The sequence below is a fragment of the Gavia stellata genome, chromosome 14, assembly GCF_030936135.1.
Source record: "Gavia stellata isolate bGavSte3 chromosome 14, bGavSte3.hap2, whole genome shotgun sequence".
In the NCBI taxonomy this organism is placed as follows: Eukaryota; Metazoa; Chordata; class Aves; order Gaviiformes; family Gaviidae; genus Gavia; species Gavia stellata.
In genome coordinates this window covers 17,135,241-17,279,419 of record NC_082607.1, presented here as the reverse complement: position 1 = coordinate 17,279,419, position 144,179 = coordinate 17,135,241, and the positions used below count along the sequence as shown (strand labels likewise).

General features: G+C 41.6%; 4 protein-coding genes and 1 long non-coding RNA gene across 7 annotated transcripts; 3 read left to right on the top strand and 2 right to left on the bottom strand.

Annotated features, from left to right (window-relative positions):
* Positions 1 to 78,786: 78,786 nt before the first annotated feature.
* Positions 78,787 to 81,053, top strand: C1GALT1C1 (C1GALT1 specific chaperone 1). The gene has a single exon (XM_009811675.2). It carries the CDS (start codon positions 78,787 to 78,789, stop codon positions 79,741 to 79,743), a length of 957 nt encoding a protein of 318 aa, XP_009809977.2. The 3' UTR covers positions 79,744 to 81,053.
* A 1,218-nt stretch (positions 81,054 to 82,271) lies between these two features.
* On the bottom strand, positions 82,272 to 89,955 carry MCTS1 (MCTS1 re-initiation and release factor). Of its 2 annotated transcripts, XM_059824316.1 has the most exons (6): positions 89,897 to 89,955; positions 88,943 to 89,095; positions 88,118 to 88,215; positions 86,906 to 87,039; positions 85,785 to 85,852; positions 82,272 to 82,497 (listed from the first exon to the last, which is right to left on the bottom strand). In XM_059824316.1, exons 1-6 carry the CDS (start codon positions 89,905 to 89,907, stop codon positions 82,416 to 82,418), a joined length of 546 nt encoding a protein of 181 aa, XP_059680299.1. In that variant the 5' UTR covers positions 89,908 to 89,955; the 3' UTR covers positions 82,272 to 82,415. The 2 variants fall into 2 exon arrangements, with proteins under 2 accessions (XP_059680299.1, XP_059680298.1); XM_059824315.1 differs by lacking the exon at positions 89,897 to 89,955 and having other exon boundaries at positions 88,943 to 89,166.
* Positions 89,956 to 90,641: 686 nt separating this feature from the next.
* Positions 90,642 to 93,601, bottom strand: LOC132318135 (uncharacterized). Its single transcript, XR_009484286.1, has 2 exons — positions 93,531 to 93,601; positions 90,642 to 90,970 (listed from the first exon to the last, which is right to left on the bottom strand). It is a non-coding gene; the product is annotated as an uncharacterized LOC132318135 (long non-coding RNA).
* A 737-nt stretch (positions 93,602 to 94,338) lies between these two features.
* Positions 94,339 to 120,295, top strand: CUL4B (cullin 4B). Its single transcript, XM_009817765.2, has 20 exons — positions 94,339 to 95,197; positions 97,928 to 98,043; positions 102,914 to 103,017; positions 103,948 to 104,017; positions 104,517 to 104,590; positions 105,600 to 105,762; positions 105,863 to 105,952; positions 106,232 to 106,314; positions 107,429 to 107,496; positions 108,644 to 108,762; positions 109,643 to 109,835; positions 110,705 to 110,809; positions 111,117 to 111,227; positions 111,988 to 112,073; positions 112,898 to 113,005; positions 113,268 to 113,381; positions 114,339 to 114,444; positions 114,520 to 114,692; positions 115,239 to 115,391; positions 116,609 to 120,295. The coding sequence occupies exons 1-20, from the start codon at positions 94,666 to 94,668 to the stop codon at positions 116,702 to 116,704; spliced, it is 2,664 nt and encodes an 887-aa protein (XP_009816067.1). The 5' UTR covers positions 94,339 to 94,665; the 3' UTR covers positions 116,705 to 120,295.
* A 9,468-nt stretch (positions 120,296 to 129,763) lies between these two features.
* LAMP2 (lysosomal associated membrane protein 2) lies at positions 129,764 to 143,637 on the top strand. 2 transcript variants are annotated; one of them, XM_059824369.1, is made up of 9 exons: positions 129,764 to 129,833; positions 130,955 to 131,073; positions 131,591 to 131,804; positions 132,445 to 132,606; positions 133,376 to 133,593; positions 134,130 to 134,249; positions 134,519 to 134,597; positions 135,409 to 135,576; positions 143,271 to 143,637. In XM_059824369.1, the coding sequence occupies exons 1-9, from the start codon at positions 129,788 to 129,790 to the stop codon at positions 143,411 to 143,413; spliced, it is 1,269 nt and encodes a 422-aa protein (XP_059680352.1). In that variant the 5' UTR covers positions 129,764 to 129,787; the 3' UTR covers positions 143,414 to 143,637. The 2 variants fall into 2 exon arrangements, with proteins under 2 accessions (XP_059680352.1, XP_059680353.1); XM_059824370.1 differs by lacking the exon at positions 143,271 to 143,637 and adding an exon at positions 136,863 to 139,304.
* Positions 143,638 to 144,179: the final 542 nt, after the last annotated feature.

The following is a 144,179-nucleotide window of genomic DNA, read 5'->3' as shown; positions in this document are numbered from 1 at the left end:
CTCACCTGGCTAAGCACAAAGCAATGATAATTCAAGCCAAAAAAAAAAAGGGTGTTTTCACTGGTCACTGCATGAAACTATTTATCTTGAATAAATATGGTGCCAGACTGGCAAAGCATGTCTGCCAGGGAGCCCAGAATCCTTTCAGAAGGTAGTAGATAGGCACTCCAAGATGTTTATACAACACTTCACACTGTCTTGAGGTAAGAGACTCAAAGCCAATACTAATGCTTTTCATATGATGAACAGAAAAAAAAGCAGCAAAGCACAAATTGCTGGAAGGAATACAAACAGTGCCAGGATCACTGGTCACTAGCTTACCTGCTGTTAAGGAAGACATACTCACATGTTTTGTGTGGCACTTTACCTCTCCCCAGGATTTCAAAGCACTTCACTCCCTGGGGCAGCTAGGATGTTGAGATGTTTTACATCAGTGTTTTCAGAGTTTATTTTTTATTTCTTAACTGCTCTTTCACCAAAACCAATATGCTTTTCATCACCCACAGCAGCTCAGCTAGCAAATTCTTCACATAAGTAACCACTGACAGGTATCACTGAGAAGCCAAGGAAGAAAACAAAGGTACGTAGAAAATGGGCTTGAAGTATGAAGCGTTAGACAAATATACTAGTGAAAAAAATCCAACTAAACACTAGTTTGTGGCCTCCACTTTAGACATGGAGGATAAACAGCGTTCAATTAATGCCCTGATACTTCAGCAAATCAAAGATCATCCTCATAAAGACAATATGGCAGGTTTTACACAGACTGTCAGTCCACAGGACAAAGTTCCATTTCTTTTAGACAGAAGTCCACTGCCTTTCAACTTCACAACAAGCACGTCCTTAACTCTGAGTGGTGACACTGTGACTGGAAGTGCTGGAATGAAAGGACTGTACAAGGAATAAAGACACTCAAGCAGAAGTTTGGAAAGATGAGCAGAGCAGCCATGGTGAAAAGTAACAGCAAAGCCTGAGATGAGCTGGGTGTCAGGGCAGTCTCTGATCTCAAGTCCCCCGACACGTACATTCCCCAAGAAATGTCTGCTTTGGAATTGCTCTGCATTGACTGCAAAGACCACATAATCTTCCTCTAAATTACACCAGGTTGGTTTGGAGCTTTATGTGTGTCTCTTTCTGCCTCTCTGCCACAATCACACGTAAACCTGTTTGTTGATGGCAATCCACTTGGGCAGAGGTCTTCAAGGTTACTAAATCCCTCAAATTTCATGAAAGATAGACAAACTGGTAGATGAAAAAAGATGCTATGGCGAATAGAGAGGGGAAGACATCAGTGTGAGCTCAGCCCTTATTAATCATCAAGAAACCTTCATGGGAGAGACTCTGAGTGCCCTAATTGCAGAAAAAGCATCTCTCAAACTTTGCAGTTATTAGACATGAGAAATTCCACCTCTTATTCACATTTTTTATACTACTATGAATCCTCCACAGCTCACTCTTAGTTATAAACTCAGTTAAAGCTCTTCCCATAACCAAAATACTCTCTCTCCAACTCATCCCCACTTTTTGTGAATTCTCTGATGCCTTATAAAGCTCTACCTTACTACTGTAGCTTTAGAATAATTTAGTTAAAAAGCCAATCAACCATGAGGCACAAAGCCGTAGGAAACGAGTTTTCATTAGTTCTGCTAGTCACAAGAGTACTTGTTTATTATTACAGAAGCAGCTGGAATATATTTGCTTTCTGCACAATGTCTCTCAAATTTTACTCAAAACCAAGAACAGCTGGGACATAAGATTACTGACAGTTGCCTGTAACATTATTAAAAAAAAGGATAGCATCACAAGATAAAGCCCCAATCTGTCGAGGAACAGCACACTAGGGTAAGGCAAGAAATCTGCCAAAAAGCAGGCTGTATTTTTTGCAATTTTTACTGGCAATCTAGGAAAAGAAATAAAAACACGTTAATGAAAGCAGGCAGGTGATGAGAGCCGGGGCATGGTGTCAACAACAGAAAAATCCAGAGGAATCTAACAGCAGAGCAAGGAAAATGCTGTGAGAAGGCGTCCCAAGTTATCATTTACATCTTAAAAGTGAACTCCCCTTAACCTGGCACTCCACAACATAGACGTTAAATGGTTGAGCTTTGCATGTAAGACTACCTGTCTACACTCTGCTATCCATATCTGAAGCAGTCTGTTCTACAGTACAGCATAATACAGTGAGATAAAAGAGCTTTCCAACCCCCTTCCATAAGCCTGATGCATCAGCAATTTAACCAGGGCAGAGGGCAAGCAATAGCAAAAACTTTATTACCAGATAGTCAAAAATTGGCTCTGCAAGAACAAGCAAAGTCAATATAGAAAATACCTCATCAAGGGCCAGAGACAGCCTGCATGACTGAATAGTCTCTTTAGAGAGGAGAATGATGCACTGCAAAGCCACCACAGTCAGGACTTGCTTAATGCCCTGCTCTAACACAGATCTCTGCAAAGTGCTGAACAACTCATCTCGGCATATAGATTTGCATTAGATACAGACATCTAGCTCCCTTTCAAGTCAACTAAAATGAAGGGGTTCAGTACTTCCAAAGTTCTCTCCGTATTCAGATCCTCATCTGTGAAAGGGTCAGGTAATAAGGAGAGACTGCAGAAAGGACGAAGCCATTCAGACTGACAGCAATAGATGGCTGGGCCTCACTGTACACTTGGGGCTCTGAGGTTTGGTGGAAGGGCTTCTCTAACAACAGACACAACGCAAACAGTGGGACAACCTCTGGAGCTGATAAACTAAGAAAAGCAAGAGACACCACTTAACGCTGATGTACAAAAGCAACCTTGCAAGGAAAAAGGTGATTTTGCTCTTTCACTAGGAAAGATGTCTGAACTGAGAAATTCGCATCTGCCACATTCCATCTTCAGGCAGATGATGCTTCTAGCAGTGGAAACTGGCCACATAAGAGAGAAGGGATTATTACAGCTGAGATTTTTTTCCCCAGGTAAGGAAAGGTACCTAAAGGTATGTCACAACCTGAGGTGGCTACAAAAGGCTAACTGAGAAAAGCCAAGTCTAAAGGGAACCACTTAGCAGTGATGAAATCTGTCAGGTAATATCATTGCCGTCATGTGCAGTAATAATAAACGTGATCTAAATATCCTGAGGACAAACTAGCTGACTGCTGCTCAGCCAAACCTGAACTTCAGCAAGGACACCACTAGCAAGGAAATCAGAATATTTCAAGTTGGAAGGGACCCATAAGGTTCAACAAGTCCAACCCCCTACTCCTTGTAGGACTACCTAAAACTAAACCATATGATTAAGACCATCGTCCAGACACTCCTTGACCTCTGACAGGCTTGGTGCCATGACCACTTCCGTGAGCAGCCTGTTCCAGTGACCAACCACCCTCTCAGTGAAAAGCCTTTTCCTAGTGTCCAATCTGAACTTCCCCTGACGCAGCTTCATTTCATTTCCTCGTGTTTTATCACTGGTCACCAGAGTGATCAGCACCTCCCTCTCCACTGCCCCCCTCAAGGAAGTTGTAGACTGCAGTGAGGTCACCCCTCAGCCTTCTCTTCTCCAAGCTGAACAAGCCAATTGACCTCAGCCACTCCTCAGAAGTCTTGCCCTTGAGACCCTTCACCATCTTGGTCGCCCTCCTCTGGACACACACTAATGGTCTGATGTCTTTCTTATATTGAGGCACCCAAAACTGCACACAGTACTCAAGTACCAATGTAGCGTAGAGTGGGACAATCACCTCCCTCGACCGGCCAGCTATGCTGTCCTTGATGCACCCCAAGACACGGTTGGCCCTTTTGGCTGCCAGGGCACACTGTTGACTCATATTCAATTTGCTATTAACCCAACCCCCCCAATCTCTTTCCACAGGGCTGCTCTTCAGCCTCTCATCCCCCAATTTGTACATATAACAGGATTACTCCATCCCAGGTTGAGAATCTGGCTCTCGCTCTTGTTAAATTTCACACAGCTGATGATTGCCCAGCTCTCTAGTCTACCCAGGTCACTCTAAGGCCTCTCTACCTTCGAGGGAGTCCTCAGCTCCTCCTAGTTTAGTATCATCGGCAAACTTACTCAATGTATATTCGATTCCTGCATCCAGATCATTTATAAAAACATTAAAGAGCACTGGCCCTAAAATTGAGTCCTGGGGATCCCCACTGGTGACCGGCTGCCAGCTTGATGCCACCACAGTGAGATGACTCCTCCAGCTCCGGGCCCCATTGAACACAGTTTTTCTAGGAGCTTTTAGGAATCACCTTCACATCTTTCATCCCATGGTCAAGCTGTATTTCTGTCCCTTGCTTCTGAATCTTACCTCTGACAGCAATGACTCAGTTTGCATTTATTGGGCAAGTCAGCTGTGCCCAGCTTTACTGGTCTATGAAGTCAAGAGCCAGAGGTCCACAGCACAGCTCCAACCTTAGAGGGGATCAGGAGAGGAGAGATCAGAGAGCAACAAAAGCAGCATCAGTGGGTAGTGGAATATTACAGCTGAGCCCATGTGAAGGTGGTGGGAATGTGGAGGGAAGCATACCATAGCTTCCTGAAGCTCCACCTTCTGTCCCCAGCCACAGAGAACAGGCAGAAACACTGATATGTTTGTTGTTTGGTGGGATTTGGGGTGGTTGTTTAAGAAAAGTGAGGCCACCACATTATATTACATCTTGGTAGAATTGCCCAAACTTACAAAACAGCCTAGGAAAAACTTCTATTCTCATTACAACTGGGAAATACAAGCTACTATTCATCTTTAACTAATAGCCACAGTGCTTAAGTAGGGGAGCGTTCTTCATACTGTTTGCTGACCAACAAGTGTTGCTTTTCTCTGCCAAAATAGTAGACTAATGAATGATTTTTACAGGGACTATCTTACAGAAAAAGCAGTAGGGAAAGGAAATGCCTTAGATGATACACATCTAGAGCTCTCCTAAAAACCTGGACAGCCTTGTGTCTAATAGAGTCCCAACATCCCATACCTACAAATGAACTTTCTATTCCTGTATCGCATGAGACAGAGGAAGCTATTGCTTCCCTTTTACAGATGAGAAATGAAGCAGGGACTTATTCCTAGAGGGACTGGTGAGAGCTCATACCTGAAATGCGTTTTGCTGCAGGGCAGTCTGGCAGGACTATGAAGAGCAGAGAAAAAAAAAAATAAAGCCATCACTTTGAAAAATCCACTGAGCTCACAAGAGTGGCATGGAATAACTCAGCAAGCTTGGGGACAGCAGGCAGAACAAGGCAGACCTGAAAAGAGAAGAACTAGGAGGGACAGTGGCTGGGACCAGTTGCAGCTAAAACTTACAGATCCGGACTTTTGCAGAACAGCAGCACTGTTTTTGCACAGAACTTAAGGCACCTCCTGCTCTGTCTTCCACAATCTACAGAAAAAATGATTGGCCAAATATTCCTACCACTGAGTCATTCCTTCCACTACTAGTCACAGCCCTTGTCTCACCAGGAGAGTTCAAGCATCAGAAATTAAGGCTAGAAGCCTCTCTCATGCATTTAGCTTGTCGTAAGACAGGAAAGGGATTCTGAACAGTGAAGCAGGGATTCCTTTTACTGTCAATAAACCATATACCCTCCATTTGGGCAACAATAAATACCTCCACTTATGACTGCCTGAACTACTTTTGTAGCTTATGACCAGACCTTTATCCTTACTGAAGAGAAAACATGATAAATACATAGCCCCTCTAATAAAGTTAAGGCATGATAAATACAAGGGATCTGCTTGATGAATACAGTTTGCAGGTGGTATGAGCAGCAGGAATTATGTGGGCCAAAGCATCAGGCCTTGAAGGTAATCGAGTGGCCGAAAGTCACCAAAGCCTCGTGGCTGCAGGCTGGGCTGTAACCGCCAGCCCGGGCTGCCTCCCTCGCTGTTGGGCAAGCTCCCTCATCCACAGCACTCTCAGCTTCCAGATCCAAGTTACACAGAGGAAAGCAAAGTCACCAAATAAAAAAGTCTGTCAAAGTGTGTTGTCTCTGGTTTGGTTCAGTGTTTTTCTGCCTTCCCCTCCTTCCTCTGCTTCCGAGAAGACCAACAAGATTGCAGTTAAATTCTGTGTCTTTCAGACAAAGAGGAAACTTAATTGCAGTCTTCAGGAGACTGAATTTCTATTGAATGAGATAATGAAGCATAACCAATTGCATTTCAGTGCCAGGGCTCAGAAGGCAATTTGCTAAGAAGCAGAGGTGTGGAGCAGCCTCCTCAGTGGAGTGATTCACAGAAACACAGCAAATGGCAGAGACAATCAGCCCCAGATAGAAGAGTTTCACGGATGACAGTAAGAGGAGCTTGTAACAGGCTCCAGCTCAGGTAAACTGTGAAAGACATATCACCACTGACCAGCTAATTAATAAAAATTATTACTAGAATTAGCGATATACACGTATAGGACCTTCCCTATGAACACTGAAGCAAAAGATATTTACTGTTAACATAAAACCGCTGAATTAGTCATGTAGTCTCTAAGTACCCCTCTGCTGTCAGCAGTGCCTGGATTCAACAAAACGAGATGCTGCTCAGGACAGAAATGTCTAACTCTAGCCCTGAATAAATGGATTCTTAAAATGCTTGCTAAATCACTACACAGTAACTAGCGCTATATCACAGGAAGCCTCGTTTTCTACTGCTAGAAAAGACCAGCTGAATAGCTTTATTTTTCAATGTATTTTTGGAATGTGCTTCTATGAGCTTAAATGATGGTGTTGAGTCATAAGCTCTGGGATTCATCTATTCAGCCCATGCTCAGGTATCCGGAATGAAAAAGGCTGGGAAAGGGAGATATGAGCTTTTGGTTCTTTACCAACTCGGTATGTCCTATATTCCGCCAAGTATTTCCCTCCTCCAAAAGCAACTTACAGAATAACTTAAAGAGGTATATCTATAGATTGCTTATCTTATGTATTGCTGCACAAACACCTGACATACTGGAAAATTCAAACTGAACTCTGCAAAGATATCTGATCTCCCCCAGGAAACCAAATCCTCTATCATTGGTGAAGGAAATACAGTTCTTCATTCAGAGTCAACTCCAGGTTGTGAGAATTCAGTGGCTCTATCACTCAGAATCACACAGCCACTTAAATACCAGATGAGCCAAATGTTTGGGAACAAAATCAAGAGCAGAACCAGCACTGACAAACTTCTACGAGCTTGTAAAGAACCAGTCAACCTACCACCTAAATGAGATGGCTGTCACTTCAAGAATACCCACTGGTTTAGGTGCATCTGACCTCTCTCTGCAAAAAAAAAATTCCTTGGCTGAAAGCAGAATGGACTACAGGAGAAAGAATTCATATTCTTCCAGACAACTGTAGATAGCTCTGGGTCACATACCCCTCTCTTAAAACAGCAGAGTGGAAAGAAGAGCAGAAAAAAAGATCTGACTACATTTTCTGTCCTTCTCTGTACTGATTTTTTTTTTCCAGACACTTGCTTGTACAAGACAGAATTTGACAGAGCAAAGTCTCAGCCAGGAACTCCTCAGAGTGACATGATCTGGAGAAGATTTAAATTAGGGAAGAAATTGTACAGCCTTGGTCTCAGCTGTGAGACCTCAAACATAAAGTCCATCATCCAGTAAAGACACTTATAAAATGCAATCTCAGTTAGTGAATGTCAGGTAGAAAGAGCTTCGGTTTCGTAGCAAAAGCCAGTTAAACAGTTCCCATCTCGACTCCCTGAGCATCTGAGATTGCAGCCAGAGGAGAGTGTCTAACCACGTCCCCCTAAGACAAAAAAGCATGAATCAAAATATTTGATTACTCTAACTTCACAGTTCTAACAGGAAAGGGGACTCGAATCAACACTCCCAGATACTGGTAACTCTGGATTAAGATGTACAGAAGTTCACAGTTCATTCCTAACTAATTAAACAGCTAAATCAAGACCTTAAACCAAGAACTACATATCTCAATAATCCTGGGTTCTGGGGAGTTTCTGTTACATATCTTGACTGTTCTCGCTGTACAGATTAAGTACAGAGTAGCTGCACAGAGAAAAAGGTGGATAAAGACCACACAGTGCTGTCATTAGCAAGTTCCCAAGCAATTCAGTTCCTCTGCTCTTTTTAGACAGTGCTGTTTTCAAGACAGAACAGAGTTTCTGGACAGTATTATTTTGTATGTCACAAAGTGTTGGGGTTTTTTTAATGAGTTAGAAAAACAGAACTTACTGTCACTCATACTTTGTACACTACAAGGGGTAACTAACATCACAGACTATGCAATGCCATGTGCTTGCAGTAACATTTGCGGAGGATAGAAATGTGCCAAATTCCAGTGTCATGGGTGAAAAATGACATTAACAAGGATTGAGGGTTTGTACCTTTGCACCCATGCCTCATTCACAAACAAACAGTGCAAATACTTAACATGCTGCTGCCTTGGCACAAAAGCCTACCTTTGCCCTGCAAGTGGCCACGGGCCAAAGTCAGCTTTCAAAGGCCCTCCAGTGCTGGCATAAGCATGCTTCCACTGAAATCAATGGGAATTTCCTCACTGAGCTAATGAGAGGAGACCCTGGCCAACACCAGTCCCATCTGAGTATAATCCATCATTCTAACAAAGTTGAAAATTCATTCATACACAAAACAAATGAATATTCAGCACAGCTATACATGATACTGAGTCCAGTAGCATTATCAGCTATAAAACAGCCAGGAGGAGAGAAAAAAGCATTCTTGCAGGTCTATACTGAATCTGAACAAGCAAGTGGCACATGACCAGTCTCTGAGCCACCCAGTCGCTTAATGAATGCTTCTAAATTTTCTTCATTTCTCAAAGCTCTCAGCTATTGTTTCTATCATCCCCCATCTGCTAAAACACTAGTCTGCTTCCTCCAGCTTTGACTGAGAATGTTGCAACTTCTAATATCCCTTCTCAGAGCCTATTTTCTAATTGGATGGCTCACTCCCCAGCAAAATCATTTTACAGGGAACCAAAGCATGATTTAATCTGCCAGGTTCCTTAAGATATATTAAGGAATCTCTGCATTCCCAGAGGGTCAAAAAAAAAAAAATCAAACTGTTGATTGCTGAGAGTATTTGCAATAGGCAGAAGACTAGAGTATATTTGCTTTGTTCCATGTATTGTCTCCCTAGGCATCCTCTTTTGGCCACAGTCAGAGACAGACTGCTGTGCTGAATGGAAAATAAGACCTGTGTGGACGTATTTATGTTCCACAATGGATCTGAAATTAAAGGGAACACGTACATATTCACTTACATTACTTATCTCCTGCAATGACCAGGTGCACCCTCTATTTTACCCTTCTCATCTGTCGATAGATGCTATATTTTCAATGCATCAAAGTAATCGAGAAAGAATTGTCACATATTAATATAAACCTAAATGATAATTTAAGATTACACAAGGCAAGTATCAGAAAATAGCATTAAAGCTGTAAACCTGCCCAAACCAATTACTTGTTTCTCCTTCCAGTGAAATTAATATAACAGTTCATCAACAGTATTCAGGGGAAAAAAATTATATCAGTATGATTATTTCCTTTCCCTAAACAGGTAGTGAAAAGCAAAGACAAATCTGTCCAAAGATCTCTAGGAAATCTCCTCTATAAGAGGTGCCATGCAATACTTGTCAACTCTCACTGTTTCACAGCCAATAACTGCTTCAGCAAAAAATTCTCAGTCATGCAACATCATCATTTCATCCTGGCTGAGTTCCCTTCGCTGTCCTTATCTCCAACTGCTGAACCTGCCTCGCCTTTTCAGAATCTATTTATATCAAATGCCAGCAAGGTAGCAGGGATTGTCAGCTCCCACCTGAGTGTCACAGCTCTGCAGAGACAGAGGACATGATTTTAGCAATATGAAAGGAAAATGGCTTTCTTCTTCCAGAAGAAAAAGCAACAAGAAAGCCTTCATATTAATGGGTAAACCAATGCTAGGAATAATTGTTTATGCAAGGGAATGATACACTCAGGGAATATGTTTGCTAACAGCACTGCAAGGAAAAACTTTAGGATGGTGAGTGTGCTGCAGCAAGCCTGCATATATACAGCATGGGCCCAGGCCAGACCAAGCCTTTTTATTCCTTGTATCAGTGAAAATTAATGGAAGGATGAGCAATACACAGACTCAAAGCATCTAGTTAACAAGAAAAAAAAAAAAGTCAGCTAAGGGGACTGTTTTTCCCCAACATGCCAAAGGGGAAGCTATAATAACCTGAAGGCACAGGAGACAACGGTACCCACACAATCTCTCCCCTCAGCGTTGTGCCAGGCCAACTTAGTTTCCCTCCAGAGTGCCCCAACTCAGTTTTCCTTCTGATACTGCCCATTGAGGAAAACCAGGAAAGCCTCCAACAGAGCAGAGCTCTATCAGCTGTAGCCTGCCCCTTGCTCTGAAGGGCGTGATCCCCACCAGTGCCTCTCCCCATGTTGCAGCTTTGGCAGGCTACTCCCCCTCCCATCCCACAGTGCTCCCACCCCTTCCCACCCTTGGGCTCCAGACACAGGAGTGAGCTGTCATCTACAGAATCACTAAGGTTGGAAAAGACCTGTAAGATCATCAAATCCAACCATCAGGTTTACCCAAACGATGGTCCTACCCCTTCCCAAGTCCTCCACCTGAGCTATGCCCCTTGCTGAAGTACTCCAGGAAATCACAGCAGGACCCCTTGCTACCTACTCGCACACTCCACGGTGCTCGGCTGCTCCAGTCAGGAGCCGGTGCCAGGACTGCACTGCAGATGGGCACGCTGATGGGGCCCATGTGCAGAGCGATCCCAACACAGAGAGCAGGCTTCTCTCCTCTCCCTTTCACACACAAGAGCTTGCCAGTGCTTACGGATGAAGTGTGTTCATGCCAGTCCTGGACAATATCCTAGTCACCATGCAAATCAAACAGCATTAATAAAAAGCACACATCTTAAGTATAAATGTAAAACCAGTCGATTTCAACTGTTGCTCCAGTCAGCAGCTATGCCAGCTTTTGCCGAGAACATCCCAGTGCCAGTCTAGTTGCATTGTCTTCTTCACAGGTAGCGGTTAGTTAAACCTATGCATCACCACCAAAATTATACAGTCATATGGACTGGTTACAGCAGCAACCCACAAACGAATGTGGCCACAAGCTCCTCTTAAAATGATCTTGCCCTCTTTTGTGCGTTTCATTCATCCCTTTCTTGTATCACCCAAATCCATTAGATATGAGTCCCTCTTTCACAAAGCTGTTTTGCCTTAGAAATTTGCCTTTCCTATCCCTACCTAAGCACAAAGTGATGAAAGCCCATTTGTTATTATTTATGTGCTTTAAATACATGCCAAGTAATTGGTTAAACACAGTAAGAAAATACATCTGCTCAAAGCCTCAGTATCGATAACCAGAAAGTAGGAATGAAAATTAACTGCCATAAAGCATCCAGCAGATTACAGCCTCGTTGCTTCAACATGACATATATATATGTAATTTTTCAACCTCACCCACTCCTCCTGTGTGCATGAAGCACGTTGTGCTGTGCAACTTGCCCCAGCAGCCAGTATGATGGTTACATTTTCTTCTTAGCTGTATTATCCATTTACAAAATTGTTACTTGATAAACAGGGTTAAACAGGAACTTAAAATGTACTTACAGTACTTTTTTTGACCTGTGATGTGCAGTGAATTGAGATGATAAAGATCATCTATTATGCTTAGTTATGGCATCTTAGTGATGACATTCAAAAGAAATTAAAAAAACAGTGCAACATAAGAATGTAAATGCCAAAAACGCAATCCTGCTTTGCAACAGTTTCGTCTGGATAAAACCAAATCTCACAATTATGAAACTGACTCCAAGACAGCAGAGAACATACGTGCTTCTTGTGTTATGTTAGGAGTGTCCTTAATGGACACTTCCATCTGATGGCTTATGGATCGCTTATTCCCATAGCGGGAATGCTCCTATGGGAAGAGCGGCAAGTCGAACCCTTTGAGAGGATGCAATCAAAAATCCCTCCATGGGACTTTTCAAAATCAGAGCAAAAAGCACAAATACCTAATGGATACCGTGTTAGCATGTGAAACACCCTGTACTAGCCAGCAAGATTGTCCTCTCTAAATCACCTATCTGCAAAACATACTTTGTCCCACTCAAGTCACACAATGCAATTTTGAAGTGGCTGGTGGAGTACCGACCTTTGGCTGAGCAATGCTCTTTGTGAAAGCCCATGGAGGAGAACAGACCCAGGGCACCAAAAAGTAGCAGGCAGATGTGTGGTGGAGAAAACGGTGTTTTGCTAATGCAAGAGTCACTGATGAACTCTAAATCAGCAAAAGAAACTGCTCCTGATGGCTTTACTATATGGCATGGACCAGAAAAACAACCCACTCTGCATCTGTGCACAGCCTCCCTCACCTTGCAGATCCAGCAACATCAGCAGCAGGAGCTTAGCTCTCTTCCAGCACATTGCAGCTCCATTACTCTACATCTGAGCTAGGTATTCAAGAATATTTAAACTGCTCTTGGATCCAGCACAGACATGATGCCAGGAAGCTCTATCAGGAAACAGCTTTGAAGTGTGGTCTGCTCAGTCATTAGGGGATTTCAAATTTTTTTTGCTATTTAAACCAAACAGTAGCAGTTTAATCTTGAAATTCAAAACCAGGCAGCTTTACCTCCCAAAAAGAAATGTAGGAAAGACCTAAGGATGCCATTCCTTAGGGAATCATTCAATACACATACTAATATTCTTCCCTCTCCTTCCCCACTGTCAAACAACTTTGCTGCCCAATTTTAGTAGGGGTTACTGTTACATAGATTTTCTTTTCCTTTGTATTCATCTTCCTGGGCTGCAGTGTTAATAACAGTAACAAAAATAAGCAGTGATCTGCCTATTCTACTTGTATTCTAAAATCCAACAGAATGTATGAATTTATGAGCTGTAATTGGCTACAAAAACATAGGGAGAAAACAGTGATATGCAACGTTATTTTTTCTTGTCCTAGAGTACAGGAACTGCACTGCAAGTAAGCAAGCAATTCTAGGGAAATATCTCCTGCATTAACAAGAAAGATTCACTACCTTATTACTAACAATCCCAAAGCATAATTTTTGTTCATGTTCACATATCTGCCAGGCATATTTAGTTATTCTTTAATAACAAAAAGTCAATCAGCTGCTCCTGCTTTTCTCCTTAATTATGAAAAATGTGGTCCTTCTAATTCTGAATTATAATAAAAGCACCACCCAGGGCTGTTTGAGTTCCTCTCCTTCTATACATGAATTGTCCTTGAACAAATGCAAGGTAGCTAATGCATCAGCTTGTGGAAAAATCTTCACAGGTAAGTACCTAGAGAACACATTGTTTGTGTCCTTGAGGCATACCATAACATGGCATTTCAATGAGAAATCTATGCTTGCAACCTTTGCTGATGAGGTAGTACAATGCATTTTAGTACATATTCTGCCCTAGTCACTCCCCCTTTACTATCAACAGGAAACGCTCACTACAGATATTCTACTAACATTTTATATATTCTACTAACATTTCACACCTTCTAAAGCTTTTAACTTTTCCATACATGCTGCAGTGCATTAGGGGAACATCCAAAGACTTCAGTCAGTCTTATCACAGCCTGCTGTTGGAAAAGCTCTCTTTATACTAAGTGACTTGTAAAGTACAGACAGCTTCACATTGCTGCTGTTTTGCACCGGGCAGAGCTTCACATCTGGCATATCTATACCACCACAAACCACAGTACTGGCCCGAAACATTTATGAGTTTTACATCCATGACTGAACATCATGGTCTTTTCTCCATCAAAAGCTATAAGTAAGTTCTACACGCATTTACTTCAAGGGGACTAAAGTTGACTCTAAATTCAAGCTAATTACACTTCACAGCACTTTCATTCAGTGAATCTGAAGGCTTCTTAAAAGTCTTGGGCCTGATACTGAAGTTATCTGCATAAAGAACCACTACTGCCATGGACAATTCAAAGCAGGGAACACACCCTTGAAGTGAACATCCAGCAGGTCACAACAGCCACCAGTGAAATGCAGCTGTATTGGGGATAGAGGAGATGAAGAAGGAACAGAGACACGTGTGGCATGTAATTGCCAACACAAAGAAAAAAATGAAGACTTGTGTTTGTATTTAACTGCACAGAGAATTAATTTCACTATACACCAAGGATAAAGTATCTGTTCTCGTAAGACCTACTGTGCCAGTTTAATAAGCCATAAGTGGGCAAAGCCTCTTGCTACACAGCTGTTCCATCATCCTGTGCTGCCTTGCACAGTGGTAGGAAAACTATTCCAGGGAAAAGCTCATCCCAAACCAATACGTCAGACCCCAGGAAAATATCCAGGGATGTCCACTTGATACAGCATAGGTCCAGGAGGGCCAAAACATATACAATGACGTTCATGCATTGCTGAATCCAAGTTCTCTAGAATCTTGCCAAAAAACATTTGTTCAGCCTCTTGCCAGAATTTGTTAGTGCAGCTTCAGTACAGTACCTGCCACAGCCATATGACTTTTGGTTGGCACGAAGCCCAGAGGAGCTCCATCCACCACAGGTTTCTCCCTCACAGTGCATTTATCAGCACAGTTTGCACGTCATAAAAACAATTTTTAAGTTCGTGTTGCTTTAACTTCACCTCATATTTCAGTGACCCAACAGATACGCTCTGCTAAGTTGGAGAGGTGAGTCTCATCTTCCTCAGCCTCCTACGAGGATTCTTCCCTCTGTGACATGGCTGTGATATTCACCCCGGGCAGTCACATGAAGGTGCTCACTTCACCTACAGAAAAGTCTCCAGGCAGAGTGACAGGAAGAATGTGTCATTTAGTCTCAATGCTATCACCTGAGGAAAAAGAGGCTCCTGAAGAGCCATCCCCTTCTGCAACAAGGTTCTTATTTCTACAGGGGCTCAAATAAGTGCTCAACTGGGAGGACCCTGCTTCTTTTGCCAAATCACAGCCTAGGACAGTATAGCTTCAGGCACTCTGAGAGATCTTGATTTTTGCTTGTGTTTGATTTTGGCTCGTTTCTGACATGGGTTCATGCTCCCAGAAGCAGGTAATTTCACAAGCCCTTCTACGAGATAGTAAGTAAATACATTATGGTTCTGCATGAAGGAACTGCAATATATACTGAAAATCAATGCCTGCATAATTCTGAGGGCAAGAACTTCAGGATGTAATTTTACTTCAATATCTCATGTATTTACACGCTCTCACTGGGTACCAATAAAAGCTTAACAGCATTCAGGTTGAATACAGCTCTGCTACAGGTTATGTATATTTGATAAAAAGTGTACTATTAAAGCAGCTTTGATCTATTCACTGCATGGCCCATCCCTATTTCAAGAACAAAGACTGGAGTCATAATCATAGAAAATTATGGTCAACAGATTTGAAAATACAACCAACTGTGGGATACCAGGCGAGAAGCCTGTGACTGGCACAGGAAAGCAGTACCTCTGAAAAGCCACTGGATTCTCCCCTTTCCGTTCTATCTTGAAAGCATAGCCATTCCCCACGATGGTGTTAGCCTGTGGGACCACAGCAAGGATCCTTGAAAGGGGCCCCCCAGATAAACAGCAATAGGGTTTCCATGCGGTAGAGAAGAAAAAGACCAAGTCAAGCAAGCGCAGAAGGGCAGAGAAGAGCAGCAGGGTCCTGAGCAACGCTCAGGATGCGATACAAGAGCACACAGACCTTGCTGCCCAGCAGCTCTGCAAGATCAAAACACAGGGACAGCACTACAGACAGTCAAGCAGCAGCCAGCTTCAACAGCCCTCCACACCCCTGCAAACATCCCTCTGGGGGTGAGGTCTATTACAACCCACTTTGCCATTATACTGTATACGTTTCAAAACGGGGAACACAAAGTTCAGTTTCCCTGTCTAGGGTTATATGTAAGCAGCTGAGGTCATTTTTCCCCAGGAAGCATTTGCTTGATATATCTTCGATTTCAAATCAGATTCAAAAAGCTTTGTCTTCAGCTCCAAAGACACTGAACAAGCAGCATAAGATTATGTATGTAGTACATGGCTTACGCAGCTTACAAGAGACTATGTACCTGTCAGCCATCATTCACAGCAGATGTTAGTTTAGATGCAGTAGTGAAAACATCTCAGTGAAGGCTGAAAGAATGAAAAGCAATCTCTGCAGTCACATATTGCCCGCAAATTAATGCGCCAGTCAGACTTACGGGGAGAAACTTACATCTCCATAATGAAAGGCGGTCCAATTTTAATATTCACAGACTTCAAAATTAAGCCGACCTGATGAAATATCACCAACGGGGTTATTAACCAGGAAATCTGAGGTTTGTGTTGGTTTCTTTGAGTTTAGGGAGGGGATTTGGTTTTTTGTTTTGCTTTGCTTTTAAGTCTGAAGTTAATAAGGCCTGGAAATTTCTGATGGGTTTTTAGTGTGATGAACCGAAGACTAATGTGAAATCTTGTATGTTTTCACTGCAACTGATACAAGAACCATAGCACACCACTGGGTTACAGCCCAGTTTTGCTCAATAACATGTAATATCTGGAATGTGTCGTAACTTATCCCAGAGAGTATTGCACAGAATTTATCCATAAAACACTGAAGTAAAAGAATTTTCATTAAAAAAAAATCTAACAGATCAATAATTTTAGAAATTTATTTTTTAGAAAAATACATCATTTTCTTTAAAATGACAAATTGTGACCATCTTTCACATTCTTCCAACAGAAAACAACTGCTGCCACCTCATAAGTTTTGCACATAAGCCTTTGAAATCTCCCTGTTCAGCATCCTCTGAACACCAGGCAATTTTAAATATCTCATCAACTAGGAAATACAGGTGGCAAAAGAGGGTTGATTGAGAACAGAGATTGAACTGTAACTCTGAACAGTTTCTCCTGTGAAGGAGACAGAAGAACAAATTGCAATACAGTTCACATGAGTGAAGCTGTATAATTGCAAAATGCAATCTCTCTCCATGGATGAGAACAAACTTTCCGTATCAATATTTATAACCTTGGTATTTCAGAATCTCATTAGAACATGTCTGATATCTCACAGGTTGTATAGAAAATAAATAATGGCATATTTGCCACAGCTTCTGACAAATGCCAGCTTCTTTTTAAACAAACACCATCCTGCATCTGCTACCCTGTGCTCACCGAACACTCCATCTGATGTTCTGCTTTAGAGAGCGTTTGTTTCTGTATGTAGCAGAGCATGTCACAGTAAAGTTTATGCTTGGAAGAAGTCAAGCCTGCTTAACATATGTTGTTCTCCAACCTAGTAGAAATAAATATTTTAGTTACCTCCCCTCTTCTACAGTCAGGCTGACGTTTTTCTTCTGCTTCTAGCCACAGTCTTTTCCTTTAGGCCTCCTTCTTTTATCAAATTGTGTAAATGCAAAACAGACTCTTCCAAATAACTTTGCTTTAGATGAAGAGCTTGGTTAGCATTTCCTCCCCTTTTAGCGCAAGATCTCCAAAGCCAGCAAGGAGACCTCAAAAAAAAGCAGTTGAAACAAGCATCCAAGCATTCGTGCAACTGGAAAAAACCCACCGTTCTTCAAATGCATAGTAGCTTCAGAGGCAGACAACAGATTCATGCATGGAAGTGTACGCAAGTGTATGCATGCCTTTGCCCTTACAAATCAACAGTGCAGGATCAAAACACCCTGCCTCACATACTTGCATTAATTCAAGTGGAAATATAATGATCCAATAATATGCACAAGCAACATTTTTGTACAAGCAATTGGTCTTTACCCTCTATTCTCTTATAACAAAACCATTTTTAAAGCTCTTTTTGAGCCATAAGAGTGACACCAACAAAGACTAAATTAAAGCCACTAAAATTCTGACAATCTTGCATTATTAAGGTAGATCTATTGACAGAAACAGCACCCAATGATACATATCTGTATGTTATCACTCTTCCTTGAGCCGATCAGAATGAAAGCAAGCATTGCACATCATTCAACATGAGTATATGGCCCAGTGTGTTAAAACCTGGGCAGGAACTGTAATGAGAATAAGTGAGCTCTTATAATAAGAAAGTCTTTACAACAAGAACTTCCCTGTTGAACTACTCCACTGTTAAAACATAAATCTCAGCACAGCTTTACATTTGCAAGTTCATTCTAAAACCTCATCCTGGATCTGCTGAACACCAGGAACTCCTACTTGGATCTCCAGGATTACTTGGTATGAAACATACCTGTCTTCCAACCTTAAACAACAAACATATTACTTTCATCACTATATTATACATGTTAATACTCTCCTGGTATCTCAGTGTCCTCAGTAAATGTGAATAAAAGAACAACAGCCTACACAAAGGCTGAGTGTTATGTATCCCCACCTTTTCACAGCAGAATGTGGGCACGTTCCCAAGCCAGGAACAGGCAGGAAATACTGAGCTTCCCAATGCCGAGAACTCTGTTCTTACTCAGTGCCACCAAAACAAAATCTAAGGCAAAAGTGTCTTTCCTCCAGACAAGAAAAAAAAAAAAATCCTGAAAATTCCATTTCAGTCTTTAGAGACATCTTTTTTAACCTCTCGAGAATTTTCAACTTTTCTCAAATCAGCTTAAACATTTTCTGCACCAATACCTTACTAAAATTTAAACAGGTTCATGATTAAACTGCAGGAGTTGACAACACAACTTTAAAATAACTTGCCCCATAATAACACAGCACCTTTGTGGATCACACCACGTAGGTGCCCTGAACGAAAAGGATAGAAATGCTGCAAAGGACAAGAGGCTACTTACAGCGAGCATTCCCATGAACGTAAGGGCGCAAAAGTCTGAGTGCAAGTCAGATGCATCACTGGGTGGATGATCATTGTTTCTCTGGGTTGCTTAAAGTTTGGTTAAGTACCCTGTTGTGAAGTTATAATGGCACTGGTATTTAGTGCTCAAAGTAAATCTTAAAACCTATATGGTACATAGAAATAACATTAAATTCATACAGTAACATCCCTAGTACAACACCTCAACCTGGACATCACTGCTATGCACGACTCCATACAACACAGATATTTTAGTTTTCCGTTTAACACTCTTCTGGGAGTGCAAGGGGAGGGTGGGCTGCAGGGAGGTAACACAAGGGGCAGACTGTACCAGCCCAGAAACTATTAGCAGGAGAGGGACATTGCCTAATTCACAGTCCTAAAGCCACGCATGTTCGAGATGCCACGTGATTAAAAAGGCACACAAAAATAGGGGCTAGCTGGAGATACTTAGTACATTTATGATGACATCCTGGTACAAATTAAAGTGCCAACTGCTGAGGATCTCTGTGTAAAGACTACAACAATAAGCAGTCAGTGGTGGCCCCCTGTGATAGTTGCCAGCACTGTCACAGGAATAAGTAATAATACTTATCTTCCCCACGGGGGTGTTGTGAGGATTAATTATAGCTAATGTTTGTACAACACTGTGAACATGTACAGCGCAATGTAAGTGCAAAGTACTATCATCTCTGTGTCATATTGAGGGAGTTTGAGTCTCCACAGAGGGGCCTGTTTTGAGAGCACAGTCATTGCCATGCCAGCATTACTCATCTGTACTTTCTGCCTTAATGCCTGTTGCTATATGCACATCGTCATTTCAGTTGCAGATTTAATTGTTTGTGGTTAATAAGAGTTATGTACATATTTAACGCTTCACATATTGCTAGTTTTATGAGAGAATTCATCTCCTTGGACACGTTAACCCCGAAAGGGTTATCAAGCATTGGAACAGGCTGCCCAGGGAAGTGGTTGAGTCACCACCCCTGGAGGTATTCAAAAGACAGGTAGATGTGGTGCTTAGGGTCATGGTTGAGTGGTGGACTTGGCAGTGCTAGGTTAACGGTTGGACTTGATGATCTTAAAGGTCTTTTCCAACCTAAACAATTCTATGATTACCCTGAAAACATATACTGGGATTCAGGCTACTCCTTCACTGCCAGGCCTGAAAACAGAGACTGGGATCTTCAGTCCATGGTGGGAGCTCCTATTAGAATCTCTCCTAAACCACAGGACAAGTCTGCAAGCTTCAAAGTCCTAGTTTACATTTAATCAAAAAAGCCTCCATCAGGAGGTTTCAATTTTATACTGCATGTATGACAATTTGACAAAAGCAAGCCTATAACCTGTACCTGGAAATAACTGTTGTGATTATGGATGCAAAACAGAGGTTATCAATACTTGTGCATTTGCATAAAAATCAATAACTGGGGGGGAGGATTGAGACCTTCCTATTGCTGCACAGCACATGTACTCAAGTATGAGAATATCTCACTTCATCAGGAACTGTTTGAGGCAGGACAGAGCATTACCTAAGCAAATTCTCCGCCCTTGGCCAACAGGGAATACACGAGCTCCTGACCAGTGCATAGTCACGGAGAACAGCACAGAGAGGGTGCGCGGGGCTCCATATAGAGCAACCACCAGGCAAACCACTCCACTAACACATGCGGTGAGCGGATCCAGTCACAACCAACACACACTAGGTCACGACTTGTCAAAATTAAACACTACCTACAGCAAGGATGCAGATGCAATCAGAGAATAATATCGTACCCTCTTGTAGTCTGCCAAGAGCGCTAAGAAGGGACCCTGGAGCAGGTCACAGGTTCACTTCAGTGCGTGACCAAGAGAAAGACTTCAGCAGTGAGCTGAAGAGCGGCACAAATATCTACAACCTTCGACTAGCCTGGAACATGCCATGCGTGTCAAATGGATTAGCTCTAAATGGAGACTGTGGCATTTATTCACCACAAACTATTTCAAACATATGGCTTCTATTCTTTTTTTACCAGAAATAGTTCTTCCAAAATAAAAATTGAGCCCTCATCCTGTCAGCACCTCAGTGAACATGATGACTTCTCATGATTTGGTACAGCTAGCGGACATTAAACAAGGACTCTGCTATTTTTAACAGCATAAATAATGACATAGCTATTTGGGGGTCTCTGTTCCATTGGATCTTCAGGATATTTAAGCACAGTTGATATTCAACTACTACTGAAGAAAAGAGAAATTAAGGATGAAATTCTTCTAATAACAAATAGCACAAATCACCACTACTGAGCACAGAGGACCACTCCAGTGTATTTGTAATGCATTGCCAGAAATATTTCTCATCTCTCTGACATGAAAACAATAGCATACAACAATAACACATTCTTTTCCTTTGACACAAGTGCTTACATTTAAAAATCCCTAAAAGGCATGAGAGAAGTCTAAAGCAATTCAAGAACAGGAAAGTGAAAAGTAAATATGAAAATAAACAGTCATTTTAGCATGATCCTTCCTAATTAGGAGTAAACAATGAAATGTTATGTGAAGAGGACTATATTCTCCTTCTGTTAGTTCCACAGAAATCAAGTCACAACAGGAACATTTCAGTAACATGCCACCTCCTCTCTGTCCTCTCTTTGAGTTGCTCCAGGCAGTAATTAATGCCACCACCGGGATTCAGTCACCAGTGAAGTCTCATCAGCCATCCTCATCTGGAGCCTCACGAGGCATCTCAATACAAAAATAATCAGCTATCCACAGCAATCAGAGGTCAAAATCCCACCACAACTAAGTGAAACACTACTATAACATAAGGAATAGATTGCTTTTCTACATTCACCTCCAGAAAAAGATTAAAGCAATGCTGTAATCGCAATCAAAAAGCTTCCTACCACCTTTAAGATCACAACTGTCCACAACAAACCCTTTCAGACAGAAAAAACAAATATTATATTAAAAAGGTTTCCTCGCTGTTACAGTCAGGAAATTTAAAAGACAAAGAGCTTACTCGGTCAGGAAAACAGCATATTAAGATGTTGTTAAGCTAGTACCACTATTTAGTATTTATTATTGACAAAAACATCCCTCAGGAGACATGTGTTTTAGGAACATATGTCTACAGTAAGAGACATTTACCTGTTTTACTACTCAGTCTCTGAACCTCAATCAAATGATTCTCCATTATCACTGTGTCAAGAAGAGTTCAGAAACATACAATACCATGTTTCCTTCATAAAATAGCACTGTCTCATGTTAAGAACAATGCATTTTTCAACACTACCCATTCCAACAGCAGGATGTTTGCACCCTCCTCTACATCACAGGGGCCTGAGGGACAATGTAAGCTAAAACAGTCCCAAAAATGCACTCATAACTTGCCATCTCACCCAACAGGCCACTTAAGGAAGAGGTAGTGAAGTCCCTGAGACTTGGAGAAGTGACTGATCAAAGAAAGCACTTTTTTAAAATGGCTTAAAGTTACTTTTTTTCTTTCAGAAGTTTCCCAGACAATTACTGAGGTCAGCAATGACCAAGGAATAATTAAACGCCTGCAGCGCTGTGAAAGCTGGATTTGGAGGCACACCAAGGAAGAGGAGAAGATGCACGGTTCGGGTACTAACCTCCTGGGAGCCCCAGATTTAAATCCTTATTTCATTAAGGACTGCTGGTGTTGGTCCGAGCAGACCGAGTTCCTCTGTGCAGCACTGGCCCACCCCTGGGGACATCAGCAGCACCACCCCTTGCAGAGCACTAAGCAGATAAATACATCGGACACCCACGAAGAAATTCCCTACTGTGTCAACAGGGCACAGTAACCATGTGCAAGGATGGATGCTGGAACAAGTCAGGAGGTGGTGTTTCATGAAGCAGCCTTTCACCCTGAAGGCCAGAACTCAAAAGAGGGCTCAAGCCACAGTTCACAGCATTTACCCCTTTTAACCTCTTTATTACGCACACGCTGAGCCATCCCCAGACAGGCTTCTCAGCATGTAAGGTTTGCAGCAGAGAGGAGTTTGTCCCAAAGGTTTAGGGACGTACAGGACAACGAAAAAGCTAGTTCATTGAAAGCTGTATTTCTGCTCTAAAATAAGTACGCACAATCCTTGGGTGCTGGGAAGGGAAGTTAGTGCTGGACTTGCAGGTGCTTAACAAGAGGCACAGAATTAAGCCCTTCCAGCATAGCTCACGGACTCCAGGCTCCCCCATGGCTTCTGGGTGCCCACTTTTCTCAAAGCCCAGTAATAGTTGTAATTTCCAAACCAAAAGATTGCTAGGCACTGTCCACCTGTCTTGAACAGTGTCGGGGAAAAGAAGCTCTGTTGAGGTGGTCATATTTGAAGAACTGACAACATTTTGTCTCCGATTTTGCTTCACAAAATTCAGGTAGCAAAGTCAGGGCACCAGGTACACAAACCCTACTTTTACCATTTAAAAACATACTAATAACATGGTTCTGCAAAGGGTGGCTTTGGGCAAACTGTAAGTCCAATAAACATCATCTTTATTTTTTGTTCAGTGGCAAAATAACTGCCTTGGAGAAGGCTCTGAATGCAGATTAAACAGCAGGAGTTGCATGCAGGTCTCGCAGCAGAGTAGCTGTTGTGACATATGAACTGCAGCAGGGAGGGAAGGACTGGCTGAACTGCCCACCGCAGACAGACACTCAGAGGAAGAAACACACTACAAACCCCCTTCCACCTCCACAACACAGCCATGGTTGGAAAGAAAAAGAGCTTACCATCAAATAAATACAAGCAGCTAAGACCAGTAACTTCCTTCAATGTTTAAGTGCATAATCTTCACAAATTAGGCCTTTTTTTTAGCACCCACAAAGGACAGGGGTACATTAAGTACTAAAAAGCTGCCCTCAATTGGCAATATCAAAACAAAAGCTTGGAGGCAATTGCCACATGGTAACTGTACAAATGAACAGCTTTTCTGGAAAGAAACTGCCTTGGCCTCTTTCTAGGTTGGAAAGTCAGAGATTTATCCCAATTCAAGGGGCTGTCCCATATAGCCATACATCCTGCTCATTGGTCCGTGCCATCAGACATCTAGGAGGTGCTATGTAGCTACAAGGATGTGTATCCCCCCTTCCTGGTGGTCACCAGGACCAAGATAAAACATTACTAAGAGCAAGACAGGTTTAACTAGCTCCTCTGCTATTTGCTTTCTTTATAGGAGTAAATTCTTATATAAAGGAGGACAAAGGGGGCAAGCAGGGGTGCTTTTTCCTCATAGACTACACCTCTGGGCTGAACACCATGGCAGTCCTTCATGATGCACAGCCCTCAAACTCAGAAGTCCAGGATATTACTTCACTCGCTAAGTGAAAAAACACCCCAGGCACCATGGCAGGTATCTCTTCAGCAAGTAAAGTTATTAGATCAAACAACAGAAGCCAATGGTCTCCACGCTAAAGAAAAGTATGTGCAAACCAGTTTCTCACATAGAAAAAGAGTCTATGTTCAGTTTTAGCGAAGAAAAATCATATCAGGCCAAAATCGTAATAGCCTAAAGGATTTATCTGACCAAGTTGCTTCGGCTGCAGAGACCTTGAAGGAGCTATTCCGGTAGCCTGGACTCAGAGTACAACAGCCTTACAGTCGCACTCATCCGTCCTCACTCTCCTCCCCGCGTGCCCAGGGCCAGCAAGCAGGAGAGCTCCCAGCAGAGCCTCTCTGCATTCAGTTACACTGCCTTTATGTCACCCAGGAATAATCTTATGCTGGAAAATCTCCAAACAGGAAACAAAAAATCAACTTTCCAGCTGCTTTTGCTTCCTGAAGTGAATACAAAGCATCTGCTGAGGGGTGTCCAGCTGTGAGCTGACAACAGCAGGGTGCAGCTCAGCTTCACACCCTGCTCCTCTGTGTATGGGCCATGGCCCACAGGGTCCAGTCCCAAAATCTATTCGCCCACAAGACCAGCGGTACCAGAGAGAGGTATATTAGCAAAACAAGAGCTTTGTGTTGTTCTTATCACATGCTACAGCTAACAAGACAAGGAAAACAATCAAGCAGGTCAGCATGAGCTCTTCCTCTGTGCACAGGCTGGGAAGGAAGGTTCGCTGTGCGGGTTTTCCCTGCACTTTATCTAGGGGCATTCTATACAAACACTGAAAATACCTTTTTGCTTGCTTTGTTTTTTTAAATCCCTGCAGAAGCTGAACTCTGGTAAAAAAAGTACTAACATGAGCAGTGCATAGAAATCAAGGTATTGCAAACATTTAGAGACAAAAGTATTTTATGAGTGCATATATGGAAAGCAGAACTAGCATTTATTGAACCCTCCAAAAGCTTGAAGTTATTTTGCATGAAACCGAATAACCCATCATCAATTCAGATGGGCGGGGGAAAAAAACAAAGATGCAATCTTGCAAGTTGTCTGATTATTTAATTTGTTTAAAGAATTAATTTTTGACAGTCAGGGCTCAGTCCTGACCTGTGCTGAACATTCCTCATTTCCATTTAGTATTACAAAGAAAAACGTGCAATTCACAGAATTAGGCCCTACATAATATATTTCCTGCTGGAAAGCTGTGCTTCCACTGTTAGGCACTCCACACTGTATCTATCTCAATCCTTGCAGTGCCTTTTGATAAGGCACTTCCTTTTTCACCATGCAAAATTTCATTTCACCAACAGCCTTTGCAGTTAACCTTAGAAGTGACTTCCTTGCAGTGATAGAGAAACGCACAAATTGGACACAGGAGAATATGCTACAGGTCCCTAAAACATGCAAAGATGTAAGAGTATGATCCCTCTGATAACCTGTTTTAAAACCCACAGTAGAGAAAGGCTGAGGTTAAGTGCAGAGTACTGTTGAAAGGAAAAGATTTTACAGTAAGTACTTGTACCAAAAAAAATGCAACCAGTGAAGCAGTAAGAGTAACACAATATTCTCAGTGTTTTTAATAGACTTATCATCCTCTTTTAGAGGGAAAGTTGAATTAAAAAATACTCAGCCCGAGTTTCTAACTCTCAGTATGACAGAGTGACGGAAAGCAAAGATGACCAGAGACTGCCTATGCCATATGTGACCTTCTGAGGTCTGGGGATTGTTTCCAAGGACTAGGGACGGATCAGAAAGTTATGTGAATTAATGATTTCTCTTTCCCGCAGCTTCATGGTAAACTCCTAGACTCCAACCCCACTTATCAGCAAGAACAAATGGGTCAAAACATTTAAACTCTCAAAAAAATTCTCAAAAAGCTGAAAACTGAAGGGACAGTCCATTAGAGGGAAAGTAGTTCAGGATTTTCACTTTAGCATGGAACAAAGCTTTCTCAACTCAGGACAGCGTGGAACAGTTCTACGCTTCTGTTTAGTCTCCAGAACACCAGTTATTCACAGTGCTTTTGCTAGAGACTGTGGCACTGCAGGCTGCCTCTCTCAAGGACAAGCCTCCAAGAAACCACATTGCTCGTGCTCTTCCGCCAGCCACTCTGCTTTGTTAGAGCTCCCTCCCCAAAACAGACACTGGAAACTAAGGGACTTCAGGTACCTCAAGTTCTGCAGAATACACATATTGAGCAGGAACTAGGTACCTCCATTTAGTCTGATAGTAAAAAAATGTAGGAATCTGTATATTTTCTTTCAAATACTACACATGAAGTAGCACTGCAAACCTGCTTTTCAAGTTTAACAGAAAGTTTTCCAAACGAAAGTCTTCAGGAAATGATCTTTTGCAGCAATTTTCTATCACCTTTTTCATGCACATATTTTACTAGCTTACATGATCAGAGATTTTGAGGGGGAAAACACAACATAGGGAATTTCTAGAGATAATTACTGTGAACATAACCTGGTGAGTTGGTAACTCCTGCATACCATGTTTTTCCAACATAATCATTGCTACTACAATATTATTGGCCAATGACCAGCAACAAACTCAGAAGCATGTTAATGCATTCAAATGATTAACATTCAGTCATGCCTAAAGTGGACTTTTCTGCATGCACATCATCCTGAGCTCTGATTATATCAACATTTGTTCTCAATCACCACAGCAGTCATTAGAATATTAATAATTTCTGACACATACCACATCTTTTGCCAGCTACAAACATAGAGGAAAACAGGTATCTTGTATCACTCTTTGGAAATCAGTGGCTGGTGAGACAACATTTGCGATGTCTGAGCAAAAAGCTTTCCTGTACAGAACTTCTCATTTTCTATCATTCCAAATATGACTATATAACAGAAGGTACAAAACTCAATCTGTTTCAATTAACAGTTACAGGGTTTTATACTGGGCGTACTATATCTGGAATGACTATCCTTCAAAAAAAGCACTTTAGTAGGAAAGTGTTATTGATCTCATGGAAAGAAAGACTATACACCCCTAAGGATTACTGCAAGCAAGTCTAATAATATTATATCAAACATCTATCCAACGTAGAAAAAAGTCTAAGGTAGCTAGGAGGAAGCCACACAAAATTGCTAAGTTTGTCAATAGGGTCAAATCAACACATTATTTCTGTAATTAGCAGTTCTTTTTACGGAAATCAGCATCATATCTCTGAAGTTATCCACTAGCTTAACTTTTCATGTTATTGTTCCAGTTCTTTAGAAAGCTGGGGAGATCGTATGTGAATATTTCAAGAGTACTGCCCAGGCTTAGCCGAGACACAAACGTTATGTGAAGTCAAGTCAACACTACTTTGCATCATACTGTCCTGCTTACCAGAGAGTTGACGCAGCACCTTAAGTCAGGTTAAGGCTGTATTTCAGGCCTGTCCCTATCACTTGGAAAGGACAAATTGTCCTTGGGATTCAGAAAGAATAATTCCAGAAGCAAGATCTTCTCCTGCTAGGCAAGGTCTCTGGGGTGAGGATAACCCAAACAAGGGCACAACTTCTTTACTGCAGATAAACAACCTGAAAACAAACATCTGTTGAGCCACTCGGAGGGCAGAGGTACCTGAAGAGGGTGGTTTAAGCAGACAGCCCACATGCCACTGCAGCTGTCACCTACTGAGGATGAAGTCTTTCACTGCAGAGGCAGCTAAGCACTGGCAGAATATGTGCTGAGACATTTGAGCATACTTGTTGCGACAGACAGTACCTGATTGCTAAAAGGAAAGAACAATGAGTTCAGAGGCTCTTCTGCCTGCCTTTGGGACTGGTTATACTCCAGCAGATGATTAGAAAACTCAAAATGCATATAACAAGAACGAACTGCTTGCAGGCACTCCACTACTGTCTGTCACAGAGGTTCTCATTCAACATGCTGCCATCCAAACTGCAAAAGGTTGAAGCCATTCTGAAGATACATGTTGTACTGAGACTGCCTTTTGCCCAAGGATCTTTTGTGGAGTTGAACCTGACAATCATTAAGCTTCCCAATGCCCCTACGAGGCAAGCCCATTGCTACCAGGGAATACAGCAACAAGGCTTTGAAGCCCTGAAAAGCTTTCAGTCAAACTGAAAACTCTCTCCTAGAAATTAACATCAGGCAACTCGCAGACCAATCGTCGCCTTTTGACATGTAACAGAGGGCCAAATTTAGCCCTGACTTTAAGTGGGTAGATAGCCACAAGAGAGCACGTGGAGCTTAAAAAGGGATTCCATCAGCCTTCACAACAAATAAGCTGACAAGGCCACTACAGTTTTCCTTGATTTAATTCTTACAAAAATGTCTTATCCCCCTCTATGGCCTGTACTCTGGTTATCCCTTTAAACGTTTTTTACTCTCCTAGATTGTAACATGCCCACTGCTTCCCAGACAGGTGCTCAGAGGCCTGTCTTGAAGTTCTGTAAAAGAACTAGCTGGATATTAGAAAGATAATAATTACACTGTTCTGCAAAAGCTTTTATTTTCACTTAACACTGCAGAAGCATCCAGAGGTGTGAACACGAGCAAATGCTCCTTCCACTAGAGCCCTCAAAACAAGAGGCAATTCTTGCCAGAAAAGCACCCTGTGCTAACAGTGAAAGCAGAAAAGATAAGAATAGAAACAGAAGCAAGGAGCAGAAATTGTTCAAGGACCCGTGGGTGTTCACATTAGTGAAAGGTTTGCAATTAGATCTTAAAATTTCCATTTGGGTGGTACCGTGTAAGTTAAAGTGTTGCATTCTGCTGAGTATCCTACTGCCATCCTTTACAGCTCCTGAGGATTAGCCATGTTACTTCTAGGTGTTCTGAATACTTACTTCAAACACTGAAAAACCTTTCCTAAGAAACCTTGAAAAAGCCCCAGGCAACCAAACCTTCCACAGAGAGACCTCAAAGTTGACATGTTTAGAATAATGGAACCACATAAGCCCACTGTTCTGCAACAGCTCCCACTGCTGACCCAGTGCATATACACAAATGTGTGGGAATAAGCTACAGCATGCAATGAATTGCCTTGGTCTAAACACATGAGTTCATCCTGCTAGAAGTGTCACATTATGCAACCTCTGTGGTTCAGATCTCAGTACTACAGGTAGAGGCTAATGCAAACTATTGCAGTTAATGAAAATAGGGCTGTTCTTACAAGCCTGCTGGATGCGAGTTGGGATGACTAAGGCTGTAGCATGCTGTGAACTTAGAATTGACTCTTAAACTGTGTGGTGTGCAGCATGAAAGCCTGTGATGTCTCAGTCACCGCCAGAACAAGTAATTGAGTTTTCATATTCTGAACTAACCCTGCCTGAGGATTTTAATACTCCACAATTACACAATCCCACTTCTCCCCAGACCCTAGGTATCTGACATGATTTAAGTCAAGTTAAAGGAAATACTCTGCCCAGAACCACCCTAAACCCCACATAAACTGATAGGAATCATAATTCAGACCTTGCCACATACAGATTCAGCAAGTCACAAGATTTCCCCCTGCCATACCCACTGCCAGAGCATGAGACACTATTTCATTTAACAGTGCAGCACAAAGCCTCAAATCAGTATGCCACCAGTTTCTGCTGTCCCCAGGAACACTCTGTTTTGCTATAAGTAAAATAAACAAAATATCTAAACCTGGGAAGGTGGACAGTACATTAGGGGAAAAATATTCAAGTCTGTATGCAAGATATACAGACCTGGGCAAAGGTTTTGTTTTCCCTGCAACTCAGCCTTTGTGTCAGACAAAGGCTGACAGATACATGAGCCTTGTTCAGTGGAATCCAGAGGAATTTTGACACTAACTTCAGGAGGAGTGCAATCCTACCTGAAGACCTGTATGTCAGCAGAAGGGAAGCACCCTTCTATGAGTGCTTCAGCATGACGGCATTTCCAATTCATTAGATGTCTGTGTCTGCCTTTCACCAAGCACCTCACCAGTTAAAAAGTCTAGCTTCCCAAGACTACTTTTTTTGCTGCTTGTATTGGGACTGCTCCAAAACCAGGTTAGGTTTGTTGGAGTGTTTGGTTTTTTGAAGTTAGGCAAATTAAAGAAATATTGAAGTCCTACTGTGAGTTACAGGCAGTGAAGCAGCATAACTTACGTCAGTAATACCAAGTTACATCCAAGTCTTAACTGAGTCATTGAGTTATAAAGAATGGCTGCCTACTGAAAATCTTCATATATTCCATAGGATTATCTTCTTGACACTGAATGAATTCCTGGCTCAAAGAGGTTCTTTGCCATCAGCCCTGAAGGGCTCACATTATATGTCTACTCTGACAAGTAGCACAGCACAGTGGGAGCAGATCTACAGAGTAAAACAAGTGGTACTAAAGATCCAATATTTGCATTATGCACGTTTCTGAGATATTCCCCTTCAGACCAAACCTAGTTGGTCCCACAGACCAACATGCCCATTGGTCATTGGAGCATATTAGATGCAATCTTAAATTGTATTCTGCAGTTCAGTCTCATCCAAAACAAATTCAGGTTATATACTCCAAGACTGCCCCATGATGCAAACAAAGGTACTCTAAGTGAGGACAGTTGGGAGAAATCTCAAAAAGACAGTTAGTCCTGGCTAAAACGCTAATGTAGAGAGAGCATTTGCTCTCCCTGCTGCAAACGCTTACAAAATATGCAGCCTACCTGAACTTTGGATGCCAATTCTTGCAAGATACAATTAAAGCACAGAGCTAATGGAGTTCCTGAGCCTCCGAGTTCTCCTGAGAGGCACAGGTTTTGACTCTCCTAACAAATTTCTCCTGGGTTACAGTAACCCTCAGATCCCAGCAGAGGGGATCCTGTTTCAGCTGAATGACAGCCATGGAGATTTTGTACAAATGGAGACCTGTCCAGGTTTGATTGCAGGGAGTGCTGAATCACAACCAACTCTCACGGATGATTCACAAATGCAGAACAAGTTCTTCAACACAAACAGGATGCAGTTAGTGTTTGGGGATTGAGATATATCTTCCAGCAATACAGTTCTCAGCAATGTCTTTACAAAGCAAAAAGATCATTCCACAAGGTGCTGAAGTACACAAGACCCTCAAGCTAAGGCTAAAATTAAATCTCAATCCAACATGGAAAACTGGACACATGCTTCCTATAGGGAACAGGATCTACAGTGGTCCAGAGCTTTGATATAATCCAGAAAAATCTTCCCAGAGGGAAGCCTTTTCTCTTTATTGTTCACTTTGCTGTGAAGCATTTCCCCTGGGAGCTGCTCTGTACAAAGCTCTAAGTCAGCTTTCAATTTGAAAGGGCTCCCAGTGACAGAATCTTGGTGCAGGCAGAGCTTAGAGTCTGTGTGCAGACAGCCCTCTCACAGAGTAAAGCCACTCCAGTTAAATTATTGGCAATTAGTGGCATGGAAAGAGAACAGCCTCTGCAGTGTTAAAAGCCCATGGGTCTTCTATGGTCCATTTTGAAAGACATGCATCTGCTTTAGAAATCCTTGAGCTGCCTACATTTAGACAAGTTTATTCTTTCATGGCTAAATACTTCCATAAAGGTATATAAATGATGACAAATATCTTCTGTTAGCAGATTTAATTGAGTTTTACATTAATAAAGCCTCTGGCTTTTACTGATATATGTGGTATTTCCTAGCATGCATTTGAATTAGAAAGTGCAGAAAGAATAGAAATTAATCTCTGAAGTCAACTAAATGGCCAGCCAAAGTTCCTGTTTCTCACAGCATGCTGTAAAGTTTTTGATAAATTATGAAATACAGGTTTTTATGTCCAACTACTACAGTGACATTCAAACTGACTTTAAAAGATCTCAGAGACCAGCTAAGCCAGCAAAGCCACCAACAACTGCCTTCTCTAAGTAAACATATGCAGCTTTGCATGATATGGAAACAGTCTGCACCTCTCACTAATGGAGATAGATGTGGTAGCCTGAGCGCCTTTAATAAACACCTGAGCTCTATGAAAATCCAGCTGCACAGCTCCCAAACCACATGCTGTTCTCAGTTCTTGCCTCTAACACGCTTTCCTACAAGACCCTGGTTAGGACATCCCCATTTCCAATATAAGTTTACAAAAATATTTTTAGGAAATGTATGTGTAACTGATTAGGAGAGAGGACAAAATAGCACTCCACTGGGACTAAACACACCCACCCAAAGATGCGAGATGCAAAGTTAAAGTTCTCAAGTCCAGTTCAGACTTAGTAAGAGTTGACCCTGTAGTATGCCAAATCAGTGCCTTAACAACTGGTCTATTGTTATTTCCAGCTTTACCCCAATACTCCAGAAAACCCACCAAGTTTAAATTTAATTAGAAATGGCAGGCTGCCACGAAGCAAACGATGAAAAAAGTCTTCCTGTTAAAAGGTTCTGGACAAGCTTTAGTCTGACATCTACATGGGCAAACACTCCCGCCTACAGCAAGCTGTGTTGAAGCCCGCAAATATTAACAGAAACACAAGTGCAGGATCAAGTCTAAAGATTCCCATTTGTCAGAGACTGGAAGGTCCTTGTGCACTGTAACCACTCTGGCCAAAGTGCTGGTCTGCTCCCTTCCCCTGAAACTTCTGAGGGATCACAGGACCCTTCATTTGCCAGTACTTGGCCGATTGATCACTACCTTCAACACTGTGGTTCATTTCCCACCGGTCAGCGGCACCAGGGCCTTCACTTTCACGGCCAGCAAAAGAATAGGTGTTTTATACCCCCCCATCCTTATGCCAGCAACACCCTTTACTAGGAACTGGCCTCCAGCTGGAGCCTTCACCCTACCTGATATTTATCTCCTTGATATATTTATGGGCAAATATATCCCCTCTTGGCCTTCATTATACTATGCTAAGCAAGCCAATGTCTTCTAGTCTCCTCTCATAAAGTAAGCTCTCCATTTTCCTTATCACACTAGCAAGCTTCCTTTGCACCAGCTTATTTTCCTTGGACACGGGTCATCAGAACTGTACACAATATTCCAGAAGAGATGAATTCAGGTCTTTGTTAAGTAGCATTTATGCTCTCCACTGGAAGCAGCTCTCACTGATACATTCTAATTCTCTCTACTTCCAACCCCTCAGTCTCCTGCGGGCTCTCCATTTCCATTTTCTTCACTCCTATCACTCCTGTCCCCCCAAATGCAAAGCCAGCAGCTGCCACTTCCACACCCAAGGCACAGGTCCCTGGAGAGCAATGTGAAGTTCTTGGGGGAGGTGAGACTCAGCCAGCGTTCCCCATCCTGCAATAGCCAGGGACAATGGACAGGACACAGGTGGCAGAGTCTTGTCCCAGCTGGAATTTTCCAGTGTTTGAGAGCACAGTCTGGTCAAGTTTTCCTCAGCTAGGAACCTCGACACAAAAATTACAACCAGATTAATTTTTTTTTTTTTTACCTTCTACTTTCACAAGAAATCTTCCCTTGAACTTTTTATCAGAAGTCCTCATCTCTTTCAATTACAACTGGAACTGATATTATGCACCTGTTTGAATTTTAACTGGAATGCTGAAGAAGCACTCTAAAATGACTATGTAGCAACAAGCACTCTGCAGGCTTTACTTCTGGCACTGGACAGTCAGAGCACGTTGAATTCAAGTCCTATTTACACGTTGTTCTATTAGCTGAAAGATTTCACTGGGTAGTGACAGATGCAGTTGCCTGGAAGCCCATTATAATATGCAATGCCTGTTATCCTGAAAATCAGACACAGGAGTATAAATTAACCGTGTTTCATATTGTAATACATGCAGCATACCTAATTTGGAAACAATATATACTTGTTACATTTGTTTTAACCAGTAGCCTTCATGTAACACAAAATTCAACTCCACAGTTCAGCAGATGCTCCAAAATTTGATAATTTTACCACACCTTCATCTTCAAAAGATATTTGGGGTTTGGCAAAAAAGGAGTCTAATTAGAATGCTCAGCACCCTTCAAATCAGATGTAAAAATCAGGACTTAATGATATTATACAATTAAAGATGCTAAAAAACTGCATATCTTGTGCAAAAATTGCCATGTTCTACAGTTATAGTCTTCTGCTGTCAATGGGAGCCTCCACTATGCTTCAGTTGTCCCATTAAGAAACATACATTAACTGAACTATACAAGCCCTCAGTAAAAACGCTTATTTACAAACTGAGGAAATACTGAAAAGCATGCAGAACTACTCTGTGCTTCTCACAAATACCGTTTGGCAATACTGTATGGCATCCTGTCACACAAAAAAACCTAGGGCTTCAAATCAACAGTACGTATTTACAAGTCTGTAATTCAATTTTTTTTTTGTGAGAAGATGCAAGGTCACAGAGGGAATTTTATTATGAATGAGGAAAAAAAGGCTTTTAAATCAAGCTCCATTTCATTGAAGGAGACCGCTCTTTTCAGATACCAAGTCCCAGTTTGGAAAGCACATTCTTCCCATTGCAGTGAAAAGCCAGAATCAAACATTGACTTAAATTAGTGCAGCGGGGCAGTCAGTAACACTGCGCTAGTTAAACACTGACATCTACAGTCGTGTCTTGGGAAAAAGATTGTCTCTGGAGTAGGATCCAACAGAGTCACCAGCACCCTTTGGAAAGCCTTGCCCCATACTCACACTCCAGTAGGCACGTCCGATTCATAATTAACTGGTGCAAAACTCACTGTGCAGATTAAGGATTATGCCATGACATCAGACCTGCCAGAATTACTATTGGTTATTAACAATTAAAGAATAGACACATGCAGAAGAATAATACTGCTATCAGGAGGCAGGAAATAAACACAGAACTCAAAGCCAGGCCCGTGGCTTGGTTTTTCAATAGCACTTGAATATCCATCGTTTCAACTGAAGTTTGCTCTGTGCTGGCACTCTGACAAGAAGAGGGAACACCTTGCAGTTTCTACTGCTCCCAATGGGTAGTGAGGTTTTTAATTATACTATTAATTAGACCAGTAATTGCAATTGAAAGGAAAAAAGTTAATTTGACAACTTATCTAGTACCTGAGCCACATACTGCCAACAAACAAAACTGGATGACAGCTGTAAGTTTAACAACATTTCATGCTAAAAAAGAAAAAATAACATTTACAGCCAGAGTGCATATTTAAATTAAATGATTACCACTAGCTTGGCCTTGAATTTTCTTCAGGTGAGACCAGATGCCTGGATCTACACAAATCCTTCCCAGATGCATGTCTTTTGTTCTAACTGCTACAGAACAAGCTCTCCATTTTTTAAAATATCCAGGAAGAAAAGCTCTAAGTCTAGGGCAGCAGCTACTCCCAGACTCTCTGTGTTCACCCCATGCAGTATCTTCGCTGTCAGATCACTGGCTGCTGTGCCCACAGCCCTCGCCTCGTCACTCCAGCACGCTACTGGAAGGATCACGGACCTCGAAATTCACTCCTGCTAAACTCCAGTAACTGACACTGTACTGCTGCTCATCCATGGTCTACACGCACTCAAGCCATCTCTTCATTCACACATTATAAGACTTACTTTATTAGTCAATGCCCACTCACATTGAAGGGATCAGCCACATCAAGGATAATTTTAAACCTTCAGAGATCCACCTTCTTCAAAGTGACCTGAGCTCACTTTATTATGCTCTCTTCAATGTTCCCCTGAAGAGAAATCTCAGCACACACAGCAGGGAGGAACAGTTAGGGTAGCCCTGCCACATACAGAGGGATACACTCACAAAACAATAGTTAGTAGCAGGGAAAGGGGACAAAAATAAATCACCCCTTGCATTAGAGTATTTCCTATCTGAAAAGGACAAAGCTTTAATTCTTACGCGAAACCTCAACACAACATAAAAGAGATTGTAAGATAAGCACGAAGGCCAGGAGAGAAGAAAAATGCATGGATGGATGAAGAGAATCGAGTAAGCTGTTGTTACAAGTGGCCTCTTACCATGAAGAGCTTAAGCCCTTAACTTCTGCCAAACTGGAGGGCACTCATCTATTCTCAGGTAATATTCACCTCATTAGGGAAGGTTCTATTAAAAATGCCGCTCTCAGACCCTCAGCTTTATTGTTTTTCTCTTGCCTGCTAGTCAGAGGGGGGTTTATTACCTTAATTTCCTCTCAATTGGTGGACTGGATTTTCCTAACACAGTCAGGAAATCCTCTTTTACTAGCCTCTTTTCACGCACATAATCCCAGGCTACTCTATAACGATGCTGTTGCACATTGCCCTTATGATCACTGATTAGATACAGGACAACTATTGCTCTCTTGGCAATTTGCACTCTTCTTAGTAGAGCAAGTCACAGTCAGGTCAACCAGCATCAAAAATATCTAGGTGTTTCAGTTAAAAGCCAGCTCTTCCCTTTCTCAGAAGTGCTTAAACTTGCAACCTCTGTCAGGGTTCACCATCATTTAACCAGTTATCTTACTTTTATTAACTGATGATAGACCTGGGTTCATAAACACCTTGCCCGAAAGCTCCATCTCACAAGTTAAGTGATTTTCCATTCATGGTTTTTGTTCTTACAACCAAAGGTCTTGCCAGTTGTCACCCATGATGATTATATCCTGTCCACCCACATATCCCAACATTGCAATTCTGTTAGCATCCACTGTGCTCTGCACAGGTTCTTGTCCTGTATACCAGTCACCGTAACATCTGAGCTAGATTACGTGGCAGCAGTCCTTGGATGGTAAGCAATGGATTAGCAGGGATGTCAGGAAGGCTCCCAGGTAAACAGCTGCAGAGTCCTGGCTTCACAAAGCAAGCAGAGTTAAGAAGCAATCTGCAGAAGTTTGTAAAACCACCGAAATACAAAACTGGGTATTCTCCTGTTCTGTCCTAAATACATGAGTAACATTTCTGTCACCTTTACTACAGAGCTCCTGCTGCTCAGGGGTAAAATCCTAAACCTTGCTTTATGGTTGCTCCTGTCTTTTGTCCTGGGGATTGGACACATCAGGTCCTCTGAGATCAGTAAGGGACAGACCAGGCTGTTTGTGCCATATTTCAGGATTAATTCAAAACAGGAATGCAGAATAGAGCTCAAATTTTAGTCTGCTTTCAAGTCTTTGCCTCACCAAATAATTAACTAATTTTCCACATGTCTTACCCAGAATATCACAGACTGGAAAGATGAGAGAAGAGAAACCAAATTAAAAAATAGCATCTCTTAAAAATTTCTTTAGAACACATTATGGTTTCTCACCCCAACTGCCAGCCTTGATCCCCTTACTTCCCAGTCTCCATGCACAAATCCTCTCCCACTGAAAGAAACCCTTAAGTACAGAAATTATTTCTGCAAAGTCCTTAAGAAGCTGCAGTTCCTTAGTCTCCCAATCCTTTCACCCTCAAACAGGGGGAGGCAAGCATACCTTTGGATTACATGTGCAAATGAAGGATGATGCAAACAGCTGCCTGTAAAATCCAATTATGGTAGCATTGAAAAGGTTTTATGCAAGACTTTTGGTTTGCAAGAAAAGCAGATGACTGCTTTTAAACTACCAGAGATGGAGAACTTTGGATGAAAAACAACCATCTGTTTTGTTTATTTATTTAAATTTTAATTATTGGAATATTGGTTCTTCAAAAATTTATGCTGGGTTCTGTTTATTAAAGAAGCTACGCAACTCACTAGAACACTAGCTGAAAGGCAAGGGGTTTTTCCAGTATTAACACCAAACCATATCTTGTCACAGAGAATGCTATTTTTCAGAGTTTCTCCTTGAAAACAAAAACTGTCAGCTAAGGCCAGTAGATAGGGAGTGCAATCAAAGGATGAGAGGAGGAAAACTTAACTGCAAATCCCTGCACTACCTCTATCATCACTCAAAGACACAAAACATGTATCTGGGTGTTTATATATCACTATAATTTATTCAGGGGGTGGCAGGTTTTACACTTTTATAGTCATAATTATACAATGCTGTATTGCTCTCCAGCAAAAGTATACACAAAGTAAATTTCAAGAGACCATTATAAAGCTCAAATCTGCTCACAACTAGTGATCTCAAGACTGTTATTACATCCCTTCCCATTTTTTCCCAACATACAGTGTCACACAAAAACACTTGTTCCCATCAATGGAAACAAGGAAAAAGGATAGGATGCAGTGTTTTACCTTGCAAAAGAATTTTGACACTACCCCACATCCTCCCCAAAAAAAGCAGTTTTCCAACTTACTAGTAAGAGACATTTCAGCTTTTATTGCAAAGCATTTCCAGATAGTTTATAGAAGGCAAAAGGCCCCAAAAGACTTGTATTTTTCTACAAGTTTAATTGGATGCGCAATCAAATACAGTTGCCAAAAAATGATTGTTTTCAAAAATATCGGTTTTCAATCAGAAATTAAACACAAGATCATGAGATATTTTAGAAACTGAATTTTCCTGATATTTCCATAAGTTATAAATGTTTTAATCGTCTCTAAAAGCCAGCATATCATGCTTGGTGAAGGATTATTATTCATATTATCTTATTATGTTATGTCGAAGGCCTTGCTATTTAGAGAAAGAAAAATTCTCAGGCTGCCTCAGGATGCCCTACAGGCATCACCTACTCTCACTTGACTGTCGGGGCAGGATTTAGGGGGACAGAGGGTTAACTGATTTTTTTTGTTGGGACATTTGTAGCTTGACCAAAGTCATCCATACATTTGTCCTTCGAGTCTTCTATTTATATCACAGCTAAGTTTTCCCTCTCAATTGTTTTCCAGCTCTGTTTATTGTTTCTTAGTTTCCTAACACTAACAAGGCTTCCTCCTGTCCCTGGGTTTTTCACCTGCCCAGCACTGGGCACCTCCACAGACACCTCGCATATCACTTCAAACAGTAGTCAAAGGAACAGGAAACGCAGATGTCCTTCCACAGATTGCACAAATGAGGTGCAACATTACTGGTAAAAATCCTGCTAACAATTAATTCCATTTCACTTGTGAGACTTGTATTAGCAAGTATGTCAGCGTATGCCAAACAAGCTATTTGCTCACAAGGTTGATGCCTCACCCTCAGCTGGACAGGAGCAATGACACTCACCTAACTGGACGAGCCCCGATACTGCAGCAATTCAGGAGGTGGTACCTGGACCCCAAAGAAAACTGTCCTATCGTCTGAATGGAGCGATGCTACTGAAAGCAGAAGGGTGGGGAGAGTGACAGGATGTTAAAATAGATTTTGGAAATAGCGTGTTGGTTAATAAAGACAACTATTTTAGCAACAAAAAAAATAAAAACTGACCTGGAGGGTGGGATCTAGGAAAAGGTCGCTGGGATACTTCAAGAGCGCAGGTTACTCACGCGTGGATAGGACGCACTTATAGAGACTCAACCTCTGTTACACATACAGCAGTTTTCATTATTTGGCCCAGATATACGCATCATCTATGATTTGTCGGAGAATGATTGATATAGCAGCTGTATTAGTCTCTCCATATTGCTTCCTTTAGCACGCTCTTGGGCATTACATTGTCAGTCAGAGCACATACAAATGCAACACATAGGAAAGCTGTTACCACTGGGAATAGACTTGGTCCCAAAAACAAGTCCTCAGAAGAGTTACCAGGTAGTGTCTTGCTCAGGATATCTGTCTGAGAAACACCCTCTGCCTTCAACTAAGTTTAGAAGCACATAAATCCAGCACAAGGGTCTAATCAGCAGGCAGGGTATCATCACCCATGACTGTGTAGTCAAGCTTGTAACAGATGTGGCAAAAACCATCCCAGCCACCGTATTAACACACCACTATGATCTGCCAGCAGATGGATAACACTTCTATTAAGACTCAACAGGATATTTCACATCCCACTGTTATTCTAATAGCGTTTATTAAATACGGAGCTCAACAGCCATGAGAAAAAAAAAAATCCAGCTTCGCCTGCATACTGTAGGATACTTTTTTATTGTTTTAAACCCAAGCATATCTATTGCTGTTTTTCTGAAACTCTGGAAGAGACAAACACTGAGTTTACTCGTGCTCTAAAATGCCCCAGCCCTTCCCGCTCTCCCCAGGGCTGTCTGGTGGAGCACGGGCACAGCCCCCCGGTTCTGACCAGCTGCACCCAACAGGGACAACTGCTAGAGTTCACCTCACCAAAAGCAAAGTAATCTCCAAAATTTTGCTGACATTGGAGTCATAACTTGGCCGTATAAAAAAAAAGACCAATTATTTTTTAACAGCGTCAAAAAAGACTATTCTTTTAATATATTCACGTGGATCATTAATAGCCTCTCTATCTTAATTAAACATTTAGTTTCAGTAAACCGATGGCATGATAATGGAAACTCATCCGCTAGTTCTTATGTGTATTTAAAAGACAATGGCAGGCATATTTGGCAATAATACTCCCTATTACTATTATCACCATGACTGCTACATATAGTGAAAAGACATCTTTGAGGCTGCATCAATTTTTAGAATTGCCATTGACTACAAGCATGAGAGGTTCATCCTGGGACACAGGCAATCTGCCAGGCAAGACTGCAACAGCTTCCTTGGATCAAGTCACCAACCCTTCCTCACCATCTCAGAGCCCATTTTGCCCTTCCAAGTTATATTTCCTCCTCACCAGCTGCCCTCTGTACACCAGAGGCTTTCCTCTCACCCCATCTGCTGAGAAAGTTCACATTTTCCCTGGTTTCTCCTCACACTAGTATCTTATATAGATAAAACCCTTTTCAGAACACCACTCATAGTAAAGCAAAAGTAATAAAGTTTTACTGTATAGGTATATCAAATCCAATTAAACATCATACAGTGATAATATTTTACAGGGACTATTTTCTTAAGTATGATTTTGAAATTTGTTGTGAGCAAACAGAATGTGCATCCCTAAATTTACCAAATGTTCCTGAAATATGTAATGACGCAGACATTCATTTTAGCATTCATTTGAAAGATGATGTCTCCATCCCTTACATTTGAGCATGTTCTTTAATTTACTAATGTCAATAAAGAGATTTCACAGACAATATACACACAAAAAAACCACCTTTCTTCAGTACAGAGAACTGACCACATCAAAAACCCAGTCTGAATGACACCTGAATGCTACAGTTTATAAATTAGAAATCAGTCAGAAGCATGAAGACTCCTAACTCCTCCTCAAGCACTATCCACTAATATTTATTATTTTTCTCAATATATTATCTAGTCCTACGATCATTACTGAAGACAAAAGAACTGCAGAAGTATTACATACTTCAAGGTTATTCCTCATTTTGTGATTGTGCTTAGCTTTTGAGCCACAATCAGGTCAGAAGTATGTTATGAGCTGTAGCCATATCATCCAAAACCTATGCAATACTGCAGTCAATTTTTGAGTATCTGCTATTCAATATAGCAATATAACAATGCTTGGCAGTAAAGAGACTGTACTATGTTATTCAAAATGCTCATATCAATTAATTTCTATTATAAAATCCATTGACTGCTCTTCCCCATTTCACCATTGAGACCTTTAATAAATATTTTTTTCTTTGTATAATATATTGAACAAATTGCCACAATCAGGAAACAAAACTGAAGATAAGAGAATGAAAAGATTAGAAATCCACTTGCAGATTTTTGTAAGATAACTAAACAAGACACTCCTTCCCACTCTCCCCTGGCAGAAATATACCCATATTTATAATCTGTCAAATCAACTAAATCAATTGTCTATTAAAAAAAATGCAGAAATTCCACTGCCTTTAGAGTCACAGTGATAAATTTGATAAATGCCAACTTCAGTGTTCAGTGGGTACCATATCACAAGATTGGAATCACCCTTGAAAGACTTTGTCCTTTACCATTATTAATCAATTCATAACATAAGCAAGTATTTTACATGCAGAGACACTCTTCCTTTTTCTTCATGACTCCTACAACCCTGGTGCTAAAGTAGAGGCTAGGAACACAGGGAACTCCTTAGAACCCACAGTCATTCATTCTTTTGTTTGCGGGGTTTTTTTTAAATAATTCAGGCTTTCAGTTCAGAAGTGAATGTTCCCTCAACAACGCAACATTGGCTTCCCTCATTTTTTTCCTCGTTACCTTTTATAATCACCAAGAACCTCAAGCATCCCTTTCAAAACTGGATTTACTACATTACAGACATCATCTATTCCCTACGGATGCTGGCATGCCCTCTGTCAAGGTGCTCTGGTGCCCGTGGGGATGGTTGGCGCACAGGGCAGGTGGCACAAGGACAGCCTGCTGAGCGGTGCAGCCCGAGGAGGCAGTTTCTGATCTGAAGCTCAGTGGCCAATTCCCTAGCATCAAGATGGGAAACCCTGGGACCACAAGAGAAACAACAGATCCATAAGGTGAATTGTTTGGACATTAGAGCTACCATTCCGTGGAGCATGACACAGACTGTGCTCCCAAGACAGCGTGTAAAATAAATTCACTTTTTTGTTGCAAAGGAAATATTTCCAAAGGAGAACCAAGCTTGCATATACGAAGGAAGATACATGGTCTGTGTACAGCATTATGCCAAGATCCAGAGGATTATAAGAGCACTCACAAAATTAGGATGGCCAACAGGTTTGAGGGAGAAGAGCAGAGAGTAAGCTACTATCTGAAGACACCAAGTCTTATTCCTCCCCATCCAAGTACATGCACCCATGCCAGCAGTCTCACTCCACTGGAACACTGGCTTTTCCAGCAAGTCCTAAGCATTGCAGCTTTCCAGGCGGGCCACCCTTTTTCACCCCCTCCTCTGGCCAGCTTCTACTGCCTTTCTTCTCACTTCTTTCCATTAACAGAAAAGCGGTAGCTCTGGGCTTTTCAGATGTACATCATTGACTATTAACTGTGATCCATACGCTGAAGAAGTGAGAAATGCAGAAAAATGGATTCAAAGGGATAAGAAAAACTGCTATCATAAATAATGTAGGATCCAGGGGAGTCAGCCTTAGAAACCACTACATTCTGAGCAAGTTTCCAGATGTACAAGAAGGCCAGGCAATTATGTTCAATTCTTGACTGATTTAATTGGTATGCACAGCAAACCCACAAGACAAACTACAGGCGAAGTTATAATTGCCCTGATTACATAGCTCTACAAGAAGCTTTCAACAAAATAACATGCAGCAGTTTTCCTTTATTTATATCTGACACTGAAGAACATCATGGATGATCCATTTTTAAAACCTCCTCTAAAGAAGCTATTATCAGAAGCGAAGAATAATAAAAACAGGAGGTGGAAAAACAGTGATCTAGTTGGTACCTTGAAGTATATCCTGTCTGCTTTAATGTCTCTATTTTGTTTTTTTATGAAGGCTTAGGTTTAAAAGAAAGCAAACAGTTTTAATGACAAAAATAGCAATTTATGATGTAATTTCTTGATGCCATAACATAGCAGTAAAGATCTTTTTTTTCAAGAGATAAAAAATGTTTTCTCTCACTAAATAGGCTCACAAAGCAGGGTTTGCAGCACAAACATTACCCTCTAACTTGACCTGAATCTCTTCCACTACTGCTGACATAAATGTCAACTTAATCAATAGGTTATACTCAACTGTCAAAGTCTTTCCTACACTTATACTTTATCTTGCTCTTCAATAGTTAGAGAGGAAGGAAAAATGAGCTACCTAAACCAACATAAAGCCAAACACCGCATAAAGCCTTTCTCCCACAGCCTGCAAGGATTAACCTCTCTTCCAGCTGTTCTTCATGCTGGCATGCAAAGGAGAAGTGCACAGGACAGCAGCACTTTGACCCCAACTCCACATGCTTCCAGCAAAGGCAAGAGACAATATTATTCCTTGCAGTTCTTCTGCACTACAGAAGCCCTTCCTCTACCACTCAGGAAGGCCTGTTTCATCTCTGGCTCAAGAGCTCTATCTGCATGAAATAATTCACACGTGCATATGGACCAGCACAGGCACATAGAAAACAACCCTGGAATCTTAAACTTTTCAAAACTATTATCCATCTTTACCAATGTGTTCCCTATTTGCCAACTATATTACACCTCAAATGGAGATATATTATGCTAAGAGTCAGTCTTCCTACAAAGCATCAGGAGAACTTACCAGCGCAAGTGCTGACCACTCTCCATGCTGGTTTTGGCTGGGATAGAGTTCATTTTCTTCACAGTAGCTAGCAGGGGCTCTGGTTTGGATGTTTCAGTTACCACTGAGCAGTGCTTACACAGCATCAAAGCCTTTTCTGCTCCTCACACCACCCCACCAGCGAGTAGGCTGGGGGTGCACGGGAAGTTGGGAGGGGACACAGCCGGGACGGCTGACCCCAACTGATATTCCATACCATATGATATCACGCTTAGCATACAAAGTTGGGGGAAGGAAGGAAGGGGGGACGTTCAGAGTGATGGTGTTTGTCTTCCCAAACAGCCGTTACACATGATGGAGCCCTGCTGTCCTGGGGATGGCTGAACACCTGCCTGCCGATGGGAAGCAGTGAATGAATTCCTTGTTTTGCTTTGCTGGCGCACACGGCTTTTGCTTTACCTATTAAACAGCCTTTATCTCAACCTATAAGCTTTCTCACTTGCACCCTTCTAATTCAAACCGGTGGAGAAGGAGCAAGTGGCTGTGCGGGGCTTAGCTGCTGCCTGGGGCTAAACCACAACATCCTCTTATGACAGCACTGGGCAGATTCCTGCTTCTTTCAGAGATTCAGGATCTTCATATTGAATCATGTATCTCACTTGCTGATGCATTGTCTGGCCTATTTAATCAGTCTTCATTAAACACCATCACTTTTACCACTTTAACAGACTGACCAGTGAAATACAGCCTGATACATGCTGTTCATTTGGAAGTAAATAAAAGGCTAAATGAGACCTGGATCAATGTGCAAATTCTGACCCCAGATCAGCACAGCAGAGCTGCACAGCCTGGCCTCCAAACAGCCTGGCCTCCAAACAGAGGAAGGCACTGGCTGGAACATGGAAATCTAGGTGGAAATTCCTGCTCTATCCCAGCTTCTATGGGATTTGGAAAAATACATTTGGCCCACGGGTGATTTTCCCCAAATGGTACCTAGGTATTTACTAGAGCTTTCAGGCAGACCTAAGTAGGTCACTCGCTCCCAAAGTCAATGGCAAGGAAATACATAACCTCCTTAGACATTTGTAAATCCACCTGGGTATTGATCTGCCTAATTAAGTATCTGAATACAGGTAGTCCTTAGTTTCTCTCTGTCTTGACTGTCTCCCATTGACATGAAACAAAAGCTGAAAATAAATATATATATATAAAGAGAGAGACAGACTAAACCAGAAGCTCTACTGGCCTAAGTCTGGCACATATTTATTTGGCATAAATTTGGTCCAGCAGATTTGTTGCCTCAAAGCTTAAAATAAATTAAAAGCAAAGCTGCGGATTCAAAGCTTCACACTTCATCCTTGGAAGCCCGGGGTAGTTCTAGAGAATAGCTGTGAAAGCTACAAATGGCAATAATACATTTTTAATAAAATTGCTGTTTTAAATCATTTGCTTTTAACATCTATTTTGCAAGTCTCAGAGGAAACCAAAAGCCATTTTGTGGCAGCTTCCTCATTTTTATATATTATGAAGAATCTCAAAGATCTCTCCAGCTATAAATACATGTTATGAATGGAGTTCGGTATGGAGGACAAAAGCTATAAAATAATGCCTAGGGGAATGAAAAATTTACTGAGGCTTTGATATAACACTGACAGGCAGAGGCTGAGTGCATTATTTCAGCATCAAGGTAACTTTTCTGTCCCAAGGACAATATTTTACACAACGATTGCTTGAGAAAACAACCAATATTTCTTTCATTACACTTGTCTGTTTTTTTTCCCACACCCACATATTGAAATTGCTATAAATCCTATTTGCTCAGGGCAACATTACCCATTTCATTTATTTGGGTGACACGCTTCTGAGCGCATGCTATTTTTTCCACACTATTCCCCAATTTTCCAGAAAACTGTGCATATTAGGTTGTTTTATCCAGTTAAGGGACAGAGGAAAGAAATCAGGAGCTCTTGGCACAGCTGTAATGATCCTGACCCCCAAAGAGACGAAGAGCAGTACAGTACACAAAATCAATACACCCCTCAATTGCAGTCACAAATTCTGCATGTGATGTAGGTCCTCTTGCAGCAAATTGCCAGCTGCAAACAGACAGGTTGTTATGCAGCACGCACAAAGCACAAGCAGGAATCCTTGTCTTTTGAGAGACACTGAGGAGAAAAAGGAAAAATACATACATGTTCTTTTAGCATACCACCTCAGCCACACTGTGATTCCCCACAAAGTCAGGGAATTACACCACTAAAAGCAGTTTGCTTTGTGCCCCAGCAGAAAACATTTCAGACACGTGCACAGAGCTCCAGCCCGGCCTTCGCTGCAAAGCAGCACATTGAACAGCTGCGACAGCAAGCACTTTCAGATAAATTTCCAAATGCAAGAGAAGGGAAGCTTGGTCAGCACGGCAGTACTGCCAGGAAAGCAGAGCACGTGCTGGCACCCAGCACCGACTGGACACTAGCAGCACCCTGCACGCTCCCGCTGCACAGCAGAAGGCTGCTGGGCTCAACCTAGTTCTCCTCTCCACCTTTCTCAGTCAGGAGCTGCAGATAACCTCAGAAAGCTTTCCTCTTGCAGCATGTCCACACACGAAGGCTTTTCCAAGCTTTGAGCATTTAGCCAACTATAAACCCATTTTCTCCGTTTCCCTTGTGCTAAAGCTGAAGCGAAGGATAGGTAGCAGGGCTAAGGGGCACTTTCAGAGCTACAGGTTTCTCTGAAAAATGGCTGGCAGGCTAGCTGGGAAGGTACAAAGCTACACAGGCGGCAACGGAGCCAATTGTTGCAGTACATAGCCGGCTGCAGCATGTTACTGTGCTGGCAGGGAGCAGAAGCACTAGAGAGTTTATGTTTGCCAAGGTTTGTTAGAATTCTGACTGTATTCCAACCAGGGAGAACAAGCTCCCTTGACTAGATTTTGCAAAGTTGCTGCATCTTGAATTTTAGTCCCTAGTTAGTAATGCTGTTAGTTTTCAGCCACACCAATTCCTGTTAGTCCTGGAGATGTGCAGCTCCTTCAGACAACTCTGAAGACCCCCTTTGCCTAGAGAAAGTGCTTTAATACTGCATTACTGTGGCACCTAGACCTTGAGTCAGAGACTTGGCATATGAAACGCCTAGAGAAGAGAAATGAGCATAAAGAGCCTATACGGGCAAGCCCAACAAAGAGGAGGTTGAGGGCGCGTGCCAAGCCACAGTATCATTACCACTACCTTTAGCATCTGCATGGCAACTTTGGAACAGAACCAACACAGCGGTTTTCCTCCTGACACAGTGCGGAGTGCTGCAGTTCTGTCATCTATGTGTCTTTTCTATTTTCATCACCTGCACAGTAATGCCTGTCTGTCTAGGCAGAAATGATAGCAACCCTGGTAACTGTCACTGAAACATTCCTGCTTCAATCCAGGATGGAAAATCCCACACTGTGTGCTGTTGCTTGCAATGGCACTATAGCCAATAAAACAAATTGGGCCAAGGAAGATTGATTGCTTTGTTTGATCAAATTACAAAAACCAGTAGCTGAAGGGAGTACAGGAGATGCAATATCTCAACTTCCAAACATCCACTACAGTGCCTCACAAAAATCACTAAAATGTTTGAATCAAATTGGTTTGGACAGAAGCACTGTCAGATGGTTTGAAAGTTAACTGGAAATCATAAGCAGAGAGCAATGTTGGGCAGCAGCGCTGAACAAGAAAGGCATTTGTAAGCGCGCTTCCACAGGGATTAACATTACACTCCACTTTATATAACATTTCTACTGAAGCATCTGGAAGAGCAAATAAGTAGCACATTAAATTTGTGAAGAGTAATTGCATAGAACAAAGATGAGCCAGTTGACATAGAAGTATGACCACACAACCACTTGCAATGCAACAAACCCCTAGTATTTTTAACCCTTATGAAAACATCATGGCAAGAAAAACAGCAGGAAAGCAGTAAAAGCAAGAGAGATGCCTTGCCATTTGGCCAGCAAAATAGCAGACCCATGACTTTAGGCCATCTGTTTTCCAAACAAGTTGCCATTCTCCTGAGCAGAGTAGATAAGATCGCAGGTGACATGACAGCTGTTTATGAAATGCACCATCACTTGGTAAGAGCTGGCCATCTGAAGACTAGACAGATCTCGGTAAAGCCAAAACTGTTTAAAGAAAGGTCTCTATGTATTGCATCCTGGGAGGTTTTCCTTGTTAATTAGCAAGTGATTTTCTCTGAGCAGCAAGGAAGATGGAATGCAATAAAAGCTGACACTTGCAAACGCCAGCAAGAAACAGATGGTCCTGCTCTCAGTCAGGGAGACAGGGCTATGGATTGTAGTATCTTCATTTGTAAACACTATCCCCCTTCTTTTGCATTATATTAATCTGGAAATAAGGTTCCCATAATATAATCTAGACATCACGCTCATGCTGATTTTACTGCTCACCTTCTGTCAAGTCTGTAGCTGAAATACACAAATTTCCCTTTCATTTCTGTCTGCTGCCAATGTACCTCAAGTCTTACACATACCAGAGGAATCTTCACTAACAGCCTATGATCTGTTTTGCACAGCCAGTCTCACAGCTGATTAAGTTGCTAGATAAAACGCATTAGATTTCAGGTCCTAATTCCCTTTATCAACTATAAGAAAACAGTCCACAATATAAAATAACAAGCCTTACTGTTAATCTTCAGTAGCTCCTACAAGGTATCAGATATACAAATCAAAGAGAGATTTGTATCTCCTGCTGTGATTTAAGGGTCCAAGCACACCAAGATGCTCTGCAACCTCTCCCTGGCAGGGTTTGGTTGCTGAAGACCTGCTCTGACCTGGCACAGCGGTAATCTGGGATCCAGCTGCTGGGAAGAGCCACAGCAGGGGAAAGATACCAGAGAGGTCTCCGCTGGGGCCTCTCGCCCTTGGTTCGGGAAGTGTCTGTAGGCTCAGGGAGGTCACTTCTCTGCCCAGCTCAGCATCACCCTTGGCTCCCAGCTCACTTGCCCTGGCAGAGCAGTCTGCCCTCGTGGCTCCCTGACATCTAACTTGTTTACCCACCACCAGGCTAGGGCACCTGGTATTCGAAGTTATGCTTCACATTAACAGGAGTTAAGTAACCTCCGCTCGTTTGTAATTAAAGTACATTATTGCTAATACAAACTATTCCCAAACCCTGCTCTATAACCAACACTGGCCCTAGGGCCATCAGTAGTAGTTGAACTCAGGCAGGAGGCAGTCAAGGCAATGAGTCAAAACAACAAGAGCTATGGTGGCCATTCCTGCTGATATTCTGGGCCTGCCGCCTGCTCATACCTGTCCAACACTCAGCCTGATCCACCAATGCTGTATACACAAAGCAGCAGGCTAGTGACACTTTACCCCCAAACCCATGAAAACTGGGAAGTGCTGAGGATCTGCTGCTCCCGAAGTACGAGCCACGCAATGCACAGAATAGCATGTTCTCATGGGTGCTCTGCAAAGGAGGATAAAAAAGAAAAGGAAAAGGGTCCTTCAGGCCAGCACTACTGAACTCCAGAGTCTGCTCTCCGAGATATATCAACATCAGTTAACGATTGTGTGGCTCGTAAGTGGCACGCTAGTCACAACACCTCATTTGCTTTTCTTTTTCAAATGGGGAGGGAATGGGGGGATGTCAGCCAACAACAGACGAAGCAAACCCAGGCACGCTATGCACACCACGGTGAAATGCAGAAGTCATCAGCTACTACCCTAATCCTATAAACACAGCATAAGTGGCTTAAGTGAAAAACCCCAATCTTGTGATCAATGGCACCAAGTCCAACCAGTGCCACTAGTAACATCCCTCAGAGACAGATATTAGAGCCAATGCTATTTAAAGTCTTTTTTAAATGACCTAGACAACATTCTCAGCAAGTTTGCAGACAACACCAAATTTATACCAGTGCTTGAAATTCTGATTAGATATTTGCATGATTTTTATTTTTCTTTTTTCACCATGCAGGTGATCAAACACTAGAACAGGGGCCAGGTGGGTGGGGAAGCTTTACACCTGGAGATATTTAAAACTCAACTGGACAAAACTCTGAGCAGCCTGATCCAAGCTGGCCCTGCTTCGAGCAGGGCAGCTCTGAATAAATGACCCCCAGACATCCCTCCCAACCCAAGTTATTTTACAACAGCATTAGTTAATATATCAACAGCAGAGCCTGTGCTTTTGTCTACCCTCTATGCACAATATTACTACAATGGGTTATGGAAACCCGAGCATTCTGAATAACACCCTATCTTCAGGCTTCTTTTTTGTTAAAGTATCTAGCTTCTGACACAGACAAAGCCAGGTTTTACTCAATACTAAACTGCAACAGTCTGTCTAATGAGTACAGAAACTTCCTCAAGCTGCCTTGCCTCTCCTTGATGGCAATTGTTACAGCAACACATTTTGAGCTCAGTAGCCACTTTCAAGGCAAATTATGCAAACTATACAGGTTCTCCTCAGAATTAGGTACAAACCTTAGGTCAGCTATTTTATAGATTAAAAAGAAAAATAACACACAATAAAAAACTCCTGATGGCCAATGAGAGTAATTACTTATCTAACTAAAAGCACATTTTCCCCACTGTGTCCTGAACGCTCCAGAGATTGTCTGCCCATGGTTTTTGTAAGCAGCCTAGTTCTCAGCCTGACATTCTTTGCCTACATTAGTTCATTCTGCAGTGATAAATCGTTGCCTGTAGATGCACTGAATCCGCAGGAATAAAAAAGGAACATCATCTTATGGTAATACTGCTCAAAAAGAGCAAAACACAAAAACATTCATTTTAGCCATAGCACAATGAGTAATGAAGGAATAAATAAATTATAATTGGTTAAATTATTGATGTCTGTCATTTAGGAATCTTCTTGTTCAGCAGTAGATGTTTTCCTCCTTTAGCTATTTACAAAGTGTGGGCGGAGCAGAGGTAGAGGGAGATATATTTGCAGCTGTATTTGGATAGCATTGTTTTGCAACCATTCAGTATTCTATTGAGATCTGAAAGTTGTTGACCCTGTCAGCAAATAGCAATTACAAGTTCAGCAGGATCTGACTGTCCTAAAGCCTTACTTTAGGGAAGCCTTCAGCTTACTAACACGATACCAGCTTTCAAAATAAATACGGAAGGATTTCCTTGCTTACAAAGCACGTAGCAGCATTATACATATGAACAGCCTGAGACCTGCAAAGCATTTTTCTTTGTAAGTAATTGTGGTACTAATGATTCTATTAAAGCAAATAAGTACTTGAAAAACATTCAGGAAATTTATTCTATGTAACAGACCATTTCTCCTTAAGGATGCGGTTCTATGGAAATATGCACCATAAAGCTTACTTTTTAATAGAAAAATACCATGTTTTTCAGGATATTAAGGTCTGAGCAGTTATCAGAAAAATAGGGCTCAACCAATCACAATCCTGTGTTCTTTCACCACAGTATTGAAGTGTACCAATTCGAAAGAAATGAGAGCTGCAGCCACAAAGTGTCTCAGCAGAGTTTTGTAGCTCCCCATGTTTTAGTGTTGTTTTGCCTCATGAAGGAGTGAGAGGCATCTGAATTACACTCCCAGGGTCCCTATGCACCATATAAACACTGCAGTGCACTGCAGAAGGGGAAGTACAGAGGCCCATTCACTAAATGCAGAGCCGCCCTTTATAAGGCTTCAGCTGAACCATAACCCAATTGTTGTAATACACACTAGGAACAGTGTCACTACTCAGTATGGAGCCCAGAAGAAAAATAACACCACCACTCCCTCACATGTTTTTCCTTCTGTGCTTTATTAGTTATCTGTGATGTTCAGGGCTCTCTATTATTATAAGCCTGACTGGTAATTAATGGAAATTCCCAAGAACACAACAGGAACCTGTCAGCAGGAAGTGCTGAAGCACAGAAAACCCATTTCTCCAAAGTGCTTTCTCTTTCAGCTGTAAAGATGTACCTCCCCACATACCTGGAAAAGTCCCCTGAACTTTTTGACCAGAAAGTCTCTTTGAACCACCACCCCTGGGTTTTTTTTTCCTCCTTCTCTGTGCTAACCAATACCTTTCCCCCAGTTGTCATTGCTACCTGCAATATTTTTTCTACTGACACACAAAAGCTATTGACCTGGCCAGCAAATAGCAACTACAGATTCACTGGGAACATGCTGTCTTTAAGCTTTGCTATAAAGAGCGTATCTAAACTGAGGATCAAGCACACAAAAGTCACATGTTCAAATCCCTCCTCACCCAAGGAAGCTCAAGCACACTGCTTCAAGGAGGATGCTCTGGCAACAGGCTACTGGGGACCAAGGACAGAAAGTAATACTTGCACTCATACAAACCAAGACAGATCTACTCCACGTTGAATAGTTACACAATCACTGACCAGAGAGGAGCACAGTACCCAAGGTATACTAGCAGAGGAAAAATCCTAGACTACAGTCCTTCCCCCCTCCCCCAATTTATTGCTATTTTACATAACTTCGGATTCCTGGTTCCTCTCTCTCCCAATGTCCCCAAGTCCCAAAGTGAAAACATCATACTCACTCTTTCTTCTCTCAGCAGCCAACTATTCCCCTCTCTGAAGGGCATATGGTCCAGCAGTCAGAGCACTCACCCAGAAGATGGGCCAAATCTTCCTAAATAAAGGAAGGAAACAATATTAGTCCTCCCATAATACCGCTTTCCCCATCTCTCCTACATAAGCCCCAACAAATACCTATTAGAGCAGTAGCCACAACCAAGACAAGTGCAGAGAGACCTCCTTTTGGGAAGCACCAGGAGACTACAGTCCCAACCAGAGACTAGGCTGCTTAGCACAGGTGAGATTTATCTCTCTCTGAGCCAAACAGCAGAATTTAAAGCACCTGTGGCACTTCAGTAACAAAAACCAAATACACCTGAAGACATGGGCTCCTCCGGGGTTAATACAGTTACAAGGATTTTAACTTTGGACTTGAAGGTCCCAAAAGTAGTAGCTTGTCCCATATCTGCCTTCTTGAGGGTCTAAGCGCAAGTAAATTCAGAAAGAAGGGAATAAGCCTTTGCTAGGCACCACTGACTCCCTCCATTTTTTAAGTATTATTCATTTAGGGCTTGGTGTAAATGTGGGTAAAAGCCCAGCCCCTTAAGGAATAACCACCATCAGCCTTGTCCTGTATGCAGTGACCTTGACAACTTTACACCACCAATTTTCAATCATAGATGATGGATTAATCAAGGCTGATTTGAACCAGCTGCACTCTGTCAAGAGTCTCTGCTCTGATCTTCACGCTGCAATAACTTTCCATTTTAACTGATTCTGCCAGGGGTGAGGCTGTTAAGACAGCAAAGCACTCTTTGCCTCCCTTCTGCCACAAAAAAAAAAAAAAAAAAGGCAATTTTCACTAATACTACTAAGGTATTATTTTACAACAGTGAGAACACTGACATGACCCAATTTCTGTCAAATGCTTGTGTGTGCATATGTCCTCATTACCTGAGGCTTCACAAGCTGACCTAAAATTTTAAGGTCAGCGGACCAGGCAACAGGAGGAGAGGCTTACGCCACAAACAAACTCACATCTACAGAATATTATTTGTAAGTTTCCCAGCTCTTTCTGTGCAACTTAGAGCTTGCTGCCTTTCAAGGAAAAAATTTAGTACTGTCCCCAGCCTCTATGGGGAGATATACCATATACCATACATGATATGGTACTATCATGTACCATAATAGTTGCCATATAAATGCATCTCACTGCTTATCTGTCACAAAAAGCACATTTTGTGGAGGCTTGTATGTCCCCAAAGCCTAAATCAAAAGCTGGTGTTGGACTGTTTCCTCTCCAGTTCCAGCACGCGCATACGCGCACACACACGAGCACAAGCACGTGCTTGCCTGTTAACACCATTTTTAGATGAACAGTAATTGACAGACTGCTCCGGGCACAGTTTCATGCAAAAGCTAGTGGACTGAGTGAGGTGGCAGGGCGGTGGAGTGGTGTGCAGCCACCTGGAAACCCAAGATCCGGGGTGGATGACGGCATGCCAGTCACTGGGCCACAGGCTCTGATCACTACCTGCACTCCCATCCTGAGACAAGGAACTGCAGAGCGCTACCCCAGTAACCCACTCACAATCTCAGACAGCTACTTTGTTAACTCCGCCAAAAGTTGCTCACTTTCTCCTTGCCTGGGTAAACAGAAATCCTTCCCAAAGCATCAGGAATGATCTCAGTTTCAGATTTGGGTTGCAGGGACCCTGCTGTCAGCACAGGGGACAACAGCACCAGACGAAAGAGACTGTCTGCTGTCCCTCCTTGTCCCACAGCAGGCCATCCAGCATTAGACACACTCCTGTTGCTGCTTGCTGGCATGCTGGTTCTTTTAAGTATGCTTTCATTTCTTACACCGGGCTAAGCACACAACAGACCATTTTGCATTACAATCTAGCCTTTCATTCAACTGATTGCTTCTGTCCACCCAAAAAATATCTGAGATCACAAATACCTGTCGCTGCTAGAGCCCCAAGTTACTAGGTACAGCAACACTGCCAGTGAACTGCGGGTTAAGAGCAATTTCACTGACACAGGTGCTTAGAGAATTAGATCCTGGAAGGATCATGGAATCAGGCTCTAATTTACGCCATTCTCTGCAGGGTAGCCTATAAAGGAGTATCAGCTCTGAAGCTGGCTGGGATTCAGCACTGGTAAAGCAGCTGCAGAACCACTGGTTCCAAGAGAGCAGCTTTCCTGAACTGACCACGGACCTAGCCAGCAGATCCCTGTACACGTTCCCATCCTCACGTGTCAACAAAGCTGCCTGACCAGATTCACTGACTTTATTTCAGTTTAAACATTGGAGTGCATGAGTACATCAAGAAAGGGCTTGGGCCCTCCATAGCCAACTCTTTCCAACTTTTCCAGTTCTTCCAGAGAAGCTTAAAAATTCTGAAGACCGTACAGGCAAGTATTATTATAATATTATAGATGTAAAACTACAATAGCTACTAAAACAACTTTAGCAAAAAATAATCAGCAGTATACAATAAGACAGAATATACTAAGATGGCTCCTTTTAAATGCTACAGTGGAAGCTAGCCTGAAACATGCAATCCTGACAATGCCAGAGCACAATGCAGGGACATTAGAAGGCTCATCAGAAAAAAATATCATTAAATGATGGCCTCCACCAGATGAATTTGAATGATGAGGCACCACTGATCAGCTCTAAGGGACAGCTCCTCCCTTTGTCACCCAGGCAGGGATCAGAGTGGAAAGAAATAGGGATTCACATACAACCCGACAACCCTCTGATATGAGATGTGATGTGGTTGGTCTCTTCCAGCACATTAATGTGCCCACCCTGTTCCTTTCTTGTCTCATTTGACTGGAGGAGGAACAGTTCATTGGCATCATCTGAGTCTTCATGACAAAACACCTGCACTCCATTTCTCTCTAATATTTATTCTTTCAGGAATAAAGCATTGATTACATGCAGTTCATGTTTTGAATATTAACTTCCTAACCATAAAGAGTAGAGACATTTTAGTTTAAGCAAGAGTTTAGCTTTTAGGACACAAAATAGCAGTTTCCAGAAGAAAAAAAAAAATACGACTTTACCAAGCCACTGTACTATATCCCAGTTTGGCCCTTGGGTCTAGTGCTGAAAGCCAACACCTGAGCAAATGCTGGAATCCCAGCAGCCATATGAATCGAGACAAGTCACTTAATCATGCTGTGCCTCCATCTTCTCATAGGAATAATGCACAGCTACTTCACTGGGGCAATGCAAAGCTGATTTCATTAGCATTCACAAAATGCTTTCTGCCCAGCAGAGGAAAGCATTAGGGAAATGCTAAGAATCTCTACTGCTGGGCTTCTCTTCTAAACTAGCTCTTTTCATAAGTTATGTCCTACCAAGCATGCAAAAATTTCTTAGAACCTTCTTAATCAAGAAAGCAAACATATTGTCATTTGCCAAACACAGGCTTGTAATTATGTGTGAATGAGGGAGAAACAGCACATACATGCATTAACATTGACATGATTGAGAGATAACAGCACCATTAATATATCCTCTCGGAAATGACAGTTTGCATCCAGACAAAGAGTTGGAACAGCATGAGTGGGGCTCGTTAAATATTTTCTTTTGCAAGATGAATGAAACAAAGAGGAGTCTTAAAGAATGCTGCAGTAACTCAAGGGAGAAAAGGGACAGTGGTGCTTAAGTGCACTAAATACATTCTAAACTATCCATCTGAATGAACCCATGGACCTCAGGTACCCAGAGCAGACATTTAATGGACTGCTGTACAGCTGTAAATAACCAGCTGACCTTGTACGAGCTCCTTCACCTGCTTCAGGCAGAAAAAATCTCAGTCAGTAAAGGTAAAAAAGCACATGCTCCTCAGTAATTGATGCTAGTACCCAGAAATGGTATAGGATCAGGAAGGTGAGCAGCAGAACTGGGCATAGGAACAGAGCAGTCCATAAAACACTTGCCATGACAACACAGGTTACCTGAAGGAAAGCACTGAGGAAACACCTGGATCTGTGTTGGAATCCAATGTAAAGTCAGGGTAAAATATATTTCGGTGTCAATCTGTAACATAGAAGTTGTTCTTACTCTTAGCATAGCATTGACACATAAACAACTTCATATCATGCTGCCATATCCTGAATTAGTTTCTTTTTTTCTTCTTCTTTTTCTTTTTTTTTTAATTGGGACAGATTTATCTTTCCAATTATCATTTTTCAGCACCATAAGTCAGCATTCTAACTCCCATTATTTTCAACTATGTTGATGTTGGGAAATACAGAAACAATCCTGTGGTTGTTTCTTTATTTCCAGACTCCATGAAAACCAGCCTGACACATACTGACCCACATGCAAATGATTTTGCTATACATACTGTCAAGTCAAATGCCTTCAAGTCATCTCAGCTGCTATAGACAGTCAAGAGATTATATCTATATTAGTACTACTAGAGATAATAAACATTAGTTCAAGAATTAAAGGCCCAGTTCCAGTCTCAAAAATCATATTGTCACAGAATAATTTGAGTTGGAAGGGTCCTTCTGAGGTCTTGCTCAGAGCAGGGTCAGTTAGAGCAGATTGCTCAGGGACCCATCCAGCTGAGGCTTGAACACCTCCAAGGACAGAGATCCCACAACCTCTCTAGGCACCACTGTGGTAAAAAAGATTTTCCTTATAATTAACCAGAATTTCCTATGTTCCAACTTGCACCCATTGCCTCTCGTCCTGTCCCTGTGCACCTATGAGAAGAGTTTGGTTCCATCTCCTCCGTGTTCCCCAGTCAGGCAGTTGCAGACAGCAATAAAGTCTCCCCTGAACCTTCTCTTCCTACAAATATTTTAGTTTGTGAATAGTTACAAGACTTCCAGTGCTTTTTAAACTACATGAACCTGTATGAAAGAGGGTGGTCTTCTCATTGTTTTGGTTACTACTGTAAACATAAGTGACCATTCTCTCCCAAAAGCTACGTTTCATAGATCTTTCTCTGCGTGACATGCAAGACAGAGCCCTTTCATTTTAGCAGTGGTTAAGAATGGATTAGGTTAAACAAATGCAAAGCACTTGAATCTTTTTCTAAAACAAATTAAGGATCCAATATACTTTATTAGATCTGGGAAATACAGGATATTTCTCTAGACTAAAAGCTATATTGCTTCTGTTCTGTGATATTGTTACAGCTCAGGTGCTCAGAATTTCTATCAGCACCTTCCAATATCTTTAAAGTTCCAACATGTTGTAAAGTAAAACTTTAATTATCTTCTTGTCATTTTACCATTGTTGATCTGCTACCCATATCGCTGTATTAAGTCACAGAACTGAGATGTGACGTGGTCAAATACTACTGATTGGGAGTTCTGGCCAAAAAAAAAATCACCTTAGTTACATTAATAAGCTTTCCCCGTAAGGCAAACTTGGCTCAAGCTGCTGTAGTCTTAATTTCTAATTTGTTTGGAATCTGTTTTGATTTTCTGTCTCCTGTTAAATATAATTCTCTTCTGGGCTCTGTTTTATGCATTGATTTTTGCAATTGCATCCATATTACACTGGGACCCAAATCCGCAGTTCTCTAATTCAGGTTACACAGAAAAGTTTAGACAAATAATCCCTTTTTTTTTTTTTTTTAATTAGAGAAATACTTTGCCTCTTTGAACAAGGATGGGACTCAGACTAGTTACAGCAGCATTTGTTCCCACAGTCAAGGATATACATCAGGACGGGATGGACTGTTGACTTTTTAGGAGTATACTAAAAAAAACTTCTCTCTGGACTATACTTTGTATTGGAGAAACTCAGAGTTTAATGAAGTCATCACACTATTATTTTTAAATAGCTGTGCTCCAGAGTAGCCATCAGTGCTGCACTGAGAGCGAATGCAAAAGAATCTCCTAAAAATCTTTTCTGCACAGGCCTCATCACTAATGTAGTACACGATTACTTTTTCCTCTTAAATAATCACAAGTGGGTCTGACATTTTTATTTCAAGCAGGGAAACTTTTACTTATTTTTATGGCTACTAGATTAGTTTTAGCATGTATTCATCTCAAAAATACACGCAGAGAGCAGAAAGATCATTACCATCACGCAGACCTGGTTTCTATTCCTGGCAAGTCATTTAGGGCTTTCTGGAAAATGCAGGTGCAGACTGAGGCAAAGTCTCCTACCCCTGCTCTCAGCTCAGTAACTCCACTGCTGAAGGCTGGGCCTGTGTCAGCACAGCACCATACCCCACCTGATCTGGTTGTATCCTCTCTTACGAGAAGCTCCTCCAGCTATCCTTGCCTTCAACTGGAATTGTAAGAAGGCAACAGCTTTGAGGATTACAATTCAAAATTAACTGGGCTTGAGACCATCCCATTTGTAAGGAGCAAATATTATTAACTACGTTTTGGTGTTTTGCCAGCTGAAGTTACTTGGAGCTTGTAGAAGTACTTGGTGGGTATGAAATAGAGGTGATACATAAACGTTGAGAACCATTAAAGTGGTAGGGATTTTTTTTGTCTCTTTTATATAAAAGCAAACAAGAATTCCGGCTAGCAGCTGACAATTTATGCTGCTATAGGAAATGCTGTTTCAAATGCAATGAAATCTTTGTACCTAAACATCCTTCCTTCACCCCCTTTATTCACAGGGTGTGATACAATAGTTTTGATCCTCTCTTGCATTCAGTTCAAATAAATATTTTCAATCACAAACTTATTTTATATAGACAACCAGAATATTGTCAAGGACAAGAGTATCCTTCCTGTTCCTCCTCTCCCCCCAGTTTCTTCCTACAATGAATATGCCACAAGGTAGAGATGCCCATAGTACTATTCCACTAATATTAAGCAATTTGGTTTCCTTCCTCTTCAAAAACAACCTGTTAGAGCTAGAAGCATGCTAGATTGCTTGCTTTCAAAATAGCCAAGAAATAGCCTGACAGGTTTTTTGGGCTTGGTTCTGGTGTGGGTTTTTTGGGACATAAGTGAGGGCTCCCTTCTCACCCCTCTTCAAGCACAGCATAATCTGTATGCTTTTGTGATATACTGCTCGTTGTCTAAGTTTACTCATCCCATTGATCAAGGAGTCCGGAGTAGTTTAAGTACCCTCATTGTATTCTCATTTTAATTTCAGAGATTGCCTTCTCCCCATCATCTCGGGTGGAAGAAAGCAGAGCAGTCACTGTGATGTGCTACCCTACCATTGCTCTGACCAGTCACACAGGAAAAGACGCTTTGTACATTTTCTAAGAAGATGGAGTTTTCTATTGCTCCACCACAGCCATTATTTTTGTGTCTCATTATTTCAAACCCTTTCTGCTTCATTATAAAAACACCATTTGCTAGAGCTAAGGTAACTAGCACAATGGCATTTCAAGGCAGCATGAATTAATCAATACAGACTCTACAGCCGAGAAGCACGGTATCACTCTCACTGGGAAGGTGTAGGTTTCATTTCAAGCTGCTCTCCACCCTCCTAATTAAGCACTTTATAACTCATCTTCTACAAAAAGCCTCAGCTCCCAGGTATAAAAACAAACATCTCTGTTGAGAAACAGATGTGAATATAACTGGAGTCAAAACAAAATAACCCAACTTTAGGAGAAAAAAAGGAAGAAAGAAATAAAAAAATTGAGTCGAACATGATAGCCACCACTCCATCTAGACTAGTTAGGCTTGACCCATACACACCTGCTATTTTCTGTACAGTGTTCCCCAGCCTCAGGGACACTTGTTTGATATGGCAAGAAGAAAGGAAGCAAGGGCCAAGAGAGGTTTTCTACCCATCCTTTTTCACTGCCTAACACCCCATCCCACTGCCAAAGAGCACTTGCTCTGGTACTGGGGTGCTGCGAGAGTACACAGCATGCAGCCTGGCACTCACTAGAACTCAAAAAGACAGATTTTTATTTCCAGGGCCACTAGTGAACCAGGAAGCTGTTAAAGGGTAAGGCTCATGATGTTATTTCAGCTTCACTGAGTGACCTGTGTGGGCTCTACATCAAACTTTGAGTCCATTAGCTGTACTTAGAAAAATTTTACTTTTGCTCGCAAACAGGATACTGTGTTCCACTTTGTCTTGTGAGTGGAGATGATTTCCACCACCCCCGCAACCCACCGAGAGCAAACCAGACCAGTGGGAGCCAGCAGAGCCCTGGGTTAATTGCTGTAGGAGCTGCTTGCCAAACTCCTGTACAGCCCCACCAATACAGTCATCCTTTGTCACTGACAGCCCCTCTATCCATGCAACTTGCAACTCAGCCTCTAGAGTTAAAAGAAATGTCTTACAGCAAGAAAATCAGCCCTGGTCCTTTCCACTTCCAAATCATCATTTCAAAATGTAGAAGAGGCCAGGCTCAAGGGCTGTAGTCCAAAACTAGCTCTTTCTAATTGCGTGATTAGGAAATGGGAGGAGTGGCACCAGTCCTTCAGAGCAGGAGCAGTTCTTCCCTTCCTGCAGTACAGCAGTATAGTCATCTTCTCCTTCAGAAGGGACAAACTCCTAGTTAGCGTGTACCTATTTGTGCCTCACCATGCTGAAGGGTGGATCTGGCACACACTTCTGCATCTAGTGATCATACAGGAAAAAGCAGACAAATGAGAAAACATCATTTCTCCTTTTACTCCCAAGCCTTTTATCTATTCTGCAGTCAAGCACTAAAGCAAAGGCTTAGCACAAACAGTGTTTGCTTTAACAAGAGGTCTTCCCCCAGTTGCTTTTGTTCAGCTGTGCCACACACAGATCTGGTTTGGGGTCTTTTAGAAAATCCTGCAGAGCTGACAGAGGTAGAATAAATGCTTTGAATAGGGAAATTTTCTGCATTTTTTTTATTTACTTTGTGGGAATCCTCCTCACAGACCAAGACTAATATTGTGCCAAGAGCCATATGTATACAACACTGCAGTTTGTTCTGTATCATGCTGCTAGTTTTCCAGTGTAATTTAATGCATAGGATTTTATCACCAGCCTTTCAACAGCAGATATCAAGCAGTCAGAATGAAATGGCTTACAAGATCTCTTACTGGCAAGAGTTTAGATGTGTGCTTGAGGGGCAAATGGAGTTAAAATATGACAGGCAGTAGACTAACCCATACCTTAACAAAGGATGAGGCTTTCAGACAGTTTTCTCTCCCAAAACACAGTCAGCTCCTCCAGGGTCTGTTTTGCCTGTATGTTGTAAAGTCTTGTAACAGTGTACTAATCCAGCCCTGGGGGCTGGCTCAGAACAAGAGATGGTCTTGACTGCAAGCTTGGGAAAGAGCAGCACTCTTTCTACTGAGGTGAAGCTGGCTGGCTGTTATTTTACTTTCCCCCTTCAGAAAGATATTTGCTTAAAAACAAATGCAATCAACCAACACACCAGTCTACTAACCACTCTGTCAAATGGAAAGCAACTCAGCTTTAGCAAGCAATCGCCCAGCACATTAGCCTTTCCACCTCAATTTAAGGAAAAGTTTCATTTTCTTCAGTTTCTAAGTCTATCTAAAAGCAGATCCAGTAGCAACTCTTCTGCATATCTACTTTATCCTCCAGTGGAGAGAATCAGAAACAAACAGCTCTCAGAATCAGCTACAGCCAATGCAGAGAACTGCCAGCCTTTGGATGAACGGTACCAAAAATGATACATGGAAGAGCCTCATGAATATACTGTTTGGTCAGACTGGTTTCTACCATACTTTTTTATGTTTCAGTACTATAGCAACCACCTTCAAGCCAAGGAACTTCTGTTCCTTAAGCTCTACCAGCTGTGGTGAATGCATATAGTCTGCTTTGAGATGCTTTCCAATAGCGACACTGCTCTCTCTTCTGCAGCTGTTCTGCAGCCTCATCTAGTTTTTCTCCTACCAGGATGAAGTTCAACCACCAAATTATCTGAGCTTTTACTTACTCTTATTCAGTGTTCCAACAGTAATAAACAAGCAAGGGCTGGAGCTAGGATCTTTGGCAGATAGAGTAAAAGTCTGTTCCTTCCTGAAGAGGCTGTTAGAAATAGTTATCTTCCAAGATCGTACTTCAAGGGCTATTCTCACATGTATTTTATATGAAGACAAAGGACATTTCAGGTAAAAAACAAAAACCAGGCCTCTTATTTGGTCCAGGACTGACAACTGAAGTAACCATCTAGCTGAAGATTCTGTAGCAGCCAGAGGAGGAAGCAGTTACTGCCCCGCTTGCCTCCACAAAGTTAACCCTGAAGGAAGGATCTATTTCATCAGATCAGAAACAGTCCCCAGCTCTCAGTTTCCTCCAACAACTGCCTGTTAAACAGCTGCAGTAGGCTCCAGATTTTTCTACCAGGCCTTAACTTCCTAGTACAGACACCTTCGTATCCTTGCCTCTCCAGCATCCTTTTCAGAACAGATCTGCAAAACATTTTGACTCCCTCTCCCTTAAAAATGGAGCTTGGCTAGTTGTGGAATTCACCACTTCTTTTGGCATTGCCTAGATTAGTGTTGCATTATTGCATCTGCTTATCTCATGTATTTTTGTTGCTTTTCCCACTTCTTTTAACACCACTGATAGTACTGCAACAGGGCAATTATCACTCATACCTGACTCTGAGTACTCAACAACGCAGCGTGAGCACAACGTGCAGGAGCAATGTAAATGGAGGGAACAGAGCTCAGCATGCAAAGCCCCCTTGCAAGACTGCTCCACCTTGCAGCATGGACACAACTAACCTGCCTTTAGCTAGCTGGGTCAGTTCCCCAGTTTCAGCCTGAGAAGGGCCAGAGACCACAGTGACTTCTCCTCCCACCATGCTGGGCTGACTGTGCATACACGCAGCCCCGACACCTCCTAAGCAAATGTGCTTTGCTCCGCAAGTGCAGAAGAGTAGCTTCTTCAGCTGCGGAAAATGTGCTGGGCTTACTGCAGAGCTGAAGTAGTGCAGACAGGCGCAAATTCTGTGGCTGCCTGCCAGCACGCAAAACGGCGACTGCAAATGCACAGCACTGTCCTCCCACGGCCGAGATGGCAGTTACACAGCAAAGGCAGAGAGCAGGAGCGGGCTGGTACCAGCACAACCCATTTGGTCTGAGAACAGCTGCCAGAGGGATAGTCTCAGCCACACAGGCCTTCAAGCTGCAGTCTGAGCAACCCTGCCCTAAAAATGGAGGCATCTATGTAGCGCATTAATACTCAAGGACACTCAGGCAGACACCAGGCAAGATATCTACCCTGCTAGCAACACGCTTCCTGATGCTAGACAACATGAGAGCTACTAAGCTGAAATCCAATTTTAATCCCCTTGTTGAGTGAGTTCACATAAGTTCAAAAGGGAGCTCTCTATCATTGTTATAGATCTCATCTCCTGAGACAAGGTGAGGCAAGTAAATCAACAGAAGTATCGTTACTAAACCATAGGAGAAATGGGTGTATTGGGGCTGAGTTGGTTTTCTAAGTACAGCTTTGACTCACCTATTTTTCTCAAGCCTGTCTCATCTGTCAAGCTTTCCGAACCGGTACCATTTCAATGCCTAGCTGAGCTATAAAGCTTCCACTATTCCTCATTCAGCTTAATGTAGCACTCAAGCCTCTACGCTAAAAACTGTGGCGCCACATGGAGAGAATAGATATGTTTAAGTTTAATGCTCAGTATAGCTAACAGTCATTTATGTTAATAGACACTTTTGTTTCTTGGAATTAATCTTCCTCTGGGATTTTCTTTGGTGGCATAAATCAGGACAAATTATTTCCCTTACAATTTAGAATACTAAGAGTGGAGAAAGACAATCACAAGCAATCGAATTACCATATCCTAATGAACTACCATTTGTCAGCTGTGCCAGAGTGACTCTTTCCTTGCATGTAGCAGGTAAACATCAGAAAGGCTTGAGGAAGGTGATTAAAGCCAGTATGTTTAATTCTGCATTTGCAGTAGGCTGAGAGCACCGCCAACCACTTACAGCCACTTGCCTTCAAATCTCCATCAACTGCAATCTCTTGTCCTTACTCCACATTTTCATTTGAGCCTTTTCCAACTCTCCCAACATTGGCTACTCTGGCCAGTTCCTGCTGAATTTCCCACTGACCTCTGAGTGCTGGAGAGAGCCCTATTCCTGAGCAATACAGGTTTCTGGACCACCAGCACAGTGAAGTGCAGCGGCTTGCCTGGTGTCCTAGGAAGCCAGAGGGCAGCTCTATTCTCAGCTCTGCAAGAGACATTCTGACATTTCTTATGCCTCCTTTTCCTCACATCTGAATTGAGAATAACTTAGCAAAACATCCTGAGATCCTTGGTGAGAGAATAAGATATATAACACTCTGGGAGAAGGAGATGCCCAGATGTGACATCTTGAATGACTGCAGCATATGTACATTTGAAACCTCAGCTACTGAAAGAAAAAAAATCTTCCTCTCCTATCCAATAAAGGGTTAAGGGTCCAAAAGAAATAGTTTTAGCAACTCTGGGTGCAATATTAGCTCAGATGCATGAGTTGAATCCATATGGCATATTAACGATTCCCAGCAAGGAAACAATTTCAGGAGCTATTCATTTAAGCAATAGTTTTCATTCTATCTAAATACTGGAAGCAATAAAGGCTCCTACGCACCCTGTAAAATAGATGAGGAAATGGCATAGTATGAAAATCAGAGAATAGGAGACAGATGTCAGAGCTCCAAGGAATAGAAGGTAATATTTTTATTTTTCCTATTCCAGCTTTGTGTTTATGAAGGGGCACACACAGAGCCAGCTTTGGTTTTCGACACAGTATCCAAAGATAAGAGCTTGTATTACCCCCAAGAGAATACAAGATGAAAGAAGGGGGTGTTTCCAACAGAGGTGGTGATTCAGAGGACCAAAAGATTACGTGCCTAAAACAGGGAAGGTGTGAATAATCTCCTCACCTGGAAAGCAGCTGGACTTGCCTCAGCACTAGCCCTTTAGATACTCTGCTACTGTTTTGAAACTCCGTAACAAAAATGAGAGAAAGCTTAGTACAAGTGAACTCCCCTATGTGCAGCATGGGAAAAGCAGTGCATGCTTAGCCCCAGTCTGTCACCATACACTCATAATGCCCTGCAGGAATGTGACATCCATAGGTCCACGTATTCCTCCTTACAAAGGCCTGATCTCACAGGCAGCTGGGGACTACAGGATGGCTCAAGCAGCCTTTGGCTGGTCAACACAAGAAATATCTTAGGGCTGTGGAGCGTAAGTCACAGAACATACATTTCTCCAGACATTGAATTTTTCCTGATGAGATGTGAGCATCTTCTGCTCTTGCTGATGTCTGCAAAGACAATGCAGAAGTAGCACTGCATACTTCAGCAACAAACAATAAAGATCTTATCTTTTTTTATAGAAATAGAAATTATAACAGAAAGTTTGTGGGCATTTTTGCATCATATTAATTGGACCTGGATCAAACCCAGGATGAAGGACAGCATTCCCCACTGAGACAAAGGGCAACAGTGACCTGGAGCCTTTTCATCTTATTACCATCAGACCATCCCACCAGTTACACCAGCACTGCACAGAGTCTAAGGTTTTGTCCCAGCTCCTGTCATCCAGCATGTGGGTAGACTTAAATAGTGCAGTAGCATTTCCAAAAAAGTCTAGGCTGTCACAGGCAGGAATAATCACTTTTGTCTCTCCAGGAGGATGTATGCAGATTGCTGGAGAGTCATAAAGGAAATGCATCCCAGAACTACAGCAAAATCAGTCAAATGCTTTACTTTGTTTAACTTGCTGTTGAACCATCCTGTTAGGCCACATATGGAGGCAGGTACTATGCTACTGCTCTTTAAGGAATTTATATCTACCGTCTTTCTTCAAAAGGAACAGTAACAAGAACTGTGAGGCATTCAGGAAGTCTACAGTGCATCTGGCACTGCTCTCTGCAGCACTGCTAGTGCTCTACCACGTCCTCTACCCAGTCCCATCAGATGTTTTGAGTGTACTCACCTGAGCTGTGTTTTGAATACCAGCTACTTCTGGGATCACCTTAGGTATTTTTCTTGTTCAAGCAACTCTGCAGCAATGCTTCCCTCAACAGTATTTCAGCCTTGCTGCCAGCTAATCAGACTAAACAGATCAGCACTCAGTTTCCCCAGAGTCTGCAGAAATGGGGCTTATTCTAAGAGAATGCTAAGGGCTTCTGGTAAGAGCTGAAGCCTCCTCTGTGATCAACCTCAGGAGGGATTAAAATCATTGAACATCTTGCAGAGAAATCTGTCTCCATTCAGTCACCAAGTTCCGGGGTAGGATGTGCACGTGTCGTACACAAGAGCTTAATAATTCACTTGCATATGTCTTTAATACTATCATTGCAGGTGGGAAAGAACACTTTAGCAAAGCCACAGAAGTCTTTTTTTTAACATTGCCTAAAAACTGACAAAAAACTCTACCCACAGCCACTGAAAAGGTTTTCCTTCAGGAACCGCAAAGACCTTTCACTTTTCTTTAAGGCTAAAAGAGCGTTCTGCAGTGCCACTTTCATGCCCTATTTTTCACCATCTCTGCTCTGCCCACTCCTTCTGGGGGTCCTCCCTGCTTCCCTTCGCCAGATCTGGATCCTCTTTGAACAGCCTCTCTGTTCTAGCAGTTAGGTGAGGAAAAACACACTCATATCTTCTTATCTTTTCCCCTTCCCCACCAGCAGTGCTCCCCTCTCTGCCCAGCAAACTGCCAGTGTGGGGCTGCTCTGTGTGTCTGGGTTAGAGCGGCTCTGGATGGCACATCCTGTACCTAGGATAGGTGGGAGAGACAATAGGAGTACTCAGGCTGCTTCACATGCCCACCCTCCAGCACAATGCATGTCTCCAAGAACGTGTCCTAACACCTTGGCAAAAGCAGAGCAGCAGGGGCTGGGTGCAGCTAGGAGGGAAAGTCCTGACACCCTGCCCGAAAGGTTGAAAAGCATCATCACTGCTAGTGAGAAAGTGCTATTTTTGTGGGAGGTTCAGCTGACAACACCTGTCGCCATGCAGTGAATGGGTAGCTCAAATGTGCACACGCTTGTTGCTCTCCACACAGTGTTTGCATTGCTGCAGAGTACAAAACCCAGGAAGAACAGACAAGCAAGGGAAATTAAGATTGACCTCCCCTGTTGACCTCATAATGGTATTGTCAACATTATGGCTCTGCTACAGGTCTTGCAAATTCGGCTACATACAAGGCATGCTCTATCATGCTGACATTTGACATATGGGCCTAGCAAACAGACTCTCCAAAGTAAAGGCTAGCTACTTATACTGCAATGCTGATTTCTGTAAGCTGCGATTTCCTGTCCTTGGTTGGCAGTTATAAGAATGTTGTCAGTATATTCACGCCAAGAAGTCCAACCATGAAAGCAAAAAACTAAAGAAAAAGGACATTGCCAAAGAAAATGTGACCTTTCTGAGACTCGGACATATCTTGAGTACTGTAGATGTTGGATGGTCCTGCTCCTAAATGCTCCTGAGGCCAGCCATTAAATATTGTACAATAAATCCAGTGTAGACTCACTGCCCCATACTGAAAGTTTTGCCTAAGCTTTAGAGATCCTACAAAAAGTTGTAGCAGGGAGAAGTGAGGCCACCCATCCTCCCCAGAAGCATTTCCATTAATCAGAATTATAGGGCCACCACAGACAAATACATCAAATCTGTTAGCAGAAAGTTAGGTGACCTTGAGGGGATCATCACCTTCTGAGAAACTTGTACCTATAAGACTCAAAATTAGTGGGGTTAAAAGGCCTCATAGGCTTTTGTGTCCTTGGTCGCTTCCTTTGAGCCAAATCGTGCATGGTGATGAAGCACTGAGCACATTAAGTTCCATGAAACTCACTGGCCTAGCTATATTTCTTGCTGATTCGAGTCATTTCTTAGAACTGTTATTTTTTTAGTGATTATAATCTTGCAGGAACCCTGGGCATAGGGCTGAAGGGACCTCATGGATCACTGAATCCAGCCTCCTTTTCTTGAAATCCTGTCATATAATTCCACTCACAAGACTTGCAAATTCAGGCTTTAAACTAGCAAGGCAGCTTGTTCCCAGTGTTCTATGGATATGGCTTTTCAACATAGTGCCCTGATGCTTAACTGGTTCTGCTGTGTTTTTAGCAAGTTTTATATCATACTTACTCTCTTTACAGCTCTACCTGCAAACTACTTCAAAAGATTCTCTGTTAAGACTACCACAGTAAACCTGCTGACTCCACAATACAAATTCAAAGTAATTCCAGGTCAAACCTTTAATCAAAGAGACCTCTCTAAGCTTCTTCTCACCCTTATTAAAGAGATTTACAAAACCGTGAAGGAGGTTGGAGAGTTAATGATGTGCCATTTAAAAAGGCTCCATTAAGATTTGGGTATTTTTATCCTTTAGAAGAAAAGCATTTGCAGATTATAACTCTGAGACAATTATAAGAGCATTCTGAGAGTCTTTTCACTTGATCTATAAGGGGGAGAAATGGTACAGCAGAGTATAGGAAAGAAAATACACTGCCTAAGCCTTTTTCTTGAATAGGATCCTAACTAGCCACATTGCAGCTGCAGTGAAGTGTCTTATGTTCCTGTGATTTATTACTATAAGGGCCACATCATCTGCCAAAGTATGCTTGTAAGATATTAAATGGTTTCCAAAGGAAACATTAGAATAAGACAGATTTTAGATTTGCATTTTTACCCTCATTAGTGTCTGTGAAGCTCCTTTGAAAACTTTTGTATCAAACACAAATACAAAATTATTGCCAAATGCAGTTTGAATTTGGGAAGGTTTCAGGAAGGAAGCCCAGTTACCCACAGAAAGGGATGAAAAGACTGTTTACAGGAGTGAGAATGCAGAACAGTACTGAAAGAGAAAGGAAGTGGCAATCTTCCAACATGCTGCGCTTTGGACCAAATTGCTTTCTGTCTAACATGATGAGTTGTTCACAGGCCTGGGTTATTCCGTTACCCTTTTAGCTCGACCTTGGACACTAAGCTTCAAATCAAATGTAAGTAACAAATTAAGGACTTGATCCTGCACTCCAACTTCCCTTTCACTTCAAATTGAGGAGGGGGAGCGGTATTAAGACCTATATTAATACTGATCATGGTGGTATTCCTGATGGACTTCCAACCAGAAAAATCACCAGAGAAGAAAACTCCCACAATTAGCCTAGCTACTGCTGACAGACATTTGGGATCATAGCAGAAAATGAAGCAGCAATATTTCCATTGATCCCAACAGCATCCATGAACCTCAGAGTCAGTCTTTCAAGACATTCGTTTGCCTATGAGCATTTCTGCCAACTTGTATCGATTTCTTAGTTTCAAAGGGAAAGAAATTCAACCTCACAGTATTTGTTCATAGTTGTAAGACTCTGCTCTGTTGTCCTGCTGTAAGTCAGGAAAACTGAGTACAACTGTAAAGAAGTCCCAATACTTCCATCAGAAAGACCTTGGCAACATACAAGATGAGTCTATTACACTCTCCATTAAAGCATGGAAAGAGGCAAAACAAAATACAAATACATGGAAAAGGAAAAATATGTAACAATCTAAACAGACTGGCAAGCTGTAACACTGGGTATTCTGTCATGAATGCCCAGAAGTTTACTGCTACTAACAGGCCAAAAAAGCCTCTTGGTCAGTATCCATTTGACTCATGTTGTATAAAACACCAAAACCCTAGCAATGAGAAAGGACTGACATCTTGCTGGCCTAAAGAGGTGACTTGATTTTCAGATGTGTGAGGAAGTTGTTCCTGGCAAATTACTGTTGTCCCAAATAACATGCATTCTGTAGAATAACTGCTAACTTCAGTTTTCTAGGCTAGGAATCAAAAAGCACAAATAGTTGCCACGAGACACTGGGAACAAAGCAGCTTTGGTAGTTAACACTACAGAAGAAAATTCTCCCCTGGGTTTATATAGTCTTCAGAGGGGATGTAAAAAATCTCCGGGAATAATCAGATGCGTGAACAGCTGGAAATATGTGGCTAATCATGAAGAAAAGGGTTTTTTTGAACTGGGTCTTCCCACCTGTATCTGTATTCCTCCTAGAGAAGTTTTACAGAGCTTCTACAGGGATTATTTCTGAATTTGAATTTGCAATGGCAGTTATAACCAACAGCACCTCCCTATAAGCCATGAATACCTCCATCCACATTCAAGGAGCACGAGTTACACCACCTCAATACCTCAATCCATTTGCTTTAGCACCAACCTATAAAAGGATGACCTATAACTGCTCAGTCTTCTATCTGCTTCCTTTTCTCATTTCATGGTCAAAACAAGCACTTCACCTAAACTACTACAAATTTCCTTGGGGAGGCAGGATCACATTATGATGAAGCCCATCAGATTTGTTTTAGAACTATAAAATATCAGGATCAGAACATAAGAATCCTTCCCAAGTGTATGGCATAGTTCTCTTCCTATACATGATTTCTACAACCCTATTCCAATTGCCATGTTCCAAAGCCTCTTCCTCATGCAGAGAAGCCACTTAATGCAGAGAATCCACTGAAAACATTTCTGACAGCTGCTTTGACAGATGTTCAAGACACGCAGTTGACAGTGTATTTTTTAACTGCTTAGGATTAATAATTAAAACTGATTCAGCACTGAGAATCTTCTAACTTTGTTCTGATCAGGAAAAGTCATGTTCAGCTATGAGATGACTAGTATCATTAAAATTCTATTTCAGAGAACTGCTGTTAAGTGATAATTTTGCTCTTCAAATTAGGAGAAAGGATTAATAATTGAATCCAAAGACCTAGTTATATATTTTGGTGGGTTTGTTTCCTAATAGGAAGAATGACTTGAGCAGAAATCCATTAAAATTTTTAGTATTCCCATGCTAGTCTGATTCTAAGCTTTTCCATTAAGTAGCACAGTCATAATGGCATTAAACCACTTAAGCAGCAAAACCAGCACATAATTATCACTTTTAATTCAATCTTTTAGAGTATGAATAGATACTGTACATCACTGACAATTCACACTCCAAAAAAGATTTTTCTATTCCTTCATAGCAGCTTCACAGCCTCTTGTACTGATATAACTGACCCAAACATGTGTAATTTTTTTCTCAGGAAAAATTCCTCAGAATAACGAGATAACAAAATTAAGCCCAGATGAAAGAAGGTGTAACAATCAGCTACTGCTTTATTCTTACCTTAAGGTAGATGTTTAGATATGAGTGGGAACTAGGACACCATTAACCATGTTATCAGCATATCAACATTTGAAACTATGAGTATACTCTCAGCATTATGAGCATGTTAGATATTGCACATATTAAAAAAAAAAGTCCCATATAGAGAGTATAAAGTACATGGAAGCTCTCTAGAAATGAGGGGAGAACAGAGAAGACTACGCAGCACGTAGCATCCCCTCCCTTGCCCCTCAACAGACTCCACTGTATTTACCGCCTGTGACCTCTTTCCCTTGGGAATTAGGAATTGTGACATCTTATCTGTACCTGCTGCCCCAAGCAGCAGTGACAACATCTTGCTCCCAGCCATCTAAGGACAGCCGGGAGGTGCAGCTGGTGTGAACAGAACCAATATGTATTTCACATCACTGCCATCCTCGATGCCAGCACTCCAGCATGCCAGGAGCCACACTGAGCATTGTAGGGTCAGGGATCCCCGAGGTGCCTTTCTCCTGGTGCCCCCTCCCATATGATTAAGCCTCTGGCACACTGTACATACTACCATAGTGCTAAGAAGCAGTGGCACCTTTGCATTTTTGTATATGTTAAAGGGATCCATAAAGGCCAATAAAAGGCAGAGCACGGGAGCGCTGTGGTTTAGTTGTCGACAGCAGTGCCTCTGCTAAAGGCTGCAGCGCAGTAGCTGCAGTAACAGAAGACTGTGCAAGTCAGGAGTCTAAATGCAGCCCACTATTTACAAACCAAACTGAAAGAAACCAGGCAGCACGGTAGGACTGGCCAAGCTGAGCCCCTGTGAGACAATGCACCACTGTCAACATCTGTTTGAAAGAGAAAGAGGCTAAAATCTGACACATCGACTGATCGCAAGTGCAGCAATCTCAGACCCTCTGCACCCTCCTCTTTTGCCTGCAGTCTATGCTACTCCCTGCTCACATGCACACGCTATTAGCACTGCTTACATCCCTGCTTCACCAGACAGCATAAAGCTTCTACATCTGATCGCAGGGCCAGAGTGACAGCATCCCCTCCTACACAGAACAAACTCTCTCTTTCATGTGTCCTCAGGTAGCAGGTAAAGATGACACAGTTCTTTCCCCACCCCAGGACCAGGCATATAACCTTCGTGGTACATCTCCTCTCTGCTAAATCACAGCTTTACAGTTGCAGTATAGGGCTCTGAGTTGCTGCTCTAACATCGTTAATAATTCCAGTTTGTTGCAAACACATCTTTAGCAGACATTTTTGTTTTGCCTCTGCACATACAGCTCAGGAGTCTCCTATTTCAACATCAGTATAGGAAAGCAAATGTCTGCTTGGAGAATCTGATAGTTCAAAACCTCAATTTCCATGAGGTTTTGGGATGTCAAAATTTGGCGCAAGAAAGCATCTCATGCAAACTACTGACATTCAGGCCTGTCAAATGCTCTGCTATTTCCATCCTTCCTCTTCCTCCTCTTGCCTTAGTAGGCTAACATCAACAGAACTTCACAGATCTTTCCATCTAGTAACAATAACTATTTACTCACCATAACGCCTTTTACAATAAATACCATGCCAGAAGCTTTTGTGTATCTGCAGGTTGCAGGTAACCAAACTGAGGCAGTATCTAGAGAATATTTTCTCAGACACTGGACCAGAACTCCTGTAAACCAAAACACAAACCTAGTCCTGTGCTCAGCCTCCACAAACTGTCCATAAATCATGTCAAGGCAGTGCCCGAAGACCAAGGTTCCCCTTCTGGCTTCTCTGTGTGCTATGGGACTGTCTTTGTCACTGCTGCTCACGATGGTGCTTCTCACCTATGCAATCGGAGCCTGAAAACCATAATTTGAGACCATAATTTTCTGCAGAGGCCCTTTTTCAAATAACCTCAGACTGACAAAAGCAAGCTCCCTAAAGATGCAGCAAAATCACTTCATCACTGTTTCGTGCATTTTATTTTAAAGGACTATTAAGAACCCATTCTTTCTGATAGAATTCTATTTTCATCTCCACATTTTTTTTTTCCTTCGGGAGCCTGAAAAATAAGGTTTCTCTATCTCTGCCTTTTTTTTTTCCTGTCTGTTTCTATTTGACCAATGATGATTCTTTTTTTCCTGTGCTTCTAAGAGAGTTGACATTAAAATGTCTAGTTCCTATTCTTTTTCTGTTGTATTTGTGCATTGGAGCCATTCACAATGATGTCAGCTCAGCTCTGGCCATTGTCTCTGCTAGTTCAATTTCAGCTGAATTGCTGGAGCTAGCAGGACATTAGCATTCACTTGATTGATTTAGCATACTCAGAGAATAAGATGGGTTTTGCATTCAGCTACACACATTAAAAACTGAAGAAATTATAAAGCAGTCCAAAGTTGGTAAGTTCTTTTTGGAGTCACACATCTTTTGCTTCTCATGTATCTTCCTGTGCTTGAGGGCACCATTTAAATAATGGCTATTTCAATGCCAAGCCCCTCCTTGACAGTGCTCATGGACGAAAGAAGAGAGAAAAGTGATTTAAAACTATTGTTTAACATAGTTAATCAATTTAACAGATTTCAAGACTAAAAGATCATATTATGCATTATCTTCTATAAACTGTGGGCTGTACAATTTCATCCTGTAATTCCAGCATTTTGTCCAACAACTGGAGAGAACACTTTCTCAGAGGTAAATACTTCAACCTGAGTTTTGAAATTAGTATTAAAAATATAACACTCTCTTGCTGGCTTTAAAACTTTCTTCCTTTGTCCAGTGCCTACCCCTGTGACAAGGTCTTGGTGTCATATGTGGCTGTGCACACTTGCTTAAGATGCGCATGACCTACAAAGAGTCCATGTCTTTCCAGATTCCAGATGTTGAGCGTGAAACTAAAGTGAGGAAGAGGATGCAGGGCAAAATTTTCAGAAGAGGGGGGCTAAAGTTTGGCTCCAGAATCCATCCACCTCCAAAAAAAATGCTGAGCAGCTCCCTGTGAAGTGAATGAAGAAATCTGGCTTTACCCACCTGCGAACTAGAACCTATTTTATGACTTCAGAACAGGGATTCCCAAACCTTTTCCACCAATAGGATTGAGGACCTCAGCAGACATGTTTGTTCAGTTATGCACTTTATGGGCTGAATGAAACAAAGGAAGTATTAGGCATGTAACAGAACAGTAATAGTTGGCCTCTTCATAAAAGCCCTTTTCCTGCGCTGTTGGCTTCGATGGGAGTTCAGCTATTCAAGACGAGAGTTTGTAACTTTCAGACCATAACCACACTTGACCCCCTCTTCTGATGGAGTCAGATGCACGAGTAGAACTTGTGTGTTTTCCAGTAGCTTCAGCATTATAAATAAATGGGTGATGTGACAACAAAGTCAGCTGTCCCAGTTCAACCATACCTCTGCATTTTCTCATAATTTCAACAGTATTTCTCATTAGGGGTTCTTTCTATATGGCAAATAGCATAACTGGTGTTTTAACTGCCCAGAAACGCCTGCCATAGCTCACCTCTAGCTTCGTTTACCTGTTCTGAATGTTACTGCACTGCTCCAGCTCAGCCTCTCCGCTGCACACTTACATAACACAGAGACAGATGAGTCTGTTTCCCAGAGAGTGGACAGTCATTTGTGATCATTAACAAGCAGTCATTGTAAAAGATGACAAGTCATGTGTCAGCTGAAACATTTTGCATTAATTGGAACAAAGTTCCTATCAAATATGTTTTGATAATAGCCAATCTCTCATGGACATTTTGGACCACACAATGAGACCATAACGTTTGATGTCTTTCCTCGGAGGCAAGAAAGAGCATCAGAAGGCAAATGCAGCTGCAGCCAGCAAGGAAAGACAAACAGAACACAGCAGGGGATCAGCTGTCTGTCAAGACAAGCAAGGAGCCATGGAGCTCTTCAGCTCTGTCAGCAGTTTAGATCCTGGCACACGGCTGTAGGTTTCAAAAGCCACTATTGTTTGAGAGTGTGGCAGAGATACTACGAATGATATGATCAGTAGCAAGTAAGGGGTGAAGCTGCAGCTAAAGAACACCTCAATGGACAGCAAATCAGTACTCAAAGCTGAAATCTGGCCAATGTTCTGTGTGCATACAGGACTACATGGTTTAATGCAAAGCTAATGCACAGCCATTTGCAGTGATCTTAGAGGAGCCAGCTCTTCTGGTTCATCCCTACCGTGTGACTCAGCATCTCCCTCGGCTTTCCTCTCTTAACTTCCATCTTAGGGCTGGCCCTTCCTTGGTCATGACATTCGACTGGTTCCCAGCCCACGGCAGAATGACTTCAAACACTCGTCTCCTGCAGTTCTTAAAAACAGTTTCTTGTAGTAATTTGAGATGGATAGTTTATGGAAGTGCATGCATGTCTAAATGAGCTCTAACATAGATCCAGAATACTTAACAATGGCTGTTATGAGATCTTAGGTATTACTATGCCATTTTAGTCCTCTTAACATCAAGCAATAATTTCAAGCAACACAGAAGCCAGAAGAGTCTCTTCAGGTTTATAACATGCTTTACATGCCGCTTAAACTTTCTCTTCACTGATCTGCTGCTGGATAAAAGCAGTGTTGAAAATACACTAAAGTGACAGTCAAGATCTGTAGCTACATTAGTCATTCTGCCAGAGCTTTGGAAAGCACCTCACTGAAGTCAAGCAGGAAAACAATTTGTTGACACATCAGCTGAAGCAGTGAGTCACAACTTATTCAAATCTCTCTAAAGTACATGATCAAGCAACTGCTGAAGCCCTGAAAGCCACAATTGATTCTGCAAATAGGAGATATGTAACACAAACTTTAAACTGACCTCCCATCTCTGGTATGTGCTAACAACCTGAGTGTCCACCTATTTATACCTTAAAAGCAGCCAGGTGGGAAAAGATAGGCTGAGTGATGTTCCCTTAGTGCAGTAACAGAACTACCCGAACATACAAACTGACAATATTTTCCCATCACAGTGTGTAATTAGGGTTTAGTTCCACTGAATGGAGCCACTGGACATATACTGATCCAACCAAAACCACAGGCAATGAAGAGTCCCCAGGCACAGAAGAGTCAAACAATCTATGTTCTTACAGATCTTTTTGCCAAAGATAACATCATTAAGCTTTGATGTCTACAGTACAGCCACAAGCCTAAAAAAAAAACTTACCTGAACAACTGAGGCATCTGGGGAACCCAGCCAGATGCCAGAGAACCCAGAGCAGCTCAGCTGGAAATTTATTTAAATAAAACCCACTAAGTTCAGCCAACCAGGACATACCTTACAATACAGGGAAAACCTACATAGGTCTTTATCCTAACCACTGTGTTTGCTTAAGGGTACACTACAATCAGCTAATAAAGAGATAAAACCTGTAAAACCTTTTTTTTTTCCAAGAGGCTGGTGGAAAAAGGGAGCAAACTATTGTTCAGTGATGCGCCTTCAAATCAGATGTCAGTTCTAAGCTCTTGAGAGATGACACGTAGAAAGTGATTCTGACATACGTCTTTCAATCTGGAGCTCAGCAATAATTATCACTAAAGGAAAGAAAAACTTATGTTAGTAGAAAAATGTTTTGGCTTTACTCTTTAAATACTAACTAACCTTGTGTGTGTGTTGTGCTATACGCCAGGGGAAAGGAAAACGAGTGAAATGTACCATGCTTCCAGCAGGGTTTATTGTATTGGTTAGAAATTTAGGGCGGTATATGCAATTGGCATCAGCAGACTTGATCCTGGATATGGTTTAAGGCCGGTTCTGCCTTTCCTTCGCCATTCTGTCCCCGTTCATATACCTTCTAACTCAAAAGCATCGAGTTTGTGGTAGAAACTTAAACCGCTTTCCCCATTAGTCAGGTAAATACGTTCACAAAGAGAGAGATTCAGACGAATACAGCGAACAAGGCGCTGGCCAGCCTCCGCACAGTGCAGCAGCAGCGGGGCAGAGGCAGGGGCACCCCCACCGCGGCAGCCCGCGCCTTTTCTCCACAGCTCCAGCTTGGAGGCGTCCCCCCCGACTCCAGCCTGGCCCGCGGAGAAGCGGCAAGCGGCCCTTCCCCGCAAGATGGCGGGGCTGCCCCGCCGCGCCGGCTGCTCGTCCGCAGGCTCGGCAGCCGCCCGTCGAGGAAGCCCGTCGTGCCTCTGCCTAAAGGCGACCCGGCCCCGCTTCTGCCAACCGCAAGGGCGCTGAGGCAGCCCGGCCCTTGCCGAGGCTCCTGTCCTGACCCGTCCGGCAAGGCAGCCTCCCTGGGGACCCTCCGCGCTCTCCCGCCCCGCCGGCCCCGAGCGGACACCCGCCCGCGGTGAGGGGTCGCCGCCGTAAAGGCAACGCGCAGGGGAAGGCCTCCACGGGGGCGAGGCGAGGCGAGGCGGGGGCAGGACGCCGTGAGGGCAGGGCGGGTCAGGCGGGCTCCAGGCTCGCAGTCCCGCCGCTGAGGGCGCAGGGCGGCGGGCGGCGGCGGCTGAGGCGCGGCGGCAGCGACACCACGACCGCGCGTGCACCGCCAGAGGGCATCCGCGCCGACAGGAGGCGCGGCGGCACCAGCGAGCGGGCGGCGGTCAGTGCCTAGAGGGGCCGCGCGCGGCGCTTCCGGCGGGGAAAAGGAAGGGGCGGTGGGGCGGCGCGGCGCGCTTCCGGGGCGGGGTGCGGGCGTCCTGGGGCGGGCGGCCGTGGCGGCAGCGGTAAGCGGGCCCTGTCACCGGGGCTGCGCGGGGGAAGGGGAGGCGGGAGCGGGCCCTGCCGCGCTCCGGGTCACGGCATCGGCCTCAGCGGCTCTGAGGCTCCCCCTGCGCTCCGCGTGTCTCGGGGGACTGCGGCGGGCGGGCCCGGCCGCCGCAGCGGGGGTCGCGTCAGGGTCGGGGAGCGGGACGGCCGGGGCTCTGCCTCCGCGAGGGCTCCCCCGGGGAAGCGCCGCCGCCGCGCACGGGCCGTGACGTGGCCGCGGTAGCGCCCGAGCCGGTGCCGCGGCGTCTCGGTGCTCCGGGAGGCTGCGGGGAAGGCGCAGAGCGGCGGCGGGGCGGCGGCCAGGCCGTGCGGTCACGGCGGTAGAGCAGGTCCGGGGTACAAGACCCTTCCCGTTAGCGGTAACGAGAGCCGAGATTGGGAACTCGCTTTTTGCCACCGCTCTTCCACTAGCGTTGTCCCGGTATGTCAGTTGAGGGAACTGCAGCTGGATTTAGAAATTGAAGAACGCACTAAAACTATACAGAATCGGCAGTAGTAAACTTACTCCTGTAAGTTCTTATAGCGTGTCTCCTTTCTAGGAAAAATGATTTCTGAAAGCAGCTCCTTCGTGAAGGGTGTGGTGCTGGGGGGAGCCTTCTGCATGCTGGTGACGCTCCTCGGACATATTAAGGTGGGCCACGGGACTAAAGCACATCACCACGAGCACCATCACATTCAGGCTCCCAACAAAGAAGATGTCTTAAACCTTTCGGAAGGTGAACGCATGGAGTTCAGTAAAAGCATCCGTGTTTATTGTATCATCCTTGTGAAACCGAAAGATTTGGGGCACTGGGCTGCAGTGAAAGAGACGTGGAGCAAGCACTGTGACAAGGTGGAATTCTACAGCTCTGAAAATGTCAAAGTGTTTGATTCTGTACCCCTCAACACAAATGATATGTGGGTGATGATGAGAAAAGCTTACAAGATAACATACGAACGCTATAAAGATGAATTCAGCTGGTTCTTCCTTGCATATCCAACAACATTTGCTATTATTGAAAATCTCAAGTATTTCTTACTGAAAAAAGACCCCTCACAGCCTTTTTATATAGGCCATACTGTGAAATCTGGTGACCTTGAGTATGTAGATGGTGAGGGAGGAATCGTCTTAAGCATTGAATCACTAAGACGACTCTCCCATATTCTTGAAGACTCTGACAAGTGTCCGGAGCAGGGAAGTATGATTTGGAAACTTGCTGAGGATAAACAGCTAGCAATCTGCCTGAAGTATACCGGAGTGTTTGCCGAAAACGCGGAAGATTCAGAAGGAAAAGACGTCTTTAACACTAAATCAGTCGGTGCTCTCATTAAGGAAGCAATGTCTACTCACCCTCAGCAGGTGGTGGACGGCTGCTGCTCCGACATGGCCATCACATTCAGCGGACTGGCCCCGAACCACATGCACGTGATGATGTACGGTGTGTACAGGCTGAGACCCTACGGCCACACATACAGTGATGCACTGGTCTTCCTTCCGCCTGCAGGCTCAGACAATGACTGATGTCTCTTCGGAGAACACCTGGAACCATGGAGTCAGCTCTTCTCATGACACTCATTTGTACTGACAGATTTGATTTTTGTATCTGGTGGTACCAGTGTACAATTTTTTTTTTGCACATTGAGGTTTGGTAAAGCTCTTAATTTTAGAAGCAGAAGGAGAACTTTTTTCTAAATCTTTTATACAGAAATGCTTTTGACAGTGCTGGAATGAAATGATAAAGAAGTTGTTAATGTTTATGATAAAAGGAAATTAAGTTTATATGGGGGGTTTGTACATGTAAATATTTATTAATGAAAACTCAAACAAACTTTACTCTACTGTTACAAATATATTTTTGCAAGACTTTGATTCTTTCAATTCTTCCAGGCATTTCTAGAATGTCTTTATATCTTTCTAAGATGTACCAATAAAACTGACTACAGATTCAGTCTCAAAGACTAACTTTAAGCTATTTCCTTTACGCTAAACTAGACAATAGCTTGAGCTCTCCTGTTAACGTGGCACCTATCGCTTTATGTACAGCCTCCCAATCCAGTAAGGAATTAGCAGGAAGCAAGCTGACAAGAGATCTGTTAGGAAGTTGCAGCAGAGTAATATTTAGTGACCTTTGGACTGCTGTTTTTAAGCAGACAAAAGAAAGAGATAACTATATTTGAATAAGTATTAACATGGTCAGGTAGCCTGTTAGCACAAGACTAATTGCTCATTTAATATTTCACTTCATATGTAAGCATATTAGAATAAAGGTTCAGTATTATTTTCACTCCTGTTAGTGGTGCTAATATATTTACAAGGAAGAAGCTGGTTAACTGTCAATACAAATGCAGTGTAGATATATTTACAGATATTTTTAACACCAAGATGCAGAAAGAACAACACATGCTTGCACTCCCACCTTTCTTTAAATATTATGCAAAACAGGTTATGTGCACAACAAAGCAGTATGGAGAACTCCCCAGTACTGGTTGGGGGGAGGTTGTGTGGTGGTTTTGGGGTGTTTTTTGTTTGGTTGGTTTTGTTTTTTACAATTGAGTGCACCTGAAATCAGTTCTCTACAAGTTACCAGGTCACAATCCCTTCTAGTCACAGCAAGTAAGAATGAACAACACTTCAATGTTTACTCCATTCAGAATTCGCTGACCGGGATGTTTTAAGACTTAAGGAAGGTACTGTATCTGTCTGCTACATGTAGGTCTATCACAGGCTTTGTTGGTACTACAATATCCGTAAAAGACCTGAGAAGATCTCGGAAGAGGTTTGACCAAACTTTTTTTTGCAACACTGCTGTAATAATCACCTTAATTTTTGTCTTCCTACAGTAATAAATACGTTCAGATCTACCCTGTCATTTTCAAAAATACGGTATTTTAAATTTCTCCTGTGAAATTATTTTCAAGTAGCACATACTGGTAATACGTTCCATCTCCCATGTCTTAATTTGCCTTCAGAATCGGATGGAGAACACCTCTGCCACTATCTTCTGTAAAGGTCCCAGAGCGGGAAAACCAAACATGCAGAACAGCACTGAGACAAGGCACTTGCATACAAAATTACATTCTGCCATTATAAAACACAAGTGTTAGAAGAGAGACTTGAAATATTAATAAATGCTTCCAGAGACAGAGTTATGAGTGGTAGACCTTAAAGTTTCCTTAGTTTATTAAATGATTCCATGGCACAGGCTGTTTTCCATAGGCATAGCTTTGGGTATGCAGTCGCTGAACAGAGTTGGAGTATCCAGACAAATACACAGTGCTCTTTAACCCATTCTGTAGATACATATACATGTGGCAGTGTGCACAAGCTGAGATCTCTTTTGAAGTTCCACCTGAAGAAGCTGCTCCTGGCTACACTGATAACCATGTTTTGCTATCATGCCTTTGTTAAACAGTGATTTTGTTTCTGCTCTTAAAATAAGAAGGCAAACAGGGAGTAGAGCATCAGGCACCAAGTTGGCGCACACTCCATTTGGAGTATGCCCACCATTACTATAAACTCCACTATAAGGAGAGCGATATCAAACAGTGTTGGCAGGTAGAAATTTGAACATACATATATTCTTCAGATATGAACTAGCATAAAAGAATTTCTAGTCCACATACCAGCTTAAGTTCATAAATCCTATACAGATAAATGCATATTAAAAAGAGAAAGTCCTTAAGTAAAATACTGAAGTTAATGCTGTTAATAAATTAAGTGAAAAAATAAATGTCAAAAAAACTGATTTCTCCACATTCAAGAAACAGGTAGACTAACACGATGTTAATCAGAAGAAAAAAACCTGAAATGCTTCAGAGGTTTTATAAACCGTATTAATTATATTTCACATACACTTCATATTACTCTTTTAGAAGAGCATAAAAATGTAAACATTCCTTGGCTTTTTCCTCCTTTTTGTTTCAAATAGTCTACTCACAGTCAATGCAGGATCTTTCCATCAGATATCTTCAGTCACTGAAGACTTGGGTTTAAAACAAAACAAAAGAACTGTAATAAAAAGAAATCTAGAAAACTATTGTAGCCTAACAGTACTTTCGCATTCACTTGATTTATTTAGCATAGCCACGGAACAAAATAATTTGTACATTCAGTCACATTAAAAACAAGGAATTACAAAGCAGTCCACATTTAATCTAAGTGCATTCCTTTGGAGTAACACAGTTCCTTTTGTTTCACTTGTATGTCTTCATATGCCAAAGGCCATCATTTAAATAGTGGATATTTTCAATACCAATCCCTTTGTTGACCTTCTCACTGTAGAAGGAGTAAAAAGGTACAGAAGTATCAGCTAGGTTAAATATTAGAGCAGTACAAAATACAATATTTAAAGTAAAAATGCAACATTTGTCAATTGGAAGGGGAGAAGCTATCATCCACAAAGTCATAATCTTCAACAGCAGGTGGACAAGAAATAATATTTGTTATTACATGTACCCACATTGCTGAATGATAAGATGACAATATTTGCCTTCTACGTTTTGTCAACAACTTTCCACAATATTTTTTAACTACTTCTTTGTGGGAGGCAGTTCTTCAGACAACACTTCTGCTACTTTTCTTAATTTTAGCGTTTCTCTAGCAAAGTAACACAGCAGTTGCAAGTGACTCTCCCACTCCTAGCACAGGAGGTGGTGTAACATGGCTGGAATGTGGAATTTGGCAAGTTCTGGTTCCAAGTCTGCCACTGACACAATCAAATGCAGATGAGCTGCTTCACTGCTAGTTGCAGGACATCTACCCACTAATAAAGAATTATAAATGCTAAATTTATCTGCCAAGGACTTGCAGCATGTTACAGACATACTATCCTTCTACACCTTTTGGAGTCATTGTTTTGTGCATCTGCACTGGATTTGTGTTCTCTTTTTTCCAGTACATTATTCCATGAAAAAGCCCTAGTTTTGTCACAATAAACAAGACAAACCTCATCATTCTAGGACTGAGAACAAGTTTCATTCCCCCCGGAGAATATAATTTACAGTATTTACACTAAGTGTTCCATTACTTATGCAACTTGTCCAAAAGTAATCAGGAAGGAAAATACTGCTATGTTAATTGCATTAACACATCATCTATCATAACCACACCGAGTGACTGAAACCATACTGTTTCACAATTTTCTGGTTTAATCAATATCGCACAAAACGCATGCTAACAGGCTGCATCGACCAGTATTATTTTGTTTTCCTCTCCAGTTCATGTTGCTTCTCACAGGAAGAGGATATTCAGCTGCAAGGCTGCTGAATTTGAAGTTAGGATTAGGAATACAGATCATAGAATGGTTTGGGTTGGAAGGGACCTTAAAGATCATCTAGTTACAACTCCCCTGCCACAGGCAGGAACACCTTCCACTAGACCAGGTTGCTCAAAGCCCCGTCCAACCCGACCTTGAACACTTCCAGGGATGGGGCATCCACAGCTTCTCTGGGCAACCTGTTCCAGTGCCTCACCACCCTCATGGTGAAGAATTTCTTCCTTACACCTAATCTAAATCTACCCTCTTTCAGCTTAAAGCCATTACCCCTTGTCCTATCACTACATGCCCTTGGAAAAAATCCCTCTCCAGCTTTCTCGTAGGCCCTCTTCATGTACTGGAAGGCTGCTGTAAGGTCTCCCTGGAGCCTTCTCTTCTCCAGGCTGAACAACCCCAACTCTCTCAGCCTGCCTTCACAGGAGAGCTGCTCCAGCCCTCTGATCATCTTCGCGGCCCTCCTCTGGACTTGCTCCAACAGGTCCACGTGCTTCTTATGTTGGGGGCCCCAGAGCTGAACGCAGTACTGCAGGTGGGGTCTCACGAGAGCAGAGTAGAGGGGGAGAATCACCTCCCTCAACCTGATGGTCACGCTTCTTTTGATGCGGCCCAGGATACTGTTGGCTTTCTGGTCTACAAGCGCACATTGCCGGGTCATGTTGAGCTTCACGTCAACCAACACCCCCAAGTCCTTCTCCTCAGGGCTGCTCTCAATCTATTCAATGCCCAGCCTGTATTTGTGCTTGGGATTGCCCCGACCCATGTGCAGGACCTTGCACTTGGCCTTGTTGAACTTCACGAGGTTTGCATGGGCCCACCTCTTAAGCCTGTCAAGGTCCCTCTGGATGGCATCTCTTCCCTCCAGCGTGTCAACCACACCACACAGCTTGGTGTTGTCAGCAAACTTGCTGAGGCTGCACTCAATCCCACTGTCCATGTCACCGACAAAGATGTTAAACAGCGCCGGTCCCAGTACCATCCCCTGAGGAACACTACTCATCACTGGTCTCCACTTGGACATCGAGCCATTGACCACAACTCTTTATGAGTGCAACCATCCAGCAAATTCCTTATCGACCGAGTGGACCATCCATCAGATTCATGTCTCTCCAATTTAGAGAGAGGGATGTCGTGCAGGACAGTGTCAAATGCTTTGCACAAGTCCAGGTAGGTAATCTTGGTTTGCAGTGATCACAGCAGATCCCTGCAGATGTAAGACTGGGACAAAAGCAGCTATTCTTTCCACCTACTCTTGGAGCCTTTTGAAGGCACTACAAAGAATCCTGAGGAGTATAATACCTCAACAGCTACAGCAGGTCCAAATCCAGGTTGCTGCAGTCCCACTCTAACCCTGTCCTCTGTAACACATTCCCACTTCTCTCCTTTGTGCTACCATTACAACATAGGACCGCAGAGTGACCCAGTACAGAAGATGATCCTGCTAAGAATTATCCCCACAAGAAAGAGTGACTTGTTTTTATCAGTATCAGCTCCCTCACCCGCAAAAGTGCTAGACGGGGCTGGAACCAATGCAGCCCAGATCTGCTGGGTGCACCTTACATCCTGCTACAAGACATTATAAAACTTAAAAAGACAAAGTGGTTTAGCTACTTATAATTTAGCACTATCTGAATGCTAAGAACAACTAACATCCACTTTCATCTTCTCTTTTCCTTCTCAAATAGTTTTCAGTTGATGTTTATCCCCTGAATGGGCCTCTACATTTCACAAGAAGCTCAGCTAAGCTAGTAAACACATCAAGCAAGAATGCTGCATGCAGATACAAGGTAAAGAAAAAGAAAAGGCCACAGCAGAAAGTCCAGCTGGTCAACCAAATACCACCAGGACTTTAATGTCCCCTGCCCCGACAACAGTTACTTCAACATTTTCAACCCCCTCAAGTCCGAATTACATTTCTTGCCCAGCCCAGGTAGGAAGTACTCTATACAAATACTTCTTTGTTCAGCAAGATCTTTGAGAAAGTATGATCAGAAAGCAAGAAATACTAACATTCAGCAGCAGTACTAATGTTGTGTGTCTTAAAATCCATATTCACATGAAAAGAACTATTTCGATTCCATTTGGTAAACAAGTAAGTAGGGAAGATATTTCCTGCCTCCTCTTCTTTCCCTGAATATTAATCAACAAAATGAAATCTTAAAGAATTCTGTACTCGAACAACATATGCTGCAACAGTGATGCAATAACCTTGACAGTGGTGCTTATATTCCAAACTAACATAGGAATCATGTCATGGGACAGGTTATATTTCAATTTTTAAAACACTTACATGTCCTCAGCTGACATCTTCATTACTCCCACACATAATGCATGTTGTTTTCCCTCTGCCATTATTGCCTACAAATTACCGCTAAGGAAAACAGATTTTTTTAAAACTCTTTCAGAAAAGTAAAAGCAATATGAGGAAACGACTTTCCAAAAAGTTTCAAAATCCTACGTTGAACTTTTACCCTTTTAGTAATTGTAGCGCTCTAGCTCTTAAAGATAAGCAAAACAATGCACTGCATTTAACAATTGAATCACAGTGTGTAGAACAAAGCATGTATTTATGACCTTGGAACAGCAGTTACAGAAAAACATCTCTCAGTGCTACACTCTATTTCTTCCTTTGTGCCTAACACTGAGAGATTATAGTCTCACCCTTTCTGGAACAAAACTGCACGTGTTTATGGGGCCATTTTAGATTCCAAGGTACAGAAGAACTGAGACACAAATCAAAAAAAATAGAAGTACTGAAATCAAACATGTCCTTTTCAAAGCTTAGCAACACATGATGCTAACTGCTGATCTCTTCCTATAGCATCTAACTAACAATAAAAGCAGCACAGCTTGGTATTGTTAATGCTGTATTTGCTCAGGGTTCCTTTCTCAGTAATATAATGAGCAGGAGTGAATTAGCATACTCTCCTCATTTTACATATGCTAACTTCAGGACTTGCTCTGTGTGTCTGATGACTACAGCAAAGTTGATCCTAAACATCTTTCCAAATTCCCCAGGAACAGGAGCAAATGCTTCTATAACTGAAGGAGATACAAGACTGATTATGGAGGCAGGGGAAAAAATTGCACTGTACTTCATCTATTTTTACAGTTCTGCATAAAATCACAAAGGAGCTCCACTTATCAATTAGATTAATGGAACAGCATCCCACTCAACAGCACAGCAGGAATAGTTATTTGGTTTGGAACATCAAAGGAAAAAAAAAATTAAGAACAGTTTTAACCTTGCCAAATAACATCTGAACCTCTGCAGGTCTTTTCAGATTACTAGTTATTCCATGAAATACCATTAAAAGCCAAAGTAATTCAGATTATGATCAGCTGAGAACACAAGAACAGAAAGTTAACTCATCTCACAGCAAGCAGTAACTCATAGTTAAAGAAGGATACAACAACAGTATCAACAGCAGCAGGGTAAAGTTTTGCTCCAGGAGACGTCAGGCCAGGGCACATTATATTAGCTCCACTTAGTACAAATTTAATGGCGCCTTTATCAACCTGCTGATGTGGTAGAATAAATGGGTCTAGGAGGGGAAAGATACAGCATTACAATTAATACGGTAAGATGACAACACGAATAACTCATTATCAAGTCAGTTTAGATGGGGCAATTAGCTATATAGTATGCTGCGAGGGTAGGAAGCTTGAGAAACAATTACCGGAGTTCTACTGGGCTGTACTGTCCCGAAAGGACACAAGTACTCTTCTCCCAGACCACAACTTTTATCTGAGAAGCAAAAGGTAATCCAACACTAGGCCTATGCGTCCTGCACACTCATATACCCATGTATTGAGTAACAATTTTAACGAGTTCCCCCAATAAAAAACAATCATGCAAGTGCCCACATACTAAGAGGTCTTAAAACCAAGGGGTCTTACATCCCTCAAATTACATGTACCACCTCTTACACAAAGAAGAAACAGTTTAATGTTAACAGGACAAAAAAGGCAAAGATGGACAAAATTCACAAAGACTGTCAGCTCTCCAAGCCATCCTTCAAGTGCACGCACCTTCCTGAAGTATTTCAAACATTGAGATTTGACTGAATAACATTTTTAGGGACACCTACGCTTATCTAAATCAGATTAACGCAATCAAGCAGAACAGTGAGAACAGCAAGAAAAATAATGCAGCATAAATTCTAACAGGAGACAAGCATACACTACATCATTAAAGTCAAGATTAAAGAGCATTTTTCTAGTAAGAACAAGTATTTGAAAGGAAGCAAAAAGGGTTTAAAGGAAGACTTGAAAGAACAAAGATAGGGAGTAACAACAGGAAATTTAGATCTCTGTCCTAGGGAAACCTCCCTCAAGATTTTTTGCAGAGCTTTGCACAATTTAATTCTTAGAAAGCAAAGTTTAGATTGCTTAACATACAGCAACACAATAATTATGGGGGAAGCAATCCATACAGGCACCTGAAATAGCAAAGCAATAAATAACAGTTGAGAAGGTACACTATATCTTTAAGATCTATTCTGGAATATATATATATATGCCTCTAAGGGCTAAGTTCTTTTAAATTTGGTTCTCCAGATGTCCTGTGGAATCATGCGCTCACTCCTCCCTCCCCACCACTACCATCCTCAGGAAACTTACATTTGTGAAGCAGCCTTAGCGTTGGGTAAAAAATCCCTTCTCTTTGTCTGAAGAACAGCAACTCCCCATTCACAGTGAGGATTTCTATGTGTTCATGACTGCAAGATTAAAAAAAATTATTCCAATAGCTACTTAACCCTTTTATAGTTTAAATGAAATATTTCACTTCACAGACTCTGGTCTATCTTGCCATCTGAGAATTAAGACAGTCCATTAGCAAGAAAATTTAAAACAAAAAATATTCTCTTTTTTTATGACTTGTGCTTCAACACTGGTCTCCTGCACACTTCCTTTCCCTTTAAAAAAAAAGGAAGAAAAAAAGAAAAAATCTACAAACATTCAGCTGTTCACAAACTGCATTTCTTTAGGTTTTTTTTAAATGCAATACAAAGAGTAGACAAGGAGAAGGAATCAGCAAAAATATACTACCCTCTATTTAAAAAAAAGAAAATAATCCAGATAATATACGGAAGCCCAAGAATAGTAGAAAAACGCTACTGCAAGCTATCCAAACAAGTTTGAGCTTCCATACCTATAAAGCTGAATGCTTCCCTTCAACAACAGGCTGATCCCTGGAGAGTCCCCAAATATGTTGCACATTTGCTACTGGGCAGTATTTTTGTTTTCCTCAAGCGTCCTACCAGCATGCCTTCAAGAGCATGATAAGCACATGCAAACTTTCTGGTTTGGCCATAATATGGACTATTATCTATAAGAAATGAGATGCTTTTCAAAAACACTAGGCTCATCTACCATGCAAAACAAACATATAAAGGAAGCAATCGCATCACCTTGGAAGCAAAGGTTAAGAGAAAAGAAACTTACCATCTCACTATTTTGACTGGGTCTTTCTTTGGCATAATTTGGTTTAGCCATGGTTCAATAACAGGAAACTGGTCTATCAGCTGATTCTTAATACCTTTAATAACTGAAGTCTTCAGCTGGATGCAGTTTGATACATTCTCCTTTTCATCAAATCTGTCAAGCGAGTTAAAGTATTTCAGAAATGCACAATTTGCTGCCCCGAAGATGCTGTATCTCAGCAGCATTCTTCAGAAATGTTTATAAATTCTCTACTACCACGCCTGTCCAACTCTCAAATCGAGGATTTCATGAAGCTTAAATTTGTCCCCTGGGAACACTGGGCAGGGGGAAGGCACGGAGGTTCCCACTAGTAGGCTGGTTTTGTCCCTAAACTTTGTGTACATTCACGAAACGTATTTTTAGTCTCACAAATACACCACGACACGCAGGGTTATTTCATCTAACTCGTAGACTAGACTTTGCTGGTAACACTAACACCTATAGCCCTGTTCAGATGTATTTATAGAAGTATTTCTCCTTTACCACAGAGGTACGAACTGCGCTTTGCACCACCCCGAAGTTCAGACAACTTAATGACTCGGCTCACTTTTTAGGTTTTTTTCTTTTACCCAGCAAGTGCCCGACCAGCCCAGGCCAGCGCGCCCGAAGGCAAAGCTGACGGCTGCGGGGCGGCGCTGCCCCGCGGGCTGAGGGCGCGCCCGGCGCCCCGAGGAGGCCGAGGCGGCCGCGGGGGCTGGCGGGGAGCGGGGCCGGCCGCTGCCGCGCTTCCCGGGCCCCAGCTCCCGAGCAGGGCCTGGCCGTGCCGGTCCCGCGGGCGCAGCGCTCAGCCCGGGCCGGCAGGGCCGAGCCCCGGGGCAGAGGGGGCGCCGGACCCACCCCGGCCCCCCTTCCCCCCACCCTCCCGCCGCCCCCGAGCCCCGGTCGGGCCTGGCCGGCAGGTCCGGCCTCACTCACTTCTTGAACATCCTGGGGACGGTGGGCGCCGGACGGGCGAGGCGGGCGGGCGCGTGGGGCCGGCGAGCGGCGGCGCGGGCACCCACAGCCTCCGCGCTCCCTCACACGAGGCTCCCGGCCCACCCCTCCGCGCCAGCCGGAAGCGCCGCGCGCTTTACGGCCTGTCGCGCCGCTCCATAACAACGGAACGCGCGCAGCGTTACCGGGGCGGGCGGGGACTACAATTCCCAGGGGCGGGGCGGGACCCCGGCGCATGCGCACAGGCGGCGCGCGGCCACGGCGGGCCAGGGCGGCGGCTGGGGCAGGCCGGGGCAGTGTCCCGTCCGCCCCCCGCTCCCCGGGGCGGCTCGTCGTGCCGCATCTCGGTGCTCCTTATCGCCCCCCTCTGAGCCCCTCCGGTTTGATCCAGCGCTGCCCTTCTCGTGGTCCCGACCCGAACAGCGTGGCTTCGCCCTGAACCACACAACCGCCAGCAGGGACGAACTCCAAAACCGAGGTCGTTTCTTAAAAACCAGCACGCCAGGCTGAAGCGTTCAAACTGAGGAAGGATGCTTTGCCCGTCGCTTTCTAAGGCATGTGTAAAACCCCACGTTTGTCAGAACGCGCGTACAGGCAGGGCGTGGGGCGAGAAGTGACCGCATTTCACCGTCTTGGGCCTGCTCTTCCGCAAAGCACCGCCCGCCGCCCAAGAGTGGCTTCACGAGGCTTTCACAAGAACTAGGTGCTTGTTACTTGCAGACACGGCGCTGTTTTCCCAGGTAATATATTGCTTTTCATGAAAATAAATCCTTCAAAAGAAAATCAAAGTACTAATAACTACTAACATAATTTAAGCACAACATACGTTTAACAGGAAAAAACGCAGCCACCTTCAAATTAGCAAAGCAGAAACTATCCTCCCCCCAGCTTCAGAACAGGACGCAAGATCCTGTCTACAGGATTCTGAACAGAGGTGCGTTTCTTGTCAAACAGCCGATACCGGAGCCGGCCAGGGAATCGGTCAGAGGTGACAGTGCCACGTCCCTCAAGGTGGAGAAGGAGCAGAAGAAACCAGGCTTCCAGCGAAGATCTCGACTGCCAGGCAGAGAGATGGGTTCTGGTGAAAACGATTATGCTACACAGTGCTTATCAGAATCAAATTAGTCTTTGCTTGGTGATGGGTGCAGTAATTGTGAATATTAATAGAAAAATGTAGATAGAGGGAATTTACCATACTGCTTTTTAACTCTTTGAAGAGCAGACATGCATCTTTTTGTTCTTTAAGCAGGTGGCCACTATAGAAGCATACATACAGGCAACAGCCCTGTTTCTTTTTAGAGTAATGGAAATGTTACCACTGGCATAAAGGGGAGAAGGGAGAGGATATAAAAAAACAAGTCATCATTTATGCTAACTACCATACAAAACAAATTAATCAGCTTTGATACTGTAACAAATAATTAAAACCTAATACTAAAGAGTTACATCAGTCATACAAAGCAAAATCAAGCCTTTATACATGGTATCATTTACTCAAATAGTGAAATACAAAGTCAGGAACACACTAGTAACTTTTAAAAAGGCTAGGAATGAACTATGGCATTATATAAATATTCAGGCATTTAACTCACAAATGCCACCTCCACCTACTTTGTAGCATCACTGAAAATACTAAGCTACAATCAAGAATTCAATTTTAACTGAAGCACAGCGACATTGCTCATGCCCAGATTAGAAAGTGAGAACAGGAGTTTATCACACCGACAAACTATTCCATACATTTTTGTGCTCCTCAGAATAACTTCTATTAAACAATACTTTGCCAAGTAAACTACCCTTGCAGGTGTGCTCACATTTTTTAAAACTGTAGTGAAAAACTCGTCATACTCCCACCTCGTATGTTAGAAACATAAGGTAAGCTTTTACCCTCAATGACCCCCGATAAATATGGCACATCTCACTGAAACCATCCAAACTACTGGTTTCATGCTAGCCTAAAACAGCAAGGTTCATTCCTAATTTTCAAAAATGGGGTTTTTTTGTCAACAGGAAGCTCTTATCTCCATTCTTCTGCTACCTTAAAGCACCTGGGCCACTGGCTCCCTTCAGGGCTAAGCTAACCTTGAGTCTGGTCTCAACATCTTCATCTCCTCTTCCAAATGTTTTTTGTTGGTGTAGCTGCAAAGACTTCAAGGCCAGCTAACCGCTTGCCCAATCTAAATGTGCTTGTACAAAGGATTTTTGAAGAAGGATCCGAGCACCTAGACTGGAATTTTGTAGCACAGCTCTCATTTATTGTTCAGCCTCACCACCAGAAAGCTGGAGACCTTTGCTCTGGTTGCAGTGTCACTTTTTAAGTAACAGAATTTTAAAAGCGTGGTACCTGGGTAAGACTGACAAAGCAAGAAGCACATCCAGCAAATGGCTTTACAACCCCTCCAACTTTGAGAGGAACCACCCTTCAGGATCATATGCTAAATAGAAAGGATTTAGAATCTCCCCCCAATATGTTTCAGGGGGAAAAGGGCAAAATCCATTGCACCTGGCTTCCTCCTGGGTCCCCAGCACTTTACCTTGCCTTTACCCGCTCTCCCACGTATCCCAGACCACGACTGGTTAGGAGCTGTGTATTCTGACGGACGAGGCACTGTCAGTGACTCTTCCCCCTTGAATGGCTGCATGGACAGGATAACCCTCCTGCTTCTCCAGGAAAAGGGACACTTACTGATGTCTGCTCTTTTATAAATCTAATCGGTTTCACAGATCAAGAATCTGTAGAAATTTAAGATCTCTTACATCTCACACCTCTTACCTAATTTGGCTTAAGTGAACATGTCAGCTACTGGGAACAGAGAAAAACTCGACAGCATAATCATTTAAGTTTTATTTCCTTAGCAAACCTGTTTTTTTCTGTTACATCTGACTTGGAATGTAACTTCTTAGTGCTTGGGAACTATACAACTTGTTCTAAAGCCAGTCAAAAACAGACTGAAGCTCTGTTTGGTTTTTTTTAATCTGGAAAAAGTACTTTTCCACACACCACTAGCGTTAGGTTTCAGGCCTCAGGAGCTGTCTGGCAGTTCCTCAGACAGAAAACACGCTCAGTAAAATTGCATCCATATCCCTCTGAACTGCAGTTTCGGTCAGGACAAGTTAGCCTATCTTTTTCTATCAAGCACAGGACTGCCAAGAGCCTTCCCCGAGGAGCTGCGCTGTCAGGAAGGCAGGTGTAAGCTCTCGGCTGAAGCCCTTGGAGAATCTCCTCTGGAACAAAACCGCGTCCCTTGTTTTATTACTTTCGCTGCAGCTATTTCTCAACAGTGATTGAATCCTAACACCACTCCAGAGAGTTCGCGTTTCCTTTGGTAACAGATACACCAGCATCAAAAAAGAGCCACTAAAGGTCCACGATTTCTATTTTGGCTTCCAATCGTTAAAAAAAAAACCCACAACAGAACAAGCCTAGGCTTTAGCCCAATGCAAGTCCGTATATATTAAAATCATAGGAAAAAGCTGACACTAGAAGGTTGTTTGTAAGTGTAAGAAGTCATTTCCAAGACAGGCCGACGGGCCGAAGCCCGCAGCCCGACCGCAGGCTCCGAGCAGCGCGCCCGAGCCGCAGTTCTCATTCAACCCCATTTGGTACCGCATTTACCTCAGCCGGAAGCCCGTGCGGCAAGCGAAAGGCAGGACTTCGGCTTCCCACGCGTCCCCGCGGGCTCGGCCCCGGCGCACGGGCACCCACCGGCACCCACCCGCTCCGGCAGGCGGCAGCCGAGGCCGGGCGGAGGGGGCAGGGCGGGACCGCGCCCCCCAGGTACGGGGCGCGACGCGGGACAAGCCCAGCGCCCGCCCGCCCGCCGAGCCCCGCCCCCTCCGCGCGCCCGCCACGCGGAGGGCGGCGGCCACGCCCCCTTCCCGCACGACGCGCCCTGCGCCGGCGCGCGAGGGGGTAACGAGCGCGCCCGTTACGAGCGGCCGGCAACCATGATCACTTCCGGTAGGTCAGAGGGCAGCGGAAAGGAGCGGGGGGCGCCGGCGGGAGCTGGGCGCGCGGGCAGGGCCGCCGGGCCGGAGGTGGGGCCCGCCGCCTAGCCGGGCTGCCCGGCCGCGCTTCCGGGCGGCCGCGCCCCAGCATGCACGGCGACCGGATGTGCCGCCATCTTTAGGCTCCCTCTCTGCCGTGTATTGACAATAACAAGCCCCGGGCCGGGCCGTCCCCCCTCAGGGAGCGCGAGCAGGAGGCAGAGAGGGGGGAGGCGGGAGCCCGAGGAGAGCGGGCCGCGGGGGGAGAGCGGGCCGGGCGGCGGCGAGGGAGCGGGAGGCGTGTGGGGCCAGGGGCTGGAGCCGAGGCGTGAGGGAGCCGCGCTCAGCCCTCCCCGCTGCTGCTCGGCGGAGACGAGGCGGCCGGAGCAGGAGGGGAGCGGAAGGAGAAGCTGGGGGAGCGGGCAGCCGCGGGGAAATACTGGTGTTGGAGAGAAGAATTGAAAGAAACTAGTGGGTGGCGAGAGGCAGGAACGGAGACGCTCCGCTGAGAAAGGAGTGAAAGCAGAGACAAACTACGAGAAGAAACAAAGTAATAAAAGGGGAAGAGAGGAGATAAAGCTATTCCTCGGAGAAAGAAGAAAGCGAAGGAGAGGGAAATCGGAAGGACTCCACTGATGAAAGAGAGGAGTTGAAAGACACCCCCCCGAGAGACACCAAACAGACTGACTCTAAAACCCTCTCTCTCCGTCTTTGTCACACCACAAGGATTTGATGCCCCTCAGCCTGTTCACTTCTGTGTGTTCATGTTTCCCACAGGTTTCTCTTCCCCCAACCCCCCAGCTGCAGCCCAGGAGGTCAGACCTGCCACTGATGGTAATACCAGCAGCAGCTCCTCCTGCAAGAAGAGAAAGTTAAATAACAGCAGCAACAGCAATTCTGAAAGAGAAGAATTTGATTCCATTTCTTCCTGCGCCTCTTCTCCTTCCAAAAACACCTCCTCATCATCTTCCTCTGTCATCACCACCTCCTCGTGCTCCTCCTCAGGGGTTGCCTCCTCTAACCATCACCTCCAGAAGAAGCTGCGCTTTGAGGACTCCGTGGATTTTATTGGACTCGATGTGAAGATGGCTGAAGAGTCTTCTTCCTCCTCCTCTCCTGCTGCCTCTTCTCAACAGCAGCACCAACAACAGCTCAAAAATAAAAGCCTTTTAATTTCGTCAGTGGCTGTGGGGCACCATGCAAATGGCCTGACCAAAGCTGCCTCCTCTACTGTTTCCAGTTTCGCCAACAGTAAACCTGGCTCTGCTAAGAAATTAGTGATCAAGAACTTTAAAGGTAACAGGCCATAATTTGTCACAACCTATGGGGAGCTGACACTCAACTTTGTGTTTTGTTTTCAACGTGAAAACCGGTTGGCTTTCAAATAGCTCCAGGTTTTACAGGAAATGCTTTTCTGTGGTGAATGTTTCTTTACTTATGTAAAGGGGGAATAATGTTTTATGATGCATACTTGCCCAGTCATGTACACATCCTGAGCTACACTTCGCTGCTTGGGATTATTTTTCAGGCTCCTTTCACTCTGTCTGTTAAGAAGGCCTTAACTTGTACGTTAGATGAAAGGTTTTACTCCATAAGTGTGTAAATCGCCTTTCTTCAAACTTTCAACGTTTGATATCTCTTTTCTAGTAATCCTGATTCAGGGTTTAGCATATATTTTAGCCCAGTTTATGATAAGTCTTTGCACAGTATGCATTTTTTTAAATTGGGCCTGAATCTATATGACTTGCCTCTTTAAACTTGTCTGTTTATAGGTTAATCTGCCTGTGCTTAGTTTTAAATGTTGAAACTAAGGTGATTATCAGGCTATTATGACGGATTTCCTTTCTGGTTTCCCCACTTGCCTTTAAAGTAGGTAGTTCAGATTTTTGCTGAGTGTTTTCCTTGCAATATCCTTGCTGTTATTTTCATTGTTTAACTCTTTAATGTCTCTTCTCTGTTGTAACATACTCTCACTTTACAAGCTTACATTATTTCACAAATTCTCTCAAAAGATGTGTTTGAGATTCTCAAGTATTGTTACTAGAGACCAACTAAAGCAGAGAAATTAAACTTTGCTGCTGTGATGCTGCTTCATTTTTCTAGTAAACAGAAATACAAACAGCTGTAGGCAGAAAGCTAAGCTAAGATTCTAACCTTTTTTTTTTCCTTATAAAGATGGGGAAATCATGGGTCTTTCTTATTTCCTGCCTTTTGCTATTTTCTAAAACAGTCTGATAGCTTGCTTTCTTGGGTTGTTTTTCTTTTTTCCAGTGTGTTTGGGTTGGGAGGGATAAAACATACTACTGACATTAAAATTAATTTCTAAATACACAGTTGATACAAATGTTCTGTAGAGACATTGCAGAAGGCAAGGATTAGGATTATTTTAGCCACTGTAATGTTTTACAGCAATTTGTGATCACAGTGTAATTTTCTGCTTTACGGTCCTCCTAATTCTCAAAAATGTTCTCCACCCATCACGTCATCATAATTTAATTTGTCTGATTATTTTAAAATTTACACTTATGAGGCATGATAGTGAGAAATAAATGCTACTCTTCTGTTGCTTGTACACTGTTATCTTTAAGCAAAGTCAACTTTTCATGTTTAAAATATTTGTTAAATGTTATGGATTGCATGGTGCTGTGATCATCATTGCTTATGAATTGGTATTTGAATCACTTGCCTAAAAAGGATGTCTCAAGAATCTGCCAGCTTTGCTTTTTATTTACTCTCAGATGCTAAACTGAATAATAATCTTAAGATTATTGTCTTTATCTTAGTGTGATAGCAATAACATCCTTTACAACTTAAATAACTTCCTAAAATCCAGAATCTTCGTATTTACTGCTGAGTAGCATACTCACTAGTTGCTAGTGAAAATAGGCAAGTCTCACTTGTACTTAGTTGTCTCTCTAGATGCTTATGATACAGCTAATGTTGGGGTATGGCCTATATTGTAGGGAAATGCTTGGGAGGACAAAAAAATTACTTTTCTGTTTGTTATTTCTACAGAAATCATAAAGCTTTACAATTTGTTTTTTACCTTTAGATATGTAAAAGTCGATTTTTATAGAGTATAAACTCTGGGCCAGTTTCACCTGTTGGTGGCATGGATGTGCATATGACTTCCTCCCTAAATTTTCTCCTCCTTCCTTCTCCGGTTGGGAACGTGCTTATTAGAACAAACCTGTTCATTTTAGCTAGTTACTAAAACACACAGAACTTTAAAATAGTCCCGAGGATGTGATGTGGGGAATTTCTCTTAGCCTGTTGTAAATGCTTTAGTCTTGTTGAAGATGCTGCATAGCAGGGGCATCTCAAGAAAAGAGGCTGAAAAAAATAATGGAAAGAGTCAAATCTGCAAAGCTTTAGCTATTTGAACATTAGAAGAGGGCTTAACTCTAACAAATATCCACTGGCCAAACCCAAGAGAGACATAAATGGATTATTTTAAAATAGAAAGGTTTTCCTTGTGACCATAAAGCCTGTATTAGAATTACAGCATTTCCATGCATGTTTCTTGAGGGTTTCTTTCCAACTGTTAATACAGAGTAGAATTAATGAGCAGCAAATAAAATAAATAAGCTATACACAACTCTGTATCTTTTAATCCATCATCTTCGGCTTTTATGTTCACTTTCTTTTAGCTGTGCTGTCCTAGTAGTGAAGAAGAGTGTAATAAAGATGTAGATCATTCTTCCTGGTTTTTAGCCTTTTATCCCTTCTTGAGCTGCTTAGACACAGTATTGTGATTTTTATAAATCACACATACTGTTTGGGCTACAGATGCTGCAATGTCTATGTAAAGAGCAATGCTGAATTTTTACAATGCAGTACTGTTTCAAATGTAAATAAGATACTGCTTTTACACTAATGCTTTCTTTTCATGTGAGTATAAATTAAAATCTAGAGCACCAACCCATACCTCTTTCCTCTCAAAGCTACATTTTTCATTTCTGTAGAAGGTAAAATGTTCTGCTTTTTCTAAATACTTTCTCAAACTCTATATAATTTCTTTTAAAGATAAACCTAAATTGCCTGAAAACTACACAGATGAAACCTGGCAAAAACTGAAAGAAGCTGTAGAAGCTATCCAGAACAGTACTTCAATTAAGTATAATTTAGAGGAGCTCTATCAGGTAAGCGCTTTAAGTAAAAGCGGTGGGGTAGGGGTTTTTGTTTTGTTGTTGGATTATTATTTTTTTTTGCTTAAGCCACTTTTCATACGGCGGTAAGAATATGACGTTTTGCTTGATGGCTGCTTTTGTCATTGAAAAACTTTTCATCAAATAGTTTGTCTATTTTAAAATCATCAGTAAAAATTTCACAAGACCTAACATTGAATTTGGAAGTTTTTTTACTTGCCACAACATAATCTGAGGTATGGTTTCCCTTGCAACAGTTGACAAGAATTAAGTAAGGCAAGGAGTTGTATTCCCTTTACTGTTTTGAGGTTTATGGTGTGTAGCTGCTAAAGGAGAAATGTGAAATCCTAAAACGTTGGTGTTTAGGTAAGAAAAAGAGGATTTATATTAAAATATATTCCTTTTTCTAAAGACAGTCTCTGTTCATGATTGAGGATCATAAATAATTTAAAAACTGAAACTTTTTGACTTCTTAAAAGTAAATAGAATACCATTTTTCTTCATGAATCGTATTATTTTGGTTTGATTGTAATTTTTTTATCATTGAGCATTCTGTCTATTCTAACAACCGAGAATCAAAATTTATTCCCAGCAACAGCTCTGATTGTTTTGCCCTAAATGTTTTAGGAAGTGATCACACTTGAACTGCATTTCCTAACTTTTTTTATAAGCTCCACTTCTGCTTTTTCAGCTGAATGTGTTAGGAAGACTTTTCCCCCGCCTCACCTTTTCCCTACTGACATCGTGGCGCTTGCGGTTTTAGCGGCCTAGCAACAGTACTGCTTTAGCTAGGTGTTAAGAAGCACTTACACTTTTTACTCTACTTTTAAAGCCTTCATTACCTGGTTAGTTATTTCATTTGTTCCTCTGTGCGTATGTAGCCTTCTCTCCATCTGTTTTTAGTGTCTTTTCTTCCCCTGTCCTCCTCTTTTCAATAAAAGTTACATTTGGATATGACTGATTCCTGTGAAAAGTTGGAGAGAAAAATCCTGTTTGCGCTTGGGGACAGATTTAGGGAAGGATAAATCACCATTCCTCGTGCAACTAAGAACCTCATGGGCCAAGTTCCTCAGTCCAGTGCGTTTTTAAGCTCATTATAATCTTTTATAATGTTCAATTAATGTAAGAATAGCTTTTTTAACAGTTTGTTAGGATAATATATAGTATTGTTAAACTAAAAATAGTATTGTTACTTTTGCAAAATTTGGTGAAACTAGTAAGAAATTACAACCCACTGTATTGGCTGGTATTGTAAATTACTTACTCCAGACTGAAGAACAGAGCAAATAACTTGTTAATTAAATACTTGAAGGATATCCAAAATTGTTTAAAAATACAAAGTTCTATTGAAAGCCTTGTTTCTGCTTCACAGTTATCACTTAAATTTCTGCTCGCTTCTACTACAGGCTTAATTTAATGTTGTTTGTGCTCAGAAAACCAAAAATACACTTTTTTCTTTTAAATCTCAGTTTTAACATTGTAGTAACTTTTCAGTGAAATAGAGTGCAGTCAAGTATGAAATTTTTCTTTTTTTATAAATCTAAAAATAAATGTCTTCATTTAAAAATAGTAATAGGAATCACTAGTGTTTTTAAATGCTAACTAAACTAATGTCATTTCTGAACAGCTGCTTGGTAAATGGATCTGATGCCAAATATGCCTTGGCAGTCACCATTATCCAAGCATAGGGATTGCATAGGGATTTGCAGACCCCAACTGCAGAAGGGTCTGCAAAAGTTCTGCTGCCCACCTCAAAATAAGATGCTTCACTTTTTAATGGAGTTAAACTTCTTGAGTTTGGTTTAACTCTTGTCTGTGTTGGAAAATCCCACCGAGCAAACATTTTGAGGCTTGCTTTCTTTCTTTGTGGGACACTAGCTTTGTACTTGCTTTGTTCCTCCCTAGCAAGAGGAATGATACTTCTTTGAGAGGCTGAAGTGCTACAGAATTGAAAGCTTCTTGATTAGAATAATTTTCCTTAGATTAGTACCAGAAAACAGAGATTTAGATCTTTCATACCAGATCCCTAGTTAATTTTTTTAATCAATCATGGAGTTAAGTACTTCTGGGAAGTTCTGATTTTCTCTCATCAGAGCTGTGTTCAGTTCTTTTTCCTACTTTTCCCGAGCACGCAAACCCAGGTGTGGATGCTGCAATTAAAAAACAAAAACAAAACAAAAAAGATACAAACAAACAAACAAAAACACAAAAAACACCCCCAAACCAGAATATATGTTACACAAAGGAAATATGACGCTTTGCCTTCGGATGTTCTGACCGTGTTCAAGACACAGATTCCCTGATCAAAAAGCTTTATTCCACTAATTCAGACAAGATAATTTTGTGAACTACAGCCCCTAAAGTTGTTGGGAATTTTTGATACATTACAATTATTGTTGTATAACACCAGTAATTAAATTTGCCACCAGTAATTAAATTTGCAAAGTATAATATTGCAGTAGTGGTGTTATGCTCCACAGAGCAAATCTTAGTGAAAGGTTTTGTATGTGTGTGCTTAGAATGTTTAATCTCTTAAAAAGAAAAAAAAAAAGCCCATTGAGCAGAATTCACAAATTAAAATTAACTCATTTCTATGGATGTTTTCAGTGAAGATGCAGAAGTTTTACACTTGATTTTGAAACACTCAATACTAGCAGGCATGTTTAACATTCTGGAATTTCTGAGACAAATGCAAAAGCACAGCTTTATATGAACGCTACCTAAAAGTGTCTATTAATATAGGTTAACTTATTTCACTAAGAGTTAATGGTACGCATTTGTCCACCTACAGTGCAGAGGCTAATTCTTGTAAGGATTTGGAGCAGCGTGGTTAAATAGTACTTGTTTTGATAGCAGTTATGAAAATGTTGGTAGTTGAGGTGGATGAACTGACCAGAAGTACGGCTGGTGTCCTAGGCTGGTAGGTAGAAGAGAGACTAACTGTGGTTTTGCAGGTGACTAGCAAGTTCTATCTAAAACATTAATCTTCCCAGCTCTCGGTTGGCTTCTCCAAAGTAAGTGGAAGAAAAGAGGAAACCCATTTATAATACTTGCTGAAGGTCTACTCAGGCTCTTGAAGCTTAGTGTTTTGCAGTTCCCTTTCTCTTCTGAAATCAAAGCGGTGGTTATATCCTGTTTTGCTGCTGTTTCATTTAGAGCCTGAGCCTGTGGGTACAATAGAATAGAGTTTAGTGGTGTCCATAACCTACTCTGAACCGTGAACTGTAGAATGTTTTCCTATCACATCATTGTATTTGTTTGGGGTTTCTTAAGTGTTAAGGCTGATAATTGAATTTGTTGCTATTTCCAAATATGAAGAGATGTACACTTCAGTGATAATTCTGGCTTTCCTAATAATCATCATTCAGACCTGTTTTAGTCTTAATTGGCACACTCACTCTCTTGCTATACCTGTTCGTTTCTGACAGTAAGCTTATGCAGGTTTGGTTTTCTTTTTTTTTGTTGTTGTTGTGTGGGATGGTTTTGTTGTGGGGTTTTGTTTTTTGTGGTAAGTTGTTGGGGGTTTTTTTGTCTTAACTCCTCTATGTGCTAGAGCCAGTATTAGTGGTAGTGCACTTGCTGTAGAGAGTTGTTTACTGTTGATACTGAGAATGATTACTGTTGATATTCTGGGATAAATGGAGGAACTCCTTGTTTAGCTCTTTTGATTGGTGCTGTGCTTTTAGTGGCAGCTGCTTACTGTTTGCTGATGGCTTCTATTTGGGCTGTTGGGAAGTATTCTGGGGGACTTCAGTGTAACGGAGTAGATCTGCTCTGTATACTTCTGAACTACGCTGTCCCTGCAGGGTTGTTGCCTGCGGTTGCTGGGGAACAAACTTGATCTTCCAGTCCTTTTTTTCCCTATGAGTTGGTTGTACTGGCAACTGAAGTATTTTTCCATTTAAAAAAACAACAACAAAATAGAGTCTTTTTTTTTTTTTTAAATCATATATCCCTCTCCTCTCTAGCTTCTACAGATGTTTTAGAGAATAATCACATACCGTGTCTTTCAACATTCCACAAAGAGTTAAAGTTGCTCAGTTGCTTTCCAAATCTGGGCAATTGGTATAAATTTTGGAAAAGTCTTGAGTTACACTTATGGCTTAAGAATGGTTGTTTGCTTGATGAGTCTCAAAGACATGTCCCCACTAAACTTGTTTTTGCTTCTCGCTGTGAAGCACAGTGACAATTCTTGATTGTGATATAGATATAGATACCATAATACTTGATTATAATCTACAAATCTGAGATTTGTCACTGTAAACATCTGGAATGTAATCATACTACTAAAAATTGTTCAGGATTAACAACTTATTTAGGCAAGGGGTGGATGGATGGATGGAGAGAGAGAGTTATAAAAAATATGTATGTACTTTTAGGGATGAGGGAAGCTTAAAGAAAGGACTGCAAAAGGAAATAACACTAGCAGTGCTTTTCTACTAATATTAGTGTGACTTGCAGAGCACAGCAGTTAATAAAATTAAGACCTTAAGTGTCTGCTTTGAAGTATGAAACCCAGCAAGCTGCTGGAACATATTAAACTAACATCCTTGTTCTCAGAGATGCAAGTCCTGCAGTTCCTTCTGAGATATTGGTACTCCAACTGAAATTAATAAACTGTAAGCTGTTCAGGGCATGGCCTTTCTTTGTTTCTTATTACCATTATAGTGCCATATATAGTGCCATGTTTCTCTGGTGTTTTGCATGCAGCTGTTAACTATGTTACAATTAAAAGCTGGTAGATTATTGAGTGACAAGCAGAAGAATTCCACGTTTGGTTTTGGGTTTTTTTCCCCCCTTTCCTTGTAAAACCACATATAAGAATATAAACAGATTTCTTAGTATCTGTTTCTCTTTACTTCAGGCTGTTGAAAATCTCTGCTCCTACAAGATTTCTGCAAACTTGTACAAACAATTGAGACAGATCTGTGAAGACCACATTAAAGCACAAATTCACCAATTCAGAGAATATCCTTTTTTTAGCTGTTGACAAACCAAAATGTTTTTACCTGCTACTATGTGGTGATGAATTTCTTTGACTATTTCATGACACTAGGCCGTGGTAATCCGAATTCCTAGTTTTTGGATAATTGGGTCTGTTTTCATTTTTTGTGGGACCTCAGAGAACACTACCAGTTCCTTTATGTCTGTAACTATTTGAAAAGTTTGTGAAAAAGTTTCATTGGTATTTATGAAACACTTTGACATCTTAGAAAAGCTCATACTAGACTTGCAGCAAGGCTTTAAAAAGGCTGTATTGGCTGTATCACTTCAGGCTTTTATATATCCTGAACTTGCCATGCTCAGGTAAACAGAAAAGTCTTCCAACAAGTAGTTCTTGTTTTCTTTTTGAAAAGTGCTAGTGGTCTGGCAGCATACAATGTTAGTGGTTCTGAGGATGAAAATGTTTTATTTTCAAAAGTTTTGAGTTGCATAAGATCAAGAACCTGTTAAGTGGATATTAATTAGTACCAGAACTATGCGGTCATCTGAATACAAGTTAAATTTCAAGGACAAAATTTATCTCTTGAGGTTATCTCTTAACATGAGCTGAAATTATAGTATCTGTGTAGTGGTGGGCTCTTACATGTATTATGGATTGTTGGTTTTTGACGTGTGGGGATATGTATGTTTGTTACACTCCCCAGGGATGGGGGATTAGACAAACATTCAAAAGTATTTAAATCCTTTTTTTTAAGTTACTCAAATCATTTTGATGTCTCATTATTAACGCAAGGACCTTCGTTAAAAATAAACATATTGCAAGAAGTGGTTCTTTTTGGGAGTAGGTGAGTTTGTTGTGCTCTCTGTTAATTGTCTTTAAAAACAATAATAATGCTGGTTCATTTCATTGCTAACACTACCTATTAATCACAATTTTCTTAATGATTTCTTCATGGATTCATTGGATAGTGTCCTTTTTCTAAAGAAAATAGATAAATGTTGGCAAGATCACTGCAGACAAATGGTAAGTTTTTTATCTTTTTAAAGAAAACCAATTGCCTAGTCAGCCTATGTTTTGCTTAACTTTGTTCCTTTACAAACACACTGTGCTTCTGAAATGTTGTCTTAAATTTATATAAGGCTTGTTCATGAAACACAACTGTATATAGTTTATTAGAAATCGAGCCTTAAACATACTTGTCTGTAGTATGTTTCTTGACACATTGATCTGATCTTGGACACACACACCCCCGACTCCTAACTGTTGCTTCTATGCAAACCTTTCCCATTTTATACATATTATAAAAGGAGCTATTCTTTTATACAGAAAGATGCGAAATGTCGCATTGATCATCTCGCTGAGATTGGCACAATATTTTAAACAAATCAACACTGTCTAAGAAAGCACTGCCTGAAAACAGTCAGTGGGATTTTTTGTTGTTGTTGTTGTTGAGCATAATTTGTGTTGCTCTTCAATTTCAAGAGTAAAATGATTGTGGCTTTTTTATTCCTTCTCATAACAGATTATGATTAGAAGTATCTTTTTGTTCTTGGATCGAACTTACGTACTTCAGAATTCAATGCTGCCATCTATTTGGTAAGGGCACAAAGAATAAAATTATTGGGGGATATATTTAAATTATCGCATATATCTTGCTGTTTTTCAGGGTTTTTTAATATAAACTTTATAGTCACCTGTAAATTAGATGGTGAATGCATACATGCTTGTTGCAAAGGGAGATTTCACTTCTATTTGCCATGAATTACAGGATTCTTGTAGAATAGCTGTGGTACTAAATTTCAGCTAGGTAGATAGCAACCTCCGGTTTGCACAGTTAAAACAACTGAAGTGCGAGGGTTTGGGTTGTCCAGTTACTGGCTTTAACATGCATAGCATTCAAAGTATTTTTGAAGGAAAAAATAACCTAAAATAAAAGCAAGTTACTCTCTTTTGGACTTCAACCTCCATGCCCCCCCTTACCCCCCAATATTTTAATAATCAGCAAATGCCCTACAGTGCCTTTGGCAATACCTGAATTACTTTGCCAGATTGAAGGAGTGGTGCATGGATTGTCCGGCTTTTCCTAAAAGTGTCCAGACCCACAGTTTCTATTCACGGAAGATTTTAACTCTGCCCAAAGCAGAAGTCCTTGTCTTTCACATCACTGAGTTCTTCCAAGCTCTGCCTAAGAATTAGAGATTAGAAAGTGATGGACAAAAAAGAATATTGTCCAACAGCTTAACTGTGGAATTGGGACCTGGGATGACATTATCCTTTTCTCGTGAAGGCTGCTGTTCATTCAATTTCCATTATCCTGCCCACCAAATGAAAAATAAAGATGCTGCGAAAGTTAGGTGGTTATTTAAGAAAAAATAGGTGCTTTGGTCTTTAAAATCTGTAGCTTACTACAGATGCTTTGTCATGGTTTATTTTAGTGTTTATGTGTTTGTTCATCTTGAGTGATTTGGAGGCAGAGGAATGAGGAATTTGAAGAAAGCTGGTATTTATTGGCCTCTCTATTTGATCTAGACCAAATTTTATTAATACAGAATACTTGGAGTTGATTCTTATGCAATTAATTGAACAGTCTTTATTTTCTTTTTAGGGATATGGGGCTAGAATTGTTCAGAACTCATATAATCAGTGATCAGAAGGTTCAGAACAAAACTATTGATGGCATTCTTCTGCTGATTGAGAGGGAAAGAAATGGTGAGGCTATTGATAGGAGTTTACTGCGAAGCCTTCTAAGCATGCTTTCTGACCTGCAGGTGAGTAAACTTGTTTCACCTTTAAACCAATAGGCAGCTCAGATACTTACTTAGTGCTCAGTGAGCTTTACCCTGCATTGCTGTCATGTTGTTTCCCTAGATTTATCAAGACTCTTTCGAACATAGATTCTTGGAAGAGACTAACCGCCTATATGCAGCAGAGGGACAGAGGCTTATGCAGGAACGAGAGGTATTTTGAATGTTTAACAATATTTGTTATGCCTAATGACAAAGCATTTGTCACGGAGAGGAACTATTCTGCTGCCTTAGCCAGCGTACAGGGCAATAATGTGACCTTTATGTTTTATAGTACTCCGAAAAAGCAAATTCACATGCACTTGCCTTCAGTCACAGTGCTAATGATTTTTGCTTAAAACTGGAGCTGTTGCTGCTGTCAGCCCAGTGTTGTCTTTTTCGACCTCTTGATTTTAATTTTTTTTAACATGCAAAACTACTCTGGCATTTTCAGGTTCCAGAATATCTTCACCATGTCAACAAGCGCTTGGAAGAAGAAGCAGACAGGATAATCACTTATTTAGATCAGAGCACACAGTAAGTGCAATCTCTCTTTGCTTGGTATTGTTAGCTGTTTGGCTCTTCATCTGTTGAGGGCCATCTAATAGCTACAATTTATTTCAGTTATTGACTGACTGTCAAATGCTTCTCACTTCCCACAATTCCTTGTTTACAATGAAGCACTGTCTTGGCTCACATAGCTAACACCCTTTTCTTCTAAGCCACTAGTTACTTTGACATAAACGCTGTTGGGCATTTGGTTGGAGAAAAATAGGCTGCCACCCCGAGTCCAAACGTGTCTTTCTCGCTGAAATACAATTAATCAGCTCTCGTCCTACCTGAAAAAGATAGGAGCCAGGATAGAGAATTCTCAAGCTAAAGGCTCTGAATATTTACATAAAAATATTTGCATATTCTTTATGGAGTCTGGGAAATTATTGACTAATGTCACTCTTCAATCTTTTCTACTTAGAGGCAGGATTTCCTCAAATACAATCAAGTGGAGGTCATGACTGGTAGGATAGGAGAAATGTTCTCCTAACATAAAGCCACAGCTGTTATGTCTCAGAGAAAATGTAGGTCACTAATGTAACAAAACTCTTCAAGCAAGAGGTAGCAACTTCTTAAAGAGCCGGTACAGAGGATCTCTCTGAGAGGAAGGTGTTCTATTGGTACCGTCATACATTTTTATTCCCTTCCTCCTTCAGCTGTTAAAAACATTTAGCTTGTTTAGTGGCTTCCTTCTTCTACACCGTTATTAGTGGCCAAATCCCTATTTTGTTTTAATACCTCTTGACTTGTGAGGTGTGTTTTTTCCCAAGACACAAATCTCCTCCCTCAATACAGAAGAAGGTATGTTCTTTGTCAGACTTTTGCCCAAATTCTTCACTGATGGAATCATTGTACAGCTCCCTAGAGGTCATGTACAACAGGCTTACTGTGTGAATTAAATCCTTAGTCAGCAAACAGAAAAAGAGATTGCTTACTGGGGAGGAAAAAGGATAAATATGTGTATAATCATTTTAGGTCCTTGGCCACAGATAATTAGAGCACTCCCAATGACAAGTGTAGTTAACTTAATCTCAAAAAAAGGATTTTAAACTGTCAATAATGGAAAAAGGAAAAGTAATTCTAAACGTTTTTTCTATAGGAAGCCACTAATTGCTACTGTAGAAAAGCAACTTCTAGGTGAACATTTAACAGCCATTCTTCAGAAAGGTAATCTGTCTTCTTTATAGAAATGTTTCTAATTACTGCTTCGGGGCTTTCAATTCCTGTGCTGAAAAAGAAAGGGACCAATTCAGGTGCTGGGGGAGGACACAAGCTACATCATTCTTTAATGCCCTTTGCTACTCAGCTCATGAAATAGCATTGACCATTTTGCAAGAGGGCAAGCACCATCTCCTTGTCCGAGGTAAGGAGACACAGTGCTGTCTTCAGATACACAGCAAAGCAAAAGGAAGACTAGAAAGGGACTCGAGTTCAGTGTGTTAAATAGCACTTTGAAGACTCAAGAGGAAAAGGAGTAGCCTTCGAATTATGGCTGTACCAGAAGCGGGAAACACTGATTGCTTGCTGCTCACAAAAAGCAGCTTGTTTTAAAAATTTAGTACAATTTGAGCAATGAAGTACGTTGCTTCAGTTCTGCAGTAGTCTCTGTGGAGTCAGTGACCCTCTGTTGCTCTGAGGGATAGTCTGGAAATAAATATGGGTACAGCAAGAGTTGAATAACAAAAGAAAATGATCAAGTCCTTACTAGACAGATTCTGGATTAAACAGGTATGTGAGCATCTTCCTGCACATCTGTAACAGACTATTGAGAGGAGTATCAAGTTTGCAATATTTACCTGTCTGCTTTCTTAAATCTTGCTGTGGAGCATCAGGCCTTCTCTGTCAAAAAGTTAAAAAGTGAAAGGTGAAGATATTTCTTGAAGCTGCTTGCCTTCAAACATCTGTAAAATTTATTTTACAGCTGGAATTAAGACTCAGAGCTCTGTCTTGCCAAGGAACCTTTCCTACAGATCACTAGAGCATAAACTTTTCAAATCTTTAGGGAATAGTAAAGCAGAAGTAAGCAAAGGTGTTGTGATAAGTATGCTATGTAAAGTACATGTAATCTGAGATATCCACTGCAATAACAAGGTTTCAAAGGTTTGAGCCAGTTCAGATAGCTATTCCGTGTTTCGCTGTTAAATTAGGTAGCTTAAAAAAAACCAAACAAACACACCCCAAAACAAAAAAAAAAACCACCACTACTTGCTTGATAAAAATACTATCTTTGAAGAGGTCCCTTACTGTAATAATATGCTGCGCTTTCTTTGGATTACTCTGGTTTTAATTTCTATCGAAATTCTCTCATTTGCAGGTTTAAACCACCTTCTTGATGAAAACCGAATTCAAGACCTGTCTCTTCTTTATCAGTTGTTCAGTCGTGTGAGGGGTGGGGTACAAGTTCTCTTGCAACACTGGATTGAGTACATAAAGGTACTGTTCCTAGAACTCTGGAACAGATACCACTATTGTATCGATGCGGTTTTTACATGGATAACTGAGTCATCTCTATAAACTATTGCATTTTTTTTAAGAATTAAAGACTACTTGCTTATAGATACATATTTAATAGGCAGCTTTTGAAACTGAACTGGGAAAAGTACAGTAACTGTTCTAGCCCTATTGAAGAAAATATTGAATGTTCAGTTGAATTATTGAACTCCAAACAAATTTGGAGTCTTTATCTTGCTTGTAGTTAGTTGTGGGGGACAACTATATTTCTCCAATAGACATTTTAGTAATGGCGGAACGTTTCTGTCTTCTCCCTGCTAAAACTCCTTGTGGGAATAAGCTTAAGTTACCAACCAATTGAAGTTCAAAAAGCACTTGAATATCACTAAGATGTTTCGTCATATTACTCACTGAAAATGTTGTCACAGAAAGTATGGTTGTTGTGGAGGAAGGCTTTGTAAGGGTATAGTAGTACTGTTAAATAAAATTGAGTTTAGTGGGAGCTTTCCCTGTGTAAAACCTGAGGATATAGACGTTTTAAAAGCATGTGTTAATTTTGTGATGCTTAAGTTTATTTCTTCAGACAAAAGTTCTGTATCTGTTCACTTATTCATAGATTTGTTATTTCTTCAGACAAAAGTTCTGTATCTGTTCACTTATTCATAGATTTGTTTTGAATCAACATACAAGGTCTAGGAATGATTATGTAGTAAATACTTCAGAATGCTATTACTTCCATTGTGTTAGTGGAACTAATATGAATAGCAGAAACAAGACATTACAAAGATAACTTAGGCTTTTAGAAGTCTTGTCATTTAAATTCATTACTCAGGCTAATTGAAAGATATGTTTTATTTTCCAGGCATTTGGTAGCACCATAGTAATTAATCCAGAAAAAGATAAAACCATGGTCCAAGAACTACTTGATTTTAAAGACAAAGTTGACCATATTATTGATGTTTGCTTTCTCAAGAATGAGAAGTTTGTAAATGCCATGAAAGAAGCCTTTGAAACATTCATTAACAAAAGACCAAATAAGCCAGCTGAACTCATAGGTATTTTTCTTCAGTTTCTTCCCATGTGAGAATTTGGGTGGGGGCCAAGAGGGAATTGCTGATGCAGCTTACAGATGGGATATGATGGAATTGTGTGTTAAAAAACATTACACACAATGTATTGCCAAACTGAGGATCTACTGTGCCGCCTTATGCAAGTGAATTATTTGATAGGATAGCATTAAACATTAAGAACAAGGTCTGTTCATCAGTTTACTGGCTAGCCTATAGAAAAGTGAAGAACATTAGAACTTAGGCATTCCAGCAATTGACTGGTATCCCGATGTGAGAATACTGCTAGTAATTTGACTTTTTTGGCAGCTTACATAACTGTGCCACCAACGCGTGCACAGAGCTATTAGAGGCTCTACATAGATATCTATGTTTTAATATATAAAAGCAAGAGAGGTGAGGATGCGCTGTACCTCTCATGTTATGGGGACAGACAGAGCCTCTGTAGTTTGAAAAGAACGTTGTTTACGGATTTGTGCATGACAAGCCTGGCGCTCTGCACTTTTGAATACCTTAATCATTTTTACTTTGACTTTTTACTTTGAGATCATAATATGGACCAGGATTTTTTACATACACAAAAATCTTTTTTAACTTTATGTATGCTAATAAAGTTAAGATGCAGTAATTGCTTATCTGAATAAAAAAAAGAGATTAGGCTCTAATGTTTTTATATTTTCATAGAGGATATAAGTTATATCAAGCTAGCTGTGAGGAAACTGATTTGAAGGTAATTTCAGGATCCTTCACATTTCCAAAGGATTTCACAATATTAGATTTTTTTTTTAAAAATTAAATTATTGTTTCATGTGATACTAAGTATATGCTAAACTTTTTGTTCCTCAACACTCTTTTAGCTAAATACGTAGATTCAAAGCTTCGTGCAGGCAACAAAGAAGCTACTGATGAAGAACTTGAAAAAATGCTGGATAAAATTATGATCATATTTAGATTCATATATGGTAAGTATTGGTTTCTTGCAGGGATACAGTTCTTTAATCAGTAACATGAAGGTCCTTGGAAATAATTTTTGCAGTCTGTCTGCATTTTCAAGTGTTCGTTGTCTGTAGATGCAGTTTGCTGGTGTAGTGCTGTTTAACTTGTTTGCGTGTTAAAATGTCGATAACAAGACCTGACTCAAAATCTGTGGAAATCTTAATGGGAAGGCCCTTGTTAGTTTTACTGAGCTTTGAATTGGGCCTCTTGTAGGTAATGTTTGTGTAAAACAAACAATGATTTGTGATCACTGTCAAATCTCACCTCTTACAGGAAAAGATGTCTTCGAGGCCTTTTATAAAAAAGATCTAGCGAAGAGACTATTAGTTGGGAAGAGTGCATCAGTAGATGCTGAAAAATCTATGCTATCCAAACTCAAGCATGGTAAATATCTGTCTGTCTAGCTATCAGCTTGCTTGCTTTCTTTTAAAAATAGTAATTTAAACAGGCCTTGCCAGAAGTGCTGTTTGTATTTCCCCTTTACGTGAAGGCAAAAACCTCATGTGCAAGTGTTGAATGACTGGTGGGTTTTGAGGAGACTCATTTGCTTTTAGTTTCGTAATCATAGCAGCAGTAGCCCAAAAACATGAGCTTAAAGTGCATGGCATATCTTGGCCTGTGGGAGAGTTGAGGTTCCCTGCTGAATACATCAGCGATGTGCTCAGAACTTGAAGGATGACTTCTGCTTGTTACTCATTCCGTGTAAGGTCTGAAACGTGAAGCTGCCAGCTAGCAGTCTTCTAGTCTGGTCTTCATTGTTTCATAGGATGGACTCTTCGAGTGGTAAGAGTAAGATATGTAGAACTTGATCTTGTTCTGCCATCAAGAGACAGTTTGGCAGGCAGCTGATAGGGATTAGAATTGTTGTCTGAGTGACAGGTTGCCGGTGGAGTCCTAGGATGTATAGTCATGTCCACGTGGAAAAACAATTGGGTTGCAAAATAGCTGCCACGTTAAAACATTTTCCCCCTTATTGTTTATAACCTTATTCTGTATCTTAATTAGAATCCAGGTCTTTATGTAAGAACATATGCTGAAATAGGTCATCTTGCTTCAAAGTACATTCTGATATTTAGAGTAACTACTCTGTGGTTTTGGAAATAAACAAGATTAATTTTTAAGATTTAAATTTTCTCTTTTATAGAATGTGGAGCTGCTTTCACCAGCAAACTTGAAGGAATGTTTAAAGATATGGAGCTTTCAAAAGATATAATGATACAATTTAAACAGGTACTGTGGGAAAGCCTGCCATGGCTCCTTCATTTACTTGCTTTTTGAATGAGTTATTCTCAGAAAGCCTAATAAGGGGGTGCAGGATGACTTCAGTTGTGAATATTTCTATTGTAATTAAGTTAAACTCCTTTTGAATTATTCCAGTTGTCTCTAACGTTCTTTTACTACAGAGAAAAGAACTTCGTAGGTGATTGCTTTCAAAAGGAGTGGACAAAAGCCCAACTGGGAAAACAGTCTCTACTGAAAATCAGTCGGAATCTATCTCTTAATTCTGTACTGTCTGTGCTTTTGAAAATTTTACTGAATTTATTAATTGTTTTCCTGAACAACAAAGCAAAAAACCTGAAACAAGAAGCTTCCTGAAGAAAATAGAAAAAAAAAACCACCCGCAGTAATAAAAGAATAATTGTAAACTTACAAAACATTTTAACACCAGTTATAAAACATTTTTCATACCGCTATGTTCTGATGGACTGGCCCATTAGTGCTGGCATTAGTTTTGACAATTAGTTCTGGCAGTTCTGTAATGTTTTGATTGCAAGCAAATTTTAACATTCCTTCCTCCATTCACATGTAATTAGGTACATCTTCACATCAGCCTGCTAAAACACTTCTTTTGCTGTTTTCTTCCTGTATGGAAGTGCCTTTAGAACTTCAGAAAAGTGCTTTTTCTTACCCTAATTTTCTTGTATATAACTCGCAGTTTATATAGCGAAGACATCATAAGGTCACTTGTCTGTGCTCTCATAATGCCTGAGTTCTACCTGAAATATGTTTAATAAACATTGCTTTATTTCAGTTTACTTTGTTTCTTTCTGCAGTATATGCAAAATCAGAATGTACCTGGCAACATTGAACTAACAGTGAATATTCTGACTATGGGTTATTGGCCAACCTACGTGCCTATGGAGGTCCATTTGCCCCCAGAGGTAATGAATATAGATGTATCTTACCAAGTATCAGCCTATCAGTAATGCATCTTGATATCAGCTGCAACTTGGTTTTAAATATGCATATAATCTCTAGAAAGAAATGCAGAAGTGTCTTTTTTTAAATAAAGTTTGTTTTCTTCTCTTGCAATTCCCTTCATCTTTCTAAGCCTTTATTTAAGGCTTATTTAATTGTGGAGGAGGGAAAGATGCTTTTAAAGTAGAAATTGTGGTTTAGTGTTTTGGGTTTCCTTTTTTTTAGATGGTAAAACTGCAGGAGATTTTCAAGACCTTTTATTTAGGAAAACACAGTGGTAGGAAACTTCAGTGGCAGTCAACACTAGGACACTGTGTACTAAAAGCAGAATTTAAAGAGGTGAGTGTATTGTTTCTCTTATTCTTGTTGCTTTGCCGATTCCAAGTCTGGGTTGTACCTTAGGGATATAGTGGGAAGCTTTTTTGTGCTCTGATGGAAAACTTAGCACAGTTTTTGCAATGACTTTTAACTTTTGAACTCTTGCTATCGTTTCCAGAGTTAGTAGTTTCTGAAATAGATGTATTAAGGTTTAAGAAGATGTATCTGATTTCTCTATCAGTGGAAAAAAAAACCAACTTTGTTGGTTATTGCTTGGGGAAAATATCCAGTGGGTTTAGTTCCATATTAAAAATGGCACTAATTTTTATACTGGGGAGAAAAAAAAGGGGGCCATGTTCCATAGATGACCTTACTTCATCTGACAGCATAAAGCATCTTTACGGTAAGCTTTTCACTACTGAAATAAAGAGAAGTTTTGGATTGAACAAGAACACAACCGTTTTTAAAGGGTTTCCAGTTATTCCCCTTCAGTATTTCTTCATGGGCACAAACATATTTCAAGAAAATTTCTCTTGGAATAGGAATGCTTACCAGTTCTATTTTTCAGAAAAATGTTAATGGTAAAAAAAAAAAGTATTATCAAACTTGGTTATTTCAAAGATTCTATAGTCCCTGATACAGTGTTTCTTAAACTGTTTGTGTTACACTTTGACTTAAAGGTCTTTCAAATTGTAATTTTAAGCACTCAGTGCTTTGAGATTTGTCTTGAGTAAGTTGATGCATATCTTGGGTCAGTTTTGTCACTGGATATGATAGTTTAACCTTCTGACCTCTAGTTTATTCTGCATTTCACAGTAAACACAAGGTGACCAGTAACTTTTGTTATTTTATTCATTTGGGAATACGGAAGAATAATCGCATCCTTTAAGTGAAATAATTGACATACAAGAGTGACTTGTTTCCCCACCCCCACCAAAAAAACAGCCTAGTGACGTCTGTTAATTTCCCTTGTGACAGGGCAAAAAAGAACTTCAGGTCTCCTTGTTCCAGACACTGGTGCTGCTCATGTTTAATGAAGGAGAGGAGTTCAGTTTAGAGGAGATAAAGCAAGCCACTGGGATAGGTTGGTATTGAAAACAGCTGACTATTTCCAAGTGTTCTTCCTGAAAAAAACCTAAACAACTTGTTTCTGCTTTAGAGGACGGAGAGCTGAGAAGGACACTTCAGTCTCTGGCTTGTGGCAAAGCCAGAGTACTGACTAAAAGCCCCAAAGGCAAAGATGTGGAAGACGGTGATAAATTCACATGTAATGATGATTTCAGACATAAGCTCTTCAGGATAAAGATCAACCAAATTCAGATGAAAGAAACGGTATATTCTTTTTAATCCTCTGGGGTTTAGATCCTTAGGTTAAGTATCTTGTTGCCTGCCCATTCACAATATTTTTTCCTCTCAGTTGTAACGTACATACTGATACCTTCATGAAAGTTACACGGATAATTTGGATGATCGGACATACCTAACAATGCAGACACTAATGTGTTCTTTTATACTAACTTAGACACTAGTGATGCTATATGTCTCTAAATAAGGTTGTTTAAGAGAAGTTCCAATTAGTGAATGTTCTTTTTACCCTTGGTCATTCCCTGGAGCTTTACTGAATGGTTTGTGAACATAGAAACAAGTTCACAGTGAATTTTCCCTAACAGCCATCCAATGTAAAATGTGTGCAAAGATTTTAGTGCCTTGTGCAAGTGTTTTTTTTAATGATCAGTTTTCATGTTTGCAAAGGATTTATGTCAAATATTTGACAACACACATATTACTGTCTTATACCGAGAATTGTCTTAGAGATATGAAGAATTGTTTTGACACTTCCAGTGTTCTCTTTAAAACTTTTCTAAATGGATCCTTCAGGTAGAGGAACAGGCAAGCACTACAGAGAGAGTATTTCAGGACCGGCAATACCAGATTGACGCTGCAATTGTACGAATCATGAAAATGCGCAAGACGCTGAGTCATAACCTGCTTGTGTCAGAGGTCTACAACCAGCTTAAATTCCCAGTAAAGGTGTAGTACTGATTTTTCTTCTTCTAAAACTTTATTACTTCTTTTTATATTCCCTGGCCTGTCCTTAGTTAAACAGTGCTTCTGTCTAAAACATACTTCATCTTACTCTTAGGAAGGACAAATACTCACTTTCAGGAATTTTTAAAGTGCCAATTGCATTAATTTATCTGAATAGTACCTCAGGCTTTCAGTAAGTTAATAAAACCTATTACCAAAGTCTTTCAGAACCAGAGTCTGTTAGCAGTAACTGTGAAGCTAGCTCTCCTTGTACGCTGCTGTTCTTGCATTTAAATGTTCTGGCAATGCATTCTTGGGGACAAGGGGAAAATGATTCAGATATGTAATGCAGAATTGGTTTTGATTCTTAATTTGGTTGATACTTTTTAATAAATTAGTAACCAATAACTACAGTGCTTTTTCCAGACAGATTATATTGGTTAATACATATATACACACACGCACATATATATATATATATGGAATGAAGATTAGATATTGGTGAATGTCTCAAAGCTAAAGAAGCCCACAGCTGCAATATAAAATGGAATAGCTTAGTTATTGTGTACAAATGGAAATGGATTTTCAAATAGACAGTGATGCATCTGTTTGAGTTCAAATATATAGTGCTTTCTATCAATGGAAATATAAAATAAAAGATACTGCCATCTCATTCTGTTTTAAGTTCCTGCAGGCCTGTAAGTATTGAATAAACTGCAGTTGGGCTTTGCAGGGTTATAACAGCTTATTTAAATGCTTTTCCTCACTCTTTATTATGAGGCATTTTTATGAAGTCCTTCGCCCAGCAAAATCATAGGGCATCCAAACTGTTGCAAAACATGCATTCATGTCAAGATAAAATGAAACTTGTACCAATCTTTTACCAGGTAAAAGTCAGAAATAGAAACATTTTGGTACATAATGCATGAATTGCAGTTCTTTGAATAGAGTTCGGTTTGAACAGCAGCAGATATCTTTCCCTCCTGTAAAAAGTCTATGCTTAGCTGCAGGTGACAAGCTAATTTTGTAACTTTCTCTTCAATCAGTTATACATTGCAGACTTTAGAAGCTTTGATGCTTTAAGAGATTTTTTTTTTTTAAACAGTGATTTCTGTTTCCTCAGCCATCTTAAACAATATGGATATTTGCCTTAAGTAAAAGGAAGAACTGAGAAACATTGACTGCAAAGTAATAATGCTGACATCTGCTTTATTTTACAGCCTGCTGACCTTAAGAAGAGAATAGAATCCTTAATTGACAGGGACTACATGGAAAGAGATAAAGAAAACCCAAATCAGTACAACTATATTGCATAAACATATGTTGGCCTTTGTTTTACTGCACACTTGGTGTCATACACAGTTGCCAGTGGATAAACTAGCCCGTTGATCCCGTTAATTGACTTTTTATACTACCGATGATTGAATGAAAGCAGTGTAATGGAAAAGTATAGTAGAGTGGACTTCTTTCAGTGGTTAACATGCCCATTTAAAGAGTACTATTTACATTTTAAGAAGAATGCTGTTGAACTCTTTGCATGTTATTTAGTAAGATGTGCAGAAAGCTGAAAGAGAGTACCTGGTCTTTGTGATTCCATTTGTCTCTGGGTCTGAAGAGGAGTCCCTTGATATATGACAGATGTCTTTCACACCTTTAAATGGAAACAGAAGGTTAATTAATATAAAAAATAGCCTTTAAAATGCTTAAACTGCATGCAAACTTTTAATTTACTGTACAGAATGCGTTTCAGTTAGTAACATACCATTGGTTTGGTTGATGCCCACACTTGGATTTTTCCCTTGAGGGGGGGAAAATGGGGAATACGCCAAGCTATGCTTATTGCTGATCTAATGGAAAATATTCTTGGTCTCAATTAAGACGAAATGGTACCAATATAAAGCGATGTATAAAGTTTGCAGTGTGGGCATATATACTGTATATACAAACGCCATTCTTAAATAACTGCTACAACAAAACAAGTTCAGATTAGATTTATATGGCTTGCCTATAAGACTTAGTGTTCACCTTTGGGAATTTTAAGTATAAAACAGCCATAATGGAAAAGTGACAGTTTTTACTAGTCATGGGTAGGAGGCCTTCACCTCTTGGCAGCAATACTCTAGAAAAGAGAATCTATATACAGATACTTATGAAAAGCCACACTGTTCTTGTGGTAAAGCTGTAAGAACAAAAATCACAAATGGATTTTAATACTTGTTTTGCTTTGCAACATTCTAAACTTGAACTAACCTCAAGGTTTAGACAGGGCAGCTCTTCTAAAACTGCCCTGCTTTGGATTGCTTTAACTTAAAGCTTTAAGAACTCAGCCCTAGATGTGGCAGGCCTCCTAGAACCCAGAAGCCTACCTCTCATATAGAAAGTTAAGTATTGCTACAAGGCATCTAAAATATTTTTTCTTAGATGACCGGAGAGCATTCTTTGCATCTTTATAAGACATGGGAGAAAAAGTCACTTGAATGTAGAGCTTTGTTTCAACAAAATGCATTTTTTTATTGCTATAGCAGCATGTGCAGGAATATATGGAAAAAAAAAAGTGTCAGCAGAAAAGGTAACTCCTCCACATAACAGTTCTTCCTTACCCAACCAGGCTTTAGACCTACGATCAGCTGTGTTGCAGAGCACCATGAAAAACCTCATCCTCTTTCAGGCACTGATAGTCCTGGGGAATACCAGATACTTCTTGAAAGCAAGATGTTACTTTTGTTTAATGGCAGCGTAACTTAGCTCTCTATGATCTGTAACTTCTATCACTGTGATCCCAGATTCAGGGGCGTGCATGTGCGAGAAAGGGAGAGTGTGTGTATGTGTGTATTTTGTGTCTGACATATCCCATCCTTACTGCTTTTTTCATCTACTGTTTAATTCCATGTTTTCTCCAGCTGTGTTTTCTCTCAAGTTTTTATATGCAGTCCTCAGCTGACAGATGAAGCAGATGTGTTTTGTTTTTTTTCTCCTACTAAATTATTTGCTGTTGCCCTCTACTAATTGTCATACAGCTCTTTGTTATCTGCAGAAAATTTACCTTATCTTTTGACACTATTGCAGCATAACCACTGGTAGACATCCAGGACCACCCTTGCCTCTGTAAGAAAAATACTAACAGTAGAGTTATCTGGTAAGAAACTTGAAGACTGCTCCTGCAAATCTTTAAGTATTAGTTCAAATAGAGATCCACTGGGGAGGAAAGAATGCCCCCCCAAAAAAACCTTCTGTATTTTGCATCAATGTTTCTTTTTCTTGTATGTGTTTTGTATCTTTAGCCAATAAAAGATTCCTTTTAAAAAGGTGTTTTGGAGAAGGAGCATAAAACTGAACTCTTTGGGAGACAGGAGATGATGAATATCAGTATTGAACTGGTTCCATTCAGTCTGTTGTAGCATATAAATCTAACACCACTACATGTTTAAAATACCTATTCTGGTAAAATCCTCCCTCATTGAGACAAGTGTGTTGCATTCAGTCAAACTAGCCAGAAAGGTCTGAAGGTTTATTTAATTTTTATCCCATCCATTTCAGTAACTTAAATGCAGAAAATATTATATAGAAAATGTCCTCAAATGTTATCCATCAGACTTCCACGATCTGAGGCAGACCCTAAGGGGCAATCTAGTTAAAGCAACCCAAAGAATGGACTCTGAGAACCCTGGGTAGGCTGAGAGAGGGGGTGAGAGAGGGGAGGGGAGAAGGCTGCTTCTCCTTCTTGTATCTTCATGGGTTTTCCCCCAGAACTTGTTCATCTCTCTGCTAAGGTCTCACTCATTCCTGGTTAATGACAAAGCTGCAGCCAAGATTTATCGTCCAGCCGTACGACTCTGCAACTTCTTGCTGGGATCATGTGCCTGCCTATTGAGCCATATATATCTCTGTAAGAAAAAAAAGTGGGCTTGGACCACAACTCATCTGGCTATAACACAGCTTGTCTGTTTGGCCACGCATTTTTAATCTTGACTCTTGCATGCAGTTTATAGCACCTTGTTCATAAGAAATTGCAGTTTATTCTTAGAAATATATATTTTAGGTTTTTTAATCTTTATACCCATAAATGGACTATTTTTTTGTCTTGGCTGGTTTAAAAAGTGACCATTTTGTTTAAATGCTGTAATTGCAAATGTGTTGTAAACGTTGTTTTGTTCTATAGTTTACACAAAGGTGCCAAAGTAAATAGTTAATAAAAAAAACAAACCCTAGCAAATTGTTAAGTTGCTTTAGCTGTTCTTCATATTTTGGTCTCTGCTGGTTTTTTTTTATGTCAGTCTTTCATTTTTTCTTAGACATATCATTTGCCCTAATGCTTTCTTTAAAAAAAAAAAAGGCGCATCTAAAGAAATGTTCAAATACCACTTTTTTAGTGATTTCATATAGTAGGAAGAGTATTTTCTTTGAAACGTTACACTAAAATTGTAAGAGTACAGCAGCATTCAAAAATGTAATATACTTTTTGTATAACAGTTCTTCAGAGTATGTCTGGAGTGGGGGGAAAAAACTAACCCTGTTACTTTTCAGAAGCCTCTTCACTCGGCTACCAGAATATAAAATTGTGCTTTTTCACTGCATCAAGAAGTTATAGTTTATGCAGACTTGCAAACAGGGCATGTATCACCATTGCATCCTTTGATGCAAAAAGCAGCAAAACCTTTTTTATGTTTCATAAGTCTGATATGGGTACAGAGAGTCTTTCTTAAGTTGGTAAATAATGTAAATACATGTCCTTTCAGAGAGTGAGTCTGTTATCTAGGTATTTTGTGTCATTTAATAAATATTAAACAGTTTTGTGTTGATAAACTCGTGTGTGTAAAATGCCTTCTTACTTAAAGTTCTGTATGTTGGGCTTACTAATGTTTGTGGCTTCTTTAAATTCTTTAGCTTGTGCTTTGATAGCAAAATACCTGTTTGCTACTTAAATATAATTAGTTCCTTCTTCATTCGGTCATTAAAATCCCTTGAGTTTTCTAAGTGGCTTCCATTCCTGAATTTTTTTGTTTTTTACTAAGTCTTATATAAGGTTATTGGAGGGGAAGGAAATAAGCATCCTCGGAAACTCTGAATTGGGATTAGAATGTGTAGGTGTGCCAGAAATGGTACAAAAATACCAAAGGTGGTGGCTTGTTGCTAGTAGAGGCAGCTACTCTCCTGCTGTACTATTATTCCTTGTCTCCCAGTACAGTTAGTAATTTTTTTAATGGTTCTGGTAGAATTACTGAAGCGCAAAGGACAGGGCTGGACAGGGAACTTGCTTCTGTAATTGATAATGTCCAGCTGGGCCATTTCTTAATTTTTCTTCAGTCATTTGGAACCCCTGGACTAAATCTGAGCAGAATTCATCAGGAGTATCTTCAGCCCAGCCTTTCCTGGTGCAGGTGCTCTGAGGACTTAGTGGAGAGGGGAGGTGGAGTGTTTTAATTTTACTTTCTGAGCTCTGGCGGGGGTGGTTTGGAAACATGGATAGCTGTAGCAAAGCAAGCGCTGATCCTCCAAACTGGTCTCTTGACGGCTTGCATGTCCTGCAGGGAGGCTGACCTTGCACAGTGCTGCTGTAATCACAAAATGTTCTAGTACATGGTGGTTTTAAATAAGTATGGTAAATGTCTTCCACTAATACTGCTCAGGTGCTTTCCTCCACTATTGCAGCTTGGAGACATCTAAATGCAAAGGGATGGGTTTTCCACTAACAATTTCTCCTTAAAGAGGATGTTTTCTACTTCCTGCTTTCTCTACAATCCTACAGAATCTTCTTGTTAAAGAAAAAAAGTCCTACCGAAGCAGATGGATATTTGGAGATTGATAGATCTTCTACCTACTCTGAGAAAAATAGCAGAGAGCGATAAATACTTTTCATTTCTGTTACTGTATGAAGTGCCATATATTTTCTTCTGATTTTGAGAGAAACTGGTGCCAAATCAAATTCAAGACAGTAGCTTTGTATTTATCTTTTTTTTTTTTTCCCCTTGAAGAGGCAAGGGCTTGTGGACATACTGTGGTATTTAGAAAACTAACACCTCAAAACTTACTTGAGGGGTTGAGAGACATTGGCCTTTGTGCAGTGGGTATCTTGTAAAATGCGGAGTTAACTGGGAAGAGGAGCAATGGGTGCTGATCAACCTACAATGGAGCAGGTTTTTCTTCTGGTTAAGTAACTGCTTCCTAATACAAGGTCATCTTTAAAATGACTCGTCTTGCTGCTGCTTATGGGAAATAAGCATTAGGATATAAACAAAAGAAGAAAAGTAACTTTCAAAGTTAATTTTCAAAAATCGGTAAGACGTTGCAGCACCATAAACCAACCCCTTTACTTAAGCTTAGGAACAGTAGTTCACATCCAGCAAATACTAAATTTTTATTGATTGTTAAGGATTTATGCACGCCAGCCACCCTAACAGGGTCTGACCCGAGCATCCTCCTGAGAATGCCAAGTCTGAGTGAAGCCTTCCAATTAGTCTTTTGTTAGTTCTTCGCTTACAGCTTGAGCTGGGTGCCTCCAGAGAGGGACCCCTACCCAATTCACGCCTCTCAATTATACCCATACTACCCATCACCCGATCCCCAAATCCAAGCACTTAATTCTGGTCAGTGGTCTCTTGATTTCTTAGCGGTGTTCACTGTCGCTGGGCTGGCCTTCTTCCGAAGTTACTTCACTCTCTTGGAATTGTCTCCTTGGTCCTTATCTTCATTCTGCTGGAATCCACTGAATTCAGTGAGTTCTTTGTTAGCCGCATTAGTTTCATCAAAAGTTTATGCTTGGTCAGCTCTTGTGGCCTGAGGCTTTGGCTACTGTAGCTGCTGGTGTAGGCCACTGCTGATGCTAAATGAGACTATTCAGAAAGAAGAACACAGTTAATCAAATTTCTTCTATAACATTGATGATAGTTCTTTAGCTTACTCCTTAACAATCAGTTGTTTGTTAGCTTGAAACACCTGTATTTTAGAGCTGGAGGAAAATAGGGATGTCACTAGGCACTTCTGTGTTAAAATGCCTAAGTAATCTTAACTTGCCTTTGCTACAAAATTTTGTCTTTTCAAAAAAAGTGCAAGCCTAGAGGTTCTGCTCCATCCAATGATATTTTCAGTAATAAGGAAGCTGCAGTAACTTTTTCCAGTAGATCGAACATTTAGATGCCTTATGTAATTAAGGCATGCAGAGGGTCAGGCATCAGATTCTCCACAACGCCCAGGCCATTGCAGGGCTCAAGGGTTGCAATGTTTCTTTGCAGAGCTTAGTCACTATGATTTTGCAAACAGAGGGGCTAGTACGCAAGTAAGTTGTATCTATCATTACATGGAATGGATTTCTTTTTACCATTTGGAGTGGTAAGCAGTTTTAATACAGCATGAAATATCAGTGCTGGATTATTAGCAAGTTGTTTGCTTACTATGTAGCTTTTTTTTCCCTCCCAGACCAAACCTCATATGAAATTATCACAATGCGTATTCTGATTTACCCTTGTATAGTCTCTGAAGCTTGAAGTGTATCAGAACAATTTGTAACCACGGTCAAAAACAGATACCTTTTTCAAAAGCAGTCCCTGAACTATAGCAAGAAAATCTTTCAGTTGGCGCTAGTTTGAGGCTCAAAGCAAGGCTGCTCTACTAATTTTCACCAAAGGCTGAGCAAGACACTGCACAGACTAAGTTCTGCCAGGTGCGTGCTGGGGAGGAGGTACCGCTTTTGGGCATGAGATGGGAATGAAGATTACAAAATAGAGCCTCTGCAGAGGTGAGCTGGAACCTTGTCACCGTGCAGGTAAAGCTTGCTTGTAGGCTGCAGCCAGGGAGTAGGTCAGACTCACTCCTCCAGAGAACTGGTTCTGCAACCAAAGGGCTGCGATTCTGCTGCTTGCAGAACTGGCACCTTCTGCGTATCCCTTCAGTTTCTTCCTTTTTATTCCTCCGGTAGCAGCTGCTGCTTCGAATTCTAGCTCCAAAAGCACGGAGCAGACATGCAAACTCAAACTGGAGAGAGATCATTCCCCAGAAGAGTTTTGCTGCTCAGGACAATGCAGTGAACAGGCATTAGCTCAGGGTCTGCCAGACCTGGTTTCCTACCTCTGTCAGAGCTGGAAACTGTAGACTAGTTACATGTATCACTATTACATATATCATCTGCCCTGATGTGCTCTCTGTAAAAGGGATGTAATGTTATTCTAGGTCACAAGGGATCCTGTAGCACTGAAGTCCTGCAGGTAAAATATCCAGATATGAAAATGACTGTAATACAACCTGTATTTTAGCTATAACTTCCTTTCCTGCTGAAATTTCTTAGAAAAAGTTAGTCAACACATCTTTCATAAGAGTTGGAAGTGGGAGGTGCCTCATGTGCAGAGCCAGTCATTTTCACAAAATAATTTCTGCTCTAAAGTTGATGTATATCTCCAGCAAGTTAGCAATGTATGTTGATAAAAACTCAAAATTGACATTTTTCTACTTTGCTGTTACAGGGCCAAAGAGTATGTTGAGTTGTCAGTCAAACAAGTTTTTTTCACATTAAACAGATCTACATCTAGAAGTAGCTTGGCGTGACTCACAAAATGCATAAATCTCATCTGCTGCCACATTAACCCGGCTGCTGAGTGCTCCAGTACACGTCACACCCAGCAGCAGCTGGAAACGCTTCTGAGCACAGCGGGGTACCCCCATACCATGGCACCACCTCGCCCTGCATCCCGCAGCATCCAGGTTGCCCGCAGTGGGACAGCGAAGGAGCACCGGCTGTACCAGCACCGTGTCAAAGCCCAGCTCCTGCCTCGCCTTCCCCTCCCCTGGCAGCCAGCGTATAATTAAACCAAGTTGCACGTATATGAGTTATGTTTGTGTAACAGGCTTGTGACGAAACCCCACCGCCTGTGCCTTTGCTTCTTCCTACTAAGCTGGGAATGTGTTTTTCCAGCTGTGTCACAAAAGGAGATTTCAGAGTGCTTTTGCAGGAAGTTTGGCAGCTCTCTGCTGCAACCTGCTTGCTGATCTCTTCACCTTCCCACCAAGGTTTCTTTTTTTGGCATTTCACGTGATTGCCCCAGTCTTGACTCAGCAGTTTCCTGCAGCAGCATTTAATGGTTTGGTTTCCTACCACCACCTCCTCCAGAAACCAGCTCAGAAACACTGCCATCTGCTCGGAGCGATAGCGAACCACAGCTTTCGCACGTTTTAGATAATAAGCGATTTTTTCAGAGCTAGCACAGCAGAGGTATCGGGAGGCATCCCTTTTCTACCACTGCGCAGGCTAGCGTATGCAGCTGAAGCACTGCGGATGTCACGCTGTGCTGAACAAAGTATGGTCTTCGTTATGGTGTCCGGATGACAGCAAATCCTTAGTCCCCAGGCTACAAACTGGGGCTGCGTGAGAAGGGAAACTTTGGTGGAATGGCTGTAACTCTCACGGTTGTTGGCATGGTCCCAAGAAGGTCCCTTGTGGTTCATCCCCCTCTGCCAAGTGAATCTGTGACCTCTCTGGCCAGCATTAATCGCTTCCTCTTTCCATCCCTCCCATCTGAAATGGTACCAAATCCTTCCTCTGCCTCCTGGAAAGGAATAATTGGTTCTGCCGTAATCTTGTCCCTGGAAAAAACACAGAAAATGCCCTGTTGTTTAAAGAGACATCTAAAAGAATGAATAAAAATACATTACAATAAAGTGGTGATTACTGCATATCCTAGGTATTCTCTCTTTCTTTTTATCTCAAGCTGTACTCTTCTGCACCAGAGATCAGAAACATAAAGTTACGCAGCACGTCATTAAACACTGGACACTTTGCTTCTGACCACACACATCTATCCATTTTTACAAATCCCAGGATTAAGGAAAGTTTGATTGCAGATATAATATCTAACCAGCTGAAACTGCTAAAGGATTCGCAAGGGATTAAGCATATGCTGGACATCAAGAATATGATGTGAATGAAAGTCACAGAAAAGCCTGTAGATTTGAAATTAGGCATGAATTTATACTCCTTGATAAACCAAAGCTTTAAAAAGAAATCATAAGGGTTTGCATATTTGTTCTCAGTGTGTGTCAATACCTTCCTAAAACTACTGACATCAGACTAAGTATAACATGCAGTAAAAATGTAATGCTGTACAGAAACATTACAGTCCTCATTTTCACATCCAGCAATAAACATAAGGAATGTCTTAGAAAACCAGGATCAGCTTGCCATCCACCAGTGGCTCCCAAAATCATGCCAAATGCAAAATCATTTCTCTCTAGTAAGCAAAAGCGTAAGGCATTTTCTCTGCATCATGGTAGCACTCATTCACACTTCTACCATTAAAGGAAAACAGCTGACCATACAAGTTTGATCCTATGTTACTGAAGTCACATCCCATAGATCCTACCGTTCTTTAAGACTGCCACAGTCAACAAAGAAATTACTCATGATAAGTAAGATGCAGTGGATATTTGCAGAGGTGGAATCCTACAAGCACTGAATAGAATAGCTTTCCATGGAATTTAAGAGGAATCGGACAACATCTGACCCCAGCCACTACGCTTTTTTTCTAAGGAAAGCTGGAGGATTTGTTAAATGAGAGAGGAACGGAGTTTCATTTTGCTCCCTCCAGCGCTACAAACAGGAGATGGGTTTTGGGAATGGGCCAAAAGTTCTCTATTTAGGGAGAATAGTGCCAAAACCAAGCTTCTGTTGGTTGGCTGGGCAGGAGGAGACTATCACTGTGCTAATGAAAGAGCACACTGTTTTTAACAACCTTTTAACACATTCAGATGGATGGAGCATGTGGGCTTTGCTGGGCAAACTTCATCCCGTACGTGAATGTGAGACGCCTGTGCCAACTCCCCACAGGTGGAATTTGATCCTTTGGCCTCCTCAAGGACTCGACGCAAGGGCAGAAACCCTTTGGGCATCGCTTCCCGCGTTGTCACTAAGGCCAGCCTTGACGTACGCGCACCAGAGGCATGTCAGTCTCTCCTGTGATATTCTGTGATGATGAAAATAAACCACCAGTTCACAGTCTCTGAATTCATAGAACTTCATCTTTCTGTTAAGCTACTCCTATAGCCTGTTTGGCATTGACTTAACTGAAAGCAGGATTAGCCCATACATTGTTTCTCCATAGCTCCAAGGGAGGAACTGTCCTCTCATTTATCGTGACTGATACAGCAAGCAAGAAGTAAGCCTCTGAATAAAAAGTGCACCCACTAAGATCACAGTAAAATGATGTAATACCACAAAGTGCCCATGGAAGACAGTTGTATGGCAGGGATGGAGATACAGGGAGGGCAAAGCAACCAGGCGCAAACATAGAGAAGAGAATAATCTGTGATCTGATATTAATGACAGTATTTCTAGTGCAAAACAATATGTTTTCATGATGCTAAATTATATAAACCATACTGTTCTTTTAATCCCACACCAACTGCTACTTTTATTCTGTGTTATTAAACAGAAACCAATTTTCTTGTTATAGCTACCATTTGATTTCACATCAAGCTTCACTAAATTGACATAAAGGAAACAAAGTAATCAGTCTTCCTTTTATGTCTGCAGAACATCTAGTCATTTTACAGTCTATTTCCTATGTGCAAGCTAGAGATCAGAATATTCACGATTCTTCACTCAGAACAAGGGGGTGTTTGAACATACCAATGTTTATACAAAAAGCTACATGTCCTGAAGTAAATGTTCCAGCTGATACAAAAGGTGACATTCCACCGCACAAACTGCCTGGAACATACCAATCATTTTCTCCTCCTCCAATTAATTAAAGCCTAATTCAAAGTCTCTTTCCTAATAGTCAAATCCTCTTAATGGAATTGCTCCTAATTCCCTGCGAGACTGCTTTTTAAAAACAGGACTTTGCACTAAAACAGTGAAGCCTGAGGAAATACAAAAGCCCCAGCAGCAGGACCCTCCCTAGCCTCTGAAATGCCCCATTCTTTGCGGTGGAGCAGAGAAGGATGAAAGACTTACTGCTTTCAGAATTCGTGGTTTCATCCCTGCTGCTGTTACTGGACACTCCCCTACAGCCTACAGCAAGCGCTGGCTCAGTTATTAAATATAAAGTTTATTTCTTCAGATAAGTTTTCAGTAAATTAAGCCCAAAAGCTAAATAAAAAATTATTCTAAGTATTTTTAAATTACATGAATTTTGATATTCACATGCAACGATGCTTAAGACAGATGCACATGCAGGTATGTAATATGCATGATAAGTTGGTTCTAGATGCATTTATTAAGCACAAAAAGAAATGCAAAGGAGCAGTGAACATATCTGACCATGCAAGCATTTGTGCGTGGAACCCTCATTTGTATGAGGCACAGGTTTCAGTGATGGTCCTGACTTGCCAGGTGTGGTTTTGTGATACTCTTTGGAAAAGTACGGTATTGCAAGTATACAACTGAGAGTATTTAACTGACATTTATTCACAAATTGCATTATTTCAGCTTCCTCAAGACTACCTAACTGCTTTCCTACCAACACTGTCTACACTCCCACTGTCTCACTCTATCAGGTCAATGTGTTTTACTGTCTTCTTCAAGAGCTTTCATTTTCTTCCCCCATGACTGGGCATGTCTCTTAGCGCCTGGTTATTAAAAATACTATTTGCAGTTCTTCCACAGCATCAGAAACAGGAATATGTTATTCCAGGAGGGCCTTTCCTTGCCGAGTCTAGAGCTCGTGTCTCCTCAGGCAGCTGAGCATCTGCCTGCTGTTTTCCTTGCTGTCTCCCAGCCTCAATCTCTTCTTCCCCGTCTCCCCTTTCTTTGCTGAGCCAGACTTTTTTTTTTTTTCCCCCTAATCAATACTCTCCAGGCTGCAATCCAATGTCCATCACATTTTATACCTCTTTCCAATCTAAAATCCACCAAGTTTTCTGTCTGCTCCTATCTTCTCACCCCCTCCACCCCACTGGCTCTTTCCTCTTGCGTTTGCACCAGGCAGCTGCTTTCTCCCACCTTCTTTCTGCCCCGTGTTTCACATTTCAGCATCAGCAAAAACACAGCAAAGCGCCCCAGCTCTGGGCGCTGGTGCCAGCCCCCTCCCCGCTTTACAGAGGCCATTACCGGGAAAGTTTCTGCCCAGTCACGGTGGAGGCACAGTCCCCCAGAGACCCCGGGTCCATCTCTGGTCGGCCCCGGGGTGATGTGGGAGGACGGACGACAACGACAGCCGTGTCAGCCGTGAGGGACACCCAGCCATGTCAGCTGTGAGGGACACCCAGCCGTGAGGGACACCCAGCCATGTCAGCCATGAGGGACACCCAGCTGTGAGGGACACCCAGCCATGTCAGCTGTGAGGGACACCCAGCCGTGAGGGACACCCAGCCATGTCAGCTGTGAGGGACACCCAGCCGTGAGGGACACCCAGCCATGTCAGCTGTGAGGGACACCCAGCCGTGAGGGACACCCAGCCATGTCAGCTGTGAGGGACACCCAGCCGTGAGGGACACCCAGCCGTGAGGGACACCCAGCCATGTCAGCCATGAGGGACACCCAGCTGTGAGGGACACCCAGCCGTGAGGGACACCCAGCGTGTCAGCCGTGAGGGACACCCAGCCGTGAGGGACACCCAGCCGTGAGGGACACCCAGCTGTGAGGGACACCCAGCGTGTCAGCCGTGAGGGACACCCAGCCGTGAGGGACACCCAGCCGTGAGGGACACCCAGCTGTGAGGGACTCCCAGCCGTGAGGGACACCCAGCGTGTCAGCTGTGAGGGACACCCAGCCGTGAGGGACACCCAGCATGTCAGCTGTGAGGGACACCCAGCCATGAGGGACACCCAGCTGTGTCATGTCAGCCGTGAGGGACACCGGCAGACGCCTGAGGCTGCCCAGGCCCTAGAGCGGAGCCATTTCCCGGGCAGGCCTGCCTAGCCCCCTGCTCGGCTCTCCTGCACCACCGACTTAAATATTTAGGTCAATTTAGCCCATTTCTCCCCCTTCCTATTTATTGTAAACATGGAAAATGTCTTAGTTCTTTGCTTTTTGCAGTGAAAGCCTCTGCATTAAACTCCTCTCAGCTTGCCCTTCTCAACCAGCCTTCTCAACCTCCTCTCTGGCCGCCCCAGCGAAGACGGCAAGGGCCGCCGCGGGCCGAAGCAAGCCGCCGGTGACATGCTGCCGCAGAGGCCCGCAGCGGCCGCGCAGGGCAGAGGCGGGCGCACGGTGCCGCCCCCCCTCCAGGCCCCGCCGGGCTTCCTGAGGAGGCGGGGGGGGGCAGCCCGTCCGCCCGCCCGCCCGCCCGAGGCACGGCGCGGCGAGCCTCCCGTCCGCGAGCCATCGAATCGAGACCCGGCGCGGCGATTGGCGGCGCGCGGGCGGCACCGCCCCTCCCCTCACATGACCGATGGCGAGGTTCGCATCGCGCCCGCTCGCCTCGCCCGCTCGCCCCTCGCTGCCTGCCCGTGCCCCCGCGCCCGCCGCCGGGAGCATGGGGTCCCGCTGCCTCTCCTTCCTGCTGCTGCTCGGCACCTCCGGTGAGCGGGGCGGCGGCCGTCCCCGGGGGGGTGCGGGGGGGCGCCGGGCCTGCGGGGGGGGGGGGGCCGACAGGTGTCCCCGTGGGCGCGTGCCGCCCCCGCCCCGCCGCGCACGTGACGCGGCGTCGGGCAACGGTCGGGCGCGCGCGCGCGGGGGTGCCGGGGGCTGCCGAGGTCCTCGCGGGCCCGGGGTCGCCTCGGCCCGGCGGCGGCTTCCTCCGGGCGGCCCCGCGCTCGGGCCCGGGGCGGAGGCGGCGCCGGGCTCCCTGCCCGCCGCGCTGTCACCCGCAGAAGGGGAGCGGGGGCCGAGGCGCGGCGCGCTGGCCTGGCGGGGCCCTGTTGCTGGTGCCGCCGGCGGAGGGCGTCGAGGGGGAGCGGGGGTCCGGGCCGGCGCCCTGCCCGGGCCGGGGGGCGAGCCGGGCGGCTAACGCGCCTCTGTCACCCCAGGGCCTGTCGCGCAGGGCAGCCTGCCTGCCGCTGGCCCACCCGAGCGGCGGCTCCAGGCCGTTGGCTGCCTGCACCTGCGTGTCCTGTCAGCCCTCCTCACCAGCCGTGGGGGCAACGGTCACAGCGGTGCAGATCCAAACCGGCGGGGGGGAGTGCCTCTGTTGAGGCTGGCGGGGTTAAAAATCCAACAGCTGTAAAAAGATCTCTGAAAATGTAAAGGGAATTCAACATCCATGTCCTTTGAGCCAGAAATAGTGGAAACGCAATGAAGGCACCCCGATTTCATCTCTTAGAGGTCAACTTGAGTCATACCACTGATGAAACAGATGAGGTAATAGGAAGACCCTGGTCTACAAGCAGCACATTGTTCAAGGGCTGTGTTCGTGCACTTCAGTTTACTCAGTTTGTCACCAGAAAGCTAATGCTTATTTAGATTATTAGTCTTTGTCAGGTAAATAGAGTATAAAACATTCTCTCAATTTTTATCTAGCTTTGATAACTTCATGGTGTGTTTCCTGGTTTTAATACTTTTTAGAAATCTAGCTGCTCTTCCAGTGTCTGGCAAATTGAATCCAGTCCTGAAATAATTTACTACTTTGTAATGAGCTGTCTGCTTAAGTGATTCTAGAAAATGGAATAAAAGCAATGTCTTAATAGGTAATAATATCTTACAGGTTTTTTCCAGTCCTATGCAGTGGAAGTAGATGTAAAGGATGCCTCTAATGCTACGTGTCTGTATGCAAAATGGATGATGAGATTCTTGATAAAATATGAAACAAACAGTAGTGATTATGTAAGTATTTGGAGGTAACTTTTGTTGAGAACTGTGTTTTGTCCTGGGTAAACGTTTAAGTACACTCTTTTACCTAGGGTGTTTGGTTTTTTACTTTTTTTAACTAAGTTGTTAAGAGTATTCCTAAACATTCATTTTAAAACAAAGCATAAATTCTCAATATTACAAATAACTGGAAGTTCCCTATTGCACTTACTTAAATGGCATACTTGTCAAACTTGGTGGTTCTTGTGTATCAGTGTAGTAATGTTCTTAGCCCAAAGAGTCAATGTAAATTGCAGCTCAGCATGGTGAAGATTTACAGCCAAGTTAGATTTTTTACTTTTGTACTTGAATCTGATAATGGCTCCTTTCTAAGTCCAGATGTCAGGGAGCCTTTTTCATAGTTTTGTCGAATAACCTAAAATAATCTCGCTAATCTTGTGCGAGGTTCCATCTAACTCCAGCAGGTTTATAACGTTGTCATGGGGAAGAACTGCTATCTGGGAAAACATTTAAAATTACCTTTTTCTTCTAGAAAAACGCAACCTTGAACTTGTCATCCAGTGTGACACACAATGGAAGCGTCTGTGGCAATGACACAGAAGCTGCACTTCTGGCAGTACAGTTTGGAGAAGGTCACTCTTGGAGCATTAACTTCACAAAAACCAACGAAACTTACCAGGGGGACTTCATCACATTTACCTACAACACCAATGATACTGCTGTATTTCCTGACGCCAAAAGAAAAGGTAATGTTCAGTGCAGAATCCTACTTAGAAAACAATGTCAGCCACAACTGTCAGATCTCACGTACCTGACCTTGGTTGGCTTTTTCAAAGTTAGAAGGACTAATAATGTATCTAATGATTTCTGTGCCGTATACTGCCTAACTATTGTTCATCATACCTGCCTACTGGATAAGAACACAGAGTAGTTAGCTTTGCTGAATGTATGATTCCTTTAAGTGGGACGGAAGGGGAAGGTTGGCTGTTTGAACGGCTTTGATCAGTGAGGTGCTGCTGGTAGACAGCAGGCATTTGGAAGATTCATTTTAGTGTGCACTACTTGACCTTCCACCTAGCAAAGCAATACAGTGTTAGGTTTTCCGTGTACTAATACCTACTAATAATAGGAATTTTTTTCCTTAAATAAAAACTTAAGTAGAACAGTTCACCTTTCTAATGGCTTGTCTAGTTCCGGAAGCTTGGTTACTTCTCTGTATTACTTAGCACTTCGGGTCAGGATGCATAGGTAAAACATTCAAGACAGCTTAGGATTGTTAAACTTAATTGATTTACTCTTTGTCTTATGGAATTACATAAAACACAACACTACCTATAAACGTTCCTGTAGTTCATAAGGCACTAAAATATTTGTGCTTATTTGTAGGACCAGTTACTGTTGTTGTAAAGGATACTATGCGTCCAGTTCAACTGAATAACATCTTTGTGTGTCATAATACTGACTTTTTTGAAGCAGAAAACGTAACACAGATTTTCTGGAATGTTACTGTGCAGGCTTTTGTTCAGAATGGCACAATCAGTAAAAAAGGTGAGCATTTCAATTTGTGAATGAGCTTTTTTGTGTTGCACCTTAGTGCAGGGAGCAAAGTCCCATAATAAAAAATTCACCAGTTCTATGATGTGCTGTGTTGAATAATATTCATGTAAATATTCTTTAGTACATCTTTTTTTTTTGTTCCTGGAAAAATAGATTAGTAGAACAGACTTAGTAGTATATAGTAATGTAGATTGTTCCCATGCCAAGGTGGTAGTCTAATAAAGTGTGTATTCCAGTAATTGGTGTATCAGTGGTAGCACTTCAGAACTACTGCTGCTGACTAGATCATTTGAGCTTCAAGGTTTTTAACTGGCTGCCTTCCATTTTCAGTGGTAGCCTCTGCTTTTTCGTTTAAATAGTCCAGAGCCTGTTGTCTCATCTCATAGCTTAACTACTCAGAGGAGATGAGCCCATCATGCTGCTACGTATAGCTTAATAGGGTTGCTTACTTTGTCTACAGCAAATACATACCACTTTTATAACCTTAGCTATCTTTGTGTGTTTCACTTCCGTGTGTCAGGGGTAAGTAATACTGCATATGCTACATGGATTTAAAACTCTGGGCAGTACAGAGTTTCTGAGAATAAATGGTAGCTGTAAATTGTTTGGACTACTATGCCGTGGTGCCAAGTTTGAGACTTCTGGCTTGGTGATTAGCAGACTCCCAATGAGCCTAGATTTCAGCAGAGAAATTGATATCTGAGTCGTAAGACTTTAATAAAATTTCAGCACTGAAATGGTGGTTAAAATTTCTTTTCAGAGTCTAGATGTCGTGCTGATACACCTACTTCTGCACCTACTGTTCCGCCTACTATTGCCAATGTAACTACTGCACCTACCACCACTTTATCACCTGCTCCAACCACTGCTCCCAAACCTGTGGAGAATCCAGACACAGGAAACTATTCTCTTAAAAGTGGAAATAAAACTTGTCTTCTGGCTACTGTGGGGCTGCAGCTGAATGTTTCCCAAGACAAGGTGCTTCTCTTCTATTTTAGAAGAGTAGAAAAGTTGCTGTAGTTATTTGGTGTGAAATGTGAGTGCAGGGTATTTGCTTTGTACACTGCTGGCTGTCCAGAACTGCTTCTAAGTATTGTACATTTGCATCTCTCTGACATCAGAATAGTTTTGTGGCATAATATCTAGCTTCAAAACCTTACATGGATTCAACGTAACTCATTACCGGGAGTACCTCTAACATCGTTAAAAGCCTGGAACTTTCTTAGCTTTTAAGGCTGTTGGTCCCTGCAGATACTGTCTTTCCCCACAGAGGGAGCCAAAGCTAACCTGTTGTATTGGGTCAACAAAATCAGGATTCACTGGGCAACTTGTTTGCATCAGTATGACCAGCATGTAAACTTAACTCAAGTAGCCTTTGTTCTATAGTAGCCAGGCTTAGTCTTCCTGCTGTCATCTTCATGACGAGCTCTTCTAGCCTAAGGCTGCTGCTGACTGAAACAATGTATTCCTCATGGCAGTTGAATGTCTTTTGACGTGGTGTATCTGCATTTCAGCCTCTTCTGATCAACGTCAATCCAAAGACAACTAGTGCAGATGGTGCATGTGGTAACACAACAGCTACTCTGAAACTGAATGATGGAAATAGCACATTGATTGCTTTCACATTTGTTGTTGTAAGTAACTTCTTTTATTTTAAACTGATTTCCACTTTAACAGTGTTCCATGATGATTACTCATAGTAAAATCCTTCTGTCGCTTGCTGGTGGTAGGCTGTTCCCATATAGGAAGTGGAACTGGCTAGCTGACTGCCTCAAGACAAATGGAGAATTGGGTTAAAGCTGTAGTAAATGTGAGACTGGGGTAAAGGCGTTAGCCTTGGTAAAGCATGTCTCTTAAAAATGCAGAATTGCGCACTGACAGTTGGTTCTTGCTTCTTAAACAGAAAAATGCAAGTGCAAGTGTACAGAAGTTTTATCTGAGAGAGGTGAATGTTACACTGCTCAACCGTCTGAATGGTTCTGGTAAGAAATAGTATCTGCCTTAAAGAAAGTGTAAGCTTTTATTCAATGTCTGTATTTGATAAATACTTCTGACTTTTTTCCCAAAGCTGTTCATGCTTACTGTTACTTCCTACTTACGTTTTAAGTTGGTAGGAACAAAAGTAATAAGCAGAAATGGCTATAAGAGTTACTTTAAACAGCAGTGTGGGATAATTCTCTTTTCCTGAAACTTCTGCTAATAGGGTCTCTTACTTTGTCATAAATATATATAAATTAAGAGGGCTTCTTCATAACTGTTTTCAGTAGCATAATTTTTTGAGGTGTGAAATACAGTTGTACCAACTCTGAAGCTTTTTGTTTTTCCTACACCAGCGTTGTCTTCTTTGATTGAAGATGCTGCTGTATCTTCCAGCCACTTCTACTTAACTCTCACTGGGAAAAGAGACCAGTCCTTCAAAAACTAAAGCATACTTTTTTCCAAATCAAAAGTATGGAGTTTTTTTCAAGTTGCTTGTCATGGCTACTGCAGTTAAAAGGGCACTAAAGCTAAAATGCTCCCAGCTCTGCAATGTTGGGATGAGTGGAGGTACAAGGAAAGCCTAATGTCGTGTCTATGTGGAGGATAGGTTACTGCTAAGTACTATAATAACTTCAGTGCCTGACTTCTTCTGGTTAAGCAGATCAATCACACTTCAGACTACCTTGTTTTTCGGAGTAGTCAGTGTTGAAAAGTTGGCCCCTGTAGATTCAGCTCCTTAGTCTTAATGATTGTATCAGCAACTCTCTTGCATTTAAAGCATGCAAATTTCCTTTTTTTCCCTGCTTTGTTTAGTCATTTCAAGTGCAGATAACAACAATTTCAGCAAGTGGGATACTTTCCTTGGTAGCTCTTATATGTGCCGAAAAGAGCAAACTCTTGAGATTAATGAAGATCTTCAAATACATACTTTTAATCTATGGATTCAGCCATTCCTTGTGGAGGCAAATACGTTCTCTACAGGTAAGAGTTCTTTTTTTTGTTAATTCTTGCAATGCTTGCAAAATACTTGCTTGCTAAAAAGCACCAGCGTTGGGCACAAGCACTTTATTTTTGAAGCTGTTGTTCCATTGGTGTGTTTTGGTGTTGGTGGTTTTTTGTTTTGTTTTTTTTTTTTTTTTTGAAAACCCACATAGAATGAAGAGAAGTTCTGAGACTGACATTCAAGCTCAAGGAAAGCTTTGTTCTCACTTTAAAAATGTCTGCTAGGTATGTTGGTTCTCCTGCATAAAACTTGAAGGAGCTAGAGACACTGAAGTGGGACTTAAGCATTGCTTTGCAGAATAGGTTAGAAGTTATCTGACATCATCTTGACATACAGCTTTTTGTAGCTTGAATATATGAGAAAACTTCAGCAGAAGTGGACTTTGGTAATGGCATTAGGTGTTTTGTTTCTTTTTACCTGTCAGCCTAAGAGATAGGAGTGTTGGCAGGGGGAAAGGAACTGACAGAGCTTCTTTCAGGAGCAGTCTTGAATATCCAGAACTAAAGAAAGATTTCAAAATGTTTGTTTGCTGCATTATCCCAGTTTTGTCTGGGGAAAGCTGGAATAGCTTAAATGACCTCTTTCTTAATCTTTAAGTAGAAAAACCAGGTTGCACTAATGATAATACTTGCAGCACAGTCTAATAAGACTAGACTAATCTGTGGACAAATAGATTGGATGCAGATTTTTGAACTTCTTTTTTTAGGCAGACGTAATTTAACTCCCCAAATACATGCAGGGTAAACAGTATTTATCATAATGCATTCTAAAGAGTTAGGGTCCCATTTAACTCTGTAGTTCAAGTTGCAGCTAGCTTCTTTCTTCTTCTAATTATAATTATTTTGTCTCTGTATCATGTATCTATTCTGGATAGGTTCTTGGTACCAAATCTAGGCCACTTTATTCTTAATGATTAAAAGCATCAGACTTGCCTTAAGCATGAAATAGATAAGCCTGGTTCTGTCTTAGAAGTAAAAGAATGGCTACTCCCTTGTTTAGTACAGATCTTGTGCACATGAAAACTTGTACACCGGGAGCACTTCTGTTAGCTTACTATAGCTTATCAAATGTTCCAAGTGATTATAATGCTTACTATATGCTAGATGTACCCATGAGACCTCTGCAGTTTTCTCTCTTAGTTTAAAGATGTAGTAATACTTGATTTTTGAACACCTTCATATTAAGGAAAACAGATTTTTATACCACGCTTGGCAAGTATTCTGTCTTTATTTATTCCTTGTTGCAACCTTTTTCTCATCTACAGCCCAGGAGTGTTCGCTGGATGATGACAGCATTCTAATCCCAGTTGTAGTTGGTGCTGCACTTGCTGGCTTGATTGCCATTATAGTGGTTGCTTACATAATTGGCAGAAGAAAAAGCTATGCTGGATATCAAACTTTGTGAATCTAAATGCGATTCCTGTTCTGATTTCACTCTAAACAAAGCAAGTGCAAGTTCTGAAGTCCAAAAAAGACCCAAAACTTATGATTAATTACTAGCCACAGCTAATAGGAATTGAGAAACAAAGAGAGAGTGTTCATCTCAGATGAAGCAGAACTACGTTTTTAGTTTTCCTGCTCTAAGAAGACGACGTGGGTTTCATAGCTGTTTTGAAGATGTCAAATACTGGATGAATTGCTAGGCTAAGGATTTTATCTTGCAAAAACCCTAAAGCGTTTAGGACTTGTTTCTGCCTTTTACAAATTGTAGCCTGAAACACAAACACATTCTAAACTGATGTGCATTGGGCAACTCCCAGAAAAGCATAGAATTTGTACTTGCTTCTCTCCTCTGCGTTCCTTAGTTGTTGTCATAATTGTGGGTTAAGCTGGCAGCGTTAGTCACTATGCTGACTCCTGTAGTATTTAACAAGGATTGTACAATGCCCAGTAACAACTTTGTTTTTCATAGAATTGAACTTTAGGCTGGTGATTAAGTGATCTTTTGAAGTGGCAGCAGTAACTTACTTAGTTTTGACAGAATTTGAGTAGTTTACTCCTGCCTTGGTGTAGTTTCAGGAATCATTCCTATACCTTGGGTGTACAAACAAAATGGGTAACCTATACTTGCCAAATGGTGGAGATACAGGAAGACTTCAGTGCCGTTTCCAAATGCTTTCAAAAAAAAAAATAATACTGTTAGGCACTGAATTCTTCATCACTTATTATACCTTGGCAATCATCTAATACTCAACTGAGGCAGAGTTCTGCTAAATTAACGCAAGCTTTTTTGCTGGCATCAGTTTAAAGGGAATAACCTTTCTAAATATTCCAGAACTTTAAAGTGCACTTAACTTTATATCATACTCTGCACAGAACTGGTCTGTCTTGTTGCTTTGAATGACCATTGTTTAAAGATGCTTTCATTTAATGCGCCAGTATCTGTTGTTGCAGCTTGAGCTGTCTTTAAATCTTCATCTTGAACGGTTCTCTGCCAATCAAAATTTGCATTATAACTGCCCGCCATTGGCATTCTATATGTTTAATGTACTTTGTGTTTGATTGTTTGCTGTGTACCATTTATTAATGTTAAGAATGCAAAAGCCAAACAAGTCTGAGATGGACCCACAACACCTGTTTTTCCTTGCTGTATGGAAAGGATAACTAGCTTAAAAAAATGCAGTGCAACTGGACTGTTCTTAAACTGCAGCTCTGTAGAGACTAACCCTTGTACACAACTTTTCTCTGGCCTCCTTGTGCTGTAATACATAGTTTTTACTGCATGGGAAAAAAAAAAAAAGTCTTCTAGACTTTTAGATAAGCGTGGCTTTTTTGCATATGTCATAACATGAGCTGCCTAAACTAGTTATTTAATGAACATAACATTGTCTCCCCCTTTAGAATGAGTTTAGCCTCAAAGCTGGTTTAGTGTTTTATTAGTGTTTTCTAGGATTGTAGAGATGTCTGTGGCATGTTTGTATACAAATCATAAAATACACTTCTTTCAGTAATTTTTTTTTTGTAAAATCGGTTTACTCTTGACACTAGCCAAGGAAGCAAGTATGGGTGGATAATGCTTACTATAGCTTATACTCTACAGCTTAACTTTTGCATCAGTTACTGAAACTCATTTTAATGAAAGTGAGGAACTACTATAAGTTTAATCCAGAAACAGGCTTCAAGACTTTCCTTTTTAATTAAAAAAAAAAAGTGGATCTAATGACTGTCATATTAATATATCCTCAAATGAAGAAGTTCATAGAGATTTTTAGCAATTTTGTGACTGATGTTCGGTGGCACCAGTTATACGTGCATTTCTGTTAAGGAGTAGTTACCACACTGTATTCATCTGACAATGCAAATTTTTGAACTGTGCACGGTTTCCAAGTGACAATATAGAAGATTAGTGCAAACTGCTCCCAAAATCCAACCATACTAGAAGTATCTTTGCAAAAACCTGCAACTTCATCTTCATTTGCAAGTATATTGGCTCAGAGATTAAAGTACTCCTAGACTGATGTGCAGATAACTGGTTCAAAAAACATCTTAAGTTTCACCTGACTGCCTGTTGTTACAAAACCACTAGTTTTTTCCTGTATGTATTGCTCCATAGGGAACTGTCAACCTGTTCAACATGTGCTCTAAATAATAAAGATTGTTCTATTTCTTAAGGAAACTTGTTCACATTTTTTAACTGATTGGGAAACAGGCATCTTTTACTGTCTTTTTTTAAAGAAAATAAACTAACTGAGTAAGGTCAACTGCAATCAGTCCATATCTGAGATTCTGTTACGTAGCTGGTGAAGGTACTCCTCGAAGAGTCCTCTGTTGTCTGTGTCTCAATGCTTTGTTTTGCAGCACATTCTGCAGTGTGCTTGGGTACAATCCACTAGCAGGAAACTAATTGGGACTAGCAGGGAGCTAATTGGGACACTGTAGATCTGGTTCATTATTAGAAATTTGCTTGTAAACTTGTTTGTCAATGATAGGTCCATCCAGACAAGATGCTTTTATGATTGATTTTGCTAGCCATCTTAAAGTGACGTACAGCTGTGAACAGTTTAGTTTTTTCTTGCAGTCATCCTGGAAAATAAATTCTGCATTCAGCATAAGTGGGAAAGCATATGGGAGCCTTCTGGGAATTGGTTAGTAGCTTCATCGTCTTAAGGTAGAGGCGGTGTCGATCCTATCTGTGCTGGCAGTTCTTCTGGTAACAGTACTACTAGATAATTTTCTGCATCAAGAGAGACACTAGTTCTTCCCTTTACCATACCTCTTTCTGGCCTATCTTGTGAACTCTGCGGTCATATGACAAGAGGAGAAAGTACAGTCTAATCCTATACCCTTTCTTCTTGATCCTAGCATTCACTGCTGATAGAGTCATGTTAAAGCCACCTTCTTATCCACTGCACAAAGTCAAAATAATGTTAGCACCTTCCTGAAGTGTAAGCTGAAGTCAGCTGAAGCTTTTTTTAATGTGAAGAAAAACAAATATTTTAATAGGCTCTTGTTAAAGAGCTTAACAAGTGGCATTCCTAAGGATGTAAATCAGTCAAAGTGGTTTTTAAACTACCCTGGACTGCAGGCGTCAACTTTCCACCAACTTACCAGTACAAGTCAGTGCAAAAGAGTCTGTGACAAAACTTGGAACAAGCAGGAGTTACTGCTGTCCTGTAAGAAGTGTAAAGACTCCTTTTTTTTCTGTCAAAACATTATTTTTACTGTAATTCTATCTGCTGTATTGTCTCTCCTGGAAACTTGCAGTGAATATCTAGACACTTAAAGGCTGGAATTTGGTGTACAATAATGACAAATTTACAGTAATATGCAGATACACGCTTTTCAAAGAAGAATATAATGGAATTATGAGTCTGTTAGTTGTGATGTTTGGGAAGGGGAGCTATTGCTATTGTATTTCGGGAGGGGGAGGAGGTCAGGGTTTTGTGGATGACTGATGTCCTGTTGGGGAAAGGCATAACTGTTAGAAATATTTAGAGGGAGATTATAGTGTTAAATACCTCTATTTAAATACATTTTTTTTCAGACTTGCTCTTTTTCTATTTAGCTGAAAACTGCAGCCCAGAGGTGGACAACTTCATTGTGTCCATAGCACTAGGAGCAACTTTGGGAGGATTAGTTGTCCTAGTACTTACGGGCTTACTTGGTTGGTTACAAGAAACACTTTAATTCTGGATACAAGTAGTTTTAAAATGAGAAAGTTTACCATTATTTAAAAAAAAAAAAAATCTGAACTCAAAAGACAGCTTGCTTGCAGAGGCAGGCAAAGGGTTTGTTAAAAACAAACCCGGTTAAGAAATGACACGGAATGTATTGTCATGGTTTATGTTTGAATCTAACAACTTTGTTAGAATATGTTCTAGTTCATAATCAATTGATGAATTAATTTCAGTTCTTCCAAAATACTACACTTTTAATTTCAGAATATTAAAGACATTCAGTGGCATTATGTGAATAAAAATAGTTTTGTTCTGGTCTGTGGAAACAGCATTTAATTTCTGTGTGCTTGTGGATGTTGAATATTAATGTGTATAATCTCTCATAGGCTGCGATTTGTTTTGATTACTATTGGCTGTGCCTTATATACATTTTATTAAATATTAAAATGGTGCTCTAAGATACCAGGATTTCTGATCTTTTAGCTTAAAAATGCCATGCTAGTAGTCCTCAAAAGCAGCTTTTCCAGCCAATGAATGCTTTTTTTTTTTCCTTAAATATTTAAATTTACCACAGTGTTCTCTATTGTATAGCATATACCAATAAAAAGCCCACAATTTGGGGCTATCAGTAGCATCTCATGATTGGAATTAAAAGGGAAGATAGCTTTTATACTGGGGCTAAAAAATGTTAGCCAAAATTTCTGGTTATTTTGAATGGAGTCACATTCAACCAAATATGTCGAAAAAGCTCTTCCTCCTGGCCTGTATGCAGAGTCTGCTTGTCGTGGTGTACAGTTACCAGGTTCTGCATTTGAAGACACTTCTCTGAAGCTTCTAACCATTGTACAGTAACAATACACAGATAGATGAGTGACAACAACAGTGGCAAACTGGAGGGAGGTAAAGGATGCAATGTTCCTGGTATGAAACTTTAAATCCTTTTTATCCTGGGAATTCCTTGTAACAGTGCCATGGTGTGATGCGTATTGCAGCAATCTCCTTCCTTTAAAGAAGAGAGAAAGGGAATTTGTGTTGCTGCCTGCTGGGTACCTTTCATCCTTACCAAATTCTTTCATGTTTAGTATTAATGACCCATTATCCAGCATGTAGTAGTTAAATTGTGTACTTGGGTCTTCAGTGAACAAAGATGACTAAACATCAAATCCAGTTCTCTTTTTAAGATGCTTAAATACTTTCTCAGTAGTCAGAGTATTTTGAAATGGCTCACTGTATAAGGTACATACTTCCTCTTTTTTCCCTTCCAAGTGTTGCTCTACATGGCAGTAGGTGCCTTCAGATTGTCCGAGTTCAGTATTTTCAGGTGCTGAACCTCCATGTGTTGTTTTCTTTCCTCTTAGCCGAAGGCTTTGTGTAGCTTTTTGTGAAGGCGTAGTGGCAAGTGTGTACTGGGTTGTGGTGAGCTAAATCAAGACATTAAATTTCCCATAACTAAGGCTGATGCAGTTAGAGGCTCATATGGTTTAACTATTCACTTACAACAATAGCTAACTTTTGATAAAGCATTGAATGTGTGCATGATGCTTACTCTGCTTTAATATAAACTCAAAAAAGTTTTATAAGGAGCTCTGCTTTATTAAAAGCATGTAAGTCAAGCACCCTTACAGTGCTGAAGCAGTACACGGACACTATCATATCATACTAAACATCTCGTCTTGGCACCGCGCAGGTGGAGCTCAGCTCTCTTTACAGACGGGAGGAGTGCCAAGCTCGGCCTCCATGGCAAAGGTGTATCATTGAGTTTGAAATCAGTTCCCAGTGTTACTTGCTAATCTTTGCATGAATGTTTGTACCAGCAAGGAGTTCCTCACGTATTTTACAACTTGTGTATTAAAAAAACATTGTAGCATTACAGCTGTCTTTTTTTTTTTTCTCCTATGTTGATTTCTGTAAGGTCTGCATAGTTTTCAGCTGAAACTGATAACCCTTTTTGTGTATTTGGATTGAAAATAAATAAAGTTGCCCACCCAAAGAGAGTCTTTCAGCGTTTTCCATTCAGTGCTTTCAGCATATGTATCTTGTCTGTCTTAGGGTTTTCAGTAAGTTTTGACTTTGTTACTTGCTTGGCTGGCTGTTATTTCTCTTCATGTCAAGAACCGAGGGAAATGCTGGTGACTTGAGGGTTTGGGAAGTCACTTGGGCAAGGCAGTAATATTCCAGTCTCGTCTTTTTGTGTCGCTATATTGCTGTTAACTCTGAGGTGTGGTCAGCTAACGCATGCTCAGACTGCTGTTTTGTCCTCACGTTTCTAATCTATCTGAGTGGACTGCTTGCTAGAGGAAGATGAAATTAAACGTACAAATCGGAAGAAGTATACTACCAATACAAATGATGTATGTAGTATATATGTTTAAAGAAATCAATCTTTCTATCAATTATTTCCTCAATGCTGATTTTACTTTAGATGTATTATTGTATCTAATGTAGTGTAAGTTCTCAAAAATGTCTTTTTGCTCCTCGCTTTCTTTGTTGTCTAATGCTTGATTTCCTTTACTAATTCATTCTCCCTTGCTTTTTTTGTTTTTCTTCTTTCTGCAGCCGAAGAATGCTTTGCTGATTCTGACCTGAACTTTCTTATTCCCATCGCAGTGGGCATGGCACTTGGCTTCCTTATCATTCTTGTCTTTATATCTTACATCATTGGAAGAAGAAAAAGTCGTACTGGCTATCAGTCTGTATAATCTCTTAATTCTGTCTCTGTTGCTACCTTCCCTGCTCTTCTCCTTTTCCCAGACTCTCTGATCTGCCCCTTTAAAAAGAAGAAAAATTAATTAATTCCTAGTTTCTTTATTTTAAAAAAATTTTAAAACCACAACAGAATAATGTGCCATGAGTCTGAAAATGAGTTGCAGAATTCCTTGAAGCTACTGTATGATTTCTGGAGAAAGTAAGTGTTCTGAGGACCATAGATCGCACTGAGTAGGGTTGATGTGTGTCCATGTGAGAAGCGTGATTATTTTGAGTAAAGAACACATCTATGAAACTTTATTTCTGTTGTTTAATCTTTTTATACAAGGAAATTTCTAGTTGCATACAGCTTATCTCAGATAATGCTAAAGCTAAAACCGTAATTAAAGGTGTGACTGCTATGTCGAAAGGGACTGTACATGCTATGGGAAAATGAATACCAAGTTCTTCACAGACTTCTGTTGGGAACTTGGCATACGGCTGTTGTCTTTTTTCATTAGCAGCTTGGTCTTGTGAATCAGTCTGAATTTCCTATTCCTTCTGAATGTAAAGGTAGTACCTGATCTCACTAATAAACTAACGTAATACAAGAAGAACATCTGATTCTTCTAGTAAATTAATTTGTTTAACATCAGTATGGAGAAGTTGACTGCTAATGTATGTTAAATAGCTTTGCACTAGCATGATGTCTTTAATGTCTTAGTTCACTAAAATAAGGCTCAGTCCTGGAGACCTTTCACTACTCAGAAAAGCCAACAG

Excerpts from the sequence above, each read along its gene's own strand:
- C1GALT1C1 (XM_009811675.2), top strand. The coding sequence starts at position 78,787 with ATGATTTCTGAAAGCAGCTCCTTCGTGAAGGGTGTGGTGCTGGGGGGA.
- MCTS1 (XM_059824315.1), bottom strand. The coding sequence starts at position 89,166 with ATGCTGCTGAGATACAGCATCTTCGGGGCAGCAAATTGTGCATTTCTG. Across the intron at positions 85,853-86,905 it reads CTGCTGTTGATACTGTTGTT|GCAATAATGGCAGAGGGAAA; the intron begins GTATCCTTCTTT and ends GGTAATTTGTAG. Across the intron at positions 82,498-85,784 it reads AAGATGTCAGCTGAGGACAT|TGAGAAGGTCAACAAAGGGA; the intron begins GTAAGTGTTTTA and ends CTCCTTCTACAG.
- CUL4B (XM_009817765.2), top strand. The coding sequence starts at position 94,666 with ATGTTTCCCACAGGTTTCTCTTCCCCCAACCCCCCAGCTGCAGCCCAG. Across the intron at positions 95,198-97,927 it reads AGTGATCAAGAACTTTAAAG|ATAAACCTAAATTGCCTGAA; the intron begins GTAACAGGCCAT and ends TTTCTTTTAAAG. Across the intron at positions 108,763-109,642 it reads ACTGGATTGAGTACATAAAG|GCATTTGGTAGCACCATAGT; the intron begins GTACTGTTCCTA and ends TTTATTTTCCAG.
- LAMP2 (XM_059824369.1), top strand. The coding sequence starts at position 129,788 with ATGGGGTCCCGCTGCCTCTCCTTCCTGCTGCTGCTCGGCACCTCCG. Across the intron at positions 129,834-130,954 it reads GCTGCTGCTCGGCACCTCCG|GTTTTTTCCAGTCCTATGCA; the intron begins GTGAGCGGGGCG and ends AATATCTTACAG. Across the intron at positions 134,598-135,408 it reads CAACCGTCTGAATGGTTCTG|TCATTTCAAGTGCAGATAAC; the intron begins GTAAGAAATAGT and ends TGCTTTGTTTAG.